We start from the raw sequence: 144,179 nt of genomic DNA, 5'->3' as shown, positions 1-144,179 counted from the left end.
AGTATTTTCCATATGATCAGAAGGAACTTAATGAATGTTAGTGTATCTCTTCATGTTGGCAGATACATTCTTGCAGAATCCACTGCTCTAAGGATTGGTTATTGACTGTCCTGTATGAATCTTCCTCCCATCTTATTGTATCCCTCTCTTTTGTTTCAGGTCTTACAGCAGCGGCCTCTCTTGTGTCCTTGGCCTGGGCTTTGGCCTCCTACCAGAAAGCTCTCCGCGACTCCCGAGATGACAAGAAGCCCATCAGTTACATGGCGGTCATTATCCAGTTTTGCTGGCATTTCTTCACTATTGCAGCCAGAGTTATCACTTTTGCTCTCTTCGCCTCTGTTTTCCAGCTCTACTTTGGAGTCTTTATCGTTCTCCACTGGTGCATCATGACCTTCTGCATTGTCCATTGCGAGACGGAATTCTGCATCACAAAGTGGGAGGAGATTGTTTTCGACATGGTTGTTGGAATTATCTACATCTTTAGCTGGTTCAATGTCAAAGAAGGAAGGACACGGTGCCGACTGTTCATCTACTATTTAGTCATCCTTTTGGAGAACACTGCCTTGAGTGCCCTCTGGTATCTATACAAGAACCCTCAGATTGCCGATGCATTTGCCATCTCGGCACTGTGTGTGGTTTTCAGCAGCTTTCTAACTGGCATTGTTTTTATGCTGATGTACTATGCCTTCTTTCATCCCAATGGACCAAGGTTTGGGCAGTCACCAAGCTGTGCTTGTGAGGACCCAATCTCTGCCTTCCCTTTGCCAACAGAGGTGGCCTCGAACACTTTGAGGTCCATGTCAAACAATAGGAGTATGGCCGGGGACCGGGATCAGAAGTTTACTGAAAGGGATGGCTGTGTGCCGGTCTTTCAGGTGAGGCCAACTGCTCCCTCCACCCCTTCATCCCGGCCACCACGGATTGAGGAGTCTGTTATAAAAATTGATCTGTTTAGAAATAGGTACCCAGCCTGGGAGAGACACGTGTTGGACAGAAGCCTGCGGAAGGCCATTTTAACCTTTGAATGTTCTCCCGCTCCTCCGCGGCTACAGTATAAAGATGATGCTCTCATTCAGGAGCGCTTAGAATATGAAACCACATTATAAAAGAATAGCAACCCTCTCAAGCATTGGGACTGCCCGGGCTCAGCCACGCGAGGTACCAGTCTGAAATAGGGGTTTTCAGAAAGGCTGTGGCAATAACTATGCTTCATTTCAGAGTGAAATATGAAGTGGAGATGACCCTAGCCATGAGGGGTCATAGAGTTTTGCTAACATGTTTGATCTGGATCTTAATCATGATTATCATTTGATCCACAGTTCAGGGTCATTTCACAGCACGAACAACATCCACTTTAAACCTCAATGGTGAAATATAAATTGCAATAGAGAAAATACAGCATACCTACATTGTGGCTGCTGCTACCTAACACTCTACCTTACTGCCACCAATCTTAGTTTTTTGTAATTGTCAATCTTTTTCAAACAGGGAAACTCACACACATATATATATATATATATATATATATATATATATATATATATATATATTCGCAAAGATGATGGGCATTTTCATGGGCAGTTGCTCTAATAGATACACATGTATGTCACAAATATACTTTCCTCAAAAGGCAATGCTACTGTTATTGGAAAAATGGGTTTCTTTTAAGCGGAAACCATTTTGGATGAAAGTCTATTGTATGCTCAGACGGTCAACTGTAACTACAAGAACACACTTTTAAGCCAAAAAAGCTTTTCTTTTTCAGCCCGCCCATTGTGTATGTAGGATAGGCACTAGGAAAATGGTTTTCTTTTATGCCTCGGTTGGGATGTGGTGGTGTGCCTGAACTGTCCTCGCATAACACATTCCTAGCAAACAGCAAGTCAAAAGATGCACACACAAGATGCATGAGATACACTTTACTATGCAGGTAGTACATTCTCATTCAAAGAAATGTATAGATAACAGAAGATCCCAAATCACCCACAGCATCTAAATCAATCAGCAAACATTTCTCCATTATCGTGGGATCTGAATGAAATGATAATCATGATGAGAAATTCAGAGGTTAAAAAAGCAGCAAAGAAATTGTCCAGGATATAGTTTCTTGACCCGGAGAAGTTAACGGGAGATGTACTGTACCTGCGGATAGGTGCAAATAATCTACTGCAGGACTTGGGATGCATGGTCCCACATGACCTGATGAGGATGGTGCAAGGTGTGATTTATTTCCAGTGCCAAACATTATGTGATATGTCAAATATGTGGCATGAGGAGCCCTACAGAAGGGCATGAAACGTGAACAAGTAATTGAGCAGTCAGTCCACATGTACAGATGGAGCTCACTCGTGTTTTGGAAGCTCCACAGCCATCCAATAGACAATATAGTGTATATGCACCGTATGAACACAACATAGTCTGTGGATTAAGAACCATCATTTAATCCTGGCCACTATTTGTTCCCAGTGCTTTGAGAAGCAACGAAGAGCCACGTGTATAAGATTTGTCATTTTGCTGCAAATGTTCTGGGTTAAATATGTACCTGATTAGATCTAGTCAATGTAATCCCGGTATATGTTCAAAGTATCTCCTGATGGTGCTTTCTTTTGCATTAATGGTGCAAGTTCAGAGTAGGTAGAATTCTTTTTAAAGCCGATGCAGAGTGGAATGAGTTCATGGATCATTTTAATATTTTTGTAAAGTAAAATATGGTTTACAAAGGTATTACTTTTATAGATATCCTATCCTATATAGCATCCCATTCACCTGAATACTTTAAGACTCACTATACAGCCAACACTTTACAAATTGAAGACAGCATACACTTCACATGAAACACCTTGTGTCTCTGTATCAGCTTTGTGGTAGCCAATATGGACACTTTTAAACTACATAAAGAGATTATAATTTCAACACTAGGTCCTGGATAAAACATTTTCCAAACGTTCTATAGATAGATAAGCTAGATGACATGAAACCCAGAGACCCTAAGGCAGGTCTGTAGGTCTCTGGCTTGCGATGGCCCTGCCACAGACAATCGAATGCCTTCTCTGGCATCTTGACCAACTTTAGCCAGGATCAGCTATCCAAAATGGATAGCCTCAGGACCTGACTGCATTATGTTAAGGATTAAATTTAAATTTCACATGCACAGAACAATGGGTAATGAAACAGTATGTGTCAATAGTACCTCACCGCCAAAGTCCATAGACAGCGAAGATACACTAATAAAGCCAGCCCATCAAGGTGCATTTTGTTCTTCGAACTAGATCTGAAAGAATCTTACTTTAAGGGGTTTGAGAACCTCACCAATGGATGCAAATTGGTTCACAAACATTCACAGGCAGTCGTTCCTAAAAAGTTACGGTCCCAACTTTTGCTATTTGAAGAATTTCATTAAGGTACTTATGTATAATGGAAAAAAAGAACACCCACTCCCAGTTACAAATGTAAATGTTGTTGCCATATGAAACACCAGTCTGGTTCCCATTTACCATTACAATGAACACACTGGTTGTAATGGCCATAAGAAACTCTAACCTCTCACCAATGCCATGACTGTTGAAGAAGAATGGCATTAAACAGCCAAGAGACAAAACATTTGTTTAAATGTAGGCAAACTTTTTTAGTAATTCATAATATACAGATCCTAAATGTTGATTATTCACATCTAGTTAAAAGAAAAACATCAGAGACCTTTAAGAAAGAGTTGTGTGCTAAAAAATGTATGTAATTATAACTATGTTGAGCACAACTGAAAATATCTTGTCTAATCTTGTATTGTAATTCTGGGTATGTTTAGGGGTATGGCTTTTTCATTTTCCTTTCCAGGACCCAAGTATAGTTAATTATAATATGCTGCTAGTTAACCGGGTAATTTATTTCATAAACTTTAATAATGTACAATACCTGAATTCAGTTGAGAATACTGTGCTCTGAATAATGTTCTGAACAGTAACCATTTGAAACTCAAGTCTTCTCCTTGTGTAACACTCAGATTACAGTCAGATGTCCTTCATTTCTGTTATGGTTATAGTAGATCTGTTGTTTCAGGCAGAAGAGTATTTCTGCTTAAACAGCTAGCACAGCCAGAATGTGGATTACTGACCAAAAAGGCATTTGTTTGGTGGTGTAGATGAATGGTGTTTGGTGTTCAATATCTGTTTGCCACTAATTGCACGTAACACTACAAGTACCCCTGCCAATGACTGACATTCTCCGTAGAAAGTCCGGTGGATGGATAATGGCAGCACAATGTCATAACAGAGAATTGCTATGGGAAAACCAGTGAAAAGATCTGAGAATTTTGGAGAAGACATACCTTATTTCTGAAGCATGACACCTCAATTACTTTGCAATAAGAGTGAAAGTTATGGTGCAGCACACAAGCTTGGCTGAGGGCATATACTCAAATATTCTCTGTTTCATGTTGTTTAGCTAACAAACAACACATGATCATCAGAAATAAGTGTTGTTCCTCAAGTCTCCTACTTTCCTCCTTGTTTCTTCCCCAGACACCTGGATTTGGCTGGGACTAAGTTTTGTTGAAATAGTGAAAACATATCCAAAGTTTTTAGAAACACTCCAAAGAGGTGTCAATACTTACACACAATGGGCCATCTTCCCAAAACATAGTAGCAAATTAGTGCTCCTGTTAGTACTATCATGAACGGATACAAATGTACTACTTTTTGTTATTAAAAAATATTGGCAGAAGTACACCTAGAAAGCTGGGCCAGTCATAGATTTTAACATGCCTGAACGGCAATGCAGTGCAACATTCGTATAAGGTATTACGGCAATGCAAAATTATGCTCAGGGTACAATTCCACTTTGAGGAAAGGCACCCGTACTGTGTAATTGGGCATTTTCATTCTTTAAAGGGAAAATAGTTTTCTACACAGAGAAACTCCTTTCCCTGGATCCTCACAAAGCTTGGGGATGTTCCATTATAGTAAATACACTTCCCTGCTAGGTATACTTTTGTGGGTAACTGAAAAAGTGCAGTCGTTTCACCGCAAACCTTGGTCTAGAAACAGTTTTGAGAATAGGGACCAATTAGTTAAAAAGCATGGACCGAGGAGGCATCGAGCTAAATATGGACTGACCATTAAGCGTTAAAGTCATCTCATGAAATGAAAATGGAAATATTTCAAGCTAAACATGACGACCAGATGATTCAACCATGATACGGTGATTTGAATATTCAGTTCCAGTCCTTGATTTTAATTACAGAACAATAAAACACTCACTCATGAAATAATAGCAGTTTATGTTGCAGTAGGGAAGGCCCAGACATAGCATGCTTGGCATTTCAACCTCATCAGTACACGAATATCCTGGGATAATACGCCAAAAGAACTTGTTGTGGTAGTGGCAGAAATAAGGCCGTGGGTGAAGGGATAGTGGACTAAGCAGTTTTCAAGCTCACCCTGGATCCTGTTACTACTAACACTTAAGGAAAAAGAAGGTGGTGGAAATCTCATTATCAGAGGTTCATTCAGAGGTTCCGTAGTTAGCAAGCCATTGTTTTTATTTATATATATATATATATATATATATATATATATATATATATATGTATAAACTAAATATTTAGTTTTTACAGAAGAAAGACGTGTGTATATATATTCATTTCTTTCCTCTGCAAAAACTACATATATGTATATATATACATTTCTTCCCTCTGCAAAAACTCTCAACATTGCAACCTGAGGAAAATTAATTCTGCTGGATTTTCTGTTCAACTTGGCAATTAAAGCCTATAGCAATACAATAAAATCATCATTATTTTCTTATAATGCACCCATTACAGAAATTAGGTGGGCAATTTTAATAAATCCTGATTTCCCTACACTACATGAAGAAAAATCCTAATTCTAGGGCAAATTGTGTGTATTTACCATATTTGTCAGCCAGCTGTGAAGGCCTACTCAATACAGAAGCAAAACACCTGAAAGCAACAACAACAACAAAAAAACAATTATATATTACCTCTGAAAAACCAGGCGCATAAAGGGTGCAGTTTTGTCAATGTCAGATTCTTACTCTCTATAATCATTTTTTTTTTTAGGTGGATTTTTTAATCCACATTTCGATGTCAGACGGACATTTGAACTGAAGTAAGGGCTGTGGTAATAGTGTATCAATATCTCCAACATAGGGGCATATCAACAAGGCACGGGGTGTAATTATCGCCGCTTTAGCGTCCGTTTTCGGATAAAAAACGGAGATAATTCTATCGCCCTATCAGCATGGACACGCTAACGTGTGAATCCATGCCTTTGTGCCCATTTTATTAGCGTCTCGCATCGCTAATGAAATGCGAGGTAGGCGTTCCCGACTGAAATTCAGCGGGAATAATCGCTAACACGGCTTCTCCCTATTAACTAGGAAATCGCGAACACATCTAGCGACATTAAAAGTATACTAACCGGGTATATCGCCGGTTCCTTACACCTGCTAATTTACCGACTTAGCTATATGTTGCATGGGAGGTGGATCATAATTCTAAATCCACTTCTCCCTATTTACAATGTTTTCTCTGACTCTTTGTTATATCGCTGGTAATCCTGTGATATTTCCTGCTTATCGCCGCTATTGCCGGAGTTTCTATCGCCTCAGTGATGCGCGATGCAAATATTGCGCTGATCGGGCAATAGAATCCAGCAATAGGCGGCATTAGGATTTTGCACACTACACGTGGCCAGCGATAATTATCGCTGCCGTTTGCTGATATGCTCCATATTTCTTGAATGAAGTCAAATAGGTTTCTAAAGCAAGACACAAAGTCTGCAATTTTACAAGATCCAGGAACATTCGTAACCAACCATGACACGGTCTCTAGTATTTCATACAAATCTGCAGACTGAAGTCTGAATATCTTGTTCAGACTGCTTACTTCCAACATCTTCAAATGGGTCCTTGATGAAATGGTCTTAGATCGTCTACTGGAATAAGGTCAAGATTCATAGGGTATATATTCCTACAAGTTACACAACATCAAACCAATATTACAAAATCAAGGGAAGAAACTACGAAATGTTTTATTAAAAGAAATAAGCGGCTGTGATTCCAATGTGATTTCTACAGTATAATTGATGGTCTTGCATACAACCCCACGTTAAATGAACACAGATTGTGATCATGTGAAATATCCAGCTACAGGAACAACCTTCTGCTTCTCAGCTTAACACATTTCACATGAGAAATTAAAAAAAAACAGAACATACTTAATAAAGTTAATACAGATAATCTAGCAAATCATTTTTTCAGTACCAACTGGTCACTGTTACATCATCTGGAAATAATTGTAAATAGTATGAAATTCTAATAGAGTTCTGTTTAGCTTCATGGAGTTCCTTAACTCCTAGCTTGACAACTAACAATCTCTATATAAAGAAACATAATGAAGTACTGATAGTATTTTGCCTGCAAACCCATGTTTCTCAAGACAATCTTTCACCCTTCGCAACATCTCTAAGAACTGATTTTACCATATTAAAATATAGGCAAAAAGTATAACGTTTACAGTAAAGTTATATGGAGAAAACTAATCATAACCTTTAGAAGAAAAGTGAAAGTAGCATACAGAAAAAATAAATCTGGAAATATTTTCCAAGGTGAGTTACCAGCAGCAGCAAAGAAAGTTTTACTCTTGAACGAAGTACGGTGGCACAAGTCATTAAGCACTCTATTTTGTAGGTTTGTGAAGAGATGGGCGTTCATCTCATGGTTAATGGGAAAGGAAGTTGTATTTTTTCTTCACTTTTGCATCATGTATAACCTTTATGCAAGCAGGGGCGTAAAAGAAGTCCCTGCAGGCCCTGCAGCAAAGAAGGAGCGGGGGGCAACCCTTCCATGCGCCCAGAAACCCTAAGTTTAGGGGGCCCACATTCAGCCAAAAGCCTTTGAATATTTGCTAGATATTGGAGAGGGATGGGCATCATTTTTTGTCATGCCACTGAATACTTGTAAACTATTGCCAACTCCCAAGATCGAATCTGATACTAAGACAAACGGATTGACTGTAGAAGGTTCAACCAAAGAGCTCTGCATATAACCAATGGTATACAGCCTTTACAACGAAACTTTTACAACGAACTACCATTACAACGCAACTTTTACAATGCAAACCATTACAACGCATATCGCTGGGGGGAACTCTAGGATAGGGAATAGGTTTAATGTACTATCCAACACCTTTCCTACTATCCACGGGGACTGGAGTTGGAATAGTAAATTAAACTATTCACTATCCAGCGCCCAAAAGCATTATGGGTTGTAATGGTAAGCGTTGTAAAACTTGCGATGTAAAGGTAGGCGTTGTAAAAGTATGCGTTGTAACGTCATACATCCATAACCAATGCTCTCCAATAGCATTTAGTCTATCAACTCAACCTAGCAACCACCTTTACCAAGGAAGTCCAGTAAACAGCAGTGACCATCATGACTGCAAGGTAAAACTGGAGTCCACCACTTCCTTACAGCAGCCCACTGTTTCACGGCTCTTCGTGCAGGAGGAATTAGACAAGTGATGCCAAGGGTGTCTCTTCTGTTCAGAACCAATGGCATAACAAAGGCCCCTGCAGTGGGGCCCCCGAGCTCCAGAGTGCCTTGGCCCGAGAGCTCCTGAGTGAGTCAGGAGGGGTGCTCCTCTATGTACTTTGCAGGGGGGCCCCCTCAAGTTTCATTACACCACTATGCAGAACCAGGCTTCACCCGTCTCGGCGCTGGCCGTCACAGCAAGGCCGCTGGATATGTGCAATACAGTGTCGGAACTAGACATCTGTGTAAAAGCCTCCCAACCCCCCTTGGATTCCAGCCACCCAAGGGAAGGCCTAGCTTGAACGAGCACAACAGCTCATGAATTAGATGGCGACAGCCCATGAATTAGCCGGCACGGAGCAGTAATTACTCCTTCAGTGGGATGGCGGTGCAGAATGTGGGCGGGATTGTGTAAAAAAGACAATGCAGCAGTTAATTGTGCTAATTAGGGCAATTAGGCTACCTTAGACAAAGCACGCTCTAATAGCAGAAAGTCCAATGGAAAAGTAGCAGACAGCCACTGGGGACGAGGAATATTTAACAAATGCTCATTTTCAATCATTTTCAGAAGCCTGTTTCTTTGACCTTAAAAGCCTGGATTTTCCCTGGTAGTGATGTCCACTGAGGTGATGGCGCCAGAAGGCATTTCCCAGCAGCAGTCCCGCACCCTGAAGTGTGCTGGTAGCAAAGCGAACTATTTTTAGCTGCCGCGCACTTCCCTCTCCAGAAAGTATATTTGGAGAGTGTGAGGTTTTCCAAAAGGTGATTTGCAGTTTATTAATTCAACCAACATTTTAATCATGCATTTAGTGACTTGTAAAATTGCAATCAAGGGATGCTGGCTAACATTAATCAGCTAGGGAAAAAGAAAAGCATATTCATGATTATGTCCCGGTGTGCCGGAGGCGGGAAGACGTTTGAGGTGGAATGCAAGGTGAATAACTTCAGACCGCACCAGTCTCCTTCAGCTCTACTGTGGGTCTACCAATCTCTTGAGTTGTCGATACCTGGACGTACTTGTATTGATAACCCGTCTTGGAGCCTAGATTTTAGAGCCCTTAGTTTGAGTCCCCAGCTACAGAAATTCTTTCCTCTTGCATGTGAAAGACACACTGCTGAAGAACACCAGCAGGCTCCAGGAGCGAATTAGAAAGAGGGACCATCAGAGCATACAAGGGCTCCTTTCATTGGCCATCAATTTCTTCCTCTTGGAAGGGCTCCTTTCATTGGCCATCAATCCCTAGGGCACAAAGTCTTCGGTAGTGGTAGGGCATAACACCTTTGGTGTGGGGTAGGGCACAAAGTCTTCGGTAGTGGTAGGGCATAACACCTTTGGTGTGGGGTAGGGCACAAAGTCTTCGGTAGTGGTAGGGCATAACACCTTTGGTGTGGGGTAGGGCACAAAGTCTTCGGTAGTGGTAGAGCATAACACCTTTGGTGTGGGGTAGGGCACAAAGTCTTCGGTAGTGGTAGGGCATAACACCTTTGGTGTGGGGTAGGGCACAAAGTCTTCGGTAGTGGTAGGGCATAACACCTTTGGTGTGGGGTAGGGCACAAAGTCTTCAGTAGTGGTAGGGCATAACACCTTTGGTGTGGGGTAGGGCACAAAGTCTTTGGTAGTGGTAGGGCATAACACCTTTGGTGTGGGGTAGGGCACAAAGTCTTCGGTAGTGGTAGGGCATAACACCTTTGGTGTGGGGTAGGGCACAAAGTCTTCGGTAGTGGTAGGGCCTAACACCTTTGGTGTGGGGTAGGCCACAAAGCCTTTGGTGGTGGTAGGGCACAACACCTTTGGTGTGGGGTAGGGCACAAAGCATTCAATGTGTGGTAGGTAGTGCTTAATTTGAGCCGGTGGTTTCCGGTGCTCGGCACCTGCACTTAATTCTTAGCAACAGTGATTGTGACAGTCTGTCACAGAGTGGCACTGTCTGCCAGATGTAGGTATGAGCACAACGGCTGTTTATTAATTTAATATAAATTAACAATCACTAATATGTGCCACCCAAGCCATTCTCATATCTTTCGGGTCCTTGAATAGTATGAATTGTCACACATGTAGGATTGTGATGGTTAGTAGTTGTGTATGTACTGTTGGCAGCATTGTCCCGGGAAATGGATAGTGCAAGCTACTGTGTCCTCCTGGCGAGAGCCTTGTCACTTATTGTTTTACAAATTAACCACTGGTGGTAAGGCACAAAGCCATAGGTGGTGGTAGGGCACAAAGCCATAGGTGGTGGTAGGGCACAAACCCTTCGGTGGTGGTAGAGCACAAAGCCTTTGGTATGTGGTAGGGCACAACATCTTTGTCTGACACCCAGAGTCTCTATGCACAGCTGCTAAAGAGTGAATCACTACAATTATTAAAGACTTTTAGAAAATATTATTAAAAGACTGTATTACTTTCAGTAAAATAAAATAATAAAATATGGGCATGCCTCCGCTGTTAAAATGCAAGCTCTAGTACATTGTACCTGTGTCCCTTAATTCATTTCAATGGACTCTGTAGTTTGCCTTTTCTTTGGCAATAGATGCTACGAATGTCCTCTCATTGCCCACAATCTGAACCAAAAGCCACCACTTGGAGGCGGTGCAGCAAATATGTTTAGTTCTAAATGCCAAATAACTAGTGCCATCCTAGACACCGCTTGCGGAGCTTCATTTATGGCTGGTAAAGAGTAGCAGTTTACATGATTCTGAATCGTCGCTCCCTCTGTCTTGCACTGCACTCCATCTACTAAGCACCAAGTCATAGAGTGCAAGAAGCAAATAATATTTATTTTACAATGACTGCAAACATATTCTGCACACAAAGGTGCTTAAGCTATATAAAAAAAAAAAAAAAGATCATATGGTATCCTAAATGTGAGTTTGCTAAGTATATATGCTGAACTCAAACCCTTTTCTAACAACAAGCATAACAACAATGTGATTGTTTTGATGAAATAGAATTGAATGTGTCAGATCGATCATTATTTGTTGTTTTTGTCTCCGTTCATATTTTGTTTGCACTGTATGCAATCTGCGCATTCTTCAAGTTGAGTTTCCCGACTTAATAAATTCACAATCTGAAATGCCATAGAAGCACTTTAGAAGTTAGGTATATTGCTTTAATTACACAGGAATGAGGGCGGATTCAGTGTGTTAGCTAGGTTACCCCGCCTAAGGAGTGCAGGCCATATAGCCATTTTTGAGCAATTGATAAAACGTGTTATCATTCCCAGGGCTCGCTTTTTTATGATGGTGAGTAACTACTTCAGACTAACGAGCACTAACACATGTAAGGGGGTGATATGGCAGCCAAATTTGCATCACTTAGGTTTTAAACATGTTTATGATATGATCTAGGCAGTTTGTGGGTTGTTACAATTATTGAGACAGTTCTGTCTGATCCTTTTGAGTTCCCTCTAATTGTGGCTTCACACGCTTCACTCTTACAGGTTTTTGGGGCTATTATATTCATCCAAATAGTTTCCTGCCATGATTTCGAATTTATAAACTCGATCTGGGACCTATGATAAAATCATGCATATACAACAGACATTTCTAGAGGTCAAATCAAGTCAAAATGTCTATACTTGGCAACTTCAGCAGCTAGAAATGCAGACACAAAGGTGAGGGCTCTGAACAACTTACTTGAGATTGCATACACTTAGCATTTTAGAGCAGTAGCATAGAAAGGGGCATGGACCTAAGACAGTGGCCTGTTTATCTCCCTGGTAAAACACTATAAGAAAGCTATGAACATGAGTGCAGTGGACGTTAGACCCCTGGTGTGAGTGCCACTGCACACGCTGCACTAATAAAAGCTATGCCTGTTTTAGGCACCTTCCGGAGTTGAGAGTGGACACACCTACATGCTGAAAGACTGCTGACTTGAAAATTTACAGATGTGGTTTTTTTTTTTAAATAATTTTTATTGAGGTTTTCTTAGATAGTCACACAAAGTTAGTTATTTCCCACAAGTGAGCAGCTACTTCCCATCATTTGTTCGTCTTAAACAACAACATGAAATTTCAAAAATTCAGAGACGTGTGTGCTGAACAATTACCTTAATCGTGTTATGCTCAGTCTCGTTAGTTCCGTACACACTCAGTGTTCCAGGGTGGACTGCAGCATCGGCGGCCTTGGAGATAAAACCGTGAGGAGTTTGAACCCCACTGATAAGCCTTATGCTGTATGCCTGATGTAAGAAATTATTTACAGTGCATTATGTGGGATGTAAAAAGTAGGGGGACGCAAAAGAGGCGTGGCCTGTGTAGCAAAGGGTATTAGCTAATAGAGGGGACTACAATCCTGCACTGTACAAGTTTATAAACAAACATTTTTTTCACAAAAAAGACCTTTTTGTGAAAAATATTCTTTATTTTTAGACAACTGACACATTTACAGTCATAATGTATGCACTGCTAAAAAAACACTCCTAGAGGGACAAGCATCAATGATAAGGAGTACCCAGTCTGCACGGCAGCCAGAGAAAGAGAGCAGAGTGTGAGAGGGTGGGGATTCTTGTTATCATCCTTCAGCAGCTAATCGTTGTATAAGTGTTACAGTTAGAGTCTGAGTTCTGACCACCACTCCCATCTCTCTCGCCCCCTGCAGATTTCGTGGCCTGCCCTTTCAAATCACTATCAGGTGATCATAGCTTCAAATTCGCTGCTAATTGAGACAGTATATATAACAAAGCAGTCTCTTGGAACAGCAGCGGCCGTCTAAAACAAAGGGTGGTAAGGTGGTGGGGTCGCACTGGGGGGGTGAAAAATAATATTTAAATAATAAGAAAAAATTAAATTACCCTTTGCTCTTTCTGGGTCCCAGCAGCCCCTGGGGTTCAGACTCCCATCCAATCCCCGTGTTGATGAGCAGCAAAGGAATTGGTATGAGCAGGCAGGAAAGACACCCTGCTGAGACCAGGTAGTCTGTGCGGTTTCTCCAGCACGGAATGCAGCTGGGCTGGAGAAAACCTAAGTGCGCATGTGTGTTTTGGTCTGCCTGAAACAGCCAGCCAAAACACATATGTGCACTTAGGGAGGGGGATGTAAAACACTCCTCCCCCCCCTCCCATGACTAGACCCACCCCTCCCAACACCGCTGGCTAAGAACCGGCAAATGCAAAATAAAACAATGCAAGAACATCGCTTTTTACATTTGCTGACTTGGAACCAAGCAGTGGGGCGATGGTCCTCCGCCATTTCGGAGGAGCCGCCGCTGACTTCGAATTTACTTCAAATGCCTGGGTTGAGTGGTACAGCTCCTAAGGCCAGAATCTTTTCATACTGAGGATGAGGGCAAGATACAGACCTGTCTCAGCACTGGCTTTCAGATCTCCCAGTGCTAAGCACCACTAGGACCCAGCACACTTATAGCCCTGATTATCTGTAACTCTTGTAACTCCAACTTTTGCTTTGGCGTTAAACAATGGCAGCTCCAAGAATGAAATAATTCTGATATTCGAAATGAAGGTTTTAGAGGACATGGTAAAATGGTGCATTCTAATAAATACAACAACTGAAAACATGTCTTTAAAACAATCCTGGCAAATCCTCATACAACCTAGCTGCACATCGTTGCCAGAATGAATGGTTATAAAAGGATCACAGGAAAGGGTATGCAACATAAAACAGTGAACTATATTTATTGGGCTTCTGAATTGAAATATTCCTGGTTTTCTCAGATCAAAGCACTTCTGTTGACTGCCATCGATGAAACTATCACAAGCATGTTAGGCTAGCATCAATAGCGCCAAAACTGCTTAATCCAAAGCCTAGCCGAATCATACTGGAATCATTGGTTGTGAGGTCAAATAAACAATGTTCTGAATAATAAATTTTGTACTGCAATTACAAAATAGTGTCTCATCAGAAATTATATTCACAAGTCTTTTTATTTTTAACCGATTACAGCCCGCTTACAATTTCTTAGCAGGCAGATTGAAAATCAACTATAAAAGATCTGCAGTGCAATGTTTTTAAAAACAAATTTGGTAACTGAGTTCGAAAAGTAACATGCATGCAGTGTGACAACCTCGAATGATTGAGCAATGTTTGTTCTACAGAAGATATTACCTAGAGAAGACGTAGCCTGTCGAAGATACGATTAAGTGTACATATTGTGTAGTGAAGGTATGGTCTACTGAAGATATTAGATGAGACAGATATATTCTACAGAACATATATTGTAAATAAGACACTGCCTACAGAATATATGGCCGAAGAGAGATATATTCCAGGATAGCATGTTCCAGAGAATATATGGTCGGAAGAAGATATGATCTAAAGATGATGTGTGCAACAAAATATATGGTCTACAGAACTAGATATGGTCTAGAGAAGGTATGTTTTAGAGAAAATATTGTCTACAGCTTATATTTTCCCCAGAAGAGAAGCTGCTCTATAAAAGAGTATATATAGGCTTGTTAAGGTCTAAATAATCTGTGGTCTAAGATAGGTAGTGTAAAGAAGATTTACAGAATGGATGTGTTACAGAAGATCTGGTTGTGAGAATATATGGTATTAAGAAAATCTAATCCAGGAAAAAGATGGTCCAAAGATGATACAAGAAAAAATAGGGCCAGATTTAGATCTCGGCGAATTGGTTACTCCGTCACAGCGGTGATGGATATCCCGTTCGCTGAAATATAAATCCCATAGGATATAAAGTGATTTATATTTCAGCGGACGGGATATCCGTCACTGTTGTGACTGAGTAGCCAATCCGCTGAGATCTAAATCAGGCCCATATTCTCTATAAGGTGTGTCCAGATATTAACTACTAACTCTGCTATCATGCTGTAGTGTTAGACAAATCACTGTCGCCATATGCTTCTCGTAGACGGACACAAAGAATGAGTACATGGAAGTGGCTATTCTCCAGTGAAAATGCTTCACAGGCAATCAATGTTATTCAAATGTTCAATGGTTTACTGACAGATGTCAAGAAATGAAGCATGTTACTTTGGTCGTTGATCATTATTTTCTCAGCAACTGGAGCTAAGCTAAAGAAAATACTGTATATGCTTAAAGGCCACTTGAAGAGTGACTGCTCACCTGGGTCACTGACTCACAAAGGGGAATCCCATGATTTAAAAGAACTTAAATGGATCTAAGTGCAGCACATGATTATTGTGACAGTCTAGTTGCAATAAATATTGCTTTCTGAACTAACCACAGAGTGACATGTAGAAGTCCTTTTGAAATAGAAAGCAGTTACTTATTCTCATTTAATACTGTGCTTTTACAAAAATGCAGCGTGTGAGAGTGGCACCTAAGGGCATCACTTTGGCCGTATTAAAGAATGGCTGGATATTGGCAGATTCCCTGCCCCCCCAATGTGGCAATTCCCCAGCTCAGTCAGAGAAACTAAAGACTAACCTCCAGCAGTCAATCAATGGCTGCCACTCATCCACCACAAGCCCGCCACTGGTGAAACATCAGGCGGTCTGCTCTATTGAGGTGGGTCCCGCTGTAGGCCCTCACAGGCCAGCAGAATTAACAATCAACGGCTCCTGATGCACAAGAAGAAGGCTTGATGTGGATGTATGTCATCATAACGCATGCTTTTACTACGCATGCCTTTACAACGCAGGTTTTACAACGCAAGTCGTTACAACGACTTGCGTTGGGGGGGCGCTGGATAGTGGAATAGTTTAATTTACTATTCCAACTCCAGTCCCCATGGATAGTAGGGAAGGTTTTGGATAGTAAACTAAACTATTCCCTATCCTGCAGCGCCCCCCAGCGCAATTCGTTGTAATGACTTTCGTTTTAAAACCTGCGTTGTAAAGGTACTGCGGAGTGAAAGTTGCTTTGTTTCCCCTTCCGGTACATAAGGGCCACTGTTTGTTTTGTTTTTCACAAAAACTCTCTCTCTCTGTGGAAGTTTGCTGAGTGGGCCAAAACAACCGGGCACTGATCATTCCAGGGCCAAGATGTACATACTATAAATGCAACAATAAAACTTAATTTGACTCAGAGAGGAGACATTTTCCACACAGGGCATAGATGTTTTTCATAAAAGGTATGTTTTTAACTGAAACGCGAAGAGGGGTGGATACTGTTCCTGTCAAAAACGTGAGCAAGTTAAATATTATATTCAATAGGACAGAATGCTAGAAGTTAAAATATAGCAACTAAGTTGCACACTATTGCACATGCACTGAAGTTTTCAAAGCCACAAAGATCTCTTTGTGTTTTCTCTTCCTGAGACATCCTTTGTTCCTTTCTTAACTTTGATTCGTGTTTCACTTCTAAAGTTGGATCTGTCTGCTACCTCTTTGCCGAGCTGCTCCTTTTCTTCCTTCTGACTTTGTAGGCAATGTGCAGGCTTGTCTAAATAGTCACTCTCACTTCTGACTCTCTCTGAGGCCTCACCTACAGCCTCTCCCGCTGATCCTCTTCCAACTGCTGCTAAAACTTCCTTGCCTTACCAAGTTCTTTTCAATCTATATTCTTTGTTCTTCATGACTTTCTTCTCCCCGTGAACTGGTCCCAGTTCTTACTCAGCGTCCGGGCAGACCCGGACGCTGAGATCAGACCCGGGACCAGGGTTCAATTCCCGACTCGGCAGGGTCTTGAGCCCAAAATGTCCACGGACTCGGTAATTCTCGCTTCGGTGCCTACTCGAATCACAGGTTCACACTCTGCAACTCTGGGCAATAGCTTGCTTAATCTCCACTACGGCCCCCCGCGTCGGGATGCCTGGCTTTCACCTTGGGGATACCCAGTAGGGGCTATCTCACAGGGAAAAACCAGGACGGGTTCCCAATGCAAAGCGCTTTGAGACCTGGCGGTGATATTGCGCTATATAAAAACCCATCCATCCATCCATCCACTCTTTGAGAAAGCCTTTCAGGGCCCTTTTCTCCAGGCTATATTCATTCTGTGTCTCTTTCTGTTTTTCATTTTCCATCTAAACTACTTTTATGCTGATCTTGTGTACCATCACTTTTGTTGCATTTGTGCTATTTTTGTGCTGCACTTTGGAAACATTAGGTGCATAAATTAAAAATACACATATATGAATATAGTGCTCACCTGAACACCTGAAAGGAAGTAAATACACCCAACCATGCAGCACAGAAACCATAACTTGATACCACAATACACTGATACCATGACTGTAAAGCAATGCAGATTTTAAGATTGACATCAGTATTGACGTCAGAAAGTATATCAGTAGTGTCATCAGTAATGCCGTCAGTATCGTTAGAAATTAATCGTCCGATTTAGAGTGGGGTGGATGGGATATTCCATTACAAATGTGATGCATCTACCTTCCTCTGTATTACAAATCATTATATCCTTCGACACTTCTAACAAGACAGATGGATGTTTGTGATGGAGTAACCTCTCTACCAAACTCTAAATCATGCCTTAAATCACTAATAGTGCTTGTAATGGTAGCCGAAGGAACATCGGTGACAACATAAGAGATGCTCATATGAAGGGCTGTGAAAGAGAGATGCAAAGATAAAGCTAAGATCTTAAGCCCTAGCTTCTTACCTTCCAGTGCAAGGTCCCCAATTCCTTTTAAAATAAGTTTTTTTTTAAACTGTGTAGGACAAAAGTTATGTGAACATTTTTCTGCAGCCAGTTTAGCACAGTGCCTGTAAGAATGCCCTTTGTCTAATATCGCATTCTGTGTCCTGCCATAACTATCATTTGGAACAATAGTCAGATGTATCCCACCCACTAAGTCATGATTTTGTAGTCAAGGTTCGTTTCTCATCACGATTTTTCCAATAAACTGTTTTGCACTAATAACTGATGCTAGCAGATAGCTTCACCGTATGCATATTTGATTTACAGTAGCCAAAAATCAATTCACAATAATTTCATTCTATTAGTTCTACAGCTAACCAGCTATATGAAAATTGCCTTTCTGTGAATATTCCTAGAATGAATACTTGAAAACTCTATTATTACAGTTCCAGGAAACATCCTCTTACATGTCTCTGGAACACATAAAATCACCTGGTTTAATGTATCTACTGCCATTCAATCACTCTGTCAGTATTCAAGAATGAAACCATAATCTTTATCATCACAATTTGTATTTTTAAGAATTCACAGACATAAGTTTAAAAAACCCGCACACACCAAGCCAACATCAAGAAAGTAATACAATAGAACAGGTGTCAAAGACCATGCACATTGCATGCAGACAGCCATCCCACTCTCTGCATCCAAAGAAAATACACAAATCAATTATTAGCAATACAATTGAGTGACTCACCAGAATATGGAAAATGTAATATTAGATGGGTTTCTACAGTTAGATAAGGTGTGTCTGTAGAGTTTCAAATGTTTTAAAATGTGTGTGCCTTTCTGGGATATGACATTTGATTTCTAAAATTTAAATATAAAATACCAATCAGATTTAAATGATCTGACCGTAGCGTATACAAGGAAAAATACAAAATACAATAAAGCAGACAAATTAGGGTGAAGGGGTGCATGTATTATCTTAATCTGTAACAACATATAGTCTAAGTATTTCCATGCACTGCTAGGTTTGTAACATTCCATATTGGTTTGTTCAAGTATATTAATGCATCTTTTGAATACAATCTAAAGGGCAACAACAGTGGAAAGTGGATCCCCTTTGTTAACAACCTTATGGAGGGCTGGTAAGCCATCACAACTGAATGACCAAATGTTTCAGACAGAGACGACAAGAAGTTCATTTAACTGGCCGCTTATTATTTTGAGATATTTTTAATAACCGAGTTTGCAGTCAAGATCATGAAGGCGTGAATAAGGTAAAAAATAACTTTAGTGTCTTTAGTGTTTGTGCATAGGCTAAATTAGCTGTGTACTGACTTTTATATATATTTGACCAAGAAAAAAGACTAATAGTAAACATATTTGAGAAATAGTTAACTCTGAGAGATTTGCGAATACTGATGAAGTGATTACATGACATTGAATACATTATAGTGGGAAAAATGATATGATGTTGTGTTTTGTATAGTGCACACCGTACACCAAGCATCCTCGCGGCAGACCATTTTGCACACTGGCATGGAGTCTAGATGTTAAGTTGGCGTCAATGTATTGCTTGATTTAGTGAAGTCTTCCCTATGGAGAGAGAGGGATTGGCTGAGGTGGGGTTGGATCAACAGGGAAAGGCCTCTTGTAAGATGGCTGCAGTATCTTTTTACTGAATTATGGCTGCTTTGGCAATTCTCTTAGTTCAGCGTTTGGTAAATTAAGAATAGTGCAGACCTGTAGCGTGATGGTTTTGCCTCAAGTTTACCGTGTTCAAAATCTCGTCTCCAGGTAACGCTGGTGCCACTGGACTTAAGAGAATGAAGGGGATGCAGTGCATAACAAGTTTCTGTAGATACCACAGATATTCTGGGCATGATCCCATGTGAGCAATGTCTAATGAACGTGAGTTTTGAACTTGATTCACTGCTCCACCAGAAGCCAGTGCAACAATCTTAGAGCGTGGAATATGTGCGCACGTAGTTTTTAGGTTCTAGTTTAACATCCTGGTTTTGGCTTTCTTTATGGAGAATGCCTATCTAGATACTCATGCAGTTGTCTAATTAGGAGAGAACCAGAGCTCTGGTTACTTCCACTCAGTGATAGGCACAAAGGATACTTGTGCCTTGAGTATCGTTACTTGAAAGTTTGTATTCTTGACAAGGAAAATGAGAGGTCATTAAATTTACCCTTTTTGATAGGGTTTTAGGGCCTTTCGTAATGTGATTTGCATTATGCACACGTTGCCTCTCCTAGCCCTGAGAATTCAGATTTGGATCCATCACACCAGTGAGGATCTCTTTCACCCAAGATAGGGTGTTCCTCTTTTACTTGAGGAAATTCTTTTGCTTCACTTGATTTTCACCAAATGACAGAAATTCTGCACACTATCCATGTACAAATGAAGTTAGACTTGGGTAATGAAAGTAACCTCAGCCAGCAGTTTTAAGAATGCCATGAAAAGGATCTGTGATGAAGCTCCAGTGATCTGATACTTGTTCGTAGATGATCTATAGTCATAGAAGAACGACTGGATCCATTCTAGGGTTCTACTTGTTACTCCATGCCACGATTCCAAACTATTCACCATTTTTTATGTTCTACTGCACCGTATACAGCATGCAAGTTCAGTAGGGTCAGGACTGCTGGATGGCAATATTCAGAGCTGGTAAGAGATCCTTTCCAATGGCGATTCAAGTGGTGTAAATCCTTCTGTAAGGCTCTAAAACCTAATTGAGCACTGTGTAACAGCTGATGAGTTCAACAAACGTTTAAAGTTTATTTTCAATCCCCCCGCCCAGGATTTTTTTTTAATAGACAAGCAGATTGGATAAAGGGTGGTATAGATCAGCTAGTATACAGTAACATCATATTTTCCCCAAAAATGATTCTATTCTGCAAATTATTCATTGATGGAAAATTTTCATTCTAGACATTCAACACCATGTGTATCATTACCCATTGAGGTCACAATACACCGGTAACCCGTAGACAAGTTTATTTGGTTTGATTTTTCTTTTTTATAAAAGAAAATTCAACAGTTTCAAACTTGGATTTGAAGACTTTTACTATCCTTACACTTCTAGAGATATTAGTGTAGAGCACATTATGATGGAAAAATAAAAATAATTATGTTTTTATCAAAAAATGTATCATGGCAAATGTATTACCTTAGCCTGAGCAAAATTATTTTTCTTTTCTACACTAAAGAAGGACTGGCAAGTAAGCATGAGTACACTGAGACAAAAGTTTCCTTTGAAGGTCTACTTTGACATAGTTTCTCCAGTTAACTTGCTTCAACCTTTTCAATATAATAGTCATCAATATTAAATTCATGACTGTGCAAATCGCCAACATCCACCTAATCACTGTTCGCAACATCGCAGATTTGACTGTGGTCTGCTTCTTTGTGTTAAAGTGTTGTTTTACAGCACGGTGGAGATAATGGTGACCCTCACATCCCTTTCGTCACTATACAACTTCTCCTTGTCCTATTTTTGAGAGAGACTCCCGATCAACTCCCCTTCATTCGTTCCTCTCTGTTTCCTACCCTGCAGGGGCACTGTTGCACTTCCATTTCTGGCCTCTACTGCACAACCTTGGTTGGTAGTCGGAGCAATTGCATCTGCTCTGCTCCTGTTCCTCGTCGTGCCCGTGTAATGCCTTTCCTTTCTCCTTCGCTTTGCAATTTGCCAGTGTCGTACAGGAGAGTCGTGATCGGCAATATCGATACAGAGATGGCGAACACCTTTTATTGGCACGCACTGAGATCAGTGTAGGCATTTGTGTATAACTTAAAGGACCCCTGAGATGACTACACCTCAGAAAGTCAAAGACAAATTGGCTGCCTCACCCTGGGCTATCAGCATCCAATAACAGGCCACACTTATCCGCCAACAGAAGAAAAGCGTAAAACCATATTAAGTATTTGAAGCTATGCAGATCCATTGCTAATCTGACCTGCCACCTTCTTCATTTTGTCTCATCAGATTCAACCTTTGCATCGAAAAATTAAAATCCCAGCCTAAGTGGCAAAATAGAGCTTAATATTACAAGGGTAGAATGTAGATTATTTTGAAGTGTTCCCAGTTGACCTATAAAATTCAGTTGCAGAGTTCTAAAACATCATAGTGTACTTTGAGAACAGCTCTTCTGTTTACCAATAGACATTTAGGACTTTATTTACAAACTTTTTTGTGTGCCTAATTTAAAACTTAGGTGCAAATCGGAGATCCTTAATAAGAAGGTGAGGACCGGATGGCTTTATGCACAGAGATGCAGCCAAGCATTGTAGATAGTCTGCAAATAAAGTGCATTATCCAATGCACTAAATTCAGGGGTAGGTGCAGGAATAAGGGCATAATGTAAAAGCCATACAGAAGGTGTGAAATTGAACAGACCTATGCCTTTTTAACTATTTTGACTGTTAACAAACGCTTTGAGACCTTTTCCCATCATAAAAACATGTAAACTACTCCTGCAAAAGGCAGGAATATATGTGTTTCCAGTATGGAAAAGAAAATGAAACTGCCATATTCCAGGGAAGCGTAGGTAACAGGTTTTCTACATACAGAACATATTTTCCATTTGCAGATAAAAAGAAATAAAATATGTGTGTAGAAGTACACAAATCCACCAAGCTTAGTCAAGAAGATTGTCTGCCCTGCACTCAATCCAAAAAAAGCTGACGAGAGGAGTGCACATTGAAATGTATGGGTTCCATGCACATTTACTGCCACTCCTGGGGATTTTTGTGAAACTAGAAATGCCAGGAGTCTATGCATATTGTAGGTGTAAATCTATGATCTGGGGATTTGTGATTTTCCCAAAACAGTCTGTGATTTATGGCTGAGGTCAAGCTTTCAATACACACAGCTCAACAGAGGGTCTAACGTGGTGGATTACTTTGTAGAAAGTGCTTTGAGGGATGATTGTTTTTCCTATAGGGTGTACATATTACCAAAAGACCGATGAAGGAAATTACCGTTTACCAGTTATATGTTTTGCAGTCATTGCCATATTGATTTTTTTAAGCACCAACGAGCTGCTATGAACAAAATCCAGTAGATCACATTTTTCTTTTTAGAAGTGGCCAGGGTTGTCTACAAGGGTTGTTTAATAGCTTCAGGTGGGATTAGACTTGTCTGGTTTTTCCCCACTGGACATATGGAGTTCAAAAACTATTTGCTGAGATTGGATCCAATGTAAAATATGATTTAAAGAGGTCAGATGGAATTTTAACCAGAAGTCAACACGGATTACCTCTACATGATGCATGTTTTTCCAATCTGTGTTCCAGTCTATCACGATTACTTGTGCTAGAGCCTTACCCTCACAAAACAAATTTTACCAAGCAAATAATGGCATGTACAGCAAAGGGGAGTGTCTGGGCTCTGGACTGAATTTACTACCCAGACAAGGCCACAAAAAATGCATGAAGCTGCTAAATTTTACATGTTTACACTAACTATCTAGTCTGTCTGGGCTGTAATCCTACGTATACCAGTAACAGGCGGGTGGGGCCGGCTGGAGGGAGAGAACCCCTGTCCTAGTAGTAGCAGATCTGGTCCGGCCAAGGTAACGCCAAGAACTTTCAATATGTGTTCTCATTGCACTCTAGCTCAAAATAAATGTTTCTCTGCACAGCTGAACAACTTCAACCATGTCGATACTCGAGTTTTACAAAACTCACAGCTCCGTAATTCAATTGTGGTTGTTTTATTAGTTCTCCACCCGAATAAGAGTAAACGTGCATTTTCTCATTGAACTACCTCAGCTATTCATGTTATATTGTTTCCCCAAGCTTGTATTTTTGTTTTGCTTCGTGGCGCTTGCTGTCATCGTGAACTTGCCGAGCGGGTCAGAAGCGAGCAAGTTCTCGAGCGCTTAAAAGCCTTTCCCGCTGTTTAATTAGTTCTGCTTTGGTGACGTCTGATTGTTGCGACATTCACTGAAAACATAGCGCCTGGAAACTACGTCACTTCACTTAATTTGCCTTAAACACGTTGATAATATTTTCCGTTTCAGCGGTTTATTTTCTTTTGCATCCACATCACATCGCACAGACAACGGAAGAATAAAATGCAAACGTATAACCGGAGGCAGGCAACTCACGAACGGCATAAACCAGATCAATAGTTTTTCATGTCCGTTTTAAATTGTGGCATTTATACTGAGTGTGCAATTGAAAAATAAAAATACCGTTTCTGTGCTTCTAATCTTGCCCACCCACCGATTTCCCAGTAACGGTTACAATGAATACAAGCACAGTGGAATCATTATCTCGGCAGTTCTTGTGTTTTACTTGTAAACATTGTACAAAAATGTATTTGGTATTTTATTTGAAATAAATATAGGAAAACAGAGAATATAGTGACTAAGAATAAATCTAATCTCCTTCCTGTAAATATATATATTCATATTCCATGTATACATTCCTTAGAGTGCAGATTGTGAAGCGTGTCTTTATTGGCTAGGCTCTGCTGCCCCCGTGAGGCGGTAGCTACATGTGCTGTAGTAAAGAACACCTGTGCGTGTGTGTGAAGTATTTGATGTAATGCAGTACCATGGCTATTTTGGTCTGTTAAGTAAGTTGCAACTCGTGATGAAATGAAATTGGAAGTCGTGCTTCATGACAACTTACCTTAGTTTGCCAACATGATTTTCTTGTAAAACGTCGAGGAAAACTTGAAATTTTTTATATATTTGGATTTTGTACATTTTTTTTATTTTATTGCAACACAAGGTACCAAAATCATTAATAAAGTACACTGTGGCCATTTTACCTGCAGTCTGAGGGTTTTCTTTAACGAATCGCTATATCATTCGGACATCGTGCTGTGGAAATTCAGCTGCGAGGCGAAAAATCACAGAGGAATGTGCAATATTATTAGTACGCCATACCCTGCTCTAGAATACCCATACATCATCCTCATTACATACGACTTTTTATGCCGGACAGTGAGACAATATGCAAACTTCAAGGGGTCCTTATAAATATTAGTGCAAAGACACTGGTTTCAAGTACTTTTGGTGTACTTTGCACCTGATTTACAGATTACGGTTTACAATTTGAAATAATATGCGCAAATAGTACGTGTATATGTTTTGCATACATTATTGCTGCCAGTGCTGACTTTTGGACGCATGTACCACCAACAGACAGAAACCTCCTAATAGGTAACGTTATTCGCATGGGTGCATATTTATTTATATATTTGAGTTTTATATAGCGCTGGCTGGACCCGGAGGTATCAGAGCGCTTTACTTAAGGATCTACAAAATTACATCAGTTACAAGAAAACATTTCAAGAGCGTCGAAAGAAGAAATAAATGGGGCTTAGAAGGGTAAGGGGGTGGGGTAAAGGTGTAGGAGAGAGAAAGGATGGAGATAGGTTGGATGGAGAGACAAAGGAGAGTCTGCCCAAAGTCCGGCTGGGTAGTGACGGCCGAGGGGGAAGTCCATAGCCCATCTCCTCTATAGCTATCAGGAAGCTCCACCGGGCATCAGTCAAGCAGCTAGGTCTCAATGAGAAAACAATTAGAGAGCAAAGAGGAGGGATAAATGGAGCGTAAAGGACAAAGAGGGTGAAGTAAAGGGGTAGGAGGGAGAGTACAACGGAGAGTCGAAGTAGGGTCTGCCCAATGTCCTGCTGGGTAGGTGATGGCCGAAGGGGTAGTCCACAGCCCATCTCCTCTATAGCTATCAAATAACTCCACCGGGCATCGGCCAAAAAGCTAGGTCTCCACTGTCAGAGCTAGGTTCACAGATTCGGTATCCTGTAGGGTAGGCCGGATATAGGATGTGTTCGAGGTCTGGTCCAAGTCTGTTTTTTTCTCAGAGGTGTAGCACAAGGTGGTAGGGAACACTGTGGCAGCCATCTTGTAGTCAGGCAAGGGATTAACATACTTCTTCTATGTCTGATTTTAACACTAGTGTATGGAATACATTGACTAGGGATGTGTGAAAATATATTTTTTAACATTTCATAGACATTTCATAAAATTACACTTTTAGCAGAAAATGTGATTTGCCAGTATCTCCTTTAATTTTTTTCACACAGTACCTTACTTTGCATAAAATATGGTGAAATACCAGAAGGAGGCTGGTTCTAACAGAAAGTGTCTAACTCCATGGCCCTCCTGGACAGCCTCAGCAACCTTCGACTCACCAAGCTAGTCCAAGGACCAACTGTTGGACATGGCGCTTTGTAGTGGATTCCAGGCTGGTGGCAGCTGCTTGGCGCCACTGGGAAAGGCAGCACGTCTAAGGGCAATTACTACGGCACAATCTAATTATTTTAAACTTGTGGCACTCTAACTTTTAGGCTGCTTATCTTATTTTGTTAATATTTCCTGTTTGCTTTTAAAGCTCTGCTTCATCAATACCGCGGCGCTCTGCAGACCTAAAGGCAGGCGCCTCGCTGTTAAGATCTGTACCGTACTGTATTAACTTGCCGAACATTCTTGTGATCCTACCTGCTGCTTAGGGCCCCCTCTGCCCCGGTCCATCGCGGCTCCCCTGCCGTTAGTGTGGAGGGCGGCTCCCCTACCGTGGCTCCCTGTGCCGGTCTGGTGGAGAGAGCGGGCGCCATATTGGGAGGAGCCTGAAGAGCACTGGAACCAGAGTCAGCGGTCCAGTTGCCCGAGGCTCACTCCCATAAAACGCCATGTGTCAACGGGAGCGCAGCGGGCGCGACGAAGGCGCGCTGGAGTTGCGCCTGAGTTAAGCCCATCTGCGCCCGTCCGCGAGCGTCCGGGACCAGGGGCCACGGATTCTGGCCAAATACACATTTACTCCTCTTCTGAGTTAATCGCATTCAAACCTAATGCTAACTCGCGCCCCCCACTATCCCCACACACACTCAAGCGCATTTCTCAGCTGGAGATAGTGAACACCAATATCTCAGCTGATGATCTAATACCTATAAATATATTGAACCCAACTACCACAGGCCCTACACAAGAATTCAGATGTATTTACCTCAACACTCGGTCGATGGTTAAACACCAGATCGATATCTTTCTCCTATTAACGTCCGAGAAACCAGATATGCTCTCATTGACTGAGACATGGCTCACTCCAGACTCTTTACCAGATATACTCGTATCTTTACCATCTGATTACTACATTCTCTCAGCTAACCGCCTACCTGGGAAAACCGGGGGTGGAGTTGCAGCTATTATTCTCAAATCCCACCAATTTAGAGAACTACCGTCTCTACTCCTTCCAGATACGGAGAACATCGTCATTAAGCTGGATACTGACAGTGGAGCGTTAGTACTGGTTCTGTTGTACCGCCCACCCAGTCGATGGCCACTTTTCCTTTAACTCTAACAGAACAACTTGCCTCTCACGTTACCAATTATTCTAAAATTCTTTTGATCGGGGACTTAAATTACTGGTTCGATAATGTAAAGTTGGACCCCCAGGCAGCTGAACTTACAGACCTATTAACAGATCTAAACCTGAACCAGCATATACACACTCCAACCCATCAGAAGGGCCACAGCTTAGATCAGATTTGGTCACTTAACCTGCCCTTACAGCTAAAGTCCATTTGCCCTTGCAGTTGGTCAGACCATTTCACGATCTATTTCTCATTTTCCATCAAGGGGGCCGCTAAACCTATTTTACAAGCAGGCAGAGAAATCCGGAAATGGAAAACCATGGACCTACCCTCATTTTTAAATTCACTGAACTCTTCCCTCCCCGCGCAAAGTCAAGACATAGAGACAGCCGAAACTATGTTCACTCAATGGCTGCGCCAAGCCGCAGACTGTCATGCCCCCCTGATTAGTTTTAGTAGATCTCGAGAGAAGGATGCTCATAAATGGTTCACCTCAGACCTAAAGAAACTAAAGCTCGAAATCAGACAAAAAGAAAGAAAGTGGAGAGCGAACTATTTACCACTTGATAGGGTAATTTACTGTTCTGCTAGAAAGGCGTACCAAAAGGTACTGCTTCAACACAAAACTGAATATTTCTCTGCAAAAATCCTGAATTCAGTGAACAGATCTAAAGAAATATTCAGCATTGTGAACGACTTGTGCAATGACGACAGGACAGTTCCCCTCACAGTTCCCACACAGAAACTCTGTGATTCATTTAACCAATTTTTCAGTGAAAAAATCGCAAAAATAAAACAAAATATAACTAGCTCTCCTACCCCTACCCCTTTAGATGACATTTTTTACAATCCTTTGACACTATACACTTTTCCTATTATTGATCAAAAAATGTTTGTTGAACTCCTCACACGAGTCAAATCGGGGTCGCCCGACGACATTTGTCCGCCTTACATTTTTAAAGAAATAGGACGCACCATTCCCCAGAGCATCCTTCCTTTACTTAATGAATCTCTTACTCAGGGTAAGGTCCCTAGTAGTTTTAAACATGCACTACTGATCCCGTTGATTAAAAAACCGGGCATTGATCCACTGGACCTAACTAACTATAGGCCTATTTCTCTTCTACCCTACCTATCGAAAATTTTGGAGGCCCATGTCACCAACTGTCTCTCCAATTTTATTGAATCTACTGAATATCTAGAATTCAATCAAGCAGGGTTCCATCCCTGCCACTCGACAGAGACAGTTATACTTGCAGTCCAGAATACTTTAAGAACCAATGCTGATAACAACTTGCATCAGGCTCTGGTGCTCCTTGATTTGTCGGCGGCGTTCGACACGGTTGACTATTCCATCTTGGTCGACCGTGTCGAACAGGCCAGCCTCAGGGGCCCTGCCTTGAGCTGGCTGCAGTCCTTTATATCTGAACGCACTCAATCTGTGAGGTTAGGTATATTCACAGCCCCCAAAATCAGTACCTCTTGTGGAGTTCCTCAGGGCTCTTCCCTGTCCCCTTTATTATTTAATTTGTATCTGCGCCCTTTGTTGTATTCTTTGAAAAATCACAATGTCACGATTTACAACTACGCAGATGATTTACAACTTATTTTTTCCCTGGGCTCTCCTGATGCAGTTGTTGAATTCCAAGCCACTATGACCCACATCCAAAGCTGGATGACTTTGAACCATCTTAAGCTCAACCCGGGCAAGACAGAACTTGTCTTGCCCGGGAAAAGCGAAATCAGCTGGGGCCCTCATTTTTGGCCCTTGGACTTGGGAAATCCCCCCGGCAAATCTCACTCCGTCAAGAGTCTGGGGGTAACCATCAGCGAGGATCTCTCACTGAAAAGCCAGATAGGAACGGTAGTCTCTTCTGGATTTTTCCAGTTGAGAAAGATAAGGAAAATCGCCCATTTTTTAACCCACTCTGATTCAGGCAGTCATCGCTTTGGTTTTATCCCGCCTTGATTTTTCGAACAGTCTTTATCTGGGTCTTCCAGTTGGTCAGCTTAAAAGACTGCAGTATCTGCAGAATCAGGCAGCCAGGCTTATTTATAAGCAACCTAAGTGGCAGTCCATCAGGCCAGGCTTAGAAGAACTACACTGGCTGCCTGTGGCGCAGAGAGCCGCATTCAAGGCCGGATGTATTATTTTTAAAGCTTTGCAAAATAAGTGCCCGAAATTTATAAGGCAGCTGATATGCAAATATATCCCTTCACGCAGCCTTCGTTCAGCTCATAAAGATTTACTTTTGGTACACCAGTATAAGAAAAAACATCAGGGAGGCAGCAGCTTTCACTACCTTGCAGCCTCCCTCTGGAACTCCTTGCCACAATCCCTGCGACAAACTGAAAACCTTCTTTCTTTTAGACATGCTTTCAAGACCTGACTTTTTAAACAGGCATACTCTAAATAGATGACTTTCAATAGCGCCATGAAGCCCACGGGCGTACGTGCGCTGAATAAATAAACAATTAACATAACATAACATAACATAGTGGAAATCACCCAAAGCTTTTTGTTTTTTCCTCCTAGTCTTTACCGCAAGACCTAAGGAATTGGGACACCTTCTCACTGTAATGCATAGGGAAGGTGTGCATGCTCGCTTAGCCCACATTGGGAAGGGGACTGCGTACGCGATGTGTTCAGGAGCCATACCTCTGTACGCCCCATAAACAGGTACACCACTTACCCAGGGCGATTACGGCACTGGCTAGTAGGGGGGACATAGCACGGAGTCCTACACCCACCCAATAGCCTGTCAGCCGTGTATCGGCCTGTTAGAGCAGGCCTGTGGGAAGCCATTTTACCACTGCCTAGGTTGACATCACTTACGCCTCAGCCAACCCTAAGTGGATCGTCCCGTACCAGAAGGGCATCCACCAGGGAAGCCCTAAAGGGCGCATGGGGGATGGAAAGCAAAAAGGCTGGGCGGGTACCTATGGATATTCCCTGCTCAGGTAGAGAGGAATCCCCACAGGGGGGAGCTCGGCTCTTCCCATTAGCATACTACAGGTGTTGATTCTCCTATGGGTTCTCCAGGCTCTGAGCACGTCTTCACTGTCGAGTCAGTGTGGAAGTGAGTGTACCTTTCTACACAGGTTGAGAGGTGCTGACATGGTGTTCTGGGACATGGGCCGGTCTGCCAACGCATACTTGAGAAGGCGCACTTGCTCCTGTGGAATATTAATTGAGCACCCAGCCTGCCATACAAGCTTAGGTTCGCGCACCAGCCCTTGTGCTGTTTCGAATATGTGTCTAGCCTGCCATTGCAGGCTTGAGGTTGCGCCCCAGCACCTGTGGCATGTTGGATAGGTGCCCAGTCTGCCAACGTGGTTTGATGAGTGCATACCTGTACCCCCGGTATTATAATACCCAGGTCAGTCCTGTTGTGGCAGGCCTGAGTTTGCACACTTGCACCCATGCTGCTAGTGGTGAGGTGCCCGGTCTGCTATCACTGGCCGGGTGTGTGCAGTCACATCCATCAGGGGTAAACCAGTGTCCGGCTGGACGAGCCGGGTGGTGTGCACGTACTTGCACCTAAGGTGATAGGGCCTGAGTAAGACCATGTGCCTAGCCTGTCATAGCAGACCGGTTTGTGCACACAGGCATCCATACTGAGTAAACTCATGAGCAGCCTGTCAGTGCGGGCCGCTCTGTGTGCGCACCCACACTTATAGTGCTCGTGATCTCATGTGCAGCCTGCAATCCCAGGCCGTGCGTCTGCACGAAGCCCTTACTAGTTACACCGATGTCCAGTCTGGCATTGCAGACTGGTGTGGGCACTCTTACTACGTGTCTGACCTTCCATTGCAGGTATGTGTGCGCAACAGCGCATGTGAGCACAGGTTGTAAGGAATACCTATGTGTGTTTCACTACCGATGAGGCTTGCTCTTCCCATAGTTTTATATGGGGAAGCGGTTGACATTTCTTCAGGCTGCAATAGTGGATTGCAGTGGACCAACCTTATGGTGTTTTCTAAAAATTAATTTGTAATGCCAAACCCTCTCCATTGGTAAAGGTGATATTGGCATTATTCACATAGAAATGCCACTCATAGAATATGCACATTACTATGCTCTCAGTGTCTCATGTGCCATCGTGCCTGGCTCCAGTGGACACCAGGGGTCGGGAGAGCACATCTGAACATTCTACAGCAACAGCCATTAACCATGGGCATACAATGGGAACAACCTCCGAGGGTAGGAATAGAAAGGAGAGCAAGCGATTTGATACTGGCCTCTTGGGGCCGGATCAGGGCCCCACTTAAGATTAAGATATACATTACACAACCCCATGACAGGAAGGCCTAGAATTTAGGGACATGTCTGTGGATCAAAGGGAAAACCCTACACCACCCGAACTTCAAAGGCACAAGATAGTATAACTATGGGTGCCATCCTTCAGTAAAGGATGAGATAAACTTGTGGGGATGCAGGACTGGAGAACATGACTGCATGGTGCGCATTGCTAGAGGATTCTGCTGTGCACATGTAGGACTACTGCTCATAAAGGGAACAGTGTGCCCTTCTGGAATGGTGGCTGGACTGGGCTGAGACTTGCTGAAGTGTGGCACCCTAAAGTGTGCTCTCCAAGAGGCCATCTGAGGGCCTTCTGTTCTCTCTGGGACCTCAGGGTCATCAAATATCTCCCACGAGGGATATACACCATCTACCTTACATCTGGAGAACGGTGCTCTCTCAGGTGCCCACATCGGCTACTAAATACCAACAGGTAACGTGGTGTGAGCATGGATGTAAAACCTATACCTGGAGACTGGATTGCCTAGTGCGGAGCCCAGAAACCTTGCCCTCAGGTAAGGCGTGTGGTTTCTGAAATGCAAGGAACCCTAACACACATAAGCATTTTGCTGGTGGTGAGCTGATTCATCGGTGCTTCTGCACTCGTGCCATGTCTGCCTCATGTGACACGCCAACTGCATGCTTATTGCATGCAGTGTCCGATTCACAGGCTCTGAACCTCGAAGGTGGGGGTTTACCCATAGTAGTGCCATATTCTACTTTGTGTGGCTCTGCTGAACTTGCGCCTGTGTGTGTGATCGAACAGGTCTGGTGCAAACTGATCATTATGAACCAGATCGGCTGACTCCTGCCCAGGGTGGTATTTCCATTTGCAACTCTTGTTGTGTGTGACCGTAATTGCCTGGTGCAACTGCTTTCAACGTGCACCTGTCATAGTGCCTAATTTCCTGGGAGGTATGGAATTGATCCTCATTGTGTTTGAGATCTGATTTGGTGCAACTCATATCAACGAGCACCAGGCACTGTGCCAGGATTACCTGGGCATGACCATCATCATTGTGTACCTGTTGGTGTGCCTCATACTATCGAGACGCTCCTCTGTGTTACTCCCCATTCATCAGTTGTTCCCTTTTTGACCTCCATAGTGGCAGACCAACAGTCTTTTTCTCAACTGGTCCTTCCCAAAGCCATCTTGGCACCAAGTAGCAACAAAAGAGACTGACTGGGTCGAAGAAACGCTTACGAGACAGTTCGGAAGCTGGTCAAGAGACTGCAAGACTCCATTGTGTATTGAAACCTAGGAATTAACTTTCCGAGCAGCTGCTAAAGTCCCCTTGTTTACATCTACCTCTTAATTAAAACTTGATACATATTCCTTGCTGCTTCCCGAAGACCCAGGCTAAGTGACTTCAGCCACATGTGGCTTCATGTCTGGGTGGCGTGATTGGTTTTCGCCATCTGGAGTATAGGACAATTGGGCTAACCTAGAGGGTGGAGGGAGATTGGGGACACAAAGTCTACAAAGAGTGTTATCTAATGACCTTCTGGGTACCAGTGGCACTGCACTAGGGTGCTGAGTGCATATGTGTGCAAGAGCGTTCTATACAGAATGTGCTGGTTACCTGTCGCACCGTAAAGAGGTGCAGAGTGAGATGTGTTTGAGTGGGAGTGATTGTGTGTGGACCGCCTGTGATGCATATAGCCAAGTTCTGAGCTGCAATGGTGCAGTGAGCTAAAAAACGGTGATGGATCAAGCCCTGATCTTTGGACTGGGTAAGAGTGGTCTGCTTAATTCAGGCACTCTGTTCATCACCACCCCCTTTTCTGAATCATTTTGTCCACCATAAGCGTGGAAGGGTATACTCAGATGTGAGTCCCTTGCTCATTGCACCATCAGGATTCAAGCAAGCCGGGCCGACGACGCCTGAAATGGCAGAAACCGGTCCCCTGAAGCTTGTTTCCTTCCCAGTATAAGAATTGGCTTGGTAGTTTGGTTTGCCCTGTTCCCATCATGCACTGGGACAGGAACAGACTAATTTGCATATAGCCAAGTTCTGAGCTGGGATGGTGCAGTGAGCTAAAAAACGGTGATGGATCAAGCCCTGATCTTTGGACTAGGTAAGAGTGGTCTGCTTAATTCAGGCACTCTGTTCATCACCACCCCCTTTTCTGAATCATTTTGTCCACCATAAGCGTGGAAGGGTATACTCAGATGTGAGTCCCTTGCTCATTGCACCATCAGGATTCAAGCAAGGCGGGCCGACAACGCCTGAAATGGCAGAAACCGGTCCCCGGAAGCTTGTTTCCTTCCCAGTATAAGAATTGGCTTGGTAGTTTGGTTTGCCCTGTTCCCATCATGCACTGGGACAGGAACAGACTAATTTGCATATAGCCAAGTTCTGAGCTGGGATGGTGCAGTGAGCTAAAAAACGGTGATGGATCAAGCCCTGATCTTTGGACTGGGTAAGAGTGGTCTGCTTAATTCAGGCACTCTGTTCATCACCACCCCCTTTTCTGAATCATTTTGTCCACCATAAGCGTGGAAGGGTATACTCAGATGTGAGTCCCTTGCTCATTGTACCATCAGGATTCAAGCAAGCCGGGCCGACGACGCCTGAAATGGCAGAAACCGGTCCCCGGAAGCTTGTTTCCTTCCCAGTATAAGAATTGGCTTGGTAGTTTGGTTTGCCCTGTTCCCATCATGCACTGGGACAGGAACAGACTAATTTGCATATAGCCAAGTTCTGAGCTGGGATGGTGCAGTGAGCTAAAAAACGGTGATGGATCAAGCCCTGATCTTTGGACTGGGTAAGAGTGGTCTGCTTAATTCTGGCACTCTGTTCATCACCACCCCCTTTTCTGAATCATTTTGTCCACCATAAGCGTGGAAGGGTATACTCAGATGTGAGTCCCTTGCTCATTGCACCATCAGGATTCAAGCAAGCCGGGCCGACGACGCCTGAAATGGCAGAAACCGGTCCCCGGAAGCTTGTTTCCTTCCCAGTATAAGAATTGGCTTGGTAGTTTGGTTTGCCCTTCTCCCATCATGCACTGGGACAGGAACAGACTAATTTGCATATAGCCAAGTTCTGAGCTGGGATGGTGCAGTGAGCTAAAAAACGGTGATGGATCAAGCCCTGATCTTTGGACTGGGTAAGAGTGGTCTGCTTAATTCAGGCACTCTGTTCATCACCACCCCTTTTTCTGAATCATTTTGTCCACCATAAGCGTGGAAGGGTATACTCAGATGTGAGTCCCTTGCTCATTGCACCATCAGGATTCAAGCAAGCCGGGCCGACGCCGCCTGAAATGGCAGAAACCGGTCCCCGGAAGCTTGTTTCCTTCCCAGTATAAGAATTGGCTTGGTAGTTTGGTTTGCCCTGTTCCCATCATGCACTGGGACAGGAACAGACTAATTTGCATATAGCCAAGTTCTGAGCTGGGATGGTGCAGTGAGCTAAAAAACGGTGATGGATCAAGCCCTTATCTTTGGACTGGGTAAGAGTGGTCTGCTTAATTCAGGCACTCTGTTCATCACCACCCCCTTTTCTGAATCATTTTGTCCACCATAAGCGTGGAAGGGTATACTCAGATGTGAGTCCCTTGCTCATTGCACCATCAGGATTCAAGCAAGCCGGGCCGACGACGCCTGAAATGGCAGAAACCGGTCCCCGGAAGCTTGTTTCCTTCCCAGTATAAGAATTGGCTTGGTAGTTTGGTTTGCCCTTTTCCCATCATGCACTGGGACAGGAACAGACTAATTTGCATGTAGCCAAGTTCTGAGCTGGGATGGTGCAGTGAGCTAAAAAACGGTGATGGATCAAGCCCTGATCTTTGGACTGGGTAAGAGTGGTCTGCTTAATTCAGGCACTCTGTTCATCACCACCCCCTTTTCTGAATCATTTTGTCCACCATAAGCGTGGAAGGGTATACTCAGATGTGAGTCCCTTGCTCATTGCACCATCAGGATTCAAGCAAGCCGGGCCGACGACGCCTGAAATGGCAGAAACCGGTCCCCGGAAGCTTGTTTCCTTCCCAGTATAAGAATTGGCTTGGTAGTTTGGTTTGCCCTGTTCCCATCATGCACTGGGACAGGAACAGACTAATTTACATATAGCCAAGTTCTGAGCTGGGATGGTGCAGTGAGCTAAAAAACGGTGATGGATCAAGCCCTGATCTTTGGACTGGGTAAGAGTGGTCTGCTTAATTCAGGCACTCTGTTCATCACCACCCCCTTTTCTGAATCATTTTGTCCACCATAAGCGTGGAAGGGTATACTCAGATGTGAGTCCCTTGCTCATTGCACCATCAGGATTCAAGCAAGCCGGGCCGACGACGCCTGAAATGGCAGAAACCGGTCCCCGGAAGCTTGTTTCCTTCCCAGTATAAGAATTGGCTTGGTAGTTTGGTTTGCCCTGTTCCCATCATGCACTGGGACAGGAACAGACTAATTTGCATATAGCCAAGTTCTGAGCTGGGATGGTGCAGTGAGCTAAAAAACGGTGATGGATCAAGCCCTGATCTTTGGACTGGGTAAGAGTGGTCTGCTTAATTCAGGCACTCTGTTCATCACCACCCCCTTTTCTGAATCATTTTGTCCACCATAAGCGTGGAAGGGTATACTCAGATGTGAGTCCCTTGCTCATTGCACCATCAGGATTCAAGCAAGCCGGGCCGACGACGCCTGAAATGGCAGAAACCGGTCCCCGGAAGCTTGTTTCCTTCCCAGTATAAGAATTGGCTTGGTAGTTTGGTTTGCCCTGTTCCCATCATGCACTGGGACAGGAACAGACTAATTTGCATATAGCCAAGTTCTGAGCTGGGATGGTTCAGGGAGCTAAAAAACGGTGATGGATCAAGCCCTGATCTTTGGACTGGGTAAGAGTGGTCTGCTTAATTCAGGCACTCTGTTCATCACCACCCCCTTTTCTGAATCATTTTGTCCACCATAAGCGTGGAAGGGTATACTCAGATGTGAGTCCCTTGCTCATTGCACCATCAGGATTCAAGCAAGCCGGGCCGACGACGCCTGAAATGGCAGAAACCGGTCCCCGGAAGCTTGTTTCCTTCCCAGTATAAGAATTGGCTTGGTAGTTTGGTTTGCCCTGTTCCCATCATGCACTGGGACAGGAACAGACTAATTTGCATATAGCCAAGTTCTGAGCTGGGATGGTGCAGTGAGCTAAAAAACGGTGATGGATCAAGCCCTGATCTTTGGACTGAGTAAGAGTGGTCTGCTTAATTCAGGCACTCTGTTCATCACCACCCCCTTTTCTGAATCATTTTGTCCACCATAAGCGTGGAAGGGTATACCCAGATGTGAGTCCCTTGCTCATTGCACCATCAGGATTCAAGCAAGCCGGGCCGACGACGCCTGAAATGGCAGAAACCGGTCCCCGGAAGCTTGTTTCCTTCCCAGTATAAGAATTGGCTCGGTAGTTTGGTTTGCCCTGTTCCCATCATGCACTGGGACAGGAACAGACTAATTTGCATATAGCCAAGTTCTGAGCTGGGATGGTGCAGTGAGCTAAAAAAACGGTGATGGATCAAGCCCTGATCTTTGGACTGGGTAAGAGTGGTCTGCTTAATTCAGGCACTCTGTTCATCACAACCCCCTTTTCTGAATCATTTTGTCCACCATAAGCGTGGAAGGGTGTACTCAGATGTGAGTCCCTTGCTCATTGCACCATCAGGATTCAAGCAAGCCGGGCCGACGACGCCTGAAATGGCAGAAACCGGTCCCCGGAAGCTTGTTTCCTTCCCAGTATAAGAATTGGCTTGGTAGTTTGGTTTGCCCTGTTCCCATCATGCACTGGGACAGGAACAGACTAATTTGCATATAGCCAAGTTCTGAGCTGGGATGGTGCAGTGAGCTAAAAAACGCTGATGGATCAAGCCCTGATCTTTGGACTGGGTAAGAGTGGTCTGCTTAATTCAGGCACTCTGTTCATCACCACCCCCTTTTCTGAATCATTTTGTCCACCATAAGCGTGGAAGGGTATACTCAGATGTGAGTCCCTTGCTCATTGAACCATCAGGATTCAAGCAAGCCGGGCCGACGACGCCTGAAATGGCAGAAACCGGTCCCCGGAAGCTTGTTTCCTTCCCAGTATAAGAATTGGCTTGGTAGTTTGGTTTGCCCTGTTCCCATCATGCACTGGGACAGGAACAGACTAATTTGCATATAGCCAAGTTCTGAGCTGGGATGGTGCAGTGAGCTAAAAAACGGTGATGGATCAAGCCCTGAACTTTGGACTGGGTAAGAGTGGACTGCTTAATTCAGGCACTCTGTTCATCACCACCCCCTTTTCTGAATCATTTTGTCCACCATAAGCGTGGAAGGGTATACTCAGATGTGAGTCCCTTGCTCATTGCACCATCAGGATTCAAGCAAGCCGGGCCGACGACGCCTGAAATGGCAGAAACCGGTCCCCGGAAGCTTGTTTCCTTCCCAGTATAAGAATTGGCTTGGTAGTTTGGTTTGCCCTGTTCCCATCATGCACTGGGACAGGAACAGACTAATTTGCATATAGCCAAGTTCTGAGCTGGGATGGTGCAGTGAGCTAAAAAACGGTGATGGATCAAGCCCTGATCTTTGGACTGGGTAAGAGTGGTCTGCTTAATTCAGGCACTCTGTTCATCACCACCCCCTTTTCTGAATCATATTGTCCACCATAAGCGTGGAAGGGTATACTCAGATGTGAGTCCCTTGCTCATTGCACCATCAGGATTCAAGCAAGCCGGGCCGACGACGCCTGAAATGGCAGAAACCGGTCCCCGGAAGCTTGTTTCCTTCCCAGTATAAGAATTGGCCTGGTAGTTTGGTTTGCCCTGTTCCCATCATGCACTGGGACAGGAACAGACTAATTTGCATATAGCCAAGTTCTGAGCTGGGATGGTGCAGTGAGCTAAAAAACGGTGATGGATCAAGCCCTGATCTTTGGACTGGGTAAGAGTGGTCTGCTTAATTCAGGCACTCTGTTCATCACCACCCCCTTTTCTGAATCATTTTGTCCACCATAAGCGTGGAAGGGTATACCCAGATGTGAGTCCCTTGCTCATTGCACCATCAGGATTCAAGCAAGCCGGGCCGACGACGCCTGAAATGGCAGAAACCGGTCCCCGGAAGCTTGTTTCCTTCCCAGTATAAGAATTGGCTTGGTAGTTTGGTTTGCCCTGTTCCCATCATGCACTGGGACAGGAACAGACTAATTTGCATATAGCCAAGTTCTGAGCTGGGATGGTGCAGTGAGCTAAAAAAACGGTGATGGATCAAGCCCTGATCTTTGGACTGGGTAAGAGTGGTCTGCTTAATTCAGGCACTCTGTTCATCACAACCCCCTTTTCTGAATCATTTTGTCCACCATAAGCGTGGAAGGGTGTACTCAGATGTGAGTCCCTTGCTCATTGCACCATCAGGATTCAAGCAAGCCGGGCCGACGACGCCTGAAATGGCAGAAACCGGTCCCCGGAAGCTTGTTTCCTTCCCAGTATAAGAATTGGCTTGGTAGTTTGGTTTGCCCTGTTCCCATCATGCACTGGGACAGGAACAGACTAATTTGCATATAGCCAAGTTCTGAGCTGGGATGGTGCAGTGAGCTAAAAAACGCTGATGGATCAAGCCCTGATCTTTGGACTGGGTAAGAGTGGTCTGCTTAATTCAGGCACTCTGTTCATCACCACCCCCTTTTCTGAATCATTTTGTCCACCATAAGCGTGGAAGGGTATACTCAGATGTGAGTCCCTTGCTCATTGAACCATCAGGATTCAAGCAAGCCGGGCCGACGACGCCTGAAATGGCAGAAACCGGTCCCCGGAAGCTTGTTTCCTTCCCAGTATAAGAATTGGCTTGGTAGTTTGGTTTGCCCTGTTCCCATCATGCACTGGGACAGGAACAGACTAATTTGCATATAGCCAAGTTCTGAGCTGGGATGGTGCAGTGAGCTAAAAAACGGTGATGGATCAAGCCCTGAACTTTGGACTGGGTAAGAGTGGACTGCTTAATTCAGGCACTCTGTTCATCACCACCCCCTTTTCTGAATCATTTTGTCCACCATAAGCGTGGAAGGGTATACTCAGATGTGAGTCCCTTGCTCATTGCACCATCAGGATTCAAGCAAGCCGGGCCGACGACGCCTGAAATGGCAGAAACCGGTCCCCGGAAGCTTGTTTCCTTCCCAGTATACGAATTGGCTTGGTAGTTTGGTTTGCCCTGTTCCCATCATGCACTGGGACAGGAACAGACTAATTTGCATATAGCCAAGTTCTGAGCTGGGATGGTGCAGTGAGCTAAAAAACGGTGATGGATCAAGCCCTGATCTTTGGACTGGGTAAGAGTGGTCTGCTTAATTCAGGCACTCTGTTCATCACCACCCCCTTTTCTGAATCATATTGTCCACCATAAGCGTGGAAGGGTATACTCAGATGTGAGTCCCTTGCTCATTGCACCATCAGGATTCAAGCAAGCCGGGCCGACAACGCCTGAAATGGCAGAAACCGGTCCCCGGAAGCTTGTTTCCTTCCCAGTATAAGAATTGGCTTGGTAGTTTGGTTTGCCCTGTTCCCATCATGCACTGGGACAGGAACAGACTAATTTGCATATAGCCAAGTTCTGAGCTGGGATGGTTCAGGGAGCTAAAAAACGGTGATGGATCAAGCCCTGATCTTTGGACTGGGTAAGAGTGGTCTGCTTAATTCAGGCACTCTGTTCATCACCACCCCCTTTTCTGAATCATTTTGTCCACCATAAGCGTGGAAGGGTATACTCAGATGTGAGTCCCTTGCTCATTGCACCATCAGGATTCAAGCAAGCCGGGCCGACGACGCCTGAAATGGCAGAAACCGGTCCCTGGAAGCTTGTTTCCTTCCCAGTATAAGAATTGGCTTGGTAGTTTGGTTTGCCCTGTTCCCATCATGCACTGGGACAGGAACAGACTAATTTGCATATAGCCAAGTTCTGAGCTGGGATGGTGCAGTGAGCTTAAAAACGGTGATGGATCAAGCCCTGATCTTTGGACTGGGTAAGAGTGGTCTGCTTAATTCAGGCACTCTGTTCATCACCACCCCCTTTTCTGAATCATTTTGTCCACCATAAGCGTGGAAGGGTATACTCAGATGTGAGTCCCTTGCTCATTGCACCATCAGGATTCAAGCAAGCCGGGCCGACGACGCCTGAAATGGCAGAAACCGGTCCCCGGAAGCTTGTTTCCTTCCCAGTATAAGAATTGGCTTGGTAGTTTGGTTTGCCCTGTTCCCATCATGCACTGGGACAGGAACAGACTAATTTGCATATAGCCAAGTTCTGAGCTGGGATGGTGCAGTGAGCTAAAAAAACGGTGATGGATCAAGCCCTGATCTTTGGACTGGGTAAGAGTGGTCTGCTTAATTCAGGCACTCTGTTCATCACAACCCCCTTTTCTGAATCATTTTGTCCACCATAAGCGTGGAAGGGTGTACTCAGATGTGAGTCCCTTGCTCATTGCACCATCAGGATTCAAGCAAGCCGGGCCGACGACGCCTGAAATGGCAGAAACCGGTCCCCGGAAGCTTGTTTCCTTCCCAGTATAAGAATTGGCTTGGTAGTTTGGTTTGCCCTGTTCCCATCATGCACTGGGACAGGAACAGACTAATTTGCATATAGCCAAGTTCTGAGCTGGGATGGTGCAGTGAGCTAAAAAACGCTGATGGATCAAGCCCTGATCTTTGGACTGGGTAAGAGTGGTCTGCTTAATTCAGGCACTCTGTTCATCACCACCCCCTTTTCTGAATCATTTTGTCCATTATAAGCGTGGAAGGGTATTCTCAGATGTGAGTCCCTTGCTCATTGCACCATCAGGATTCAAGCAAGCCGGGCCGACGACGCCTGAAAAAGCAGAAACCGGTCCCCGGAAGCTTGTTTCCTTCCCAGTATAAGAATTGGCTTGGTAGTTTGGTTTGCCCTGTTCCCATCATGCACTGGGACAGGAACAGACTAATTTGCATATAGCCAAGTTCTGAGCTGGGATGGTGCAGTGAGCTAAAAAACGGTGATGGATCAAGCCCTGATCTTTGGACTGGGTAAGAGTGGTCTGCTTAATTCAGGCACTCTGTTCATCACCACCCCCTTTTCTGAATCATTTTGTCCACCATAAGCGTGGAAGGGTATACTCAGATGTGAGTCCCTTGCTCATTGCACCATCAGGATTCAAGCAAGCCGGGCCGACGACGCCTGAAATGGCAGAAACCGGTCCCCGGAAGCTTGTTTCCTTCCCAGTATAAGAATTGGCTTGGTAGTTTGGTTTGCCCTGTTCCCATCATGCACTGGGACAGGAACAGACTAATTTGCATATAGCCAAGTTCTGAGCTGGGATGGTGCAGTGAGCTAAAAAACGGTGATGGATTAAGCCCTGATCTTTGGACTGGGTAAGAGTGGTCTGCTTAATTCAGGCACTCTGTTCATCACCACCCCCTTTTCTGAATCATTTTGCCCACCATAAGCGTGGAAGGGTATACTCAGATGTGAGTCTCTTGCTCATTGCACCATCAGGATTCAAGCAAGCCGGGCCAACGACGCCTGAAATGGCAGAAACCGGTCCCCGGAAGCTTGTTTCCTTCCCAGTATAAGAATTGACTTGGTAGTTTGGTTTGCCCTGTTCCCATCATGCACTGGGACAGTAACAGACTAATTTGCATATAGCCAAGTTCTGAGCTGGGATGGTGCAGTGAGCTAAAAAAACGGTGATGGATCAAGCCCTGATCTTTGGACTGGGTAAGAGTGGTCTGCTTAATTCAGGCACTCTGTTCATCACCACCCCCTTTTCTGAATCATTTTGTCCACCATAAGCGTGGAAGGGTATACTCAGATGTGAGTCCCTTGCTCATTGCACCATCAGGATTCAAGCAAGCCGGGCCGACGACGCCTGAAATGGCAGAAACCGGTCCCCGGAAGCTTGTTTCCTTCCCAGTATAAGAATTGGCTTGGTAGTTTGGTTTGCCCTGTTCCCATCATGCACTGGGACAGGAACAGACTAATTTGCATATAGCCAAGTTCTGAGCTGGGATGGTGCAGTGAGCTAAAAAACGGTGATGGATCAAGCCCTGATCTTTGGACTGGGTAAGAGTGGTCTGCTTAATTCAGGCACTCTGTTCATCACCACCCCCTTTTCTGAATCATTTTGTCCACCATAAGCGTGGAAGGGTATACTCAGATGTGAGTCCCTTGCTCATTGAACCATCAGGATTCAAGCAAGCCGGGCCGACGACGCCTGAAATGGCAGAAACCGGTCCCCGGAAGCTTGTTTCCTTCCCAGTATAAGAATTGGCTTGGTAGTTTGGTTTGCCCTGTTCCCATCATGCACTGGGACAGGAACAGACTAATTTGCATATAGCCAAGTTCTGAGCTGGGATGGTGCAGTGAGCTAAAAAACGGTGATGGATCAAGCCCTGAACTTTGGACTGGGTAAGAGTGGACTGCTTAATTCAGGCACTCTGTTCATCACCACCCCCTTTTCTGAATCATTTTGTCCACCATAAGCGTGGAAGGGTATACTCAGATGTGAGTCCCTTGCTCATTGCACCATCAGGATTCAAGCAAGCCGGGCCGACCACGCCTGAAATGGCAGAAACCGGTCCCCGGAAGCTTGTTTCCTTCCCAGTATAAGAATTGGCTCGGTAGTTTGGTTTGCCCTGTTCCCATCATGCACTGGGACAGGAACAGACTAATTTGCATATAGCCAAGTTTTGAGCTGGGATGGTGCAGTGAGCTAAAAAACGGTGATGGATCAAGCCCTGATCTTTGGACTGGGTAAGAGTGGTCTGCTTAATTCAGGCACTCTGTTCATCACCACCCCCTTTTCTGAATCATTTTGTCCACCATAAGCGTGGAAGGGTATACTCAGATGTGAGTCCCTTGCTCATTGCACCATCAGGATTCAAGCAAGCCGGGCCGACGACGCCTGAAATGGCAGAAACCGGTCCCCGGAAGCTTATTTCCTTCCCAGTATAAGAATTGGCTTGGTAGTTTGGTTTGCCCTGTTCCCATCATGCACTGGGACAGGAACAGACTAATTTGCATATAGCCAAGTTCTGAGCTGGGATGGTGCAGTGAGCTAAAAAACGGTGATGGATTAAGCCCTGATCTTTGGACTGGGTAAGAGTGGTCTGCTTAATTCAGGCACTCTGTTCATCACCACCCCCTTTTCTGAATCATTTTGCCCACCATAAGCGTGGAAGGGTATACTCAGATGTGAGTCTCTTGCTCATTGCACCATCAGGATTCAAGCAAGCCGGGCCAACGACGCCTGAAATGGCAGAAACCGGTCCCCGGAAGCTTGTTTCCTTCCCAGTATAAGAATTGACTTGGTAGTTTGGTTTGCCCTGTTCCCATCATGCACTGGGACAGTAACAGACTAATTTGCATATAGCCAAGTTCTGAGCTGGGATGGTGCAGTGAGCTAAAAAAACGGTGATGGATCAAGCCCTGATCTTTGGACTGGGTAAGAGTGGTCTGCTTAATTCAGGCACTCTGTTCATCACCACCCCCTTTTCTGAATCATTTTGTCCACCATAAGCGTGGAAGGGTATACTCAGATGTGAGTCCCTTGCTCATTGCACCCTCAGGATTCAAGCAAGCCGGGCCGACGACGCCTGAAATGGCAGAAACCGGTCCCCGGAAGCTTGTTTCCTTCCCAGTATAAGAATTGGCTTGGTAGTTTGGTTTGCCCTGTTCCCATCATGCACTGGGACAGGAACAGACTAATTTGCATATAGCCAAGTTCTGAGCTGGGATGGTGCAGTGAGCTAAAAAACGGTGATGGATCAAACCCTGATCTTTGGACTGGGTAAGAGTGGTCTGCTTAATTCAGGCACTCTGTTCATCACCACCCCCTTTTCTGAATCATTTTGTCCACCATAAGCGTGGAAGGGTATACTCAGATGTGAGTCCCTTGCTCATTGCACCATCAGGATTCAAGCAAGCCGGGCCGACGACGCCTGAAATGGCAGAAACCGGTCCCCGGAAGCTTGTTTCCTTCCCAGTATAAGAATTGGCTTGGTAGTTTGGTTTGCCCTGTTCCCATCATGCACTGGGACAGGAACAGACTAATTTGCATATAGCCAAGTTCTGAGCTGGGATGGTGCAGTGAGCTAAAAAACGGTGATGGATCAAACCCTGATCTTTGGACTGGGTAAGAGTGGTCTGCTTAATTCAGGCACTCTGTTCATCACCACCCCCTTTTCTGAATCATTTTGTCCACCATAAGCGTGGAAGGGTATACTCAGATGTGAGTCCCTTGCTCATTGCACCATCAGGATTCAAGCAAGCCGGGCCGACCACGCCTGAAATGGCAGAAACCGGTCCCCGGAAGCTTGTTTCCTTCCCAGTATAAGAATTGGCTCGGTAGTTTGGTTTGCCCTGTTCCCATCATGCACTGGGACAGGAACAGACTAATTTGCATATAGCCAAGTTTTGAGCTGGGATGGTGCAGTGAGCTAAAAAACGGTGATGGATCAAGCCCTGATCTTTGGACTGGGTAAGAGTGGTCTGCTTAATTCAGGCACTCTGTTCATCACCACCCCCTTTTCTGAATCATTTTGTCCACCATAAGCGTGGAAGGGTATACTCAGATGTGAGTCCCTTGCTCATTGCACCATCAGGATTCAAGCAAGCCGGGCCGACGACGCCTGAAATGGCAGAAACCGGTCCCCGGAAGCTTATTTCCTTCCCAGTATAAGAATTGGCTTGGTAGTTTGGTTTGCCCTGTTCCCATCATGCACTGGGACAGGAACAGACTAATTTGCATATAGCCAAGTTCTGAGCTGGGATGGTGCAGTGAGCTAAAAAACGGTGATGGATTAAGCCCTGATCTTTGGACTGGGTAAGAGTGGTCTGCTTAATTCAGGCACTCTGTTCATCACCACCCCCTTTTCTGAATCATTTTGCCCACCATAAGCGTGGAAGGGTATACTCAGATGTGAGTCTCTTGCTCATTGCACCATCAGGATTCAAGCAAGCCGGGCCAACGACGCCTGAAATGGCAGAAACCGGTCCCCGGAAGCTTGTTTCCTTCCCAGTATAAGAATTGACTTGGTAGTTTGGTTTGCCCTGTTCCCATCATGCACTGGGACAGGAACAGACTAATTTGCATATAGCCAAGTTCTGAGCTGGGATGGTGCAGTGAGCTAAAAAACGGTGATGGATCAAGCCCTGATCTTTGGACTGGGTAAGAGTGGTCTGCTTAATTCAGGCACTCTGTTCATCACCACCCCCTTTTCTGAATCATTTTGTCCACCATAAGCGTGGAAGGGTATACTCAGATGTGAGTCCCTTGCTCATTGCACCATCAGGATTCAAGCAAGCCGGGCCGACGACGCCTGAAATGGCAGAAACTGGTCCCCGGAAGCTTGTTTCCTTCCCAGTATAAGAATTGACTTGGTAGTTTGGTTTGCCCTGTTCCCATCATGCACTGGGACAGGAACAGACTAATTTGCATATAGCCAAGTTCTGAGCTGGGATGGTGCAGTGAGCTAAAAAACGGTGATGGATCAAACCCTGATCTTTGGACTGGGTAAGAGTGGTCTGCTTAATTCAGGCACTCTGTTCATCACCACCCCCTTTTCTGAATCATTTTGTCCACCATAAGCGTGGAAGGGTATACTCAGATGTGAGTCCCTTGCTCATTGCACCATCAGGATTCAAGCAAGCCGGGCCGACGATGCCTGAAATGGCAGAAACCGGTCCCCGGAAGCTTGTTTCCTTCCCAGTATAAGAATTGGCTCGGTAGTTTGGTTTGCCCTGTTCCCATCATGCACTGGGACAGGAACAGACTAATTTGCATATAGCCAAGTTCTGAGCTGGGATGGTGCAGTGAGCTAAAAAACGGTGATGGATCAAGCCCTGATCTTTGGACTGGGTAAGAGTGGTCTGCTTAATTCAGGCACTCTGTTCATCACCACCCCCTTTTCTGAATCATTTTGTCCACCATAAGCGTGGAAGGGTATACTCAGATGTGAGTCCCTTGCTCATTGCACCATCAGAATTCAAGCAAGCCGGGCCGACGACGCCTGAAATGGCAGAAACCGGTCCCCGGAAGCTTGTTTCCTTCCCAGTATAAGAATTGGCTCGGTAGTTTGGTTTGCCCTGTTCCCATCATGCACTGGGACAGGAACAGACTAATTTGCATATAGCCAAGTTCTGAGCTGGGATGGTGCAGTGAGCTAAAAAAACGGTGATGGATCAAGCCCTGATCTTTGGACTGGGTAAGAGTGGTCTGCTTAATTCAGGCACTCTGTTCATCACAACCCCCTTTTCTGAATCATTTTGTCCACCATAAGCGTGGAAGGGTGTACTCAGATGTGAGTCCCTTGCTCATTGCACCATCAGGATTCAAGCAAGCCGGGCCGACGACGCCTGAAATGGCAGAAACCGGTCCCCGGAAGCTTGTTTCCTTCCCAGTATAAGAATTGGCTTGGTAGTTTGGTTTGCCCTGTTCCCATCATGCACTGGGACAGGAACAGACTAATTTGCATATAGCCAAGTTCTGAGCTGGGATGGTGCAGTGAGCTAAAAAACGCTGATGGATCAAGCCCTGATCTTTGGACTGGGTAAGAGTGGTCTGCTTAATTCAGGCACTCTGTTCATCACCACCCCCTTTTCTGAATCATTTTGTCCATTATAAGCGTGGAAGGGTAGTCTCAGATGTGAGTCCCTTGCTCATTGCACCATCAGGATTCAAGCAAGCCGGGCCGACGACGCCTGAAAAAGCAGAAACCGGTCCCCGGAAGCTTGTTTCCTTCCCAGTATAAGAATTGGCTTGGTAGTTTGGTTTGCCCTGTTCCCATCATGCACTGGGACAGGAACAGACTAATTTGCATATAGCCAAGTTCTGAGCTGGGATGGTGCAGTGAGCTAAAAAACGGTGATGGATCAAGCCCTGATCTTTGGACTGGGTAAGAGTGGTCTGCTTAATTCAGGCACTCTGTTCATCACCACCCCCTTTTCTGAATCATTTTGTCCACCATAAGCGTGGAAGGGTATACTCAGATGTGAGTCCCTTGCTCATTGCACCATCAGGATTCAAGCAAGCCGGGCCGACGACGCCTGAAATGGCAGAAACCGGTCCCCGGAAGCTTGTTTCCTTCCCAGTATAAGAATTGGCTTGGTAGTTTGGTTTGCCCTGTTCCCATCATGCACTGGGACAGGAACAGACTAATTTGCATATAGCCAAGTTCTGAGCTGGGATGGTGCAGTGAGCTAAAAAACGGTGATGGATTAAGCCCTGATCTTTGGACTGGGTAAGAGTGGTCTGCTTAATTCAGGCACTCTGTTCATCACCACCCCCTTTTCTGAATCATTTTGCCCACCATAAGCGTGGAAGGGTATACTCAGATGTGAGTCTCTTGCTCATTGCACCATCAGGATTCAAGCAAGCCGGGCCAACGACGCCTGAAATGGCAGAAACCGGTCCCCGGAAGCTTGTTTCCTTCCCAGTATAAGAATTGACTTGGTAGTTTGGTTTGCCCTGTTCCCATCATGCACTGGGACAGTAACAGACTAATTTGCATATAGCCAAGTTCTGAGCTGGGATGGTGCAGTGAGCTAAAAAAACGGTGATGGATCAAGCCCTGATCTTTGGACTGGGTAAGAGTGGTCTGCTTAATTCAGGCACTCTGTTCATCACCACCCCCTTTTCTGAATCATTTTGTCCACCATAAGCGTGGAAGGGTATACTCAGATGTGAGTCCCTTGCTCATTGCACCATCAGGATTCAAGCAAGCCGGGCCGACGACGCCTGAAATGGCAGAAACCGGTCCCCGGAAGCTTGTTTCCTTCCCAGTATAAGAATTGGCTTGGTAGTTTGGTTTGCCCTGTTCCCATCATGCACTGGGACAGGAACAGACTAATTTGCATATAGCCAAGTTCTGAGCTGGGATGGTGCAGTGAGCTAAAAAACGGTGATGGATCAAGCCCTGATCTTTGGACTGGGTAAGAGTGGTCTGCTTAATTCAGGCACTCTGTTCATCACCACCCCCTTTTCTGAATCATTTTGTCCACCATAAGCGTGGAAGGGTATACTCAGATGTGAGTCCCTTGCTCATTGAACCATCAGGATTCAAGCAAGCCGGGCCGACGACGCCTGAAATGGCAGAAACCGGTCCCCGGAAGCTTGTTTCCTTCCCAGTATAAGAATTGGCTTGGTAGTTTGGTTTGCCCTGTTCCCATCATGCACTGGGACAGGAACAGACTAATTTGCATATAGCCAAGTTCTGAGCTGGGATGGTGCAGTGAGCTAAAAAACGGTGATGGATCAAGCCCTGAACTTTGGACTGGGTAAGAGTGGACTGCTTAATTCAGGCACTCTGTTCATCACCACCCCCTTTTCTGAATCATTTTGTCCACCATAAGCGTGGAAGGGTATACTCAGATGTGAGTCCCTTGCTCATTGCACCATCAGGATTCAAGCAAGCCGGGCCGACCACGCCTGAAATGGCAGAAACCGGTCCCCGGAAGCTTGTTTCCTTCCCAGTATAAGAATTGGCTCGGTAGTTTGGTTTGCCCTGTTCCCATCATGCACTGGGACAGGAACAGACTAATTTGCATATAGCCAAGTTTTGAGCTGGGATGGTGCAGTGAGCTAAAAAACGGTGATGGATCAAGCCCTGATCTTTGGACTGGGTAAGAGTGGTCTGCTTAATTCAGGCACTCTGTTCATCACCACCCCCTTTTCTGAATCATTTTGTCCACCATAAGCGTGGAAGGGTATACTCAGATGTGAGTCCCTTGCTCATTGCACCATCAGGATTCAAGCAAGCCGGGCCGACGACGCCTGAAATGGCAGAAACCGGTCCCCGGAAGCTTATTTCCTTCCCAGTATAAGAATTGGCTTGGTAGTTTGGTTTGCCCTGTTCCCATCATGCACTGGGACAGGAACAGACTAATTTGCATATAGCCAAGTTCTGAGCTGGGATGGTGCAGTGAGCTAAAAAACGGTGATGGATTAAGCCCTGATCTTTGGACTGGGTAAGAGTGGTCTGCTTAATTCAGGCACTCTGTTCATCACCACCCCCTTTTCTGAATCATTTTGCCCACCATAAGCGTGGAAGGGTATACTCAGATGTGAGTCTCTTGCTCATTGCACCATCAGGATTCAAGCAAGCCGGGCCAACGACGCCTGAAATGGCAGAAACCGGTCCCCGGAAGCTTGTTTCCTTCCCAGTATAAGAATTGACTTGGTAGTTTGGTTTGCCCTGTTCCCATCATGCACTGGGACAGTAACAGACTAATTTGCATATAGCCAAGTTCTGAGCTGGGATGGTGCAGTGAGCTAAAAAAACGGTGATGGATCAAGCCCTGATCTTTGGACTGGGTAAGAGTGGTCTGCTTAATTCAGGCACTCTGTTCATCACCACCCCCTTTTCTGAATCATTTTGTCCACCATAAGCGTGGAAGGGTATACTCAGATGTGAGTCCCTTGCTCATTGCACCATCAGGATTCAAGCAAGCCGGGCCGACGACGCCTGAAATGGCAGAAACCGGTCCCCGGAAGCTTGTTTCCTTCCCAGTATAAGAATTGGCTTGGTAGTTTGGTTTGCCCTGTTCCCATCATGCACTGGGACAGGAACAGACTAATTTGCATATAGCCAAGTTCTGAGCTGGGATGGTGCAGTGAGCTAAAAAACGGTGATGGATCAAACCCTGATCTTTGGACTGGGTAAGAGTGGTCTGCTTAATTCAGGCACTCTGTTCATCACCACCCCCTTTTCTGAATCATTTTGTCCACCATAAGCGTGGAAGGGTATACTCAGATGTGAGTCCCTTGCTCATTGCACCATCAGGATTCAAGCAAGCCGGGCCGACGACGCCTGAAATGGCAGGAACCGGTCCCCGGAAGCTTGTTTCCTTCCCAGTATAAGAATTGGCTTGGTAGTTTGGTTTGCCCTGTTCCCATCATGCACTGGGACAGGAACAGACTAATTTGCATATAGCCAAGTTCTGAGCTGGGATGGTGCAGTGAGCTAAAAAACGGTGATGGATCAAACCCTGATCTTTGGACTGGGTAAGAGTGGTCTGCTTAATTCAGGCACTCTGTTCATCACCACCCCCTTTTCTGAATCATTTTGTCCACCATAAGCGTGGAAGGGTATACTCAGATGTGAGTCCCTTGCTCATTGCACCATCAGGATTCAAGCAAGCCGGGCCGACCACGCCTGAAATGGCAGAAACCGGTCCCCGGAAGCTTGTTTCCTTCCCAGTATAAGAATTGGCTCGGTAGTTTGGTTTGCCCTGTTCCCATCATGCACTGGGACAGGAACAGACTAATTTGCATATAGCCAAGTTTTGAGCTGGGATGGTGCAGTGAGCTAAAAAACGGTGATGGATCAAGCCCTGATCTTTGGACTGGGTAAGAGTGGTCTGCTTAATTCAGGCACTCTGTTCATCACCACCCCCTTTTCTGAATCATTTTGTCCACCATAAGCGTGGAAGGGTATACTCAGATGTGAGTCCCTTGCTCATTGCACCATCAGGATTCAAGCAAGCCGGGCCGACGACGCCTGAAATGGCAGAAACCGGTCCCCGGAAGCTTATTTCCTTCCCAGTATAAGAATTGGCTTGGTAGTTTGGTTTGCCCTGTTCCCATCATGCACTGGGACAGGAACAGACTAATTTGCATATAGCCAAGTTCTGAGCTGGGATGGTGCAGTGAGCTAAAAAACGGTGATGGATTAAGCCCTGATCTTTGGACTGGGTAAGAGTGGTCTGCTTAATTCAGGCACTCTGTTCATCACCACCCCCTTTTCTGAATCATTTTGCCCACCATAAGCGTGGAAGGGTATACTCAGATGTGAGTCTCTTGCTCATTGCACCATCAGGATTCAAGCAAGCCGGGCCAACGACGCCTGAAATGGCAGAAACCGGTCCCCGGAAGCTTGTTTCCTTCCCAGTATAAGAATTGACTTGGTAGTTTGGTTTGCCCTGTTCCCATCATGCACTGGGACAGGAACAGACTAATTTGCATATAGCCAAGTTCTGAGCTGGGATGGTGCAGTGAGCTAAAAAACGGTGATGGATCAAGCCCTGATCTTTGGACTGGGTAAGAGTGGTCTGCTTAATTCAGGCACTCTGTTCATCACCACCCCCTTTTCTGAATCATTTTGTCCACCATAAGCGTGGAAGGGTATACTCAGATGTGAGTCCCTTGCTCATTGCACCATCAGGATTCAAGCAAGCCGGGCCGACGACGCCTGAAATGGCAGAAACTGGTCCCCGGAAGCTTGTTTCCTTCCCAGTATAAGAATTGACTTGGTAGTTTGGTTTGCCCTGTTCCCATCATGCACTGGGACAGGAACAGACTAATTTGCATATAGCCAAGTTCTGAGCTGGGATGGTGCAGTGAGCTAAAAAACGGTGATGGATCAAACCCTGATCTTTGGACTGGGTAAGAGTGGTCTGCTTAATTCAGGCACTCTGTTCATCACCACCCCCTTTTCTGAATCATTTTGTCCACCATAAGCGTGGAAGGGTATACTCAGATGTGAGTCCCTTGCTCATTGCACCATCAGGATTCAAGCAAGCCGGGCCGACGATGCCTGAAATGGCAGAAACCGGTCCCCGGAAGCTTGTTTCCTTCCCAGTATAAGAATTGGCTCGGTAGTTTGGTTTGCCCTGTTCCCATCATGCACTGGGACAGGAACAGACTAATTTGCATATAGCCAAGTTCTGAGCTGGGATGGTGCAGTGAGCTAAAAAACGGTGATGGATCAAGCCCTGATCTTTGGACTGGGTAAGAGTGGTCTGCTTAATTCAGGCACTCTGTTCATCACCACCCCCTTTTCTGAATCATTTTGTCCACCATAAGCGTGGAAGGGTATACTCAGATGTGAGTCCCTTGCTCATTGCACCATCAGAATTCAAGCAAGCCGGGCCGACGACGCCTGAAATGGCAGAAACCGGTCCCCGGAAGCTTGTTTCCTTCCCAGTATAAGAATTGGCTCGGTAGTTTGGTTTGCCCTGTTCCCATCATGCACTGGGACAGGAACAGACTAATTTGCATATAGCCAAGTTCTGAGCTGGGATGGTGCAGTGAGCTAAAAAACGGTGATGGATCAAGCCCTGATCTTTGGACTGGGTAAGAGTGGTCTGCTTAATTCAGGCACTCTGTTCATCACCACCCCCTTTTCTGAATCATTTTGTCCACCATAAGCGTGGAAGGGTATACTCAGATGTGAGTCCCTTGCTCATTGCACCATCAGGATTCAAGCAAGCCGGGCCGACGACGCCTGAAATGGCAGAAACCGGTCCCCGGAAGCTTGTTTCCTTCCCAGTATAAGAATTGGCTTGGTAGTTTGGTTTGCCCAGTTCCCATCATGCACTGGGACAGGAACAGACTAATTTGCATATAGCCAAGTTCTGAGCTGGGATGGTGCAGTGAGCTAAAAAACGGTGATGGATCAAGCCCTGATCTTTGGACTGGGTAAGAGTGGTCTGCTTAATTCAGGCACTCTGTTCATCACCACCCCCTTTTCTGAATCCGCCTGTGATTCATGACACTGTTCGGCGGGGCCGCGTTACACGTTGATTTGATTCCAAAAGCACAACACATCTAACACTGGGTTTTCCCGCATGTCTCTGGCCCACGGTGCTGCTAAAAAGTTTTCTTGTTTCATGTATGCACATGTTGTTGATATTGTTGTGACCCGAGGTGTACCAAATAACTGAGTGGGACTGTATTATCAGGATTGGAAGGGTGGCCTGGTGTGGACAGGGTGTCACACTGCATAAAGATGCTCCCTCTGAGGGTGTGGGGGTGCGTTTGGATTAGGAATTGTCCCCACATACATACTGTTGATATGATCATTCGAGTGGGCCTAGTATTGCTAGTAAAAATTTCAAATGTGTTTTATGCCCAAAAGTACCTGATGTTCATGTTGTAAAGATTGAATAGGTGTGTTTAATACAATTTCTTTTACATATATCCTGTGTGAAGTCTTATGTGATACTAGGGGTATGTATCGCGGAGGCCTGCTGTGCCTTTGCATAACACATTGCATCTGGATAAGCCTGACTGCTCAGTGCCAAGCTTCCCAAGGGGGAGCACAGGCTATACACTCGTGTAATGACCCAACCTTAATGTGAGTGGTAGGTTCTGCCTGGCTGAGAGCATCCATTCAGCCAACCTGAAAGAGCTGGAGTACCCGAAAACACCAACCCAAAAAGCAAGCCACACCTGTGACCCTATTTTCTCCTCCAACAACAGGATCACCACCACCGACACAACCCTCTCACACGGTCCAACCACTACATCATACCCTTCAAGATTCCCGCCAACCAAGCCGCCCCCCCCCCCCCAGAAAAACCCAAAGCACCATCAAGACACTGGGGCAAAATATCAGAAGAAAACTGGAGCAAGACCCTACAGTAAAGCCTACCCAACCACATCAGAACTTCAATGTCAACACCAAGTTCTTCAATAAATGGCACGCCGACTGCAGCAACTGCACTGCTTCCACCAGAAACATGACCTACAAAACCAAAAATGAACCGGCTGGTACACGAACAACATCAGTAAGTCCCAGCACCACTGTAAACAACTTGAGAAAAAATGAAGACTCAACAAGAACATCACCCCAAGACTCACACACAAAGCTGCCATCAACCTCTCCCACCAACAGCTGCGAGATGCAAAATAAAAAGACCCTAACTCTCAGACTCTAAGCCAGCTCAAAAAGCACCAAATACCTCTTCACCATCGTCAAGGAGTTCTCCAATCCTGTAGCTGCCAACAACAACATCATCCCATCTGAAGCACTCTTCGATGACCTCTCAAACTTCTTCGAACAGAAAATTGCCAAGATCTACCACACAGTTGACCCACAGCATACCGATATGAACTCTCCCAACCAGCCAGACACCTCCTTCATTGCCAAACAGCAACTAAGCAACTTATTTCTTCTTGAATGAAGAAATCACTGCCCCGTTGAATACCATCCACTCAGGAGCCTCAGATCCATGCCCCCACTTCATAGACAAGCTTGAAGAACCATCATCTTCCACATGCTCACTGCTAACATCTACACCTCCATAACCACCACCAACTTTTCACTTTGCTGGAAATATACAGAAGTCAACGCCCTATTGAAGAAACCAACAGTGGACCCGAACAGCCTCAGCAGCTATAGACCCATCTTGCTCCTGCCCTTTCCAGCTAAAGTTATTGAGAAAGCCGTCAATGCCCAACTCACAGACTCCTTAACAGCTCTCAATCAGACTTTCACACCAACCACAGCACAGAGATAGCCCTTATTGCGGCCACGATAACATGAGAACAACCTTGACCATGGAGAAATGGCCGCACTCATCCGCCTCGACCTCTCCGCAACGTTCAATATGGTCTCCCACAAGTCATTCATCAGAAAGCTTTAGCACATGGGTATCTTTGGACTGGCCATCAAGTGGCTATCTTCCTTCCTCATGTACAGAACTCAATGAGTTAGACTTCCCCCTACAACTCAGAACCTGATAAACTTGTTTGCATATTCCCGCAAGGATTGTTGCTCAGCCCAACACTCTTCGTCAGTGCCCACAGCATCAACATAGTATCTTACGCCAACTACAAACAGGTCATCCACTCCCATACTGACTTTATCATCACTGCTAAAGCAAACTTTGCCAACTGTATGAGCAACGTTGCTGCTTGGATGAAAAACAACTGCCTCCAGCTCAACACAGATAAAACCGAAGTCCTAATCTTTGTCAACAAACACTCCCCCTGGGACTTCTCTTGGTGGCCCTCCCAACTTGGCCCCTCACCCAATCCTGCAGAATATTCCAAGAACCTCAGGATCATCCTGGACATCAACCTATCCAGGAGCAGACAGATCAGCGCTGGTTCCTCATCATGCACATCCTGTGAATGCTTTGCAAGATTTTCAAGTTGATCCCACTGAATGCAGACAAATGGGCATGTCTTACGCCGACTCCAAACCACCAAGAATGCCACCGCCAGTCTCATCCTGAACATCCCTCAAAATAACCACATGTCTCCTCACCTCAACAATCTCCACTGGCTCCCAGTCCAGGAAAGATGTAAGTTCAAACTAACACATGCCTTTAAAGCTCTCCACAACACCAGTACAGCTTACCTCAACAACTGCCTCAACTTCTACCAACCCACCAGGCAATTTTGATGTGCATCCTAGGCAAGAGCACACCTCCCTCGCCTCAAGAAGACCCAAAGCAGAGGACACTCCTTCTCATACCCCTCAACCAAACACCTCAGAATTTCCCTCATGGACTTCCAAAGGAACTTCAAGACATGTGCTTCCAGACAAAACGGACATGATCTACTCCTTCCCCCTTAGGCTTGCCCTACTCAGCAGAAGGATACCCACACAGGGGTTTAACCATGCTTTATAAATTCACATAACATAACAACAATATATTTTCTGTGAGAATACCAGTCTCCTGCAAGTGAAAATAAAACAAATCATGTATTGGGAAATTTTCAGAAATTTCATGAATTTTGCATAACACAAAATTTGTGAATTTGTAATTTTTACCCAAGTCCTAAAAAACCCCAGAGTATTGTTGTTGCTTGGATATAAATTTACGTTAAAGAAATGAAAAGACAAGAGGCATTTGGCAAAACAGGAAAAAGTTGGTTAAATTAAAAGCAGTGGCCAGGAGAGTCTCATCAGAATGTGTCTGAGGAAAGTCTCTGGGTAAACAAAGTTTAGGCTAGTATTATATATATATATATATATATATATATATATATATATATATATATATATATATATATATATATATATATTCAACTCACACGCAGGAATCCTTTCGAAATGAGGCCACAGAGAGATAGAATTATTTGCAGCAATTTAATGTGTCAGCATGCCGGCAGATGACAACACGGGACCCATACTACACAGATTTCAAACGCCATTCGGGAGTGGAAATCCCTTCTTCAATGGCGTGATGTTCAAAAGAGAATGAAAAGCGCTGTTGCATGGCGCACCCTTTATTTTCAACACCTGCCCTCGTGGGTGTGGCCGAAACTACGGCCTCCTGGATGTTGTAGTGCGCCACATATCCTTCCCAAACGTGGGCGCGCTGAACACTTTCAAAATTAAGACAAAGTTCAATCCCAAGTGGGTGGAGGCGGGCATCCGCTGTCATTTACCCCGCTTTGGTGCTGGCATTGTGAATAAGCTGGCACTACCCTGCATAGATGCCAACCAGTCTCTCTTCCTGAAAACACAAGCGCCGGATCGGCACTTGCAGGACCCGCTGATCTGCGATGGGCCTCCTTTCACGACCGGAAACAGCCGTTTAATTAATTCAACTCACACGCAGGAATCCTTTCGGCCACACCCACGAGGGCAGGTGTTGAAAATAAAGGGTGCGCCATGCAACAGCGCTTTTCATTCTCTTTTGAACATCACGCCATTGAAGAAGGGATTTCCACTCCCGAAACGCGTCTGGCGTTTGAAATCTGTGTAGTATGGGTCCCGTGTTGTCATCTGCCGGCATGCTGACATTAAATTGCTGCAAATAATTCTATCTCTCTGTGGCCTCATTTCGAAAGGATTCCTGCGTGTGAGTTGAATTAATTAAACGGCTGTTTCCGGTCGTGAAAGGAGGCCCATCGCAGATCAGCGGGTCCTGCAAGTGCCGATCCGGCGCTTGTGTTTTCAGGAAGAGAGACTGGTTGGCATCTATGCAGGGTAGTGCCAGCTTATTCACAATGCCAGCACCAAAGCGGGGTAAATGACAGCGGATGCCCGCCTCCATCCACTTGGGATTGAACTTTGTCTTAATTTTGAAAGTGTTCAGCGCGCCCACGTTTGGGAAGGATATGTGGCGCACTACAACATCCAGGAGGCCGTAGTTTCGGCCACACCCACGAGGGCAGGTGTTGAAAATAAAGGGTGCGCCATGCAACAGCGCTTTTCATTCTCTTTTGAACATCACGCCATTGAAGAAGGGATTTCCACTCCCGAAACGCGTCTGGCGTTTGAAATCTGTGTAGTATGGGTCCCGTGTTGTCATCTGCCGGCATGCTGACATTAAATTGCTGCAAATAATTCTATCTCTCTGTGGCCTCATTTCGAAAGGATTCCTGCGTGTGAGTTGAATTAATTAAACGGCTGTTTCCGGTCGTGAAAGGAGGCCCATCGCAGATCAGCGGGTCCTGCAAGTGCCGATCCGGCGCTTGTGTTTTCAGGAAGAGAGACTGGTTGGCATCTATGCAGGGTAGTGCCAGCTTATTCACAATGCCAGCACCAAAGCGGGGTAAATGACAGCGGATGCCCGCCTCCACCCACTTGGGATTGAACTTTGTCTTAATTTTGAAAGTGTTCAGCGCGCCCACGTTTGGGAAGGATATGTGGCGCACTACAACATCCAGGAGGCCGTAGTTTCGGCCACACCCACGAGGGCAGGTGTTGAAAATAAAGGGTGCGCCATGCAACAGCGCTTTTCATTCTCTTTTGAACATCACGCCATTGAAGAAGGGATTTCCACTCCCGAAACGCGTCTGGCGTTTGAAATCTGTGTAGTATGGGTCCCGTGTTGTCATCTGCCGGCATGCTGACATTAAATTGCTGCAAATAATTCTATCTCTCTGTGGCCTCATTTCGAAAGGATTCCTGCGTGTGAGTTGAATTAATTAAACGGCTGTTTCCGGTCGTGAAAGGAGGCCCATCGCAGATCAGCGGGTCCTGCAAGTGCCGATCCGGCGCTTGTGTTTTCAGGAAGAGAGACTGGTTGGCATCTATGCAGGGTAGTGCCAGCTTATTCACAATGCCAGCACCAAAGCGGGGTAAATGACAGCGGATGCCCGCCTCCACCCACTTGGGATTGAACTTTGTCTTAATTTTGAAAGTGTTCAGCGCGCCCACGTTTGGGAAGGATATGTGGCGCACTACAAGATCCAGGAGGCCGTAGTTTCGGCCACACCCACGAGGGCAGGTGTTGAAAATAAAGGGTGCGCCATGCAACAGCGCTTTTCATTCTCTTTTGAACATCACGCCATTGAAGAAGGGATTTCCACTCCCGAAACGCGTCTGGCGTTTAAAATCTGTGTAGTATGGGTCCCGTGTTGTCATCTGCCGGCATGCTGACATTAAATTGCTGCAAATAATTCTATCTTTCTGTGGCCTCATTCCGAAAGGATTCCTGCGTGTGAGTTGAATTAATTAAACGGCTGTTTCCGGTCGTGAAAGGAGGCCCATCGCAGATCAGCGGGTCCTGCAAGTGCCGATCCGGCGCTTGTGTTTTCAGGAAGAGAGACTGGTTGGCATCTATGCAGGGTAGTGCCAGCTTATTCACAATGCCAGCACCAAAGCGGGGTAAATGACAGCGGATGCCCGCCTCCACCCACTTGGGATTGAACTTTGTCTTAATTTTGAAAGTGTTCAGCGCGCCCACGTTTGGGAAGGATATGTGGCGCACTACAACATCCAGGAGGCCGTAGTTTCGGCCACACCCACGAGGGCAGGTGTTGAAAATAAAGGGTGCGCCATGCAACAGCGCTTTTCATTCTCTTTTGAACATCACGCCATTGAAGAAGGGATTTCCACTCCCGAAACGCGTCTGGCGTTTGAAATCTGTGTAGTATGGGTCCCGTGTTGTCATCTGCCGGCATGCTGACATTAAATTGCTGCAAATAATTCTATCTCTCTGTGGCCTCATTTCGAAAGGATTCCTGCGTGTGAGTTGAATGAATTAAACGGCTGTTTCCGGTCGTGAAAGGAGGCCCATCGCAGATCAGCGGGTCCTGCAAGTGCCGATCCGGCGCTTGTGTTTTCAGGAATAGAGACTGGTTGGCATCTATGCAGGGTAGTGCCAGCTTATTCACAATGCCAGCACCAAAGCGGGGTAAATGACAGCGGATGCCCGCCTCCACCCACTTGGGATTGAACTTTGTCTTAATTTTGAAAGTGTTCAGCGCGCCCACGTTTGGGAAGGATATGTGGCGCACTACAACATCCAGGAGGCCGTAGTTTCGGCCACACCCACGAGGGCAGGTGTTGAAAATAAAGGGTGCGCCATGCAACAGCGCTTTTCATTCTCTTTTGAACATCACGCCATTGAAGAAGGGATTTCCACTCCCGAAACGCGTCTGGCGTTTGAAATCTGTGTAGTATGGGTCCCGTGTTGTCATCTGCCGGCATGCTGACATTAAATTGCTGCAAATAATTCTATCTCTCTGTGGCCTCATTTCGAAAGGATTCCTGCGTGTGAGTTGAATATATATATATATTCACTGAAAAAAACATAGGTTATAGACCATATATAGTTAGGAATTAGCATTTAAAAAACCTTATTTTACTCACACAAAACCATTGAAATTCCATATATAGTTAGTTGTACTAACTATATATCGCGCACCCGCAATCCACTGCTGATCATGTCACATATTACATCATTCATGACATGGTCAGTGACATCACTGATGACATCACTGATGACATCTCAAATGACATCACTGATGACATCTCAAATGACATCACTGATGACATCACTGATGACATCTCAAATGACATCACTGATGACATCTCAAATGACATCACTGATGACATAAGGACTCATCTTCCCCATGGACTCCTGGCTACCCTGTCTAGGTCCCCCGCCTGACCCTAAACAGGAAGTAAAAAGCCTGGGAGTATGGATCGAAACTGATCTTTCATTCACCACGCAGGCAAAAAAAGTAGCCGGTACCTGCTTCGGACTACTGAAATCTATGAGAAAGATCTTGCCCCTACTTCCACCCACATCCCAGAGACTTCTTGTTCAAGGCCTCATACTCTCCAGGCTTGACTACAGTAATGCAGTCTACCTGGGCGCACCTGAGGCAACCTTAAGTAAACTGCAGAAAATCCAGAATGCGGCAGCCCGGATCCTCACCAACACCCCCGCCAGAGCTTCAGCCAAACCTGCTCTGAAGCGCCTTCACTGGCTTCCAGTGAGGGAACGCGTGATTTTCAAAGCCCTCTGCCTAGCGCATAAACTACTGCAAAATCAAGGCCCTCCTATTCTGAGGAAATTCATAAAACCCTACAAAGCCCTCAGAACTCTGCGATCAGACATGGAATCCCTTATCACTCTGCCCAGATTCAAGAAAGCCCGCTCGGGTGGAAGGCGCTTCTCGGTCCATACCGCACGCCGCTGGAATGCTCTTCCCCGAGACCTGAGAAAAGAACCCAACTACCTACGATTTAGGAAACGGCTCAAAACCCATCTGTTTCCGTAATTCTTAACCCCTCCCGGCTGAATTCTTTTCCTCCCCCCCCCCCTCCGACGTCGAACCCACAGAAGTAAGGATCTTCAGCGCTGGGATACCTCAGGGTGACTACGCGCTTTATAAGATTTTTTAATAATAATAATAATCACTGATGACATCTCATTTGACATTACTGATCACATCACTGATGACATCATTCATGTGATAATACGATGAACCTCTTCAGACTCCATATAACCTTAGATACAATCAGTGTAAACAGACACTCATAGACTGTCACTCATCCATGGAGTTACTCAGACACTTAGTCAGTCATACAAAGAATCAATCACACCTCCATTTCCTCAACTATACAGTTATACACACCTTACTTATTCAAACATATACTAAAACATATTTACTCACTTATACAATCCTGGATACAAGTTCACAATGATCCATACAGCCACTCACACATTCACTGGCTCTTATGCACAGTTATTTATATATGTCAACTCTCACATGTACTGTATTTTACATATGTACTTACTTTAACATGTAGCACTGAGATATCCATTCACTCACCAATACACTCATGCACACAGTCAACTGCCCATACAGCTGTTTCCACATGCACTTTTGAACCCATACATCTAGTCAATCAACTGCTCACACATCTATGCAGAGAGTCATACACCTCCCAGCCACCCACACACACACTCAGTCTCCTATACAAATGCTTGGGCAACCAATCAATAACCCATATAGTTAATCATATAGCTACTGATCAACACATGCAGCAGTTTACAGAACAACAGACATAATGATGCACAAATTAAGACAGTTTAGTCACTAACCCATGCACTCAGTGAGACACATTTAATCAGTCACTCATACAGTCAGTCATGCCCCTACTAAATCCTTCATCCAGACACTTATACATCCACTCAAGACATATTTTAACTTTACAGAAAAATACAGTCACTGGATGTTGTCATCAGTGATGTCATCAGTGATGTCATTTGAGATGTCATCAGTGATGTCATCAGTGATGTCATTTGAGATGTCATCAGTGATGTCATCAGTGATGTCATTTGAGATGTCATCAGTGATGTCACTGACCATGTCATGAATGATGTAATATGTGACATGATCAGCAGTGGATTGCGGGTGCGCGATATATAGTTAGTACAACTAACTATATATGGAATTTCAATGGTTTTGTGTGAGTAAAATAAGGTTTTTTAAATGGTAATTCCTAACTATATATGGTCTATAACCTATGGTTTTTTCAGTGAATTTTCAAGGTTTTGTAAATGCTAATTCCTAACTATATATGGTCTATAACCTATGGTTTTTTCAGTGAATTTTCAAGGTTTTGTAAATGCTAATTCCTAACTATATATGGTCTATAACCTATGGTTTTTTCAGTGAATTTCATTGGTTTTTTAAAAGCTAATATCTATAGCTGTAAAATGTATTCTTCTTTAAATCCAAAAATATATTTTATATGTTTATTAATAATTTTTTTTTAAATATTTTTTTTGTTTCGCTCCCGGTTCGCGAACCGGGAAGCTTTCCGTTAGCTCAATTTGATGCCGCGACCTGGTCCGCGAACCGGTAAATGTTCCGTTAGCGCAACTGCCGCGTTAGAAATCAACATCGTGACGCATCGCGGAAGCGCGACGTATCACGTTGTCGCGTAATGCGTAAGCGCGGCAGCGCACCCGGAAGTGCTCCGGTACGCGAACCGAGGCGCGAAGCGCAGCGACCCGGAAGCGATCCGGGGCGCGTTCCGCAGCGCGTAACATAAGCGTGAGAGGTCATGTGACTTGTTAATAAAACTTTTCATTGGTTCATTTAACTTTTGGTTTCATAATCATGTAAGGCTAGGTCAGGTGACCTAAAAATAACACTTTTCATTGGTTTAGAACTATTGTTTTTCCCAAATGATGAAAACCCCTCCTTCTTTCCTCACTCTGACTTTCATCTTTGTGAGAGGAAGACCTTATTTCATACTAGAGCAATGGCTTCAATGGTAGCTTCAGCTGGTGGACCCCCACCACCACCACCACCTCCTCATGGGAAGAGAGGACCACCTCCCCAGGTCATCACCAACACAGAGGAGGAAGAGGAAGAAATAGAGGAAGAGGAGAGAGAAGGACCACAGTTCTTGGAAGAGGTGCCCCGGGTTTCCCATAGGAAAGCCAGTTTCATTTGGCAGTTTTTTTTCAATGCCTCCAGGCCAGAAAAAAGTGAATGCGAGGTATGTCACCTGCCTCATTTGCAAAGAAAAATTATCAAGAGGGACTGATAAAAAGTATAGCTATGGGAACTATACCATGCATAGGCACATGAGCAGGTGGCATCCACTCAATTACAGCCGGGCGGAAATACGAGACATGGAACAGAACCCAACAGCAACTCCTGTGGCCAGGTCAACTTCGTTGATTTCTTTGACAGCAGCAGAGGCACGGGAAACCGTGCCAAACATCCAGGATAATTTTGGGCATATGAAGTTTACTTGTCTGCACTGCGGTGCATTGATATCATGTGGCAACATGAGTATCAATTCAATAAACCTAGCTTACAACAATCATAATTGCCCTAACCGCCCCACACAGTAATTTTTTTTTTGCTCCTGTTGAGCCCTTTTCAATGCCTGTTTTTTGTTGTTTCCCCCCCAAAAAAACCCAAAAAAATATAAAATTGTTCAAAAAATACAAAAAAACCAAAAAATGTTCAAAAAATAAAAAAATATAAAACAACAAAAACATAAAAAAAAAAGTTCTTTTCAGAACTACCTCCCCTTTCAAAAAAAATTGCTAGAATGTTTAGCACTCTAGCAAGCTCTATTTCTTTTAGTTCGCTCCCAGTTCGCTTCCCGGTTCGCGAACCGGGAGCGAACCAAAAAAAAAAAAAAAAAAAAAAAAAGAAGAATAAGTATAAGGAAAGTAAACAGAGAGTGATGTTAAAAGAAAGACAGCTATAGGGAGTAAACCAGAGATACTGTTTAATAGATATATTTACCGAAGAAAAGACGGAAGAGGGTATAATTGTGGAAAACAAAATAGATAAGGAAGTGAAAGAAAAAAAAGAGAGTAGAACAATAACAAAGAAGAGTTTCTTGGAGAATGTGAGTGAATGTTCAAAATAAGATTAAAACATGGGGAATAACAGAGAGAAAAAATAGAAAACAGAAAACAAAAAATAACAGAAAAAGATTAATTGAAACAGCAAAGAAATGTAAATAACATAGAGCCATATCATCAACATAGGCAATAAAAGTTTTGCAGCTTTTATCGGCAGAAATATGTCACCAAAGCCGCTTTTGCGGCAGAAAACTGCCGCTAAAACCACTTTTGCACCAGTTTTCTGCCAATAAAAACAGCAATAATTGTATTGGCTGTGTTCATAATATGCCCCTTAGTGTGCTTCAACTACACAGAGAAAGCATTATGAACAAGTAGTGAAAAAGTGATCAGTCAAAGACACTAAGAGTAATAGAGACGGAGTGAGTGAACAAGAGTGAGGAACTATGAGAAGAGAGGGACTGAGAAAAGGAGTGGAAGGAGTTGAGTAAGTAGGTAAAAGAGAAAGGAATGAGGAAAGTAGCAAAGGCAGGAAACTGAGGGTTAAAGAAATAAAGCTGTGGAACTAATAGTAGGTGAATGTGATAGAAATGTAACGAAAAGAATACAAAACATTTACCTTATAATTGTCGTTAAATTACTCACTTTTTGTTTTTATACTTTCAATCTGTGAAAGAGAGAACAGACATTTGAAAAATATTAAAACATGTATTTAAAAATTACAAAAGACAAGGGGAAAGATTGAAGGACAAACAGTTTTTCAACAACTTTGACACTGACAGAAGCTTCTGCTTCTCCAGGCCCCCTACACAGTCCTAAAGATATACATTTTAAACTAACAGTATCTTGATGCAGATGAAGTGAGGCCTATCTTAAAACATGGTGCATCTTTTGCACTGCTGTTGTCTCAGAAAAGTGTCGCAAGACACTAACATTTTAAATGATTGCTTCAGGATGCCAATAAGATGTGTCCTATCCAGAGGTTTGTTTGAGGTGAGACCTACTCAGGGTTCCAAATGAAATTTCGAGTTGTTTGAAGAGAACAGAGGACATAATACATGTGGAGGCCTACCAACGAAGTGATTAATGTCCACTGCACTCTTGAACAAATGTCAGACCTCCTCTGTCTCCAGGAACAGGCCTAAACCTCATCTACACAATGTGGTGTGTAATGTTAGGAAACACAGGTAATATAATTGAAAAACATGCACATTTTTTTGCTCATTCCACAATCATATGACCTGTGTTTCCTTTGCTTAGGTATCTCATTGTGGAAATGTAGTCTATCATATGAAAGACTACGTAGAATATGAGCACTGTATGCAAGAACTTTGACACTTACAGAAGCCTCTCCTTCTCCATCCCTCCTACACAGTTCTAAATGTACATCATAAATGGAAACAGTACAGAATTAATTATACATGTTAAATGGTTTATTTTTGCTGTTCTCAGAATGTATCAAATTCCACTAAAAACAGTGACTTGAAGGTATTCATCATATAACAGCGGGGAAAAAAAAACACAATCAAAATGATTGTGTTTAAAAAACCCATACAACATAACAAATCAGAATTCAGAACTCCTTAAAGTTAACTTACTTTCCATGACGTCAAAGGATGTCCTATGAACAGCTTACACTCTGTTGTGCTGTTATTACTTTCAGCCCGCCACTTTCTGAAAGAAAACCTCCATCGTTTTGAAAAACATGTTACATACAATAAATGACTTCTTGCTCTCTACCACAAGTTTCCACAAGGCCAAATCTTGTCAGAGCCATTTATAACTCTTGGATTTCTTGTAAGCCAATCCCGTCATTTGGCATTTCCGCAACTTTCAGAATTAAAATGTTGAAGATCATTTTCACAATCCTGGACTAGTAATATCTTCCCCTTCTTCCTCAGTCATGTTCTACATTTCCTATGACACTGATACTGCTTACTATGAAGCAGACTTACACTACCTCTATGACTACTACAATTATTTAATTCTCTACATCACTTTTAATCACAAAGCAATGTAAAACAGTAGACAGCATTGCAGACTTACATTCCCTCTACTCTATGTTTTGATTGGCTGCTTCAATTAGCTTATAAAAAGAAATAGTTTTTCTGAACTCATTCAAAGTGCACTTATTTCTCCATGACGTCCAGTCTTATGGTTAGAAGTTATGTCCCTGAGCTACACTTATCCTCAAGGCCAAATCGTGTAGGAGCCATTAGAACTTCTTGAAATTCCTCAGAGCACATCCCGAGATTCTTTCCCTAAAATTTTGGTTTTAAAAACACCAGGTAAGAGTTTTTAAGGTCATACGGCAATTTTTTTGTGAAAATTAAAACAGAATCATTGCAGAATGACCAGCCATTTCTAGACTTTAAATAAGCTGTGTAATGTCCTGATGTTATTGAAGGACCGTCATGATATATAATTGCTGCAGTTACAAAAGTCCTTCCTGATATTGACAACTGCGAAGCCACAAAATTTTTAATTAAAGTTGTCAATTTTGTTCCATCAGGCCTACATCGTTGGAACATTAAAATGACATACTGGCCATATGTTTGTATAAATAATGTGGACATCATTTCAGATTTACATTGGCTACACTCCATGTTGTGATCAGCTGCTTTTACTAGCTTATTAAAGGAGACTGATTTACTGTCTGGCAAAGTTAAATATATAAATCTTTCTGAGTCTACACTAGTAGTACTTGATACCATACAGTTCTCGCAGTCATGCTGCCATTGATAAGAAAGCCCAAACAGCTGATCTACATCTACACCTTCAGCATGCAATACATCAAGGATATACATTAAAAACTCCTGACAATCTTGCTGAATATTTTGAGAGAATTGTGTTTGGCCTGAACATCTGTCTAACAGATTTTGAATTTCAGACACACTTTCTATGTTTGTTCTATCAGTGCTACATTTTTCTAAGACAGAATTTAACAAACTGCAAAATCTTTGATCAGAATTGACCACAATCTCTTCTTTTACATTTTCTAGAGAAAACAAAACATTAACCACTACATTAGCATAGCAGTTGACACCAGAACTGTTTTCAAATTGAAAACCAACAACATCTTCAACAGAATCCTTTTTGTTTCTGCTTATAATTTCAGGTTCATCGACTTTTCGTCTTTTTGCTACAACCTCCCTAGTATTGGTCACATTTCTTCGTTTCCGGCCTACCAGACGTTTCTCAAACAAAGGATATTGAGGCAAATGTGGCGCATACTCTCTTCTTAACCTATTGTATTCCTTAACACAATCTAGATCCGCACAAATGTTTGTGACATCACACTCAATCAAGTACAATCCCGATAAAGTTCTAACTCGTGACAATGCCACATATGCCATACCCTCCTTGAACACAGAACTGCCAATATTCACCAATGCACTGTCTACACTTAAACCTTGCGATTTATGGATTGTCACCGCATATGCCAAGCAAACAGGAAACTGCTTACGGCGAACATATAAGTCTTTTACAAGCAAAAATCTAGCAGAACAACGACCAATTAGCTGTACTTCCTCAATGCCATCAAATTTAATTTTTAAAAATTCAATTCCATCTCTATTTCTGTATTTCACAAAATCAACAACATTACCCATTGATCCATTTACCAGACCTCTTTCAACATGTAAATTCCTTCTTAAAATTATACGGCAGTTCAAGCACACATTCAGAGTCTTTTCAAAACCTGCAGTTTTAGATATACTCTTCTCTAATGAATCCAATTTTGTTTTCAGATTCTCAGACAAAATAATTGTTGATCCCATATGCTCTACTCTGTCAATAGCTTCCAGTTTCACAATCTCTTGCTTTTCTAAATGCAACATTTTGTTGTTGAATTTGGCACATTCTGCAAGAGTTGGCATCAAACATATTCCAGATTTCTTCTCAGTAATTTTCTGAAAAATATTCTCAGGCACAACATCTTGTTCTGGATATAAATTTGACAGTAATCGTGCATGTAAAGCTTCTTTCCCATGCTCGGTCACTTTTCCAATTCTAACATCTTGTAGAATAGTCTTGTAAACTTCATCCTTCGCCTGACGCATATTTTCATGCAGTTCAGCATAATTGAAGTTTAACCATATATTGACGTTGCCAATGCTGCCTAGGCACTTCCTGGTATCTTCATGCGTGAGCATTTTGAACACAGGTTGCCCTTTCACTGGTGTCAGCTGCAGAAGATCTCCGAAAACAATGATGTGTTTGCCACCAAATAACACATCATACTCTGTTTTGAGAACTTCTTGCATTCTCAAATGCACAAAGGCAAGCATGACATTGGAAACCATGCTTACTTCGTCAATGATAAGAAGTTTCATTTTCCTCAAGATTCTTGAAACTTCAAAACAAGCATCTCCAGATAGCTTGTGATATTGTAATTTGTTGTCATGCTCCACTGGCAGCATCAGTAAACGATGTAAAGTAATCCCTTTAATGTTATGTGCTGCCAGTCCAGTTGGAGCGGTGACAACACAAGACAGCGATGACTCTGTCCTTTCCTGCAAATAACATGAAATTACTTTAATAAGGAAACTTTTTCCAGTTCCCGCTTCTCCACTCACGTACAGTCGGACAGGCTTCAACGACGTACATGAGCACTCTTTCTTGTCATGACTTAATCCATGATCAATTTGCATGGTAACTTCGTCATATATTTTCCTCTGCTCAACGTTGAGTTGTCTTTCCAACTCTTCTAAGTTAACCGCATCCTCCTGAGCATGTGCCATGGCTCTTTCCACTTCATTCATAGCAGTGGCAGCTTCATTTTCGATAACAGGTCCTCCTAGTGGATCCTGACTCAATGAAGCAGAACTCTGACTGTCCTGAGAACTGTCTCTGGCAATCTCGGCTGCAATCATTGCTTCCTGCTCAATTTCCGCATTCAACATTTCTACATATTTGGGAAAAGCAGGACATTCTATGGTCTCCTTGGCGGCATTGAAAGAGTCTTCGTAACAGAGAAAATCTCCAAGCAGTTCCTCTTCTGCACGCCAAGGCTTGAAAAGTTGCAAAAGTGCTAAATAGAAAAACTCCTTTTTTTCAGGAGATTCGCCACTCAATTTTCGATGGTTTACCAAGTGGCATTTTCTTTGCTTGACCAGACATCCCTCACTTCCTATTACAGCATACACTCCTTTCTCAGTATCTTCTTTGATGTTCCTCTTGAATATATAATTTTGAAGAACCTCATATAAACAAACATTCTCGAGGTGAATGCTTCGATTTGGATAATATGTATCCAACATGTTGGTCTTCAAAATGTCGGTACTGTTTGGCTCCTTTTCCGCCAAATACTCAATTTCCCGCACAGGTTTGAGAACTCGATTACGCGTTGCAGCAAGACCAAGACTCGCCCAAATGATACTCCTGGACTTGGCATAGAGACTTGCTGAAGACAACCGGTCAGAACATTCGTACGCTCCAATTTCTCGATGCGACAACATCTTCAGACTGAAACTGTACAACTTCTTGCTGAGGCTCTTTTCATGGGAAATGTCCTCCCACATATCCTTCAATTCTGTCTTCTCTTTTTTGGTGATGTAAGACGTCACATACCGAGCCACAGCCATACAGTTATCAGCCACAAACTGTATATCCATGTTAGCATTCCACATGGACAAAATCACCGGGTTGTAGTCGTTGATGTACTTGGACTCTTCGTTCCTCTTCAAATTGTATGTGTTTTTAGGTGATTTCTTCATCACATTATGTCGCAGCGAAGACATCAAACTGTTTACTCTTCCTTTAGAAATCACCGGTCGTGGAAAGCCGAAACGACATTTGGTGTAGAACTTGTCCTTGTTTCGGAATTTACGACGACAGTACTTTCCACATCGATGGCTTTGGAAACGCAGAACTTTTTCTCTTAGGCTTTTCTTCTCCTTTGCGTTTGGAACAGCACACGTAGAATACTCTTGTATAAAACTCATCACTGAGTCTTCTGGATCCGTTCCAAATTTAGGTGCATCCTTGATCCACAGCAACATATGTATATGAGGAGCACCTCTTGCTTGGTACTCCTTTCTCCAGAAGAAATCCAACACCTCTCCAAGAGGTGGATTCTTCTTATTCATGATGAAAGACATCATAGCTTCAAATCTATGATTGAAGTACCTACATACATTGACTGGATCCAAAGAGCACAGTTCTCTGGGTGTCTTGAATTCGATGTTTTCTACGTTAGCATTTGCCTCTCGTAGAAATTCAAGTAAGTCTTCCCAGCCATACTCGGCACAGCTCAGAGTGAGGAACCATGTGGGAGTTCCTAAGTTCCTCAGCATACATTTTAAATCACCATGACGATGGTACCAGTACTCATTAGTACCACGCTGACACGCCATGAGATTAATCAGGTGAGAATCCAAAATACTGTCTTGGACATTGACTTTATCCATAAAGTCACTTGCCGAGATGTTTTGCATGTGTATACCACTTTTCAAGATGTGGTTCACTGCATATGACAGTCCAGACAGATCGCTTTCAAACAGGAGATGAAACAAATAGGGAATGCATTGTCGAAACCTAGCATCTCCTGCATACAATCGCAAAGTCCGGTATTCAGAAGCAGGAATTTGATGAGGTCGCTCATCATATCTTCCTCCCTGACCTGTTGGAAAAAGCTGTGGGAAACACCGAGCTTCCAAACTTTCCTCCCAAACACTAATGGGACTCCCTTTGGCTTGTTTCATTTGAAACAACTCAATAGCATTCCCCATGACTTCCTTGGAATGCAAAGGATGAACACTATAATGTTCATATATTTCTTCACTAGTAGAGGGTTCTACTTTCTCAATTTGACCAGCACACAAATCGCTATCCTCTTCCTCACTTACTTCCTCTTCTGCAACATATACATTCTTATAGTATTTATTATTTTTTTTCAAATACAATGTTGCCTTTTTAACTTTCCTAACATCCACTAAATCTTGCCATATTTTCTTATTCTTTGTCGGAACCCCATTAACTAAGATAACCAGAGGTTCCTCTTCCACTTTTTCTACTCCAATTGTGTTAATGTTTTTCTTCAAATCTAGAGGCAAATAAACAACTCTTCCCTTTAATCCTCTCTGTAAATCTGATGGAGGCAATTTCCCTGTCTTTGGCTCCATTCTTACAATAGCCTGAAAGGGATGGATACTTTGAATCAAAATAGATTCATAAGTATTTAAATCCTTCAATTCAGAAGGAATCTCAACCAATTCCAGATTATTATGAACTGTTCTAGCAGGCATCTGGTTTTGATTTAATTTGCAACAACAATAAGTACACACACGTTGATCCAATCCCAAATCAAAACAATTTTCTGCCATCAAGTATGTTGCGAAATCCTTCCATTCACTATTATTTTCCCTTTCACTTTTTGCATATAAATCCACTAACTTAGTCTGATTCTTATAATAAGTGCGTCGACAACACACACAAGTGAAATTTGGCCTCTCACTTGATTTGACCTCAAACGTCGCAATTTCCCTCTGGAAATTATCTGTACTGGTAACCTGTACACTATCTTCCACATTACCCGCTTCTTCTTGGTCAATTTCAACATTCTCCTCTTTACTTCCAAAGTAACAAAACTCAATTTCTTCACATATATTCTTCACATCTATTTCAGAACCATGCAAAAGAGCAGCGCATAATTGTTTAAGCATAATTGCTGGACTCTTAGCATAATACAACATTCTAACTAATTTCCTCACTTTATTATGATGCACTGCTAGCATCCTGAAATGATGAAAAACACTCTGGCATACTCTCCTGGAAAGACAAGCCAGTGAATGATCATGCAAACCTGTCACTTCTCTCACTCTGCAAGGATCTAATTCTTGCAACAACCTCATTTTCTGCTTCAAACTTTTCTTATTAAATGACCGTACAAAATCACAAAGCAAATTGATGGAATCCTGTCGCACACTGCAAATACTACTACACTTCCAGGTGTACACAGGACCCTTAGCACGTCTTCCTAAAACCTCATTACCTAACACCTCTTCTGCCTCTGTTGTCACAAGTTTTTCTTTTTCAACTGGACAACCATCTTTCACTTCATAAGCACGACCACTGGTGTCAACTGCATGCACCAAATCATTATCCTGGAAATAACTCTCCTCATTAAAAAATGCCTCACAGCTTGAACTATGCATCCATTCTCCAGAAAAAACTTCACAAAAATTACTACGATTAACTATTCTCTTCCATCTACTATTTCTTTTGAAATCATAAATTGCCTTGTTTAGCTTCCTAATTCTATTGATTATCAAAATAAATAACTTACGTTTAATTTCAAATGCCTGATCAATAACTTTCTCAACTTTTTTTTTCTCTTATATAAAAGCACTTTCTGTTGACCTTTCTTAATATTTTTTAACAAATTGCCAATTATCCTGTTGCGGAACATTCGTTTACGAATGTCCCTAAACTGTTGTTTCCTTCTACTATCATGCACAGAGTTATCTCTTGCTCTAGCAGTAACATTTTTGATTGGCCTTTCCTTTCCGTTTGAATTGCTTCTCTTTTTCTGGACTGAAACATTTTCTGTAGTAATATTTTTTTTACTACAAATATTTCTTATGAATGTTTTTGTACTCTTACCCGGTGCTTTCTTGGTGACTTGCCGATTTTTTTTTGTAGAGGACTGCTGCTGTAAATGATGGACCTGCTGTCTTTGACGTTTTGTAGCCTTTCTCATTCTCTCCTTAGTTGGCATTCTCAAAATTTGAAATTATCTGCAGTTGAATCTGTGGTAAAATATAATAAAAAATGTTATTAACCACTATTACCAAACAGTAAATCAATAACAGTCAACAAAAACTTAACACACTACTTAACATTTTTACATATAATATTTTTTAGTGCTTTGGCAAATTTAGAATACAGAAATAGCAGAAAAGAAATGGAATTCTTCTTCATTTACCTGTCCTGTTTTATATGTGAATCTGATCTAATTTTATGAGCATATTTTAATATTTTATTGAAGACACTACACATAACCTGTTTTTGAAGGTGTGTTTAATTTAAAATTAAACAGTTTACATTTTTACTTTTCATTTATTGTAAATTTTTAAAATAAATGTTTATAGTTCCATAGGCTCAAGCAGGTCAGCTTCCCACCCTATGTCATATAATTCGGACAAATCTGCATCCTCATCACGTTCTTCTTCATCCTCAGGATTTAAATCATCCAAGGGATCAACATCCACTGATGTTTCAATTACGAGTTCAAAGATGAGGTCGAAATCAACTGATTGCTGATTGTCGCTCATGTTGATGTTGTCTTTATCTTTAAAGAAAGATAACAACAATGAGATGTTGCAGAGTAAGAGACAAATCTCAGAGATTATAATAGTAAAATTGTTTAACAAGAGTAACATTTTGCAGCTATTATTTAGCCATGTCCAGCGATGCTGAGCAGGTGAAGCCTATGTCTAATTTTTCAGTGAACAGGACTCATCTCTTCTTAACCTTGGATAAGCCTCACCGAATCTGTGTCCCCTGCACATACTTAAATGTAAAGGGGCAGATTTATGTTAAATGGCACATCCCCAGGCATGCAATTTGCAAATCCTTCAGTGCATTCGCAAAATAAGTAATAGCAAATTTTGCTATTCCTTATTTTGCATCAAACTTGTTTGATACATACCATTTGTCTAATTAGCATTCGCAAAGGCCGAAATTCGCAGAATTTTGACCTTTCCGAATGGTAATTAGCTTGATACATATGGCCCCAAGTGAGGCCTGTCTTGCAACATGGTGCATCTTTTGCATCACTGCTGCATCGGTTTCATGTGGCACGTTTTTTTTACACCATGACACATCTGCCTAAATGCATCAATTTGTAATTTTGTCGCCTCATAGCAAATCTTTTGCACCACCGCTGCATCACAAAAGTGACGCACAGTGGCGCAAAAGAGGCATACACCTATCATAAATCTGTCCCTAGCATTTTAAATGATTAATTCAGGATGACGATAAGGTGTGGCCTATCCAGAGGTTTGTTTAAGGTGAGGCCTACTCAGGATTGCAGATTAAAGTTACGCTTGATGAAGAATACAGAGGAGATAATACATGTAAAGGCCTACCAATGAAGTAAGTAATGTCCACTTCATTGCGCCAGTCATCATAAATGTATCCCTAAGCTTCTTATCTTGTTACAGATGAACCGCCATATGTATCATCAAACTATTTTGCATTTCCTAAATAGCGAATTTTAAGGAATAAATAGCGATTCTTTACCATTCCTAATTTGCAATGAGCAAATTGCTAATTGCAAATTACCCATTCATTTCCATGGGCCAGGAGGCCCATAGGAATGAAGGTGCAATTTGCGATTAGCAATTAGCTCATCGCAAATTAGGAATTTTTCCAAGGGTGCAGGGGTGTCTCAAGAACACCCTGCTGCACCCCTCAAAAAGAAATTTGGGGGCATTTGGCGCACATACATGCCCTAAGGGCATGTATGGGCGTCATATGGCACCTTTTGTTTTTTGGAAAAAAAGCTTTTTGAAAAGAATTCGCAAATTAACACCAACTAGAAGTTGGTGGTAATTTGCAAATCCTTAATGGCATTTTTTGCATATTTTTTGTTTGATACATTGCATTTAAAGAATCGCAAAATTTGCAAATCCTTCAGTGCAATCGCAAAATAAGGAATAGCAAATTTTGCTATTCCTTATTTTGCATCAAACTTGTTTGATACATACCATTTGTCTAATTAGCATTCGCAAAGGCTGAAATTCGCAAAATTTAGGCCTTTGCGAATGCTAATTAGCTTGATACATATAGCCCCAAGTGAGGCCTGTCTTGCAACATGGTGCATCTTTTGCATCACTGCTGCATCGGTTTCATGTGGCACGGTTTTTTTACACCATGACACATCTGCCTAAATGCATCAATTTGTAATTTTGTCGCCTCATAGGAAATCTTTTGCACCGCCGCTGCATCAGAAAAGTGACGCACAGTGTCGCAAAAGAGGCATACACCTATCATAAATCTGTCCCTAGCATTTTAAATGATTAATTCAGGATGACGATAAGGTGTGGCCTATCCAGAGGTTTGTTTAAGGTGAGGCCTACTCAGGATTTCAGATCAAAGTTACACTTGATGAACCATACAGAGGAGATAATACATGTAAAGGCCTACCAATGAAGTAAGTAATGTCCACTTCATTGTGCCAGTCATCATAAATCTATCCCTATGCTTCTTATCTTGTTAGAGATGAACTGCCATATGTATCATCAAACTATTTTGCATTTCCTAAATAGCGAATTTTAAGGAATAAATAGCAATTCTTTACCATTCCTAATTTGCAATGAGCAAATTGCTAATTGCAAATTACTCATTCATTTCCATGGGCCAGGAGGCCCATAGGAATGAAGGTGCAATTTGCGATTAGCAATTAGCTCATCGCAAATTAGGAATTTTTCCAAGGGTGCATGGGTGTCTCAAGAACACCCTGCTGCACCCCCTGAAAAAGAAATTTGGGGGCATATGGCGCACATACATGCCCTAAGGGCATGTATGGGCGTCATATGGCACCTTTTGTTTTTTGGAAAAAAAGCTTTTTGAAAAGAATTCGCAAAATACCACCAACTAGAAGTTGGTGGTAATTTGCAAATCCTTAATGGCATTTTTTGCATATTTTATGTTTGATACATTGCATTTAAGAAATCACAAAATTTGCAAATCCTTCAGTGCAATCGCAAAATAAAGAATAGCAAATTTTGCTATTCCTTATTTTGCATCAAACTTGTTTGATACATACCATTTGTCTAATTAGCATTCGCAAAGGCCAAAATTCACAGAACTTCGACCTTTGCAAATGCTAATTAGCTTCATACATATGGCCCCAAGTGAGGCCTGTCTTGCAACATGGTGCATCTTTTGCATCACTGCTGCATCAGTTTCATGTGGCACGGTGTTTTTTACACCATGACACATCTGCCTAAATGCATCAATTTGTAATTTTGTCGCCTCATAGCAAATCTTTTGCACCGCCGCTGCATCACAAAAGTGACGCACAGTGGCGCAAAAGAGGCATACACCTATCATAAATCTGTCCCTAGCATTTTAAATGATTAATTCAGGATGACGATAAGGTGTGCCCTATCCAGAGGTTTGTTTAAGGTGAGGCCTACTCAGGATTGCAGATGAAAGTTACGCTTGACGAAGAATACAGAGGAGATAATACATGTAAAGCTCTACCAATGAAGTAGGTGATGTCCACTTCATTGCGCCAGTCATCATAAATGTATCCCTAAGCTTCTTATCTTGTTAGAGATGAACCGCCATATGTATCATCAAACTATTTTGCATTTCCAAAATAGCGAAATTTAAGGAATAAATAGCGATTCTTTACCATTCCTAATTTGCAATGAGCAAATTGCTAATTGCAAATTACCCATTCATTTCCATGGGCCAGGAGGCCCATAGGAATGAAGGTGCAATTTGCGATTAGCAATTAGCTCATCGCAAATTAGGAATTTTTCCAAAGGTGCAGGGGTGTCTCAAGAACACCCTGCTGCACCCCTGAAAAAGAAATTTGGGGACATATGGCGCACATAAATTTTAACAACATTCCTTTACGTCAAAAACGATTTTCAAGTCATAATTTGAAAACACTGCACCCGGGGGGAAATGACTTAAAATGTCCTTAAGACACATGAAAGTGTTTTTTTAAAGCCTTTGCAAGTTTTTGGGTCACTTTTAACATGGCTATGTAACTCAAACAGTCAAAATCTAAATTTACCATGCACAGGTGGGACCATATTTACAAGGAATGTGCCCCACGGGGAAAAGTCTTTTAATGCAATTTGGGAAAAATGACATCAGAGACACTGAAATGCCTTATAAAGAAGCATACACCATTATATCCTTGTCATAAATTTACAAACCATTCCTTTTCCCCAAAAACGATTTTCAAATCATAATTTGAAAACACTGCACATAGGGAAATGACTTAAAATGTCCTTAAGACACATGAAAGCGTTTTTTGATTGCCTTTCCAGCATGGTTGGGTCACTTTTAACATAGCTATGTAACACAAACATTCAAAATCTAAATTTGCCATGCACAGGTGGGAGCATATTTACAAGGAATGTGCCCCACGGGGAAAGGTCTTTTAATGTAATATGGGAAAAATTACATCAGAGACACTGAAATGCCTTATAAAGAAGCATACACCATTATATCCTTGTCATAAATTTACAAACCATTCCTTTTCCCCAAAAACGATTTTCAAATCATAATTTGAAAACACTGCACATAGGGAAATTACTTAAAATGTCCTTAAGACACATAAAAGCGTTTTTTGATTGCCTTTGCAGCATGGTTGGGTCACTTTTAACATAGCTATGTAACACAATCATTCAAAATCTAAATTTGCCATGCACAGGTGGGAGCATATTTACAAGCAATATGCTCCACAGAGAAAGGTCTTACATTAAAATGGGAAAAATAACATCAGAGACACTCAATTGCCTTATAATGAAGCATACACCATTATGTCCTTGTCATAAATATTATAACCATTCATTTTCCTCAAAAACGATTTTCAAATCATAATTTGAAAAGACTCCACAGCTCCTATGCACAATAACACCCTGTCAGTACTAATACTTCACATTTTCTCCAATTACATTTTCTCAAAGAAACAAAATCTATTTGTAAAACACTTGAGACAAAGCAACATTTGAAGAACACAACTTTCTTCATAATTTTCTCCTTAAAGCACACTATTCTCTATCTAAATTAAAGAAATCTTTTCTCACCTTAGCAAATACTTTGAGTTTCAAAACAGTCTCAGAAACACACCAATTTGTCTTCAGCAGAGCAAAAGGTATGCACTCCAGAGTCTGCAGCTATCAAAAGCACAGAAATGCTGTAATTCTTCACACATATCTCTCATGTCACCCAATCAAAACTCTTCCCTCACTTTTTTTCAAATGAAAACCCTTCCCCCCTCTGCCATTTCATGCCTTTTCTGCATGGCAACCACCTCTTGGAAGACTTCTGGTGTTTGCAAGTTCACACAACAATGTTGCAATTGAACTCTGAACTCTCAGTGCACCTCATATCCAGTGCATTCTTTCATTTAATGATTTTTTCTTGACCACTCAAAATACATCTTTCAAACAACTCATCCATGCACCCTAACTTTCTGTTTTCAGCAATCAAAATCCACCAATCACTGTTACTGCTTCATTAACACAGAAACTCCACAGTTTTTTTCATTTTAAACTCTTATTTTTTCAACTGCCATTTCATTGCCACACTTCATCTGACTGCAGGAGAACCTTCTCTCACCATGTTTTCTGTCTGGATTGTTGGACATAGTTACATCTATTGGGCTCAGAGGTATGCTGAGAACAGGAATTTACCTAACCTCAATTTACAAGATGTGGAAATTAAGTGGTTTGGCCACAGAGGATTAAAATGTCACCAATTGATACCATTGGTGAAAACCTTTATGCATTTGCCAAAACCTGACCTGTTAATTGTGCACTGTGGAGGTAATGATTTGGGCACTTTGACTGGGGTAGGTCTGGAAATGCTTTTAAAGGACACCTTTGAGCAATTGATGGCACTTTTTCCTCAGACTGCCTTGGTATATTCAAATATATGCCACAGACAGAAATGGAGGTGGTCAAACCAATTTTGTCCACAAATTGAGAAGTCGAGGAAGCATGTAAACAAATCTGTTTCAGCTTACATGAGACACCATGGAATGGGCTCCCTGTACAACAATAACTTGCGTTACTACATGCAAGATATCTACAGAGGAGATGGAGTTCACTTCTCAGATGAGGGCAACAGAATTTTCATTCTGAATTTAAGACTGTGCATTGGTACCTACTTATAAGTACCTAAATGTACCATAAAACCAAAAGCTCTTCTCAGAGCTACCCTACATCTGATCACTCACAATTATTATTTTACTCTAACATTTTTCACTAATTTTCAAAAAAGTACGCTCCCTGGGGCGCTTCCCGGTACGCGAACCGGGAGCTAACCTCGCTAAATTTTAAAAAAAATGTTTTTTTTCCGCACATATGGGCCTCCTCAGCCACCCTCAGAAAACCTAGGGGGTCAAGATAAGTCTACCGTGCCCCCTTCTACCCATTCTGAACATTATTTGCCCTCCATCTTGTATCTTAATTCGACCGAAACACAAAATGGTGGACTCCCGTAACGCTTAAGGTTCGCGAACCGGGGGCGCTCACCAGTTCGCGTACCGGGTCGCTCCCTGGGAAGCGCACCATCAAAAAAGGTGGGAAAGTAGTTTACAGAAAAGCGACTGGAGACAATTTCACCAAATATAGATTAGCTCATACTACATACCAATGCCTACCATTTTCACAAATTTGATTGAAATTCCATTTAACCATTTAGCCTGTAGACCTCTCTAAATACCCTGAGGTAAATTACTTCACAAAACACATCTGAAGTGTTGGAATTGACAACCAATTAAAATGTTACTTTCATTTTCTACTTTTTTTACCTGACATTTGATTGGCTATGTACCTGAATATATATAAAGGAAGAGAGAGAAACACAGCCATTTTGACTACTACTTCCTGAACTACATTGCAAGATCATTTTCACTCACAACTTAAACTTCTTTTTAGAAGGTGAGATATTATTTTATAAATTTGAAAACATTTTCAGATAGTTATATACTATCCCTCTGTAAGAGTTAGACATTGAGAAAGGCTTCTTTATTATAATTATGGATTGATTTAGGTTTCTGTGGTATAATTATGAATTTACTTAGGCTTCTTCACAGGCACTTTTTAATAGTACTACTTCACGCCTGAAACCATACAGTGCCCATAGATTACTTCTCTGTTATAAACTCACAAGTACCTGTCTGAACTTAAACCCAACAGTGCCCTATCTCTACTGATATATTTATTTTTTATGCAAATTACAGCAATAAAATGGAAGGTGAGCAGAATGTTTCCTTCGAAATTGTTCTGGAGAACAACACAGAAAAAGATATTGAGGACAATGATGACTCAGATTTCATGGATGAATCACGGGACCATGAATTAGTTCAATGTGTAGAATCTGTGGATCATTTACTTCATTATGATGACGGTCAAATGTGGGAACTTATGTTCACTCAACAAGAGGACATATCGGACAGTCAAATGCTAGACGTTCTATTAAATTTTGAAAAACAATCCGAAAAATAAAATTGTATGTAATATTAAAAAATTGTTTGAGTCTTTAATCATTTTTATATGTAATTCATAAACTAGTTAAATGTTAGAAATGTTATTACATTTTCAAACACAATCACAATAATAAATAATTGCTTAAAAAATAAAAAAAATTAAAAAATAATCAACAAAACCAACAATCAATTAACATACAGTATTTGAAAAGTCTATCATTCTTTTTTCCTTATAGTACGCTGCCCAGAACGCTTCCCGGTTCGCGAACCGGGCGCTACCCACGCAAAAAAACCAAAAAAAAATTATTATTTTTTTGCCCCGCGGGGCCCTTTTAAAGCCTCCACATTAAACCTAGGGGGTCAGGGAGGATCTACTATGCCCCCTTATGGTCATTTCCCCCTTTGTTTTGGCCTCCTCTTGTCTCTCGATCCTACCGAGAGACAAGATGGCGGCCGCTCCGGACTGTTTAGAATGTTGACAGACACCGGAGAGCCAATCAGCTTCGCTTCGCGAAGTTCCGTTACGCGTAAAGTCCGCGAACCGGAGCGCTGCCCAGAGCGCGCTTACAGATATATATCTTTTTTTAAACGTTAATTTCTCAAAATCCACTGAAGCACATATATTGAGACCTAGCAAAGGCACATCGGGCTACCAGTCCCTACAATTTTGCCAAGTTTCATGGAAATCCATTCAGCCTTTCGGGCTAAAAGTGAGGCCAACCGCCCTATGAAAAACTCAATGTTAAAAACACGTTTTGGGACCCCCCTTTTTTCTCGGCCCCCCCTTGACGAACCCCCCCCAAATTTCCAGGGGCTGCTCAGAAACAAAATGTTCCATTTTCCAGAAAATTTCAGCCAATTCCGTCCACAAACGCCAAAGTTATTAGACATAGAATTTTCAAAAATCCCATAGAGAAAAAATCCTAACTATATATACCTACTGGCGCCGCCAGTAGGTAATATATATATATATATATATATATATATATATATATATATATATATATATATATATATATATATATATATCTCATTAGGTACAATAAAGCAATTTCTGTATTCCTGAAAAGCATCCCAGTCATAAATTAACAAGGTCAGGCATCATCAGATAAGGACACAGATGACTTTTGACCTCGGGGAGAGCTAGTGTGGGCCAGTGTGTATGCATCCAGATGCCTGGCATGATGAGCGTGTGATCAATACATGTGGTGTGCATGTCGTGTCCTGATTAGCTGAGTGTTTCTATCTACAAGTGGTATCTACCTTTGTTTTATTTTTGGGGAACGCGAGTCTTTGACCAAACATGTTAAATTGGGACCAATTGCCTCAGACCTGTTTGTGGTGTAAATATCTATGGGATTGATCATTATTTTCCCGGGGACGCATTTGTCTTTAGGTTCAGAGAAATTAAATGAAATGAAAATGTGTTTTGTAAAGCGCAAATAGTTGCCCGGAGGCGTCCAAGCCAGACCCCACCTGTGACCTCTTATTCAGTAGGCATGGGTGTGGGTCGCAGGGTCTGCCTGACCACGTGGCTCTGACTTGGGGTTGATGGGGAGGTCACCTTGGGTAAATCTGACGGCAATGACAAGTTCGTTAAAACTCCGGTAAATAATATGGCAGTCACTGGTATCACTTTTATCAACATTCACAACATTGAGCGTACAGTTGTCATAGTGTACATCAATATTGTCTTTACTGATATTGACATAGCTATGCATTCCTAAATCATGGCGTACATCGACATTGCTTTTACTGGTAATAACACTGTCATTCGTGCATGGATTATGGCATACATTGACATTGCTACTGCTGCTATGGTTGGTGTTGTGCAGGCATAGATTATGGCATACATTGACATTGCATGAATGGGCATTGACGTTGTTGAGCCTGCACATATCATGGTATTCATTTACATCGTATTTACCCATTCCAACATTGTCCATAGAAAAGTTGACATCCAGCACATCTTTCTACCTAACAAATTAATTTGGTTACCATTAACCAGAATTTACACTTCGCTGTGCTTCAGTAGTTTCACAGTGTTCCATTTATACACATTGCACTTCCTTTTATACACCTAATATTCAGGGCTGGCCTACGACTCAGGAAAGGCCAGATATTTCCTGGTTTCCTTTTTCTTACATGAAGCCTAAGGATTGCCTGGGGTAACTATTGACTTTAGAAATGCAATCCCTACAGTACACATTGCTTGCCCCTGTTTAGAAACTTTGAAAATCCTGTCAATTTCTTGAGAAAGAAAGTGCATGGAGTTCTGTCATGTAATTGCTGACATCAGGACGCTTGGTAAGCAGGGGGATCTGCCCTGCAATCATTCTAGGAGTGGTACTCGCCAGACAAGAGATTGGGTCCATACTGCCACATGGAAGGTGACTGAGCGACAGGCCTTCTCCGGATCTTCATTACAGTGGAATGGTGCGAGAATGATCATATATGGCTATCGGTGCAGCGGTGTTGAGCCACTGAGTAGATTTACAGTATCATGGGAAGACACCATAGACGAATATCACATAAAAATATAAAAACACATCAAAGCTCTCTTGCATGCCAATGGTACCAATAAAGAAACCATTAAGCTAGAATCCACATCCAAAGACAGAAAATGAACAAAGAGCTCATTACTCAAAGAGGATTTCTAACCCCAAATGCGCCATAAATAAACTTCACAATATATATATCAGAATTTTAAAATCCAGAATTGAACTCTTTTCAATGCCTCAAACACAAGATTTCTCTAACCCTTTAGCATACCACTTTGTCACTAAAGCTAAAGTATTAGAACTCTACCTAGTAAAAAAAACAATACGCTCAAAATCTGAACACCCCATTAAAGGAATCACTCTGGAAAAAAACCCTAACCATAACTTACTGCTAACAACGAACCCTTCTGGAGTTCCTGTATTAAACATAATCAACAATTCACTTACCAAAGTCCCGTTTCCAGCTGAACTCAAATGTGATACATACAACTACTCCTTTACAACATGGATGCAGTAGACTCATACAGCCACCGAACAACCTTAAAAGGGCATTTCCGCAGAAAACGACTAGAAAGTACAGCTTTCTCCTAGATCTCAAGTTTCCCCAAAAAGGGAACATGAACCTCTGTAACCAACATACAGACCTCTAGTTTCCGCCGAGGGAGAGGTGCTGAATCTGCTCTAATCTAAGTATGGAATGAACTGAAATCCCGGTAGATAAATAGGGGGAGCTGCACTACTACTCCTCAACCTATCAGCAGTCTTCTTCACTGTTCACTGTTCAGTGGAGAAGTGTGGCTCACTGGTTAGAGGAGGCAGACCCTGAAGCAGAGGTCAGACCCGGGACCAGGGTTCAATTCCCGACACGGCAGGGTCTTGAGCCCAAATAACCAAGGACTCGATAATTCTCGCTTCGGTGCCTACTCGAGTCACGGGTTCACACTCTGTAGCTCTGGGCATTAGCTTGCTTATTTTCCACTACGGCCCACCCGCGGCGGGATGCCTGGCTTTCACCTTGGGGATGCCCAGTACGGGTATCTCACAGGGAAAAGCCAGGACGGGTTCCCAAGGCAAGCGCCGAGATGCCTACGGGTAATCGAGCGCTATTTAAGAACGCTTGATAATAATAATAATAATAATTATGAGTCACTACTACATAGACTGAAAGAAACTGGCATTGAAGGAAGGAAGAATCGCAAACTGGACCGGGATGGATCAAGCATTCACTTGGACATCATACAGCATCAAGGAAGGAGTATCTCACTGGTCATCCATCTTACTACTCCTCTTCAATGCATACATTGGTTCACTTCCGGAACTCATCAAATTCCTTCACCTTATATGTTATAGCTATGCAGATGATCCTCAGATAATCCTAACATTGGAAACACTAAATTATATTGAAACTTCAAAACTTGACTGCCTCCGAGACGTTGAACATTTGATGATAACAAACTACCTTAAAACCAATATATCAAAAGCTGAGAGTGTTACAAGTAGAGACTGGAAAAACTATGACCTGTTGACAACTTGGTGCAAGCAAAACCTAGGTGTCTTACTTACATCAAAAGAAGCAATAAACCTAGGAGTTAGCATGAATTACACCCGCCTCCATGAGCCTCAAGATAATCAAGTATGGTGGACAGTTTCATCTAGGCACCTCACCACATCTTGGATTCCTACAGAAGATCCAGGCAGCTTCCTCCGTGATCATATCACAACTGGATTCCGTCAATAGCTTGCACCATGGGGGTCTCAGTTTTAGTTATGAAGTTCGAAGGAATCAGAACACAGCAGTGAGGTAACGTCTACATGTAAACTTATGAGACCACATTTCCCCTGCCCTTAACTGGCTCCTCGTTGTTAAATCTGCTTTCAAGGTGCAGTCCATTACCCATAAGGCAGTAAACCAAAAAAGGATCAGATTTCCTTTAAAAAGAAAAACATATGGGGCACCTCCTTTGTACCCAAGCCACAAAACTATGGAATTCATTTCCGGTAGAAGCCACTGATAACCTCAAGTAATTCAGGAAGACCTTGCTTTTTCCTATCTGGATCTACTGGAGGTAGATAGACAAAGCCCAAAAGATGCCCTCAGAAAAGAAGGATGTGCTGTAGATTAATATCAGTTTATTCATACCACCCTACATGGAAAAAACACATAAATGGCACTTCCTTTTCGTCCAAGATGCTAAAATTACGAAACTCACTTCCAACAAGGATAGGCAACTGGAATTCACGGGGATCGTAAACACCTTTCTCCTCCCTACTGGAAGCTACTGGAAGTGGGTAGGAGAAGCATAACAGATACTTCTAAAAAAGACACTGGGCCAGATGTATGACTCGCAAAATAGCGCTTTGCAAATTGCGACTCGCAATTTGCGAAGCGCTATTATGCATGTACAACAGTGTTAATTCACTGTTATGCGATTCCCAATGGGGTTGCAAATAAAGAGGCTCATAAATATTAATGAGCGTCTTGCAATTTGCGACCACATTGGGAATGGCAGGCCCTCTCGGGTATGCTGGCCTGCTGGACTTAGTAGACCACCATGTTTGGGACTGCTTTTAAATAAAGCAGTTTTTTTTTTTTTTCAATGCAGCCCATTTTCCTTAAAGGAAAACGGGATGCATTTAAAAAAGAAAAAATGAAACGTTTTCATTTCATTTTTTTAATTCAAATAAATTGCGACTCGCTATTTAGGAATTGAATATGCCAGCAGTAATTTGGCATGCACTAATGGGTTTGCAAACCCGTTTGTGCATGCAAAATCACGTCGTACATCTGGCCCACTGTGTTTCCGGAAAATCACACAATTAATCACCCCACCTTACACGTTGAAACCATAGACAGAAACCACTAAATTATGGAAGCCAATTCCAACAGGAATCCAAGGGCAAATCAAGGGGATGGCTGTGAAAATTCAACAAAGTCTGGGACAGATGCCTAGAGTACAGAGAAGGGGACTGAACTATAACAATGACACTGGAGCTGGGGCCTGTTGACTGACTGGTTCAATACAGGGGAATGCAGGAATAGTACAACACAGGTTAGGTGCTGCGGGGGTTCAGATGTACGGGAAAGCATCCTTAGCCACGGATTATTGAGAGCAACATGTCCTAAATATTTACCGTGTGTTAAAGGACATGTCAATTAAATGCCACACACTTTGGGTTCTTTTGCTTGCTTTGTAAAACTAATAAAAATATATTTTTTAAAGAATACAAGGGCAGTATCATCCTCCTAAAAAAGGGACTGGATGGGACCAATAACATCCTAGTTAGGGCAAGCAGAAACATACACCGTTTACGACTCAGCCCAACTGTCACCCACTTATCATCCAATACACAGGCATAAAAGCCAAATGATTCATAAATCTCGGTGTCTGGGTTATTAACAGCAGATGCAAGTGGAAAGGTTCCAACTGCAAATGAAAGAAATATGTAAAGGACAAATGTCTCCTCATTACGATCAGGATCATAATGTTTTCCTGCTTCCAATAAAAATATATAATCATCTGAAACATTGAGAATCACTATTACATAATGAACGCCTGCATGGCCCTTGTGTGCCGGCTGCACACACTGTCCTGCTAGCACATCCGTCTAAGCATGAACTACAAAGTAAATACCCACATGAAACAGTGTTCTCCCAAACACACATCTCTATTGTAACCGCATGTAACTAGCATTGAGCGCTGCTCTGATATAACACATCTGTCAGATACATAATTGCTAGAAGAACTATATATGAATAGCAGGACAATTAAATCACAAACTGCATGACAATTGTGGCGTCCAAGTCACTAATGGTGAGGTACACAACATTATAGCACCCACATACGGAAATTGCACAATAGATTTGTATGAATAGAATACTATAAATGCTTAACACTACTTGTAAACAGCATGCCAAACTGCAAGCCGTATCCAGAGCTATATCAGTAATAATGAATGAATGAATGCATGAATGAATGAATGAATGAAATGAGACTTCTAGAGCGCAACTGCTGCTTCATGAGAAGCATCCTGGCAAAAGCTTGAGAGTAAGGGCAGAATCTATATTTCCGTAACAGGAAGGTCTTCAATTGAGCCCTAAACAGGGCTTCACTGGGAATAGTACTGAGATACACAGTTTTAGAGGATTCCAAATACTAGAGGCTAAGAAAGAAAAATATGTTCTTCCAGATTTGGCTTTCTGTAATAATGGGTTCTGTTTGATTTGGGGGTCTCTAGTTGGCAGAGGTAGGTACCTTTGACCAAATAGGGACCCTTGCATCTAGTCAGGGTAAGTGGCTACACTCCTAAAATAACCCCTGCTCACCCCCTTGGTAGCTTGGCACGAGCAGACAGGATTATCGCAGAGGCAGTGTGTAAAGCATTTGTGAACACATACAGTTATACAGTGACAACACTACAGATGGACAACGCACAAGTTGTATTATAAAAATAAGTATTTTTTTTATAGACTTAACAATGGTAGGAAAAAGCTCAGATCTCTCAAGTTGTAAATGCAACACTTTACTCTCACAGTACCTTGGATGTGTAATGGAAAGAAAACAAAAGGGTCACAGGGAAGGTGATGCATCGGTTCCTTACACTCAGAGGAGTGGATGCGTCGGTTCCTTACTGCTGCGCAAGGGAGTTGATGCTCGCTTCCTTACTGTGTGGGGAGGTGATGAGTCGGTTTCTTACTGCTCTCCGGTACGATGCGACAAGATGGCACCTCAATGCGATACTTCTCTCCTGTGCAATGCGACAAAATAGCGCCTTGATTACGATCCAGCAACGTTGATGTGATGTGAGCACGCCCGACGGTCGTGCGGCGACTCGATGACCATCTGGAGTCGCGACAGGCCCTACGACACGCTTCTCCGGTGATGCGATGGCGACCTCTGCGGTGGTGGCATGCTTTTCCGGGGATGCGCCGAGCTATGGCGATGCGATGGCGACAGCGGCAGTGGCGGCTCGCTTCTTCAGTGATGCGACAGCAACTGCTGCGGCGGCGACACGCTTCTCGTCGTTAAGTCGCGCTACCAGCTCCCAGCGACACGCAGTCTCTCAGAAGGCCCAGCAAAACAGCATGCACTTCAATTCCCAGCCAGGGAATTCAGGGGGAGCTGGTTGGTGAAGTCTTGTATCCCTGAGACTTCAGGCAGGAGGCAAGCTCAGTTAAAGCCCTTGGAGATTCTTCTTCAAGTTGATGAAAAGCACACTCAGTCCTCTTCTACTTTCTTTGGCAATGAAGCAACCACTGCAGGCCAACCCCCAAACACACAGAACAGGGATATTCTTTTCCTTCAGCTTCCTGGTTCTTCTCCTCAACAAATGTTTGTCTTCATTCCCAGAAATGATCTAAAGTTCTGGGGTCTGGGTTCCTCTTTTTATACACTCAAATCTTTTGTCTCTGAAGGTAGAGGGTGTCTGTACCTAGTCCAAACCAGTTCTGTTCAGTCCTGGAGCACTTTGTTTACAAGACTCCTTCTCTTCTTTGTCAGGATGGGCCAGGGTCCTCAGACACGCCCCAGGAGGTAAAGCTAGCATTGTGGAAGGCAGGCACAGCCCTATTCAGGCCCAGGTGCTTCCCCTCCCACCACTCTACATGCAGATGGGTCTATTCAGCCCTGTGCTGACTCACCCTGTCTCCTGGAGTCACCCAGCCCCTGCCACTCACAAACCATGGGTGACTAATATGCAGAAAAGGGAAGGTTTAGGGACTGGCAAGTGGGTGCACTTGCCAAGTCAACATGGCAGTACCAGACTGCACACAGGCTCTGCAATGCCAGACCTGAGACACACTATATAAGCTGCTCCGGTGGGTGGCACAGTCAGTGCTGCAAGCCCACCAGCAGCATTGGAGTTACAAGCCCTGGGCACACGCAGTGCACTGTACTAGGTTCTGACAAGTAAACCAAATAAGCCAATCCTGGAGTCACTAATCCATACATCAATTTACCATAGGGAGCACTTGCACTGTGGCACTGAATAGCAGTGGCACAGTCCCCAAAGCATCTATAACCAGCAAATACATCAGAGGCAACAGCAAAAAATGGAAGGGAGACCCATGCCAATGGTGCCAGGTCTAACACGTCTCAGGAAATCTTTAACTAATTCTTTGGGGATGTAGGCTCTTACTTCTACAGGCACTGGATGTGCGCTGCTACCAGAGGACGGAACCTCTAAACTTTTAGCCTTGAGTTCCAATTCCCTCAACCCTTTCTCATGCTCAAAATGCATTCTCTTTATCTCTAAGGCTAACTTCTTCATTTCTAAATCCATCCCAAGCTCTATTTTCCTGCTCTCTATGTCCTTTTGACCATCCATTTTGAGCCTAGCTAGCTCCAACTTGTGCATCCTTTCCCTCGCTCTGTGCTCCAGCTCTCTTGGGGATAGACCCTTGGAAGAAACCCTGCTGCCTGCCCTGGAAGGTGCTTTCTCCCCAGTTTGGCCCACTGGCCTCTAAAGCTGCCCATCTAAATCCTCTGCCTCCACCACTGGCTCCTCAAGATGCTCACTGGCATTCCTAGATTCCATCCAGGCCCTCAGCACCTTTTGGTATTCCTCTTTCTTGGTGAGGCCTTTCACAGAGATTTTAAATTTCTTGCACAAAGCTTTGAGATTAGGCACAGTGTAAGCATCAATTCTCTCTTCTTCCAATTCAATGTCTACAGATGCTATGGATGCTGACTTACCCATGGAAGAAAAGACTGGCAGTTCTCAGGAATCAAAAATAGAAAAGAAGTTCCAAGGAAAAAACTCTACCAAAATGTATGTGGTTTTGTTATGGTCTGCACTCACTAGTAGTGTACACCAATCACTGTATATGAGTAATTAATGCAAGTCCAAATCCTCACTGCTGACCACCAATGTTAGAATTGGGGTCTCTAGTTGGCAGATGTAGGTACGTTTGACAAAATATGGACCCTTGCATCTAGTCAGGGTAAGGGGCTACACTCCTAAAATAACCCCTGCTCACCCCTTGGTAGCTTGGCACGAGCAGGCAGGCTTATCTCAGAGGCAGTTTGTAAAGCATTTGTGAACACATACAGTAATACAGTGACAACACTACAGATGGATACCACACAGGTTGTATTATAAAAATAAGTACTTTGATATAGACTTAACACAAGACCAAACGACAAAAATCCACAATACTGTACTTAAAAATAGACTTTAAAATGGTGGGAAATAGCTCAGTTCTCTCAAGTTGTAAATTCCACATTTTACTCACACAGTACCTTGGATGCATAACGCAAAGAAAACAAAAGGGTCACAGGAAAGGTGATGTGTCGGTTCCTTACACTCATGCGAGTGGATACGTCAGTTCATTAGTGCTGCGCAGGAGAGTTGATGCTCGCTTCCTTGTTGTGTGGGGATGTGATGGGTCGCTTTCTTACTGCCATCCGTGTGATGCGACAAGATGGCACCTCAATGCGATACTTCTCTCCGGTACAATGCAACAAAATGGCGCCCTGGTTACGATGCGACAACGTTGATGCAATGGGTGCACGCCGACGGTCATGCGGCAACTCGATGATCTTTGGTGCCATGACAGGCCCTGCGACACACTTCTCCGGTGATGCGACGGCGACCTCTGCGGTGACGGCACACCTCTCCAGGGATACGCCACGCTTTGGCGATCCGACGGCGGCAGCGACGGCTTGCTTCTTCGACAATACGACAGCAACTGCTACGGGGTGACACGCTTCTCGTCGTTGAGATTTGCGCTTTCAGCTCCCAGCAACACGCAGTCTCTCAGAATGCCCAGCACAACAGCAGGTACTTCAATTCCCAGCCAGGGAATACAGGGGGAACTGGTTGGTGAAGTCTTATATCCCTGAGACTTTAGGCAGGAGGCAAGCTCAGTTCAAGCCCTTGGGAGAATCTTCTTCAAGTTGATGAAAAGCACACTCAGTCCTCTTCTCCTTTGTTTGGCAATGAAGCAACTGCTGCAGGCCAACCCCCAAACACACAGCACAGGGATAGTCTCCTCCTTCAGCTTCCTGGTTCTTCTCCTCAGCAAAGGCTCGTCTTGTTTCCCAGGAGTGATCTAAAGTTCTGGGGTCTGGGTCCCCTTTTTATATACCCAGCTCCTTTGTCTCTGAAGGCAGTGTCTGTACCTAGTTCAAACCAGTTCTGTTCAGTGTGGAGCACTTTGTTTACAAGACTTCTTCTCTTCCTTGTCAGGGTGGGCCAGGGTCCTCAGACACACCACAGGAGGTGGAGCCAGCATTGTGGAAGGCAGGCACAGCCCTATTCAGGCCCAGGTGCTACCCCTCCCACCATTCTACATGCAGATGGATCTATTCAGCCCTGTGCTGACTCACCCTGTCTCCTGGAGACACCCCAGCCCATGTCACTCACAAACCAGACAAGGAATACACAACCTAGCAGAGGCAGGATTGGATGGTTAGGGAAGAAAATACCTACTATGTAAAGGTGGTATTTTCAAACAGAGAATGTTAAAACCAACTTCACTAAAATATGTATTTTATCATTCTGAGTTCAGGCATACTAAGCTCGAATTTCTACCTAGTTCTCTGAGTCAGTTAGGATTATAAGATGTTATAATCAAACTGCCCAATATGGTCTATGGCTGGGGAACAGGTAGCCTTGCAATAGTGAAAAACGAAATTGGTTGTAATTCAGAATCAGGACATGCTACACACATCAGGCCCTGTCCTACCTTTTACATACAATGCACCCTGCCCTAGGGCCTACCTTAGGGGTGACTAATATGTAGAAAAGGGAAGGTTCAGGGGTTGTCAAGTGGGTGCACTTGCCAAATCAACATGGCAGTACCAGACTGCACACAGACTCTACAATGGCAGACCCGAGACACACTTTACAAGCTGCTCCGGTGGGCGGCACAATCAGTGCTGCAATCCTTTCAGAAGCATTGGAGTTACAAGCCCTGGGCACACGCAGTGCACTGTACTAGGGTCTGACAAGTAAACCAAATAAGTCAATCATGGAGTCACTAATCCATACATCAATTTACCATAGGGAGCACTTGCACTGTGACACTGAATAGCAGTGGCTCAGTGCCTAAAGAATCAATAACCAGCAAAAACACCAGAGGCAACAGCAAAAAATGGAAGGGAGACCCACACCAATGGTGCCAGGTCTAACAGGTTCGTACAGTGGCACTATACCCATTTGTGAAGTGTTTGAGTACCTCTTCAAGCAGTGGCATAACTCAAAATGACGGGGAGCCCCTGCAGAATGTGATGAGGGGCCCCTAAGACTCCCATATCTCACAGATATTAATTGACCATGGCTGAATGGGGCTCCCTAGAAGGGTTGGTGTGTCCTTTGAAGGGCTGCCCCCAACCCCTCCCACCCCCCCCCCCCAGGGGCTGCAGGGGCTTGCATTACACCCCTGTCTTCAGGATTTGTAAACACCATTTAAGTACTCCAACTTTACCATCTAGTTGTGATGAAGAAGTTGGTAAAGGAAGTGTTCTGAATACTAAACATGACAATCTCAAATGTCAACTGTAATGGCAAACAAATAAACCAATCCTACATGCTTAATACCAATACAGGTGTGCAATTGCATGCATGTTGCATGTTGTGGTTCACATATACATACATGGATGAAAATGTTGTAGAGGTACCTTTGACAGTAGGTAGGGTCAAGTGTAAAAGCTTCTGATAACAATCCTGAAAGCTTTACAGGGAGCCAAATGGGTACTTTTTAGGTTTCGCCCTGGCCGTTGCAACTGCGTAGCAGTTGCTCCGCCCAGGGCGAAATCTCATGATCCTACATATGGGGCTTTGGTTCCGCCTCTGTCTTCCATTGGCTAGCTCCATAAATGGAGGCTAGCCATTGGAAGACATCAGCGTCAATCACGCTTTCCCCGTGAAAACGCGATTCCGGTGCGTTTCTCGGTCTTTTTTTAAGTCCCGCCCCTTTGTCCTGGGCCGTGCTGTGATTGGCTGCCGGCCCGGGACCTGACTTGTTTTGTTTATGCAAGTCAGCTAAACTTTGCCAGTATTTACTATAACACAAAAAAACAGATTGCTTTATTTTAACTCAACTGCACTTCTTCATGTGAGATAAGTGGGGACTGTAATTAAAAAGAATAAATGCAAAAAGCACGGCAGAGATTGCCGCCATTAATTCCAAATACTGCTTATTTTCAGCACTTTTTAATCATTTGGGTGCACTTCTAAATATATTTAATTGGAGTGGAAAATCATTCAAATTTCAGGCCATTTGCCGTTACCAATTCATTCGGCAGCCTTTCCTTCCAAATTACCCAACTTCCAAATAGCGGCTCGTCTGGAGAGGGCTCTGTTTCCGCCTGGGAGAGGATGCAGAATTAATCACGCACAACGACGACGACAGACAAAGCTGCCCGAGTGACGCCGCGTCAAGTGAAGAACGCAGGACACTTTGCTATAAATTCCCGCAATAGGATTAATGCACAGAGCAGGCTGACAGAGGAAAGATGCGCTCATATTTACCGACTGCAGCCACAACTGAAATGAAAATTAACATGCAATCACCGGCTTCCTCTCAGCAGTCCATTCATTAGGATAACTAGGTGACATTTTTCACGGATCACTGAAAGAATATCGACTACCAAAATATCGACTACCCAAAATATCGAGGAAAAAATATCTACAGCAAAAATATCGAGTTTGTATGTACAAACAGGTAAGTACAAAAATATCGAGTACAAAATATCGTTTACAAAAATATAGTTGTAAAAAATATCGTATTTAATAAAAACAGTGTTAAATTAAATTAATATTAATAATTAATTACTAAAATATACTTAAAATTACTTAAATTAACTTATAATAATTAAATAATTAATGAAAGTTAAATAAATATTTTTTTATTTCATATTTATTAAACATATCTATATAGTAATAAAATATAATAAAATAATACCCAAAAACTGAAAACTGACCCTGAACCCTAAAAATACCCCTTTACCCAAAAACTGAAAACTGACCCTGAACCCTAAAAATACCCCTTTACCCAAAAACTGAAAACTGACCCTGAACCCTAAAAATACCCCTTTACCCAAAAACTGAAAACTGACCATGAACCCTAAAACTACCCCTTTACCCAAAAACTGAAAACTGACCCTGAACCCTAAAAATACCCCTTTACCCAAAAACTGAAAACTGACCCTGAACCCTAAAAATACCCCTTTACCCAAAAACCCAAAACTGACCCTGAACCCTAAAAATACCCCTTTACCCAAAAACCCAAAACTGACCCTGAACCCTAAAAATAAAAACGATATTACTTCACTTACCTTAAAAACGATATTACTTCACTTACCTTAAAAACGATATTTTGGCTGTCGATATTCTGTCCTGTCGATATTTTCTCCAAACGATATTTTGGAGTCGATATTATGTCCAAACGATATTTTGGAGTCGATATTATGTCTGTGTACCATTTTTCACATCTTAATTGGTGTTGTGCTGATTTTATCAGAATTTCTGCTGATCAAAGCGAATCGCCTATTTATTTATTTTTTCCAATGACGCTAACAGTTCCGTGCAAGTTTAATGGACTGTAATGCATTTTAAACACCCTCCCCAATCAGATTACTGCCTAATAGCTGGAGTATTTATTTATTTCATATTCCATCTCTAAAATGAATTTCTCAAGTGGAAGCAGGTAGCAGCTAATATCAGATATAATTTCGCTTTACAGGTCCACATGAAAGAAGGGATGCTCGAAATGTTCCAGCGATGAAATTCAGCACATTTTCCCCTGGTAGTTTAGGCCAATACTGTCTGTGTTGTTTTATACGGGGCCTCACTTTAAGTAACTCAGAGACACATTTACACACCACTGACTTACATTTAATTGGCTTCTTTTATATTATTTATACATCTATAATTCATTTTGGGTTTTACAGTATTATTCGCACACGTTCTCATAAAGTGCTTTTCCATACAATGTTTACATAACCATCGAATTCAGGCAAAGGTGAACATAATATTCTATTAAGTGGAACAATGAGGGAAGAGGCCCCCTTGCTGGTGCTAATTCACACCCTATAGGAACCTGAATGGAAGAGAGGGGGACCCCGCTCAACTTTTGTGCGCATCTGCTGGAGAAAAATGACTGCACCAGAATTTCTAAGCCTGGATTTGTTGGCATTGTTTGTCAGTGCAATTTCGCCTACTCAACAATTCTGCCAATGATAAGGGACTTCTTCTTACAATTTGGCCCCCCAAGATGGTGATAATTAATGTTATTGATTTTATTTACTACACCCTATGTTATAACTACTTATTTGTTGAGGTGGGCGAGCCACTGAACATTTTTGAGCCAGATGCCTGTCTGTGCGGTGTTATCGAGGAGTCTTACATGCTCATGTAAAATGAGCAAAGCAGGGTGCAGTATTGTTGGCGTGCATAGAGAGCGGAGAACAAATAGAAGAACTTTCATTTAGAAGTTTTAGGTAATTCACAGAAATATTGTCTGCCTAAACACAAAATCCCCCGAGTTGGAGGCTGTGATCTGTTTTCAATGACCTCTCGTGGGGAAACGGGAGGGGGGCGAGAGAGAGAGAGAGATCGGTGTCTGTCTCAGAGTGTCTCTTGCCTCTTCCTTACTGGTTGTTGCACAGCTCTGACTTTTTAGGTGTCTTAGTCTGTCTTTTTCTGTGTCTGTCTCAGAGTGTCTCTTGCCGCCTCCTTAGTGGATGGTATAAGGCTCTGTCTTTTTGTAGGTCCTATTCTATCACTTTTTTGAGTCTGTCTCAGGGTGTCTCTCGTCACTCCCTTAGGGACTTTGTGGCAGCTCTGTCTCTTTCTAGGCGCTTGCCTGTCTCTTTTTGTAAATGTCTCTTTCTCAGAGTGTCTCTCATCCCTCCCTTAGTGGACGTTGTGGAAGCTCTCCCTTTTTTGGTCATACTCTGTCTCTTTTTGTGTCTATGTCTGTGTCTGTCTCAGAGTGTCTCTTGATGCTGCCCTACTGGATGCTGCGGCAGCACTGTCTTGTTGTAGACCGTAATCTATTTGTGTCTGTCTCACGTCTCCCCCTTTGGGTGTTATAATGAGAACACTCCAGTCTTTCGTCTGTAAGAGTGTCTCTTGTCGATCCGTTAGTGGATATTGCAGCAGCTCTGTCTGTTTGTAGATCCTCGTCTGTCTCTTTTTGAGTCTGTGGCAGGTCTGTCGCCTTTGTATGTCACAATGAGAACGCTTAAGGCTTGGGTCTATCTCAGTTTCAGTCTGATAATGTATCTTGTCACTCCCTTAGTGGACCTTGTGGTAGCTACGTATGTTTGTAGGTCCTAGGCTATCTCTTTTTTTGTATGTCTCTGTGTCTCACGCAGTGTTTCTCTCTGCTCTCTTAGTGTTACAATGATAATGCTCAAATCTTTGGACTGTCTCAATGTCTTTCGCATAATGTCTCTTCTCGCTCCCTTAGTGGACATGGTGGCAGCTGTCTTTTTTTAGGTCCTAATATGTCTCTTTTTTTGTGTGTCGCTTTGTTTCTTGTTTTTGGTGTAACGATAAGAACACTCAAGACTTTGGTCTCTTCAGAATACCTCTTGTCGCTCCCTTAGTGGACATTTTGGCACCACAGTCCTTTTGTAGGTTCCCGTCTGTCTCTTTTTGTAACTGTCCCTGTGTCTGTCTCCGAGTGCCTCTCTCTACTCCTCTTAGTGGATGTTGCGGCTGCTCCATCTTCTTCCAGATCCTAATCTGCCTTTTTAGTGCCTGTCTCAGTTTCTGGTTCATAATGTCTCTTGCCACTCCTTTAGTGAATGTTGCGGTGGCTTTGTCTTTACATCCTAGTCTGTCTCTTTTTGTGTTTATCTCTGTGTCTCTCGTCTCTCTCTTAGTCTTACAATGTCACTCTCAAGATGTCTCCTGCTGCTTCCTTAGTGGACGTTGTGGTGACTCTCTCTATTTGTAGTTCCTCATCTGTCTCTTTTTGTGTGTCTTTTTGGCTTTTCCCTTTGGGTGGTACAATGAGAACTTTCAGTACTTTGATTGGTCCCACAGTGCCTCACACTGCTCCCCAGACACAGATGCTTTCACATACACAGGCAAACACACACACACACATACAGATGCTTTCACATACACAGGCAAACACACACAGATGCGCACACACACCCAGGCATTCACACACACACTGATGCGCACACACACACTATTGGCAATGTAAATGACAATGCCATTTATTTACCTGTTTTCAAAACCAACACATAAATACAAATTTTGTCATTTACAATGCCAATAGCTCTAACTTTTCCAAAGGCGAAACCGTTGCATTGTAAATGCTTGTTGTATTGAGTTGTACAGTTTAAGTTTAAGAGCAGACTAGCCTTTGAAAATCTCCATGTGTCACAAAAAGGACCATGAGTTCTGCAGTGGACAAACCAAAGGTTGTTAGATATAATCTTAGATCCCCAATAGTGCAGAATAGGTGATTGTTGTAGGTTACAGGGTGGACACCGGGATCAAAAAGGTGCACATGGTGAGGAGCATGTTTGTTGTGTTCAAGGATGAAGTTATCCCAGAATTAAGAAAATAAGAGAGTAATATGAAAGAGTCTTTTGAATCACCTGAGTGGATTTCTCCCCTGGTGCTTACATGCCAGGAAAATTGAAAGATTAGATTATGTGTCAACCTCAGGTACCTTAGCAGTAATACATAGGTGGACAGCTTTTCATTGCCCAGTATAAATAAAATGGTATCATAGACCAAAGGAGCGAAGTGGATTTCCACTTTAGATCTATCATCCACATATCTTCAAAGTCAGTTACATCATGATAGCAAAAATTCACTGATGTTATCACCGACATTGGTTGTTTTCAATCATCTGCAGCAGTTCTACAAAGTCATGTTTGAATTGTTCAGTAAGAAAGAGGGGGGTGATTTTTTTTCTTCAGGAAAATCTTTTGGTGATGGGAAAGAACAGAAAAGAGCTTGAGGAGCACTTTGAAAAAGAACTACGTGTTAGGGGAGAATACGTTCAATGTATATACATTTGCTGCACACAAAGTTCTTACTTGAGACAATTACTTGGTTCAACAATAGTGTGCCCAAAAGGAAAACAAAATAACTGATGAAGAAAGGAACATGAACTTGACCGAAGGAAATAAAATTGAATCTTTACATATTAAATGGAAAGAACTCAACCAGGGGCAATGACCAATGGCACAACATTCTTCTTGGAGATGCTTTCTTGGGGTACCTGGAGAAAAATAGCCTTCCTCGAGTCCAGAATCTTTCAAGTCGCACCTGTATATGGCTGTCGGCATTTCTTCAGGAATTAAATCTTACGTAAATTCCGGAGCACAAGAAAAGTGGGCGTAGCAGATGAAGTCTTGGAGCCTCTGAAATTCATTTTTCAAAAGGGTATGAACGTTACCTTCTCCAGAAAGAACTACCAATGTCCTGCAGGAGCTTTTTCACCATTGCATTGACGCCTGTACCTTCACAGAATCATGGCTCAATTGCCTCAGAGTGTAGATATATAAGAAGGGCCAGTCTTCATATGATTGTGTGGCAGACATTTCCTGTAATAATAAGCCATGTAATAGGCAAGAACTTTCATGTAATAATAAGCCACGTAATAGGCAAAACCTTTCATGTAAGAATAAGCCACAGAACATCAGGTCACACAAAGTAGCAATTACATTTTTGGCGACATTTGATGACTCTTTTATATGCTATAATGTTCCTCTCTTTATTTTGGAATCGATTAATGCGAGGAAAAGTATCATGTTATAAATCCAACAAATGGAATTAATTTTATAACTGTAATTGTAATTTTATGCTGTTTCAAATGTTTTGACTGTTTTAGATGTGCTATTTTCTTTGTAATTTTATGGCTGTGTTTCGATAGCCAAATAAAGATTTCGAAACGAAACTAAACGAATAAGCCATGTTATAGACAAGACCTTTCATGTAAGAATAAGCCATGTTATAGGCAAGACCTTTCATGTTATAGGCAAGACAAGCCTTATTGCATGTAAATATGGCTGCAGTGATTGCATTTAATATTAACAGCATGTCTGCAATAGGAATAGGGAATAGAAAAACAGACAAATTGTTTGAATGGTAATACTAACAGTGGGTTCTCAAGCATCATATTTTACGTTTAAAAATTCCATGTTTCTGATACCATTGCAACTAACAGGACAGAGAAGGAACACTTTCCAGTTCTCTGGTGTGAGTGCTGTAACCATTGCTCTGGGGAAGATGTCTTGAAATGAATGAGAAAGGAGTAGCATTAGTGTCCGTAGCTTCCGTAAGCGTCTAAAAGAGGTATTGTTTGCACAATTTTGTAGCAAACCAAGAACCAGAGCCTAGCACATGTGATTTCTCATTGCTCCATAAGACATTATTTTCAGTAGCGGCCCATGGTGGGAGTGCTGCTGGGTGCTGACGTGGGGCAGGGGAGGGGCAGTGTGGGGGGTAGTAAACTACGGATTTCGGCCAATTGGAGGTAAGTAAACATATAAACAAATAAAACAAATTTCGTTGTGCGCGCTGCATCGCATTTAGACACCTCGATTTTCGTGGTAGTTATGTACTGGACTACCACAAGAAGAGCCAACAATCTAAAACACATGCTGTGAAAAATGCATACAGCACTGGATTATTTGGCTTCGCTCACGTTTCAAAAGTACAAAACCACCACAGGCATATTATAAGAAATTTGATTATTATGTGAGGTGGACAATATCCCCCCTCAAGGAATAATCACAACTCTTGCCAGGGTAAACCCTTAAAGTCTCGTAGCTATGGCACAGAGCAGACAGGCTTAATTTAGGGCAATGTGCAAAGTATTTATGCAATTCCTAAGCAATAATAAAGTAAAAACGGTAAACAACCGTTACAACGCAACTATTACAACGGACTACTTTTACAACGCAACTATTACAACGCAGGATCCTTTACAACGAATGCTTTTACAACGCATGACATTACATCGCAAATGCTATTACAACGCATGCCATTACAACGTAATTATATCATTTTATTAAAACATTTATTTAATTAAAAATATATATTTTTAATTAATTAAATATAAAAAATAGAAAATATTATTAATAAAAATAATTATTAATAAAAAAGTAGCTTAAATAAATTAAATTAATTAATGTACGTAATTTTAATATTAAGTTAAAAAAATATATATAAGTAATTTTTACCCCTACACTATCCAGCACTTACCCTACTATTTCACCCCCCTGGAGTTAGAATAGTAATTTTTACCCCTACACTATCCAGCACTTACCCTACTATTACACCCCCTGGAGTTAGAATAGTAATTTTTACCCCTACACTATCCAGCACTTACCCTACTATTCCCCCCCCCTGGAGTTTGAATAGTAATTTTTACCCCTACACTATCCAGCACCTACCCTACTATTACACCCCCCTGGAGTTAGAATAGTAATTTTTACCCCTACACTATCCAGCACTTACCCTACTATTTCACCCCCCTGGAGTTAGAATAGTAATTTTTACCCCTACACTATCCAGCACTTACCCTACTATTTCACCCCCCTGGAGTTAGAATATTAATTTTTACCCCTACACTATCCAACACTTACCCTACTATTACACCCCCCTGGAGTTAGAATAGTAATTTTTACCCCTACACTATCCAGCACTTACCCTACTATTTAACCCCCCTGGAGTTAGAATAGTAATTTTTACCCCTACACTATCCAGCACTTACCCTACTATTTCACCCCCCTGGAGTTAGAATAGTAATTTTTACCCCTACACTATCCAGCACTTACCCTACTATTACACCCCCCTGGAGTTAGAATAGTAATTTTTACCCCTACACTATCCAGCACTTATCCTACTATTACACCCCCCTGGAGTTAGAATAGTAATTTTTACCCCTACACTATCCAGCACTTACCCTACTATTACACCCTCCTGGAGTTAGAATAGTAATTTTTACCCCTACACTATCCAGCACTTACCCTACTATTACACCCCCCTGGAGTTAGAATAGTAATTTTTACCCCTACACTATGCAGCACTTACCCTACTATTTCACCCCCCTGGAGTTAGAATAGTATATTTTACCCCTACACTATCCAGCACTTACCCTACTATTTCACCCCCCTGGAGTTAGAATAGTAATTTTTACCCCTACACTATCCAACACTTACCCTACTATTACACCCCCCTGGAGTTAGAATAGTAATTTTTACCCCTACACTATCCAGCACTTACCCTACTATTTAACCCCCCTGGAGTTAGAATAGTAATTTTTACCCCTACACTATCCAGCACTTACCCTACTATTTCACCCCCCTGGAGTTAGAATAGTAATTTTTACCCCTACACTATCCAGCACTTACCCTACTATTACACCCCCCTGGAGTTAGAATAGTAATTTTTACCCCTACACTATCCAGCACTTATCCTACTATTACACCCCCCTGGAGTTAGAATAGTAATTTTTACCCCTACACTATCCAGCACTTACCCTACTATTACACCCCCCTGGAGTTAGAATAGTAATTTTTACCCCTACACTATGCAGCACTTACCCTACTATTTCACCCACTGGAGTTAGAATAGTATATTTTACCCCTACACTATCCAGCACTTACCCTACTATTTCACCCCCCTGGAGTTAGAATAGTAATTTTTACCCCTACACTATCCAGCACTTACCCTACTATTACATCCATTATTTTAAAACACCTAAATTATTAAATTAAAAACATATATATAATTATAAAAAAAAGAAAAATAAATCAAAATAAAAATTAAAATAAATTAAAATATATTAATTTTAATTAATTACATTTTTAAAAATATTATATACTTACCAATACTTACGTTGTAATGGCATGCGTTGTAAAAGCATCTGCGATGTACAAAAGTGCGTTGTAAAGACATTCGTTGTAATGGATCCTGCGTTGTAAAAATTGCGTTGTAAAGGTAGGCGTTGTAAAAGTATGCGTCGTAACGTCATACATCCAGTAAAAACGTCAAGCAATAACAATCCCAAACCGACTTAAAGAAATTGAATAAAATGTAATTATTAAAAGAACATAAAAATTTGAAAAGTCCAATAGGAGGAACCAAAAGTATGAATCATTAGAAGTTTTAAGTAAAAATAACACCAAAAGTGCAAAGCACCAATGATAGTCAATGGCTGCAGTAGACAGGATGTAGAGCACAATTTCAGGCCACCCTCAATGGGGCCCTTGTGACATACATCATTCAGGTTTGGCCCGCTCAGAGGAGAGGCTTCATCTTGGGACTTAGAAGCTGATGTATATATTGACGGATGAAGTAATTACAGTTGCCAGCTTAGAGTACAGTGGTGTAACAATAGCCCCTGCGGTGGGGAGGGGATCCCTACCTCCATGGGGCCCCCTGTGCATGGGCGGCTTGCCTCTGACCTAAGACCTCCTGACTGGGTCCGGAACATGGGGCACCCCCTCCATGTGGTTTGCAGGGGGCCCCCTCAAATTTCATTACACCACTGGCAGAGTACTTTACTCCCGCCATGGTAAGGCTACTCCGCCTGCTATATTTACAGATGTCTGCTGCCCCTGTAGACATCACGGCCCTGGCGGCTCCTGAAAATACATTGAAAGTTTAACAGACAGCTGTAACAGCATGATAAAACACAATGTCCCGCCTTTCCCTTCACCATTGGAGTTTACTTCCATGGCGAGGGGGTATTGAGTACTTTTCAATGCCCCTTACCACCAGGTTTTTATTGGCGGTGACGGGTATTGAAAATCAGCTGTATGTCCACCCATTTCAATTAAGTGGGTGAACATATAGCCAAATCTCTGATGGACCTTACTCTGCTGGGCCATTGGAGGGGTTTTACCATCGTCAAACCTATCGTCCGCCCAAGCCTAAATTGGGAGGGCAGACCATAATGTTTGCGGGAAGGGAACTCTGTTGCCACTGTGAGAGAGTTCCTTTGCTACAAACATATATATCATGCCTCTTCTCCAGGCAGCAGGATATATGTGAGGAGGTCTTCATGAAGTCAGATAGTCATTGCACAAGGTACCACTGAAGCCGTGGGCTGTGGCAGGAAAAGCTCTGAGCAGGAGAAATTCAAATGTGGCACCCGGGAAGTCTTCTTCGGGGTCGGATACTTTTGGTGCCGTCACCTGGCCAAGATTTTTATCTGTAAACTTAGTCTTGTTTTTGGAGCTCGGAATCCTTCAGCAAGGTAAGGATGCAGCTATGTCTGACATTGAGTTCCATGAAGCCAGATGCACTCGTTCTGACAGTCTTCTGAACCAGATTTGCTGCTGCTGAGAAACACTGAGTGGTCGAAACCTGAATTCTTATCCCAGGGAGGCTGTGGCTTGGTCAGATAGGCAGGTTTGGTTTGTCCACGTCCTCTAGAGATCTGGAAGTCCAAAAATATTTTAAGCACCAGGTTGTACGGGGTTGCACAAGAAGGCCAGTTAAACACAGCCGTGGGTCCGAGGGCCAGAGGAACAACATTTGGGGTTCAAGACCCACTCAAGCAGAGGCCACCAGCAGAGTTCAGGTCTGGCTCAGTTGGCACTGGTCAGCTGGGATCTTTAGGAAAAAGTCCTCTTACAGCTTTTGGCAGCTCTGTAGGCACACTGGAGGTCAGACAACTGATCCTTGGCATCAATTTTGTTGACCTGGGTACAAAAGGGAGCAGATACAGTACTTCAGGGCTCCTCTCAAGTCACACACAGCAGGCCTAACCCTCTTCTGTTCTTCCACAGGACCAAAAGTGTTCTGAGGAGGGTGCCTGGGGATGCGTCATTTATGCCTGGCACTAGTTAGTGAGCAGGGGTGACTCTTGGTCCCTCTCCAGCCAATAGGATAAATGTTCACAGGGGTTACCCTACCCACTTTTGCAGCAGTGCCTGTTTGTCCTGAAACAGAGAGTGGAAAATCCTTCTCTAATTGTGCAGAGCCTGTGTGCACCCCCCTCAGAGGTGTGGCTAGGGCAATGAGCAGTACCCTCCTCTTGTGGTTGCTTCAAAGCAATTATGGGGGCAGCTCTCCTCCCACTGGATTTGGTACCTTTCTGACTGAAAGGGAAAATGTCGAGGCCTTGCCAGGTGTCACATGATATTTACTTTCTGTCAGGGAAGGTTCATTTGAAGTAAATTAAGTTCCTGGTTACAGCTCATGTAGTCTTCCTGTCAGGTGAAACAAAAAAAATCCCCCACACCCAAGCCATTGTCTCTGCTCTGGGAGCAGTTTTCAGACCTTATCAGGATGAATAACCCACTTGGCTACTGCTGGAGAGCAAATGCAGATTAGCCTTCAGGAGATTCAGGCACGGATAAGGTAACTTTCTAAAAGTTATTTTTCATTATTATGTATTCAAATCTGACTTCACCATTAAGTTGAACTTTAAATTAATATTAAAAAGAGCTGGTTAATCATATTTCTAGTTAGTCCCAACCAGAGCTAATACTTAATCCTTCTGCTCACTATTTCCTATAGGCCAGCCAGAGCCTTCTCACAGTAAATATAGCTTTTGGGTGCTAGTCACTTTAATGATATGTTTTCTTTAAATTTCTATGTGGCCTTATTTTAAATACCATGCACTCTGCCTTGTGGGCTGCAAGGCCTACATAAGAGTGACTTATTAATATTTAAAAGGAAGTGTTTTTTTCAGTCAAAAAAGGTTATTTTGACAGGTCTCAATGCAGGTTAAACACTTCAGTAAACCAGGAAAACCCCGAGCCTAGATGGCTTTCCTCTATTATAAACTATGGCCTGTCGTGACCCCACATCTTCTCAGGTTTTATATAGAAGCCATGAAACAGTTATCATTCCCTTCGGAACGTGATCTGGATAGTATTGTTGTCATCTCCAGTCATCGTCGGATTGTATGTCCTATCGGCCCATTTCTTTAATTAATGCAGATGTTAAAATATACGGCAGGATTATGGCAACCAGGTTTCAGTCGGTCAGCTACTCTTTATTCCACCCGAATCAATGCGGCTTCATGCCTGGCCACAGTACCAGACATTGTATTCAGCAGTTGCTGGTAGTACTGGCCCATGTAGGAGAGATCAAAGAGGCAACAGCCCTGCTGGTTGTCGAATTTTAATAAGCATTTGATACTGTCAACTGGGACTATCTTGGGTCAAAGCTGAGCTGGATGGGTTTTAGTTGCCGATATCGGGAAATGGTGGCACTACATTATTCACACCCAAAAGCCCAGGTCATGGTTAATGGCGTATTGTCCTGTGAATTTCCAATCGGCAGTAGAACACATCAGGGATGTACCCTGTCTCCACTCCTTTTCACCCTTGCTATTGAGCCTTTGGCTTGTTTAATTAATTTTGATGCTCAGATGCAGGGCTGTAGATGGAGTGGAGCCACCGAAGATAGGACTACCTTACATACAGATGATGTCCACCTGTTCCTTGAACCGACCAAACCCAACAACCCTGAAGTTATGGCCTGCCGGCATGGATTGTTGTGCCAAACTGTAGGAACAGGTCTATGTGGCCCGGGGATGTCCACAGAAATTCATTAAGATCTGGGGGAAATGGTGGGATTATTACAGATTGTCAAATTCCTCATTGGGATTGATAACTTGAACTGTTGCCCTACAATTGTGCTTGGCAACGGGTGGGGAGGAATGGGGACAGGAAAGTTGTTAAAGTATTGTTATGTTGTGGCTCTCAGTCATTAAAACCAATAAAACTTGTTTAAAAATAAATAATTAAATCCTTCAGTAGTCAGGCTACACAAGGTAGGTCTGAAGTCATGTTTGCTCTGTTACAGTAGTGGTTTGTACAGTAGGTGCTACAAACCACAAATGCCATTAACTTCCTGGCCCTGGTTACACTTTCTGCATCATATAGTAGGGACTTGCAGGCATGTTAAATATGCCAATTAGGAATAGGGCAATTCAACCATTTTTAAAGGGTGAGCCCAGGCACTTTACAATTAGTTAGCAGGGGTTACATGCACAGTGTTCTAAAGCCAGAAAAGCAGATAGGGCAAAATTCTCGGGGGGACATCACACAAAAGATGATTATTTCATATTTATAGCAAATGGGCATTTCGCCCAGAGCGAGCTCCTGAATTATATTACTTACTCTCATTCATATTCGGGGGACACGGTATGGTTTATGAGACTACCTAAGGGATATAGGAATAGCCCAGGGATTTTCTCAGCCCGAATAACTGAATAACTGAAATATTAGAAAATTACTGAGTGTGATTACTTGTGCTAAGGAAATTTGTGGGAGCAGAACCCTGAACCCTTAACTTCCGATACCCCAAATTGTAGAACATCCACATTTTTGTCTTCAGCGGTTCTGTTCCAGCACCCTTGATCTTGCAACAAAGAACACCCTCCTCAACTTCAAGCCCAACATTAATTAGCAAAGTATTAAAATAAGTATTTTGGACCAACATCAAGCAATACAGAATAATTGTTAAACACCATGAAGACGTAAAAGCAATATACATAATCAGAAATCAGAATACTTCTAAATCCCAATAAATCACAAAATTAATAGAGAATTGGACAGAGTCTCTGAAGGAACATGGAAAGTCTCTGGCTCACCCAAAAAAACCGTTTCTTTCTAGAACATTGTGAGAATTAATGAGCAAAATCTGCAGTCTCTCAGTGGTATAACTAAAGATAATACAGTTCAAGGAAATCAGAAACTGACACAAAAAATAAAGCACAAATCACACTAACCTACTTTTAAGTAAGGCTCCAGCAGCTTCTACACTGTTGCTGTCCGAAGATGCACAATACAGTATGATAAATTAGCTTCAACAATTATCCATACACCAATGTTTCTTTCCAGGGATGCATTGGTAATACAGGGAAGGACGTTGGACTTTAGTTATTTTCAGAACACGATGAAAAGTCACATTGCAGGTACTCTAAGGAAAATAACCTGTTACATCATAGTGTTCCCGTCACAATTCTTTCCATGGGATCCCTGACAGAATATCGAGGAGCAGAATATCGAGCTGTCAGAATGTCGAGGAGAAAATATAGAGTGACAGAATATCGAATTCCTATCTACAAACAGGTAAGTACAAAAATATCAAATCCTAAATATCATTGTAAATAATATAGTTTGCTAAAATATCAACTTTTTAAATATCTTGAAAGTAATATAACATTAATTAAATAATAACTATAATTAAGTAAAACATATTGAAAAATAATTAAAAAAATTGAAATTAATAAATAATAAATGTAATGTAAAAAACATGCTTTTTTATTTTTTATTATATATATATTAACTTAATAATTCAAATCGAGTAATTGCGTATAACTTAATAATATAAAAAAAATACTATTTTTAATTATGAAATGTAAAAAGCATAATTTAAACCTATAATATTAATATAAAAATATATATATATATGATAAGGTGAAAACAATAAAATAAATATTTAGAAAAATAAATAATATTTTACACTATATTAAATATAACAATACTAAATACGTTACATAGTTTAAGGATAAAGTTACTATTTCCACTCCAACAAGTGGTACAGTAGGGAAAGTGTTGGATAGTGGGTGGATAAAAATGACTATTCCCACTCCAGCGAGTGGAACAGTAGAGAAAGTATTGGATGGGGGAGGGAGGGGGGAATGACTATTCCCACTCCAGTGAGTGCAACAGTAGGGAAAGCGTTGGATAGCAGGTGGGTAAAAATTACTATTCCCGCTCCAGTGAGTGCAACAGTAAGGAAAGTGTTGGATAGCGGTGGGAATAATGTTCTGTTCCCACTCCACTGAGTGTAACAGTAGGGAAAGTGTTGGATAGCAGGTGAGTAAAAATTACTATTCCCACTCCAGTGAGTGCAACAGTAGGGAAAGTGTTGGATAGCGGTGGGAATAATGTGCTGTTCCCACTCCACTGAGTGGAACACTAGGGAAAGTGTTGGATAGCGGGAGGGTATAAATTACTATTCCCACTCCAGTCAGTGAAACAGTAGGGAAAGTGTTGGATAGCGGGTGGGTAAAAATTACTATTGCCACTCCAGTGAGTGCAACAGTAGGGAAAATGTTGGATAGTCGGTGGGTAACAGTTACTATTCCCACTCCAGGTAGTGCAACAGTAGGGAGAGTGTTGGATAGAGGGTGGGTAAAAATTATTATTCCCACTCTAGTGAGTAAAACAGTAGGGAAAGTGTTGGATAGCAGGTGGGTAACAATTACTATTCCCACTCCAGGAAGTGCAACAGTAGGGAAAGTGTTGGATAGCGGGAGGGTAAAAATTACTATTCCCACTCCAGTGAGTACACCAGTAGGGAAAGTGTTGGATAGCGGGTGGGAATAAATTAATATTCCCACTCCACCAAGTATAACAGTAGGGAAAGTGTTGGATAGCGTAGGGGAATAATGTGCTGTTCCCACTCCACTGAGTGTAACACTAGGGAAAGTGTTGGATAGCGGGAGGGTATAAATTACTATTCCCACTCCAGTCAGTGAAACAGTAGGGAAAGTGTTGGATAGCGGGTGGGTAAAAATTACTATTCCCACTCCAGTGAGTGCAACAGTAGGGAAAGTGTTGGCTACTGGGTGGGTAACAGTTACTATTCCCACTCCATAATCGATTACAAATTAATAAATTAACTAAAACCAATTAACAATAAAATTAATAACCATCCAATCGAAACTAATTCACACTATTAACACAATTAAATTACTTTTAATAAATATAATATATAAAATAATAAATAATTACATTAAAACAAAAATACTTCCTACCCTACTCCTATATCAACCCTCAACACACTCCTAAAAAAAGTACACCATTAATGATTAATAATTAATATCTAATTAATTACTAATTAATAAAAATAACACATTTAACATAATTACCAATTGATTATTGTTATTAATCAATGTATAATTAATTACTAATACATTAATTAACTTAATTAACAATATAAATTATTAAAGACTAAATTATTAATGAATAATTAATTAATTAATTACAATTAAATTACTTCCCACCCTATTCCCCTATAAACCCACAACCCGCTACAGAATTAAATTACGCAAAAAGTAATTAACATATAATTAATTAATTCTAAATAATTCTTAAAAAATATATTATAATTAAATTACTTCCCACCCTATTCCCCTATAAACCCACAACCCGCTACGGAATTAAATTACACAAAAATTAATTAACATAAAATGTATTACTTTAAAAAAATTCAAACATACATTACAAAAAGAATACATACTTTTAACACATCTACTAACACTGAAAACACTAACAAATGATATTTTTAACAACTATATTATGACTGTCGATATTACTAACTTCGATATTATGACAAACAATATTTATTACCTGCATGTCGGTATTCTGCACCACTACAGTCGATATTATGTCCACTTGATATTTTAAACATATTTTGCCTAACCCTGGGCGTAGTGTGCGGAGTGGGGCTCCGCGGAGCTACGCGAAGTGGGCGCACAACTACGCCCACCCGCGCACTCCGCGTAGCCCCACTCCGCGCCGCCCGCCTCCCTCCCGCCCTCCCTAAATACATAAATAAATGTATAAAAAGCTTTTAAAAACACTTACCTTGTCTGCCGCGTCCCCGGGGCTCCCTCTCGCCGTCCCGCCGTTCGCGCCGCCACCGAATCGGATCCTAATGCGCATGCGCGGGCGGCCGCGCATGCGCATTCCTCACGAGAAATGTGCATGCGCGGCCGCCCGCGCATGCGCATTAGGATCCGAAATGGCGGCGCGCATCGCGGGACGGCGAGAGGGAGCCCCGGGGAAGCGGCAGACAAGGTAAGTGTTTTAAAAAGCTTTTTATACATTTATTTATGTATTTAGGGAGGGCGGGAGGGAGGCGGGTGGCGGCCGGCTACGCTCCGTCTGCGGAGCGCGCGTAGTGCCGCCTGGCTACGCCCGCTACGCAAAATGCGTAGGAGGCGGCACTCCGTGCACGGAGCGTAGCTGGCCGCCCAGGCTTAATTTTGCCATCTCAATATTTAAAATTCGATATTTTGACTGTTCACCCTCTCCATGCACTCTCGTGCCCACCACCAGAGTGGTGCATAGTGAGTCTTTCCTGTGTTCTAATAAGCTTCCAGATACTCCCTTGCATGCATATCCTGACTTCCATCCATTTGGTCACTATTTGGGAATTGACATCCGTTCCCAAACCATGCTGGGTTTTGTGAAAGCCTGCTTGCTCATGCTTGAAGCCAGCCTGCTAATGTTTGACACTCTGTTACCTAGAATTCCCTGCGCACTGCTTCATCTCCACCCCTGCAGGCCAAGGATGGATGGAGGAATTCAGCTCACCAGTGGCTGGCTGCTGCTATCCTGCTCACAACTGATGCATGTGATTACTGTGAGCTCTTTGAGGCCTCAGCTCCCTTCAGGCCAAGGTTGTTCATTGTAGCTGTGAACCGGTGAGACCGACCTTTGTTTCCAGTGTTTCCTGAACTTTTGATATCCTTGTTTCTAGTGTTTCCTGAGCTTTAGTTATTCCTTTTCCTGAGCTGCTGCTATTTTCCTTGTTCATGAATTAGCACTGCCTGCAGTTCTTCCTTGACGCCTGACCCTTAGCATTCCTTGTTCCTAAGCTGCAGCAGTTTCCCTTGGTCCTGTGCGGTGCTACCTTGACTTTTGAGCTTTTGCTCAATTCTTGTTCCGGCTCCAGCACGGCCTTTTGTGCTATTTTGCTTTCTTAACTCCTGATTCAATTCTATTCTCGCATACTCTTGTAGCCTCCCATTCTGTATATCCTTTTCCAGTCACTGCTTTTCTTCCCATTTCTTTGGTTCCAGTTCCTAGTTCACCGTCTTTCTATTCCTGTTGTCTTGCTTCTTCTACCTTATGTGTTTGTTACTTGCTTTCTGCCAAGTGTTTCCTGTGATTTCCTTCCTTACCTGTTAAGCACTCCTCCTTGCTAGTTCCTTGTCTATTGTGCTTGTACTTAGTTCTACCCCCTTGCTGTTACTGCTATGCAAGTTAATGTTTGATCGCCAGGATCCATGGGCACAGCTGACAACCTAGGGGGTGTTTCTTGTTCACTGTGAGTATTGTCTTTGAGTTACATTTATAACATCACCATAGGTATCAGCTCCACGGACCCTGCCCTTGCATGCATATCTTATATGTGGGTATTTGCAGTCAGTATCTGTGCCGGCAATTGTGGGTGAGGAACTTACTGACCTTCAATCTTACTGTGTGGAGCTCCCGAGTGCTTTATGCCACATTCTCTTTATTGTTAATGTAGTTGTGTGTGTGTATATACATATATGAATATATATAACTCGCACTCGTCTCAAAAGAACCAGCGTACCCCCGCAGTTACCAGGTATCGCCGGTCCAAAAAACGAAAGTTGACCCAGGCTGAGGTGAATAAATATTTATTTAAATTCCAGAATCGCCACCAGCATAACGTTTCGGCATTCTCAGAGGCCTTGATCACATGACGTTAAGGGAGGGACACAAGCTTTTAAAGTGCAAGTGCAACAAATATTAAAACATGATTGGTGGTTTCCAATGCACAGTGATAGACATAGTAAACAGCTTTTTTAAGTTAAGACATAGTTAATTAATCACGGTAACGTAGGCATTTCTTTAAGGGAATGAAAAGACTTCATGACATTTTATAAAATCAATTGCAAACACCCTTACATAAGTTGTGGAAAGAATAAAATTAATTTTGAAAAAAATGAAAACCCCACAATACTGCAAAATGTTACAGACTCTGTAATGAGTTTTCATAACGTTCCCGCTGATAATTCCAAAACAAATGCCTGTGTATAACCAAGTGAATAAAACCCAAGTGGGTAATCTAATCTGATCGTGTAAGCTGTATGCCAGTCACCTAAATATACACTAATTAGGTTTTTCTAATCACATGGGGGTTTGAAGCCCCAATTTCCCACCAATTTCATGCTATAAAACAACAAGAGAAGAACATGTAAGTGACAAAAGTGTAAATTAAAAAACAAAAAGTGCTGTTATAAAAAAACCCTACTATGATGGACATGGGGTACACTTTCATAATTTCATATACTATTCTTGACAACTACGGGACAGCCGCCACAGCGAGCAAGTTTAGAATAAACAGTTAGTATAGCTTGCTTAATTAAATGTGTCCTAAATTTAACAAATCCTTGATAAGGAGGTCTCTTCATGGAAAGACGGCTGCAACCCGCTAGAGTACAGCAGGGTTAGAAACTACCCGTTGTCACATTGGCAAAATTCAAATTATAAATGTGTATGGAAATCAACACTTGTGTTGAGATCCATAGGAGACCTAGTATCTAGATCGAGAATATATCTTGTTTCTAGGGCCCGTAACTTCGCCTCCCTATTGCCACCTCTGCGTAAAGGTGGGATTGCGTCAATGGCAAAATATCTCAGGAGATGACTCTGTTTGCCATGGTGTTCCTTAAAATGACGCGCCACTGGGTAAGAGGGGTCCTCGGTGTTAATTGCCCTGATGTGCTGCAGAATCCTTTTGTGCACCTGCAACTTGAAACTACCCACATATTGCAGGGCACAAGGACACTCCAGCACATATACTGTATACTCTGACTTACATGTAAGTTGTTTGGTAATCTGCCGGGGAATTTCAGAAAAAGGAGTCATGAGTTGGGTTTTGTTGATGCCATGTTGGCAGGCTTTACAGGAGGAACACTTCTTGAAGCCCTTAATCGCTTTAAACCAAGGGGTCACTGTGACCACCTCAGGGCTGGACTTAACCAATGATTCCCTCGGTGAGAATGCCCTTTTACAAGAAAAGCTAGGCTTTGATGGCATCAAGTGGCCTATGGTAGGATCATTGTTGACAAGATTCCAGTTCTTAAAGACGATTTTACGTAAAGCCTGGAATTGCTGATTAAAAGTCAACACCAATCTAATTGGTTGATCAATATTTTCAGTCTCCTGTCTTGTACCCTGCCGAGTTTGTAAGGCATCCTCCCTAGACATGGCATTAACCTTTCTAATTGCCGAATTGATAATATTCAAAGAGTACCCTACAAAACGTGCCTTGCTGTCATCCTGTGCCTGTCTACACTGTTCATCCGTGCTGCAGATACGTCTGATTCGCAGCATCTCCCCATAGGGGATGCTGCGAATCAGATGTGCAGGATGATGACTCCTAGCGTGGGGAACAGTGTTCCCAGCAGTTGGTTTACGGAACAGTGTAGTTTGGAGTTTGTTATTTTTAATCAGGACCTGGACATCCAAGAAACACACACTCCCCTGGCTCATATGTGAGTGAATTCTAGATTGAATGCATTGATGTTGAGCTGCCTAATGAAATCTAAGGCCTCCATTTCGGTGCCACGCCAAATTAAAAAGATATCATCAATGTAGCGATACCATTGAACAATCTGTTCTGCCATGATCAGGTGGTGCGTCCCCATGAGGACCATGAATATATGTCTGCACGTCCCTCCTGGGGTTAGTTATTCTGAATCCTAAATTGCCTCTTGAGTGCCCATCCTTTGAGTTTTAGCTGTCTTGTTCACTTGTACAGGATTCCCCTGTGGATCCTTTTTTCTCCTCTGACTTCTTGTGTGATCCTCGGCAGCGCTGTACTACTCTTTCAGTGTACATTTTCTACACTGTTCCCAGTCCTTGCCCAAGTCCATGACTGTGTTCCCAACATAGTCCCTGACAGTTTCTTGCTCTGCGAAGATCATGGGAGAGAAGACACACAGTGGGAGAGGTAATTAGCAGGGGCAGTTTGCATGGAACATCAGAACAGCATCCAAATTAATAAAAATGGTGGCTACATAAATATGTGGCACAACGAAATCACATTAGTAGACGCACTTCTAAATGTCACATCCAAATCATTCTAAGTGCAATGTTACTAGTTAATTGTTCACGTCTAACATTAATCATAAAAGTCATTAATATTCCAAGTTGATGTTTACTCAAAATGGTGCACAGAAAATTTCCACACTCCTCTAAATATTTATAACTAAATCACTAAACAAATTACAAAAACTGTATTAATCCGCCATCAGTTAGAAGACGTCATCATCATCTTCAGTTGCTTTTGAGAATTCTCCTCTGCCATCTTCATTTCATTTTATACAAAATCCTTTAAATCTTCCATTTCCATCTCAATTGACCTTTTTCGCTTCTTCAACCCACCTTTACCTGTACCTTTGCAACTCCCAATCAAATATTCAGAACGTTTTAACAAAAGAAACAAAACAATTACACAAATCATTGTTAATATTATTACAGGGGTTAGTATTATCTTAAAAGTATTACTCCCAAAATCACTCACCAGCCTTACTAAAATACTTTCCTAGCTTACTAAACCAGGCTCTTACACTTTCCCACAAACTAGACTCTACAAACAAATTGAATAGTATACAAGATGTTAGTTACATTTGTAATGTAAGATTGTATAATTCCACTATTATCTGGAATATATACACACACAACGCTTTGCCTTAGTTACCTTACAGACTCTCCATCCATTTGCCAAAAGAGTAGATAATGATAATCTGTTCTGCATAACCATAGCTCTAACCACAATCATCTCTTCATTCATCTTTTTCATTGCACCAGCTATATCCACTGCCATTCAATCCACTAAGGTAGACAAATGTATAGTTTTCCATCATTCATTGGAACATCTAATAAAGGAATTATAGCACCTAAACTATCTAATACCAAAGCTCTTTTTCACTTTTCTTAAGTACATTGTTTCATTATTTAACTCACATGATAGAGTCTAGGGAACGCTAACTCAATATAACATGTCCCAACCCAATTTCTCAGCAAATTGAAATAAGCATTCTTTCCACACACTTCATAACTTCCTCTCAAGATCAGTTCTCCACACAACAAATAATTTCCACTCACTGCATAGCTTCTTCTACATTCACTGTCTACCACAATCTCAACCTTACGATTTGTTGAAATTCTCATTCGAATCAAACTTAACTCATCCATTCTCTCATGCTCCATTCTCAACTTAGGATGTAAATTCGATCTTCTAAATTCCTCCTCTTTCTTTATCTGTTCATCCACAGCTTTCCTTCATCCAGCATTCAAATTACTCACAATTTTAAAGTGTCTCTGATTATATTCATTAATAAACTCTTTTCTTTATTCAAACCATATACATACCCCCATTGGCCCTTTTAAGAATCATGCTTAATTTGTGGAATCTTGTTTAAATAATTACCATATTTAATATTAGAGCTATCTAATTTAATTGAAAGATCTTCAATAGAAAAATAAAAATCAGTCAAATAATTAGAAAGAGAATCGTCATTATTAAAACCAGATACAAACACACTACAGGGTAGTGGATATGGCAACAGTAATTGTGAATATGTAACCCCTTCACCTACAGAGGAAGGAAGTAATGTACAAATATAACAACCCTTCACCTTCATAACTCGTACATACTCATGAATCCTTCTAGTGTAAATGTTATAATGGAAGCCTCAATTAAGCTTCTCTCTATGTTCTAAAATGAAATTGACTAATTTATTATTAACAATGGTACATTAATTAGTTGGAGAAGCATTTCCCACCTGAAATATTAGGCACACCAACAGTCCAACTAAAACTACTAATATTGTTATCAGCATTGTTATCCCTATATGGCAACTGCTGCATCTCATCTTCAAACTGAGACAGATACATTTATTATGGAACAAAAAACTCAGGAGGACAAAAAGAACAAACTTTTTCTTTAAAACAAGAATAGATCTCTTCCTATTTTGTTCAAACAATAATCACAAATCAAAATCAAAGAGGATCTAAACTGGTGTTTCAGAGCCGATAAAGTTACATATAAAGCCAGAGGATGCCTAAAAAAATGGGATAAGATTTGGGGACTGTGGAGAACATACAGGGGACACTAAGAGGGAACCAGGATAACAAGGGGATAGGATAGGTAAGCAACCTCAAGCCTTAGCAACATATAAAGTGGGGGACTAGAGAAGGGTGACCAACCTGTGTATTTAGAACTATTGGATGAAAGTACGTGTCCTATTCTGTATTATGCTTATGAAACAATGTTCTGAATAATTGTTAAATCAATAAAAAGAATTTTAAAAAATCAAATCAAAAATTAGTCTTCTTCTTAAATGTTCATGAGATAATTTCAAAATCTTTAGTTAGAAATTCATCAGTCTTTATTCAGTGATCTTTCTTAGTTTGTTCATCAATCAATCAATCAATCAATCCATCAATCAGTCAATCAATCAGGTGACTTGTAAAGCGCAACTACTCACCTGTAAGGGTCTCAAGGCGCTGAGGAGGGGGAGACTGCTGATCCTTCAAAAGGCAGTGTGGTTTAGTCAAAGAGCCAGCCCTTCCTGAATTGAGGCAGTGACGGTGATTGTCTGAGATTGAGAGGCAGGGTGTTCCAGATCCTTGCTGCGAGGTAGAAGAAGGATCTTCCTCCTTTTGTGGTCTTGCGGATATGTGGAACATCGGCCAGGGCCAGTTGAATGGAGCGGAGGTCTCTGGTAGGTGCATGGAATGTGAGGCAGTGGTTAAGGTACGCAGGTCCTGTGTTGTGTTGGGTTTTGTAGGCATGTGTGAGGAGCATGAAGTTGCTTCTTTTGTTGACTGGGAGCCAGTGATGTGGCTGTAAAGGGGGATATTGAGGATAAGTCTAGCGGAGGCCTACCTGTCTGTTTAATACTGCTATTATATGTGTTTTCCTCTTTACTACATGTTGTAAAGCGCTCCGATACCTTCGGGTCTGGCCAGTGCTATATAAAACTCAGAAATAAATAAAGTTTGAATGTTCTGCGGTTTCCTGAGGAGTTTCTGGGTGTTGCCAGCTTAGAGTGTGTTGCTGTAGTTGAGTTTGCTGATGATGAGTGCATGGATGACTGTCTCTTTGGACTCGATGGGGATCCGCATGAGGATCTTTCAGAGCAGGCATTGGGTGTGGCAGCCGGATGATGAGTCTGCGTATATCTGGCAGTTCATGCTGAGCGAGGAGTCCAGGATGATGCAGAGGATTTGTGCGTGGTCTGTAGGTGTGGGGGGATCCAAGGTCTGTGGGCCTCCAGGAGTCGTCCAGCCCAGGATGAGGAATTTGGTCTTCTCTGAGTTTAGCTTGAGGTAGCTCTCCTTCATCCAGATGGCAACAGCCTTCATCCCGTCATGGAATATGTAGTTTTTCTCTTCACTAATTTGGTTTTATGAGTCCCTTTCAATCTACTGAGTCTCTTCACTAGTTCAAGGTGATTCTTAGTGGGTTTCCATCTCACTCTCATATTCTATTCCAGACGTGTTCTAGTAATAATGCACCACTGGGACAAAATCTTCTAATTGTGTTGCTTTTTTTTCTTCTTCACATCCATTCACTAAATACACCAATGCATATTTTCTATTTGACACTCTTTTTCTCATTGATCTCTTAGCCACTGGTGATTCACTACCACTAGTTTCAGTCTCTGTCTCTCAAATTACTCAACTGGCTCGCAGTGTTTTCTTTTGCAGGTTCTCTGTCTTAGAAAATCTTTGATTTGTTGTGTTCAGCAAAAGTGTTTGTCAGAATTTCTTTACTCTCCAAGGAACTTTGACTTGAACTAAAACTTACACTTGAACTTGAGCTCTGAACAACTTTATCTTAGTCTGCTTTGCTTACTGTAAATATGTTTCTTCCTCTGGAGGTGTTTGTAGTTTTGATTTCAACTGCAACCTCTCATTAATTAGATCAGAGACTAATTCTTCTTGCTGCCATTCACACTTCTGACTTTCACAGTGTAAATCCCTTCCCTCTGATTCCTGCTTTGAAACTGGGCTTCAGGATTTTCTGATTCTTCATCAGAAACTTCACTAACCTGAAATTTGATTTTCTTCACTCCATTGCTCACATCTTCACCAGTTTCACAATCTTCATCCCATCTGGATCCACATTGCACACTTGCGCTTGCCATGAAGCTCAAGTCTGTGCTCTACTGTGCTCTTGACTCTGTGTACTCTGCTTCAGCTACTCTCACTCTCTTTGTGAAAGCAGCATGGAACCACTGCAGGACTCCAGAGCATTTGACCACAGTGTTCACCATCAAGATGATTTGGAAAGGCCAGCACCACCTCTCTTCCAGGTAGCTTTTCCTGATATGCTTCTGTATTACTATTCTGTCACCTGGATTGAGGTCGTTGCACTGAATATTCTTTGCTTTTTCTGATGTCACATTCACCATAACAATCAGACTTTTGCAGTAATCTAACACAATTTCATCAGTTGTTGAAATGCAGCTGATGGTACATGTGCAAGCCTCGTTGCTCTGCCCAGAAAAATTTGATGAGGTGACAAACCAGTCTTTCTGTCAGGAGTATTTCTTATGCTCATCGTTACAAGAAGAAAAGCTTCAGGCCACTTCAACCCAGTCGAAGCTCAAATTTATACCAGTTTATTCTTGAGAGTTCCATTTGCCCTCTCTACTACTGCGAACATTGAGGTCGATAACTACAATGGAACTTTTGATTTTGGCATCTAGTGATAAAATCAACACTTGTTCTTTCAGGTGCATCTTAAAGGCGTCTAAGGTTGTGTCTTGTAGCTCTGTGTGGCATAAACCAAGACTTGTCACTGTTAATCAACCTGTCACTCACCTCATATATGCGGGATAGCGCCTTTGCAAGTATTTTTGCCTCTATATTTAATAAGGAGAAAGGCCTATGGAAGGCACAATTCTCTGGCTTCTTCCCCTCCTTATGAATTATGGCAATGTGGGCCGTTAGGATGTCTGTTGGGAAAGTCCCTGTGGCCAGCTTGTCGTGATACATATGAAGAAGTAGATACCCCAGTTGTCTCCCCATGCATTTGAAAAAATCTGCCTGCAGGCCTTTGGGGCCCGGAGTTTTCCCTGTTTAAGTTGACTTATGGACTCCGCAATCTCTGTCACCTCTAGATCCCGGTCTAAAGTGGCCTTACCCTCCGTTGTCAGATATCCCTTGTACACCCTTGGTCTGCCTCCTAGTGGGATACCCTTGTCCTAAAAATGCGAAAACTACTACTAGATTTACTGACTTAGGTTTGATTTTGGCAAAACAAGAATTGACTACGCACTGGAAATCAGCGTATGGTCCTCAAATTACTAGATGGCATAAAGAAATGGTTAAATGGGCAAGTTTGGAGAGTGTTGTGTAGTATCGTGAGATAAAAAGAGAACGAGGGAAAATTGAAAGGGTTAAAGCGTGGAAACATCTGGTGGGTAGTTTGTTGGCCCCAAAAGCAGACACAGATTCATCGAAGAGCTCCCTGAGGCCTTGCGGGTAATGGAAGGGAAATCTAGTTTAATACTGAAAAATTGGGAGATAATGGGTACTACTGTGATATACTTGTCCATGAGGAATATTTTGACACTTTTTTTTATCATTGCTTTTCTTGATTAGGGGTAACTGTGGGTGGGAGGATTGATATCAGTTTTATTGTGCTAGTTTTAGTAGACCTAAGATACGTATGAAACATACAGTAGTTGGAATATGCTCGAATGCATGTCATATGAGAGATATTGATATCACTTTTAATCTGCAAATTATAGTCATCTGGGTATTTCTCCTTTTTAACCTATATTTTAATCTATTTATTATAATTATCTGTGTACCTTTTTAAAGCAAATTACTATATATGTAGTGTACAGCATTTATGATCTGTATTATATGCCTGTCACTATTGTACTAAGGTCTATTTAATGAAACTAATAAAAATTATTTAAACTAACAGTAGAATCAATAGAGAATCAGAGAGAGTCTCTAGAGGAAAAGGGAACGATTCTGGCTCTCGCCCAAAACCAGAGATTTTTATACACATTTTAAAATAATTAATGAGGAAAATCTGCAGTCTCACAGTGGTCTGACTAAAGAGAACAGATTTCAGGTAAAATGGAAACCGACGTAAAAATAAACACTAACCCTCTTTTAGGTAAGGCTCCAGCAGCCTCTACGTTGTTGTTGTCCGAATATGCACAACACAATATGATACATTAGCTTGAGTAATTACCCATACAACAATGTCTCTTTGCTGAGCCACTTCGGAAACCTGGCGGAAGGGCCTTGGACTTTAGCTACTTTCAGAACATGAAAAAAATCCATTCACAATACATGCACTGTGATCAGTGTCCATTGCTCTGTGAAGGCCATGGGGAGAGAAGACACGCAGGGGGACATGATTGGGAGGGAGAATGAGCAGGAGCAGTGCGCATGTAACATCAGAACAGCATTCATATTAATAAAAATGTGTCACAACCAAATCACAATGAAAAACAAACTTCTACATGACATAACAAAGCCATTCTTAGTGCAATGTTACTAGTTCATTGGTTACGTCTAAAATTAATCATAAAAGTCATTATTATTCATAGTTAATTTTTACTCAAAATTGTGCATATACATTGCTGAAGTAGGTTAGAAGCTGAATAAGCAGATTTGCAGAAAATCCAAAATATGTTTCTTGAATGTGATTTTCCTGGGATATGAGTTATTCTGTGAAGGAAAGAGATTGGCACAAGGGTTACTAGAGAAATGTGGGATGTTGGATCCCTTGAAATGTCTAAAGAAATTACAAATATTATTCTGATTTATGGATTTCGAGTGAACAGATATCTCACATTATGTAGAGACAAATCCTTTTACCAGTTAAATACTCTAACATTTACAGGGAAAGACTAGAAAGAAGAACTGGCTCAGAGCCTTAAAGTCTTGCAAAAGGGTAAATGATTACAAGCACGAGGCAACAGGCATAATCTAGTGATACAAATAATTGCAAATCAATCAGGATACATACAGCTATATCATGCACAATCAAGGTTGAATACCCCAACTGCATACAAATCAAAATTATATTCTGCAGCAAAAGAGTGTTTTGCTCCAATAGAAAATTTTTCACAGCAGTTCCAACAGCAATCATTAAAGAGACACTCATCGCATAAGGTAAAAAAAGAAAATGTGATGATGCCTATACCGTTTATGGGTGCTGCCATTAATGCAAGCATGCTGTGGAAGCATAATGTCCTTTGCTTGTGTGCTGTGTACAGTTGGCTGGGAATCAGGCCAGTACAGATGTACAATTTGAGTATGATCGAACATTAAAGAAAACACAGGATTTTTTTCTATATCAACAAACAATTCCGAGACCTTATTGTTAAAGCCATTGTATGAATATTATGAAGCCTTGAAGGCATGGCTAACTGGGCCAAGATGGCTGACGCTTCCTAGGGAAGCTTCGCGCAGCTGCCCGGTTATCCGGTGTTTATCCTGGACACAACTATTCATTCGCAGTCATCATGCAAACTGTTGTTCCCGGGGTCGCCCTGCACACGCTGGTGTCCCTGTTGGGCCATTTGGGGCAGTGACCGGAGTGCCGCTGGGGCCTGGCTGAGGCCCCTTGCTGTGTGGAAACAGTGCCGTAGAGATTGGATGGCCTGCAGAGACACATTAGCCCAGGTCAGAGCCGTGCCTGCCCGGAGGGGTGGAGCAGTGAGTAAAGGCGCTGTGGGAGTTGGGTCCCACGGCTCCAACGGGCTAGACAGCCCTGCCTGCTGTCGTACGCGGACTGCTGGGTTGCTGTGAGTGAGCTGCTGACCCACCTTGTCACCCTTATGCTGCATCTGGCTTCAGCCTCTAGACGACATCAGCCGCCTCTCCCTTATACCCACCCACCCTTTACCACTGGCGGGAGGACAAGGAACTGGGAAGCCATCCACAGACTAATTAGACTCAGCTGGCACTGTGGTGGGCCAGAGGTGGGCCTGGATGCATGGAAAGATCCTGAACTCCCACTGACGACCTGCAATGCAGGGGAGCTTTTGCGCCAATAACCTCGAGTGATATGGCCTTGATGGGGGATCATTGCCAACTTGGGCTATGACTGTGACACGGCTGTGCACACCACGGCCATGCCCTGGAGCAACGGCCACTGACCTACACTGTCTGATTCACTGGTGCTTATGCCGCAGCTAGCTGCTTGCTTGTGACCTGGTGGGAGGACTGTTTGAGGTGACACGGGGCGCGAAATGGGACACGGTCCCCTCACTGCGCCACGGTGAACTTGGGCGAGCACCCAGGGTAGTTGATTGCCTATTAAACCTGAGCTGACTTTGCAGTGGCCTGCTGGGACCATCGGTGGAGACCGGGGTCGCAGCTTAAGCACAATGATATCTGCCCACAAAGCACCCTCTACTGAACTCTCTAACCACCCTCCTCGCTTTGCCTTGGTGCCTTGTAGCTGCACATTTGTATCACTTGCTTCCCAGGCCTACTCTCCTCTACATGACCTAAAAGACACCTCCATCTGCCCCCTCCTTTCATTACCAGACTCCAGGGGATCCTCATGGCGCCGGGGCTGCTCATGCTGTGACATCCTGGGGAGTGAATAGATGTCAGCAAGTGGGCCCCTGAGGGCGACATGTTGCCCTAGAATGGATGCCACAGTGAGTTCCACGCCAAAGACCCTGGGACCACACCTCGCAGGCATTGACACCCATGTGTCTGGCGCTGCTCATGCTGCGGTGCCGCGGCACAACAGGTGTGCGCAAGCTGGCCCTTGCTGCAACAGCTTTTCCTACCCTCTACTGATAAACACACTACCCTGGTGCCTTCCTGGGCTTCTCATGGCTCAGCACTGCATTGCATGCTAAGTCTGTTTGCCTTGTCTATGACCAACTTTCCCACACTCCCAGCCTCTCATTAGCTCCAGTGACGGTGCTTTTACCAGCGTTACCTCCGGTCCTGGGGAGGGGCCAACGTCACACTGTCACAAGCCCCCCAGCCCTTGAGTGGTGGGCTGGGAAGAGGAGCCTCTGTAAGTGACTCATCTTATCCTGGTGCCTATCGGTCTCTGGAGCACACTGGTAAGCCATGGGTCACCTCCCAACACCAAGACAATCATCGGCTATGGAACAGCCATGAGGAGAATCAGCGGTGGCGGGCCCATCGGACTCGGATGTGTCCTTGGGCAGTAAACAAGACATTGTGTTACAGGGGATGGAAAAGATTGGAGCAACTCTCGAACAGACATGCTCATCACTTGAAAGCAGAATTGATAAGGTCATGGAAGACTTCACCTAATTACATGCAGACCATTAGAAACTACCAGACAAAGTACATGTTGTTGAACACACGTTAGCTGTACTTCAACTGACAATGTGCGAATCGGCATCCCACTTGCAGAGCTTTCTAGACTGTGTTCACACACTGCAATGCAGAGCGGAGGATGTAGAGGGCAGATCCAGAATAAATAATATATGTGTAGTTGGTCTGCCGGAGGGTGTGCATGGCCTTGACGCAGTGGCTTACACCAAAGCTTGGATGCGTGCCCTGCTCCCGGTTTTGGAGCTCTCCCCCTTTTTCACTGTCAAACAAGTTCACCATGTGCCGGTTCGCAGCCCACCACCTGGAGCCAATCCCAGGCCTTTTTTGTTCTGTCTGCTTAATTACAAAGACCGTGACTCCATCTTACATGAGGCGAGAAAGCTTCAGGAAATACGTTTGGGCAACGCCTCTGTCATGATCTTTCCTGACTATACTATGGCTGTGCAGCATCGGGAAGCTCCTGTCTTAATGTCAAGCGTCGCCTCCTTGAGTTGAACATATGCTATTTGCTTTTATTCCCTGCTCAACTCCATGTGACAGCAGAGGGGTCCACACACTTCTTTGACTCTGCTGAAAAGACATGGGATTGTATGGAGTCCACCTGCCTCACGACGATATGTTCTCTGCCTCATGAAATGACTCGTCCTGGGGGCACAGCGGGAGGTGGCCGTCAAAAGCACTTACGACGGGAGCACCTCCCTACACAGCCTGGCTCTGTACAAAACCTAGAGCAGTTAATCCTAGAGCGACGACTTGAAAATGGCTTTCAAAATGTGGGACCGTTTACAGAGTCCAGAACCTGAGGCAAGCTCTGTGAAATCCTTTAGTGATGATGGCTCCTCCACTGCATGGCCCTCTGAAACTGAATTGTTGTCTCCGCTTGCAGTCACTCCCCAGACTGCAGATGACAGTATATGATTCATTGACGTCTGCCGTTCCTACAATTCAATCTGATTTATTGTTAACTCTCTTATTCTTGTATTGTATTGCATATGTGTACGTTAACCTCTCTTAAATTACAGCTGGCTCTGGCCGAGCCCTGGAGTGCACACCACCCATCATAACATGCGGGTAGACTCTGTAACATGGTACACGGTTGTTCTGCAAACATTTGTCAACTTAGTTGATGCCTCTACGTCCTGCGAAATGGGGCATTGCACTCTTGGCTTTTGCATTTCCCCCTTGCGCTTCCACTAGCCAGCCTGTAGGGCCAGTATTTACCTCTCATACTTTGCCAGTTTGGGGGGATGATGTTACCTGTTTTGATTTTCCTTCTCCCCCCAGTTATGACTGATTGCCTGGGACTCCCCAGCCCGCTTGTCGCCCTCGCCCACAGGCGTTAATACACACTCCGAGGATCCCTCTCCCTTGTGTTGTAGTTGCATGTGGGGTTTCATTACGCTTCCCACATGAACCACACTAATATCATCACATGGAACATGGGGGGCAAGCATATGCCCTCTCGCCACTATGCAGTATACTCCTACCTAAAATGCCGCTCTAGGCACATTGCGCTCCTGCGAGAGATACACTTGTCACTGGTTGAGGCTCGCAAACTCGAGCGGCAGTGGCGACAATGGGTGTTCGCTACTGACTACTCCTCTTATGCAAGAGGAGTACTGGTCTGGGTGAGGCCAGTGGTCCATTTTACAGCAGTTGACATTATAAAGGAAGAAGAAGGTTAGTTTGTGTTAATACACGGTCATTTTGATTGCTGCCACTGCCTCCTCTTAGGGACGATATATACCCCAAACACTGACTAGACCTAGTTCTTGCACACCCTAGCTGGCAAATTGTCCTGTTCACTCCCAGGGGACGACTTCAATTCTGTTCTCGATATAGCTCTGGATCTCTATTTCACTCCTCTACCATGCACTCTGGACCTTTTCATTGCATAGGCATTAATTGACTGGCTCCTGCACTGGCAGCTTACTGACATATGGCGAATCCGCAACCCTAATACATATATTCATTCTACTCCTCACCGCACAACCTACATGTTAGACTTGAACTCTTCATTGGGTCAGCAAATCTACTCCCCATGATCCAACAAATAGACTACTTAGGACACACAAACTCGGACCATAACCCAAAATTCCTGCAGCTGACTTGGGGAGATAATTTACCTTTCCATCCGCACATAGCACCTGCAGCCCACAGCACTCACGGACACACCTTTCTCTGCATCACTGGATGCGGCCTCGGTAGACTAGTTTGAGTTTAATAATGACACTGCCACTGATAAGCTGATTGAGTGGGATACCTTTAAAGTGACCATCAAGGGACACTGCCTGGGGCTGACCTGGAACATTCGTAAACAATTAGATCGTGACATCACACGCATTAAGCGCAAACTCCTGCACTTTGAAAGGTTTTCAGTAACTGACCAGACATACACCCAACAACTGGTAAAGGCGCGATGCAAACGCACCTCTTATGAATTTCGTAGCACGCACAGCATTGCTTTTTGCCATGCAGTGCGCACTACGAATTTCATTTTATTAATTAAATTGTGTACTTACCTGCAATGATCCATATGCCTGTTTTTAGCACCCTCCACCACGCCCCTCCCCGTCCCCACCTCCCTGCCCCACCGTAACTCCCTCCACGGCCCGCGGCTGGTCAGCATCTCACGAAATGGTTTGCAGTCTCCCTCTGCCAACACACAGCAGTGCCTCTCACACCACGGAGTCAATTCTGGGAAGAGGAACTGGCCCGACCTTGTACGGCTAAGCAGTGCGCGTCCATGTTGGAGGGTCCAGTCCATGTCTCTCTGAATGCTCGTTTCCACCTCGTTCAATACTAAATAACCCAATGGGCCTATCTCTGACCCTGCTAAAATTAACAGATACTTGCAACGACCAGATGCTCACTGACCCAGATGTTATTTTCTAGAGTCCGAACTCCATATGTTATAGGCATATCCACACCTCACTTACTGGCGGCACGTAACCACACAACTGACTGCCTGTAGAGACCATACATACTTGCACATGTGGGAGATGTGCATCTTGGGTTTCTTTCGCAGGACCAAGAGACAAAAGGTCACTTCTTGATTTCTCAATTTGGGACTGGTAGTGGAGAAACATTTGATCATCAGATGCTGGAAATCGCCTGAACCTCCCCCTCTAGTAGCTTGGTGGCAGTTGCTGCTGGTGTGGGCTCAAGCCAAGAGTATTGCACTACACAAGGAAGACACTTTAGGGTTACGTAAGATACCTATAGCCGCCAACTGGGACACTATACGGCATGACTTCCGAAATGACGATAATTCAGACTCGGAACACATAGACATGGTGGTGGGAACGGATGGGACAGGTGCAGAATCCTAGCTTGCAGCTCAGCATTGGCCTGTTGAGATGTTAGCGCTATGCCAACCCCTTATACTGATTAGGACCTGCTGGGTTCATTGATGGGAAATGTATACACTGTTGTTTCATTTGCGGAAACAAGGGGATAGGAGGGGGCTGAGGAGACCCGAGTCGGGCTGGTTTGCACAACTGTTCACTTACCCCCAGATGCATCAACAACCCAATTTGCGATTCCTTAATAGCGAAAAATACCGATTCGCTATTAAGGAATTTCAAAATGGAATGCATCAAGAAATCACTTAAAAAATAGCGATTTCTTAGAATTCCTTAATTGCGAGTCGCAAATTGCGTGTCGCAATTAAGGAATACCTCCCCATTCATTTCTATGGGCCTAGAGGCCCATAGGAATGAATGGGAAGACAATCTCACTTTGCGAATCGCAATTAGCGATTCGCAAATTGAGATTGCGATTTCAAGGGTGCAGGGGTGTCCAAAGGACACCCTGTTGCACCCCTGAAATGGTAATGTTCACTGGTGTTGCGCACACACATATCCCAAGGACATGTGTGTGTGCAATATACAACTTAGAAAAATGCACTAAAGTGCATATTTCTAAGTTTTTGCTATTTACCACGTAGTTTGAATTCACGGTAAATAGCGACCCCAGATTGTGAATTTGCAATTTTGGAATGGTTCATGCATTGCATTTAAGGAATCGCAAATTGCGATTCCTTAAATGCAATCGCAATTTGAGAACTCACAATTATTTGCGAGTTCTTAAATTGCGAGTGCATGAACCCTTGATGCATCTCAAATGCTATTTTTGCGGGCGCATACGGCCGAATTTTGCGACTCGCACCGTTTGCGCTCGCAAAAATGCTTAATGCATCTACCTGTTAGTTCTTTATTTTTCTCTCCATTTTTCATTATTTTGATGTATTCCACTGTTGATGATCTAGAGACGAACTTCTGCCCATGTTACTGCCCATGGTTATTGTGTTTTTTCACAGAAAATTTGGCGTTTGTCACTTCACTAAAAACGAATATACTGTTCAGGACTTGGAAGTACGACCTTGAAAAGTGTTCAGTCTTTGTACAATAAGGTTTTTCTTTAGAAAAAATGTAAACTGATGCCGATGAGACTAATAAATCATTGAATATTTATGACTTCTATGAATATCTGTGTTTCCAAAGAATAAAGTAACTAAAATATGTTTAGAAAACTTGCTTGAACTCATCAGGAGATATGATGATGAAACAAGTCACCTTAAGTACTGTTGCATGCCACATGCTTATTAAACCATCTATTTATTTATCAGGATTTTTTTAGATATCAGTTCCTTCCACATTAGCACCGGAGTTCTTGCAGAAAAGAGCTCCACCATCATAACCTCTCTCTCTGTCTGAATGGGTGACCACAGGTTGCTTATTTACATTTTTGTTTTTTTAGAAACTGTGTAGAAAAGACTACCTACAAATTACTCTTAATTCATTTTATGTATGGAGATGTGCTCAGTCTATCAGATGATATTTTGGAACACAGCAGTTTACATTTAACAAAATGCCTCTAATACACAAATCCATATATAAATCATTTTCTAGAAGGAAGAGCTTTAATCTGTTCACTTGTAGTGTAGCATCAGCTGTGCCCTGATGTTTTACTCCATCCATCTCATTTTGAGCAGCCAATATTATTTGCAATCAAGATGCTTTTGCTCTCTTTGGTTACGTTGGACTTGATACATTGTCTGGCCATCAACCTCTTCCTTGTTGCCCACCTCTCCAGTATGGGGGTAGAAGCAAGTGGGTTTTTCATTTGAGGCCCGACACACAGAAACAATGCCCTCCTGTACATTAGATACTTCCCTACGGAAAAGCTTTAAAAACTCACCTCTGGCTCTTCATTCTGGATTACCTCTGCTGGCCCACGTCCCACTCCCTGGACATTGAAGTGCAACCCGTGTTTTGGTCTCACTGTGTGAAGAGACAATTCATTTAAGTCTGGTCCAAAATACAGATATAATAGATTATTAAATCTTGCCACCCCACTAGCCAGGTACCATTGTAGCTTGTGCAAATTGTGAAGTGAGTTAATTGCCAGATATATGTGTGCCTTCATCCTGCAACCGGAGGCGCGAAAGGAGACGGCATAAGTGTTATGGTGAAATCCTATCACAACCACAGGCAGACAAACTGTGGTCAGGAATACACAGACTTTGGAACCCTCCACTGTCTGATGATTTGGCATCCAAATTCTTCAGGGAAATATTAACATCAGAAAGAGGGAATCACTTTAGACCCATGCCATGCATTGTTGCATGCAATGTAAGATCCTCAACGAGCGTAGTATGATCAGTCATAATAAGTGCTACCAGGAGATCAAGGAAACGTTGTGTACAAACAACACATTGAGTGTCATATAAAAGCAACTATCAATGATTTCTGGGGTAATGTGGCTTAAACCCAATGAAATACTAGCTCATAAATATGAGATAAAGTATGACCTGGGAGAAGTTGTTGACATAAACTGTAATGTATGCGTCAACTGATTGGCATACAAATTAAACAATATTAGTTGTATACGAATTTTGATGCCGTCAATGTGTAGCTGATGTTTTTTCAACAGGAGTAAAACCTGTATCTCGAGGCCGCCTGGTAAATTATAGTTTGCTTTTTGGAAAAACTGTGAATTCCTGTTGGTAGCCTTCCATTCCATTGTTTGGTTTTGTAGCCCTTGATACCACCTTTGGGGGGCAGTTAAACCTGAATCGCTAGATAACGTTTTCTTTGCCTGAGAACACAAATAACCCTGGTTTGGCTTCAATCTTATTGGCCTTCGCCGGAAAAGTGCTCCTTTAGGCCCTAGATGCAGCAAACTCATTACCCCTGTCTGGGCATACCTCTTTAAATGGGACCATTTGGTGAATGATGTCACACTAAATCTCACATTCTGACATCATCAAACAATGGAATATTCTAGAATGCCTATTGGTGGTGATTGTTAGTGTTGCAGGACTGGGCAAACAGAACTCTCCAATAGATGCCTGCTTTGAAGGTCGAAAAGCTAGTGAGTTAGGAGTAAATTGCTATGGAAGCTGCACACAGTGAGGTGCTCTGCCGTCACCCGCCTAAAAATTATGAATGTGACCACCATGTATGCCACGCTGTGCATGACACATTTGCACAGTGTCTAATTAACTCCAATGTACATGGGGAAAGGAACAGACTGGTCATTGCTAAATACTGTTCGAATACAGCACCGTGCTGAATTCAGGCTAGATCAATGCATTTGCCTCTGGTGTCCAAATGACCCAGTTGTGCATTAAAGGATGAGGTTCATTCTTTAAGTCATATAGTCATGAAATGGCAAATGAGTAAAAATTCAATGCTCACTGAAATCCTCAGCTCTAGACACTCCAACAATCTCAAGGGCGCCATTTTGTTCAGTGGGTATGTCTCTGTTTCGCTGGCGGCTTCAGTTCATGGCGAGTTCAACCATGGCGAGGCGTCAGTGAACTAAAACAGATTGCAAATGAAAGCTCAGCAGGACCCACAATAATGGCATGTTTTGTGTAATCCTCAAATTAATTGGAAAACAGGCTGCGGGAGCTTGAGCTTTTGTTGTCGCAAGCGCGACAGACACTCATTTGTCTGAGTTGAATCTCCATAACTGCTGAAAGTAAATAAAGTGTAGGAGTGATTGTGGAAACGTCTCAAAAACATAAACTTTACCCTTACTTCATACATGGAAGGCGCGAGCAGAGCTAAAGAGTACTTCAATCCACAAACTCGTATATACAGCCCTCATCTTCAGTGGCCTGGGAAATGGACTGACATTTAATCTGCTTTCACCAGTTGTTATCTTCTGGTGAAAGGAAACATGTATTGCAGTCTTCTTGTGAGCTCACATCGAGAGCCTAAGCATTAAATAGTGCTTGTGGTGCCTAGGAGATCGCTGTGAAGAAGAGGCACAAATAAGTGTTGCAGTCCTTGAATTTGAAGACAAAGTATGGGCAATAAAAGTACAAAGAACAACTTTAGTTGTATAGCCCACTCTGCCCCAAAGTTAAATCGCAGTGAGGAAATCCTTGCCACCAGACACTGACGTGTATTTGGCAGCAGTAGGTTGGGTCATATGTCAATGATGAGCCAATTTGCATCGATCAAGCTCTTTGAGGTCTTGAATTTGTTGGAATTGTTTGGTTGATATGGGGATTCACATCTTTCCTTCCATCCATCCATTAACTTCAGGTGGGACGAATGATATATTCGTTCCACCTGAAATGAATGGAATACTATTTGCTTAGTTGCATGTCTTTTAATCATTTTACATAATTTTGTTTAGTGGTTGAGCTCGACTGTGTCTGCTGTGTATTTGTAGCAATAAGATAGACTAATGGTTGCTATTGTTTCTGGATTATCAAGGTAGAACACCTTTGTATCACGTTTCATTGACCGTATGGATTGTATTGCATTATTTTGTAGGATTTGCATGGCACTTAGTACTCCTATGCGGGGGTACTGAAGCAGTTTCTCACACGGATAGCAAGCAGTACGTGTAGGATGTGTGGATGGATGGGCGTTGTTTTTTTTTAACTCAAGTGGGAAGTGTTTTCATGTTGTGTGTGACCGCCACCAAGGTAAAGTTATCATTTTATGGGACAGAGCGCCTAGTGGGGAAAACAGCCTTAGCAACGTGGGCTCAGCCACAAGTGCTGTTTCCCCACAAGCCGAACAACGCATATGCCTTAACAACGCATATGTGTGGTTATTGGCAATGCACAGTCTAGATGCAGAGCTGATGGGTGGGAACAGGAAGAGGAAGTATCAAGAGAGGACGCAGTGAGGTAAGTGGGGCTGGAGCTGGAATTTGGGGGGGGTAGTTTTTAGGGCTCAGGAGGGCGTCAGGGTTGTTTATAGGGTGATGGAGCGCGATGGTGCTCTTTCGTTTCTAGGGCTGCATCCTAATCACAGATTGTCTGCATCCACATATATTCATTTGTCGTGATAACAATTGGTTATTAGATCATATTCAGTAATAACATGTGAAAGTGTAATGATAGAAAAGTATTGTGCCATGCAAAGAAACAATGTGGCATTCGTGTTTTAATATTGTAACCCTTAGTATTTGATGTCATTTGCTTAACAAAGTTGCTTACATGTAATAATGCATTTGATTTAAACGTGCACCATATTAAAGTTGCAGGTAGATGTGACTACTTGTGCTTAATGTGTAGGATTTCATAAGTTGCTTGCAATGAATTGCATTTGATGTGTGTACAATGGTGTAGAAAGGCCCAAATGAAATGTTCACTTATGCATGTATTTAAAGGGCCTATGTGTTTCATTCTTATGTTGGTCGATTTCTGTAGGCCTGACATTTATTTTCCCTGAAGGCTCTCAGGTTAGACCTGCTGGTGAATTTCATGTGCATGTTGAATTTGTTCCGTTCTCACGTTTCTGTTACAGGTGGAGAAAGTTATCATTGTTAGTTATAATAATGCCTTTTGATTTAGGAGTTTGGCTCGGGGAGGAGATGATACTATGTGTAAGGAATGCTGATAATTGGGAGACGGTGTTCCTTCTCACTGAGGGAGACCTGGGAATCAAGGTCATCGAGTCAGGAGCTGGAAGTCGACACCAAATGGAAAATCACCTATGAGAAGTGTCCACTGAAATGAGGTGATATGTGGGCGTATTCTACGTTTCAGTGTTTTGTATTAGGGACAGTGTCCCGGGGTGGAGTCAGGAGAGGAGGTGAGATGATAGAAGGAGAGAGAAGGAGCATCTTAGAAAGAGCTCCGTAGGTTTGGCTACTTGACCTATGCAACATGAGTGTACTTCTTAGGAAGTTTTCACGCGCTGACACCTATTCCTGTTCTTGCCTGGGGAATGCTAAGTAGGGATGTCACAGTAGTGTTAGTTTAGGGACAGACTAATACTTTCTATTCATGAGCCACAGGTGAAGTCTGATCTTGACGAGGGGGCAATTATTGCCTGCATTCTGCTTCTGGAAATGTTTATTTTGTTTATGATTCAGTGCATAAAACTAGCTCGTAGGTTTGGATATGTATTAGTTCCTATGTATTTCTACAAACTCGTATTGAGGTGCTTGTCCATCCAGTTGTTCTTGGCTTTGTAATAAACCCACTAACTTGGAAATCGGAGTCTGGGATTCTTCAGAGTCATAGTTCTTAAGACTGTTAGTTTTCTTTAACAAGTTATTTCTCCCCTCTACACTTCTCAGAAGGTAACAAAGGTCCATTGGCCAAGAGTTCCACAGTAAATTGGGAGTAGGTGAACTCAACCTTTACAAGGCCGTGGAGCAGTTTTAGGGCTCAGGGTAGGTGGAGGAATGGGTCGGGGTACTTTACAGGTGTAGGGGACAGTTTTCAGGCCTTAGGGCAGGGGGCTGGGGTCGGGTCATTTTTAGGACGTGGGGACAGTTTTCGAGCTCAGGGCGGGGTGGGGAAAAAGGGACAGTTTTAGACCTCAGGGCAGGGGGGCTGGGTCGGGGTACTTTGAGGATGTAGGAACAGTTGCAGGTTGGATAAAATTCTCCCATTACCTTGGTCAGATCACAAAGCTATGCACTTTCAAGTTCCAACCACACTGAGTGATATTTTCCATCTCAATCGGCCAGAACTTGTAAAATTACGCCCCTGCCACACAATTCAGAAATTAGAGCTAGAACAGGCTCTTGATAGACACCTGCCGAAGCAGCCCTCAGATAGTAACCAGGCTGCTAACAGATTTGACGTATAGATTAGATCGGCAGTAAATCAGTTGGCCCCAGAGAGCAACAAAACTGAGAAGAAGCCAGTGGTCAGCTCCCTGGTGTAGCGCCGATCTAAAAAACATTAAGTCCAAATGTAGACGCGCTGAGCGATTATGGAGGGTCGACTATAGCAGGGATCGCAAAAAGGTCTACAATTTAGTCCTACAGGAATACAAAGAAGCAAATAAAACCGCAAAAACTACTACTTCACAGCTAAAATCGGTGCAGCAGAAAATTCCTCTAAAGAGCTTTTCAAGACTGTCAAGGTTTTATCTACATGGCAGCAGGACAACCTGTTTACTCCGGATTTAAACTTTTGCAACAAGATTGCAAACTTTTTCAAACTAAAGTTCAATCAATCAATTCATGATAATCTCCTCAAAACAGTATCAAACCCGACTGTAAATAGTCATCTAACTATCGAAGCGAGCCGACCCGCGAATTGACTAGGTTCTCGGCACTAACTACAGACAGCGTAAATAACCTGTTACTCCTGACTCCCCAAATGATCCATGTCCTCCTGCCATTTTCCATCTGGTCTCAGATAAGATCAGTCCACAGCTAGCTCCACTCTTAAATTAGGTAATTCATTCAGGGACCTTCCCTCCACCCTGGAAAAAGGCATGCATTAGTCCAATTATGAAGAAGCCTACCTTACACCCCAAAGAGGTTGAGAATTACAGTCCAGTCTACCAATAACAGCCAAAATCTTAGAAAAAAAGGTAAACACTGAGCTTGTCCACTACCTCGATTCCAATAACCTCCTAGGCCACACCCAACATGGCTTTAGACCATGCCACTCCACGGAGCCTGCCCTGATTATGGCTACGGAGGAGATTCGAAAACAATTGGATGGGGAGGGAAGAGCCGTCCTTATCCTACTTGACCTATCATCAGCATTTGACACCGTTAATCATGCGGTGTTAGTGCGGTGGCTAGAGGCAATAGGAATTAAAGAGACGGCTCTAACCCTACTCTCCTCCTTTCTGGAAGCCAGAGAGCAGAGGGTGTGTTGGGACAATCTCAATTCTGAGAAATTCCACCTCCTATGTGGAGTGCCACAAGGTTCGGCTTTATCACCAACCCTGTTTAACATCTATGTCACCCCTTTGGCCAAGCAAATCAGACAGCCCGGTTTTACGTTAGTCTCATACGCTGACGATTCTCATGGAGTCATATCCATAGCACAGAGGGCTGAAGTCACAGCTGTTAGCTTCCACAACTGCCTAAAGAACATCATGAGCTGGATGAACTAAAACTTTCTCAAGCTCAATACGGATAAAACTGAGGTCGGGAAGGGTCCAATCCTATGGAATGCAGCATGGTGGCCAACTGAGGCAGGCAACTGTCCTCCTCTTTCTACCAAGGCAAGGAACTTGGGTGTGATTGTTGATAACCAGCTACATTTTGCAGGACAGCTCAATCGCGTGACATCCTCCTGTTTTTTTTACTAAAGACTCTACGCAAGATCCTGCCGTTTATCTCCCTGGAGCTCAGGAAAACAGTAATTTGTGCGCAAATCTTTTCTAAAATGGATTACGGCAATGCTTTGCTCTTGGGCACTGTTAAGTATCAGCTGGTCAAACTGCAGTCAGTGCAAAACGCTGCAGCGCGAATACTACTTAACATCCCTGTTAGACCTGTCAGCCCTTTGGGTGGTCCCTCCTAATTATTTATTTATTTTTATCCCCTTTTTGCCTCCTGTATTTTTCTTGTGTCCACTATTTTTTCTTATGGTGTTGACCTTAGGACTCTGGGCGCCTCATTATTACTTATTAATAATGCAGCGCCGGTGCTCTTGTAAAATGTAGGAAGATTAAAAAGGTCACCCACAAAATGGTGGCCTGTCAACTGTCAAAAGTTTACCTCAGAACCATAGCCATAGGCTAACATTAGGGGGATCTAGAACCTTCTGGACCCTTCTGGTGGCCTGGGGCTTGGTTATAAACGGGAGCTCCCTGGTCGGCCATTTTGTAGTTGTAGTAGTAGTGGTGGTGGTGGTCATCACACAGAACTGACTGAAGTGCAGACTACAGGTGTATGAGGAAGGGTGATCCTGACCCAGTTGATAGTTCTATTCTGAAAGAGCTGCTGCCGGTGTAGTGAATCTGCCTCCCTACCTGTTGAACTGACCCAGCTGTGGGAAGGACTGAGGGGACCCAGTATCCCTGAAAAAGAGAGATTACTGAACTTCAAAATCCCCCCCTCCCCTCCTTGGACCTTGAGAATGCCAGGACATCCATTGGCCTGAGAAAAAGGTGGTGAGTGGAAGACCCGCAGGGTCCTGTGCTGCTGCTGTCCCCTCTAGTGGAGTGAAAACAGCCTGTGGGGCTCTTGAGACCTTATCTGACTTTAGCCCTACGTGGAGAGGAGAGGGAAGTGGGGGTATGACATTGATTCGTGATTCTCCCCAAAGTGTGCTTCGTGAGGACTATTGTTCTCCGCGGGCCCGCGGAAATCCTGTGAAGCGGGAATGTCGGACCGGCTTGCCCGCAAGAAGCATGAGAGTTGGTCGGGGCGGTTCCCGTGTTGTGAGAGAACCACCCCGTTGAATCCTGCTTGGGCTGATAGGCGGGTCAGTTTCCCTTTTGCCGGAAGATCGGCGCCGGCGCCAGAGTGGAGAAGCGGCTGGCTCCCCTGAGGCAGTGTCGCGTGAGGAGAAGGAGTTCGCCTTCTCTCGGTAGGCAAGTGGAGGGGGAGGCGCGGGGGCAGCGGAGCACCAGAAACTGAGGCGTGTTCTGCCTCTTGAGTGAATCCTGCCTTCGCGAGTCTCTCGCGGACAACTGGGCCATAACTAGCTCTCGAGGCTCCCGAGAAGAAAGGCTTGACTTCTCAGACGGCCAGCACTGTTTGGAATGGCCCCGAATGCCTTATTCAGAAGTAAGGAGGGATCTGAAGTGGGGAGGGAGGAGTGTGACTCACGGATCCCTCTGCTGGGCCTGGTGAATGCCTAGACTTCCCGCTTAACAGAAGTTGAGTGAATAAGGGGAGGCGGGGAGGCTGTATTCTGCGGAGTTACTCAGGGAGATCTCTCTAACTGTGTAGGAGATTGGAAAACTAAGGAACAACTACTGATCCTGCAGTAACGAAGCGAGTAATGGTGAACTAACCGCCTAAAGGCAGGATTACTCCTGAGTTTGTAACTGCATGTGGTCTAATTAGATGCATAATCTGTGATCCTTTTCTAAAGCTTATGTCTACACGATGAAATGTGAATGTACATGTTGGAATTTGATTTCAAGTTGAAATGTTTCATTGAGAATTAACTGATTTCCCCAAACCAGTATTAGACTGCTAGTCAAATGAAACAGCCATCTGCTGATTCCATTTTTCTGCCCTGCTAACAGACTGACTCAGGGCTTCACCCTAGTCTTTATAATATGTAATTGGGCTATTACTTGAAGAAGGATTCTATCTGAATTTGTTCTGCTGATAAATTATATGACCAAGTGAGGTTTTCTAGCAATAATTGATTTGTGCCATGTCATAGAGTCATAGAATTAGGAGGATTAAATGTAAAATGATGGCATGCTAAAGCTTATACAACTGAATTCAAGAATAAAAAAAGAATATATAAAGCTTTGCTATTTTTCTAAAGGAAGGTGTAGTGTCATTTTGGAGTGGAAGTACGCTGGGCTTTTGTCGTGAGTGTGACGCAAAGGCAACAATTAACCTTAGAGTTAGGCCTTACCGCTTGAGCCAGGCTACCCTATGTGGACTGGTAACTCCAGGTCCAACATATTGGTGTTCAGCGGTGGGATTAGAGCTTGTGCTTGCGTCCACTTGGCAGTGGCTTAGTGTGCACCACGTACCTACACCTGGAGTTTTCTCCTAGTGGACTCCCTAATTGGACGTTTTGTTTTTTTTCAAATTCCTTTCTGGTGGTGGGTTGAGGTAGCCCTTATTTAACGCCTCTTTCTTGAATACTCCAAAGTAACTGTCTGAGGCCCCGCTTGGTAAAATGGAGTTTGAATTGGATGAGTTGGAGACCTACACAGCGGCCCAGCTCAAGGAATTTTGCCAGGAAAAGGGGGTGTTCTTCAAGCGTGGGGCAAAGAAGGTGGAACTTCAAACCAGCTTGAGAGCATGGGTGGCAGCTCACCCAGATGGGAAAAAGGAGGAGGAAGAGGAGGATCGTGACACTGTCATTGAAGCAGAAATGCTGCACCAAACCGAAGTGGGGAATCTGTTACCCGGTCCTAGGACACCTTCGAGGGCGGGCATTAGTGTATCTGGAAGGAGCCTGACTGCAGCGGAGTTAGCTGACAGAAGGGAGGAAAGACAATTAAAATGGGAGTTAGCTAGGTTAGAAAAGGAGAGGGATGAGACGAGGCTCGCTCATGAGCTTAGCTTAAAGGAGTTAGACCTCAAAGCCCTACAGGTAGGGACCTCCAGTAATCCTGTTGGTGGCAGCGTACCTAAAGAAATCACCAGGGAACCCAGACCCTACTTGCCCAAAGACGTAGTCGCCAGTTTCAGCGTAGGGGACGACATTGCCAAATGGTTGGCTGCCTATGAGGTCTCGTTAAGAGCCCATGGGATATCAGAGAGTCACTGGGGGGGTGGCCTGTACAAATATATGCCTCCAGTAGGGAGGGATGCACTCCTAGCCTTAGAGCAGGAAGAACAGACTAATTACCCCACCATGAAAGTGGCACTGATTAGAAAGTTTGGGCTGACCCCTGAGAAATACCGACAGAAATTCAGGAACAGCCACAAACTGGCTACACAGAACTGGGTAGATTTCCTGGACTACGCTAAGAAGGCCCTAGAGGGTTGGGTGCAAGGCAGTGAGGTGACTGACTACGAGGGGTTGTATGACCTATTATTAAAGGAGCACCTACTCGAGAAATGTTTTCCAGAGCTGCGTCAACACCTGGTGGACAGCAAGCTGACTAGCCCTAGGAAGCTTGCAGAGGAGGCGGACATTTGGGCTAGTACCCGGGTGTCCTCAAAGGGGACTGGAGGGGATTCCCAAAGGACTGGTCAGGGCGCTCCCCAGAAGAAAGAGGGAGGAGACAAAAAGAGGGAGTTCTCAAAAGGCCTCCAAAACAGTTTCCAAGGAAGGGGATCAGGTTTCACGCCTAGGTTTAATCCACACAAAAAAAAAACATCCTGACCATAGTCAGCAGCCAAGGGTTATCCGCTGTTATGAATGTGGTGGGGTTGGGCACTATAAAGGAGATGTCAAGTGCCCAAAGAGACCACCCCCTCCCACTGGAGGAAAAACCCCAGGAGTGGCTAGTGTAGTGCTCGGAGAGGAGTTGCCCTTGGATAAGGGAGGTGAGTGGGCGGGAGTAACCTTAGTGTCCCTGGGAGACAGAGAGATGGTTCCCAAGATCCAGGTGCCCCTAAATACCACCAAGTATGGGCAGTGGGTCACCATCAATGGCCAAAGATGGGAAGCTCTGAGGGACACAGGTGCCAGTATGACTATGGTAAGGAGTCATCTGGTGTCCCCAGAGCAGGTGATCCCAAACGTACTCCACCCCGCCGCGATGGCTGGCGGCAGACTAGGTCACTACCATGTGGCTGAAGTTCCCTGTGAGTGGGGAGGGGTCACAGGTTCTCTTCGAGTTGTGGTGAGCCCTGCCGTGCCAGTCGATTGTCTGTTGGGGAATGACTTGGAGCACAATGCTTGGAAGGAGGTGGAATACCGGACTCATTCGGAGATGCTGGGTACACCTGATTGGACCTGTGCAAGCACACGGTCCGCGACTACCCGGAGGGGGAGTTCGCCAGGGCTGGAGCCTGGAACAAAGGCACAGCCAGCTGCCAAAAAGGGGAATATCCGGGGACAGGAGAAACCTGCCCCGGCATCCACACCCCGTGAGATGGATGGGACACCGGTGGTGGTGGACCCGGAGTCCACAGAGGGGGATGTTGTCCCCCTGGAGGACCTACCTATCCCTGCCGAATGGCATGTGAAAGGAGGGCCTACCAGGGAGGAGTTTTGCGAGGGGCAGAAGGAGTGCCCTACCCTTGAGGGACTGAGGCGACAGGCCGAAGCCCAGGCAGCAGGTAACATTGCAGTGAACTTCCACATTTACTGGGAGGATGGTCTTCTCTATAGTGAACCCAAGGCTCCAGTGCACGGTTCGTCACGGGCCTTGGTAGTCCCCCAACGTTACCGAGCCTTTCTCTTCGAGTTGGCTCACGAAATACCCTTGGCAGGAAACCTGGGTCAGGACAAGACCTTTGCCCGGCTTGTCCCCCATTTCTACTGGCCTCAAATGAGGGTGGAGTCTGACACCTTCTGTAGGACGTGTGTGTCTTGCCAAGCCAGTGGGAAGACAGGGTTTAAGCTGAAAGCTCCCCTGGAACCACTACCTGTCGTTAGCACCCCCTTTGAAAGGGTGGGCATCGACATTGTTGGGCCATTGGATCCACCCACTTCTGCTGGTCACAGGTTTATCCTGGTGCTGGTGGATCACGCCACTCGGTACCCAGAGGCAATTCCTTTGAGGACCGTTACTGCACCTGCAGTGGCTCGGGCCCTGATGGGGATTTTTACCCGAGTGGGTTTCCCCAAGGAAGTTGTGTCTGATAGGGGGACCAACTTCCTGTCAGCATACATGCAGGCTATGTGGAAGGAATGTGGGGTTACCTACCAGTTCTCCACCCCTTACCACCCCCAGACCAATGGTCTGGTGGAAAGGTTCAATAAAACCCTGAAGGGCATGATCAGAAGTCTGCCTGAGAGCCTGCGAAGGAAATGGGACATCCTTCTACCCTGTCTGTTGTACTCCTACAGAGAAGTGCCACAGAAAGGAGTGGGCTTCAGCCCCTTCGAACTACTGTATGGGCACCCTGTCAGAGGACCTCTCAGCCTGGTGAAAGACGGATGGGAAAAGACTCCCAGGAAGCTTCCCCAGGATGTGGTGAGCTACATGCTGGCCTTCCGGAGCCAAATGGCTAAGTTGTGGAAGCAAGCTTCTGACAACTTGGAAGCCAGCCAGGCAGTTATGAAAGAGTGGTATGACCACAATGCTCACCCTGTGGAGTTGGAGCCTGTCCAGAAAGTGTGGGTGATGGAGCCTGAAGAGCTTAGTGCCCTCCAGGATCGCTGGACAGGCCCCTTTGAGGTGATTGAGAAGAAGGGCAAGGTCACTTACATAGTGGACCTTAAGACCTCCAGGCAGCCCCATCGGGTGCTCCATGTCAACCGCCTCAAACCCACCATGAGAGGCCCAAGGTCATCTTGATGATGGTGACTGATGGAGCAGAAGAAGAGGAAAGTGAGCCTCTCCCTGATCTATTTTCGTCCCAAGAGAAGGATGGGTCGGTGGAGGGGGTGAACCTCTTACCATTCCTAACTCCTGAACAGCGGAGGGACTGCCGTCAAGTCCTGGAGCAGTATTCCTCGCTATTCTCCTTTATCTCGGGAAGGACCCACCTGTGTAGCCATGATGTGGATACAGGGGACAGCCCACCTGTGAAGTATAAGACCTACCGGCTGTCAGATAAGGTGAAGGCCAGCATTCATAGTGAAGTCGCTAAGATGCTGGAGCTAGGAGTGACTGAACCTTCAAGAAGCCCCTGGTCCAGTCCGGTGCTTCTGGTACCAAAAGCCGCCCGCCGGGCACCATTCCGGAACTCAGGTTCTGTGTGGATTGCCGGGGACTGAATTCAGTGACAAAGACTGATGCTCATCCAATCCCTAGGGCGGATGAGCTCATTGACCGGCTGGGAGCTGCCCAATATCTGAGTACTTTTGACCTCACATCAGGGTACTGGCAGAACCCCCTTACAGATGGAGCAAGGGAAAGGTCAGCCTTCTCCATGCCTGAGGGCCACTACCACTTCTCTGTGATGCCCTTTGGGCTCAAGAATGCTCCTGCCACTTTTTAGCGGCTGGTGAACAAGGTCCTCTCCGGGATGGAGGCCTTCTCCGCTGCTTATCTAGATGACATTGCCGTCTTCAGCAGCAGCTGGGAGGACCACTTGTGTCACTTTCAGGCTGTTCTCCAAGCCCTGAAACAGTCTGGCTTGACAATCAATGCCAGCAAATGCCAGATCGGGCAGGGGTCGGTGGTGTACCTAGGCCACTTGGTGGGCAGGGGGAAGGTGCAGCCCCTCCAGGCTAAGATTGAGACTATCATGGCCTGGGAACCCCCCAAGACTCAGACGGAGGTCCGAGCTTTCCTGGGCCTCACAGGATACTACCGTCGCTTTGTTAAGGGGTGTGGCATCATTTTGGCACCCCTACCTGAGCTCATATCCAAGAAACAACCTCAACGGGTAGTCTGGACTGAGGCGTGTCAGTGAGCTTTTGACACCCTGAAACAAGCAATGTGTGCAGCTCCTGTTTTAAAGGCCCCTGATTTTTCCAAGGAGTTTATTGTCCAAACGGATGCATCAGAGCATGGCATTGGGGCAGTGTTATCGCAACTCAATGAGGAGGGCATGGACCAACCTGTTGTCTTCCTATCAAGGAGACTGCTTCCCCGGGAACAGAAGTGGAGTGCGATTGAGCGTGAAGCTTTTGCAGTGGTATGGGCTCTGAAGAAGCTGTGGCCATACCTGTTTGGCTCGCACTTCCTTGTACAGACTGACCACCGGCCTCTTCGTTGGCTGATGCAAATGAAGGGCGAGAATCCCAAGCTGTTGAGATGGTCCATCTCCCTACAGGGAATGGACTTCCGGGTGGAACATCGGCCTGGAGTGGACCACGCCAACGCAGACGGTCTCTCGAGGTACTTCCGCCTTAGTGATGAAAACTCCCAAGGGGTTGGGTATCTCTCCCCACTTTCAGCTGGGGGGGACACGTGTTAGACCTGTCAGCCCTTTGGGTGGTCCCTCCTAATTATTTATTTATTTTTATCCCCTTTTTGCCTCCTGTATTTTTCTTGTGTCCACTATTTTTTCTTATGGTGTTGACCTTAGGACTCTGGGCGCCTCATTATTACTTATTAATAATGCAGCGCAGGTGCTCTTGTGAAATGTAGGAAGATTAAAAAGGTCACCCACAAAATGGTGGCCTGTCAACTGTCAAAAGTTTACCTCAGAACCATAGCCATAGGCTAACATTAGGGGGATCTATAACCTTCTGGAACCTTCTGGTGGCCTGGGGCTTGGTTATAAAAGGGAGCTCCCTGGTCGGCCATTTTGTAGTTGTAGTAGTAGTGGTGGTGGTGGTCATCACACAGAACTGACTGGAGTGCAGACTACAGGTGTATGAGGAAGGGTGATCCTGACCCAGTTGATGGTTCTATTCTGAAGAGCTGCTGCCGGTGTAGTGAATCTGCCTCCCTACCTGTTGAACTGACCCAGCTGTGGGAAGGACTGAGGGGACCCAGTATCCCTGAAAAAGAGAGATTACTGAACTTCAAAATCCCCCCCTCCCCTCCTTGGACCTTGAGAACGCCAGGACACAGAGGGGCATCCATTCGCCTGAGAAAAAGGTGGTGAGTGGGAGACACGCAGGGTCCTGCACTGCTGCTGTCCCCTCTAGTGGAGTGAAAACAGCCTGTGGGGCTCTTGAGACCTTATATGACTTTAGCCCTACGTAGAGAGGAGAGGGAAGTATGAGTATGACATTGATTCCTTGATTGTCCCCAAAGTGTGCTTCGTGAGGACTATTGTTCTCCGTGGGGCCGGGGAAATCCTGTGAAGCGGGAGCGCCGGACCGGCTTGCCCGCAAGAAGCGTGACAGTTGGTCGGGGCGGGTCCCGTATTTTGAGAGAACCGCCCTGTTGAATCCTGCTTGGGCTGATAGGCGGGTCAGTTTCCCTTTTGCCGGAAGATCGGAGCCGGCGCCAGAGTGGAGAAGCAGCTGGCTCCCCTGAGGCAGTGTCGCGTGAGGAGAAGGAGTTCGCCTTCTCTCGGTAGGCAAGTGGAGGGGGAGGCGCAGGGGCAGCGGAGCACCAGAAACTGAGGCGTGTTCTGCCTCTTGAGTGAATCCTGCCATCGCGAGTCTCTCGCGGACAACTGGGCCATAACTAGCTCTCGAGGCTCCCGAGAAGAAAGGCTTGACTTCTCAGATGGCCAGCACTGTTTGGAACGGCCCGAACGCCTTATTCAGAAGTAAGGAGGGATCTGAAGTGGGGAGGGAGGAGTGTGACTCACGGATCCCTCTGCTGGGCCTGGTGAATGCCTAGACTTCCTGCTTAACAGAAGTTGAGTAAATGTAAATGTAAATGTGGGATACTTGTAAAGCGCACTGTTACTCTACCCGAGTGTCCTGGCGCTGTAGACCGCTGGGGAACCCGTCCTGGTTTTCCCTGTGAGATGGTCCCTTTCTGGGTATCTCCAGGGTGAAACCAGGCATCCCCGGCGTCTGTGGGGGGCCATTGTAGAGATGAGGCAAGCTTAATGCCCAGAGTTACCGAGTGTGTTCCTTGGTTAGAGTTGGCACTGAGGCGAGAATTATCGAGTCCGTTGACCCTGGTCCTAGACCCTGCCGCGTCGGGAATTGAACCCTGGTCCCGGGCCGTTCTCTGCTTACAGGTCTGCCGCCTCTAACCAGTGAGCCACACCTCTCCACAAGTGTGAATAAGGGGAGGCGGGGAGGCTGTATTCTGCTGAGTTACTCAGGGAGATCTCTCTAACTGTGTAGGAGATTGGCAAACCAAGGAACAACTACTGATCCAACAGTAACGAAGCGAGTAATGGTGAACTAACCGCCTAAAGGCAGGATTACTCCTGAGTTTGGAACTGCATGTGGTCTAATTAGATGCATAATCTGTGATCCTTTTCTAAAGCTTATGTCTACACGATGAAATGTGAATGTACATGTTGGAATTTGATTTCAAGTTGAAATGTTTCATTGAGAATTAACTGATTTCCCAAAACCAGTATTAGACTGCTAGTCGATTGAAACAGCCATCTGCTGATTCCATTTTTCTGCCCTGCTAACAGACTGACTCAGGGCCTCGCCCTAGTCTTTATAATATTTAATTGGGCTATTACTTGAAGAAGGATTCTGTCTGAATTGGTTCTGCTGATAAATTGTATGACCAAGTGAGGTTTTCTAGCAATAATTGATTTGTGCCATGTCATAGAGTCATAGAATTAGGAGGATTAAATGTAAAATGATGGCATGCTAAAGCTTATACAACTGAATTCAAGAATAAAAAAAGAATATATAAAGCTTTGCTATTTTTTTAAAGGAAGGTGTAGTGTCATTCTTGAGTGGAAGTATGCTGGGCTTTTGTTGTGAGTGTGACGCAAATGCAACAATCCACCTTATAGTTAGGCCTTACCGCTTGAGCCAGGCTACCCTATGTGGACTGGTAACTCCAGGTCCAACAATCCCCAACTATCAATCTACTTCGGCTGGCATTAGGTGACTCCACTGGCCCCTGATACAGCAACGTATAGAATTTAAGACTCTCTGCCTGGTACATAAGGCTTTGTATGGTGGGGGTGCCTTGGCCATGTAGAGTGGATGTATGACGGTACAACGCGTACCGTCACAACGCGTGCTGTTAC

At 43.5% G+C, this 144,179-nt stretch overlaps 1 protein-coding gene across 1 annotated transcript in view; it reads left to right on the top strand.

Moving 5' to 3' along the window:
* The window catches only part of XKR4 (XK related 4), a 693,467-nt gene extending 691,969 nt beyond the window's left edge, over positions 1–1,498 (top strand). Inside the window, exon 3 of the mRNA XM_078685653.1 lies at positions 160–1,498. Coding sequence (XP_078541779.1) covers positions 160–1,106 — 947 coding nt within the window. The 3' untranslated portion in view covers positions 1,107–1,498. The remainder of the gene's footprint in view (positions 1–159) is intronic.
* The last annotated feature ends 142,681 nt before the right edge of the window (positions 1,499–144,179 follow it).

The sequence above is a fragment of the Lissotriton helveticus genome, chromosome 4_1, assembly GCF_964261635.1.
Source record: "Lissotriton helveticus chromosome 4_1, aLisHel1.1, whole genome shotgun sequence".
NCBI classification, from domain to species: domain Eukaryota; kingdom Metazoa; phylum Chordata; class Amphibia; order Caudata; family Salamandridae; genus Lissotriton; species Lissotriton helveticus.
Note: the sequence above shows the minus strand (reverse complement) of the source record. Positions and strands in the feature narration are given on the sequence as shown.